The following is a 144,179-nucleotide window of genomic DNA, read 5'->3' as shown; positions in this document are numbered from 1 at the left end:
CAAGAAAAATTTCAGCGGAGCTTACACTCGCGCAAGTCTTGAATAACGAAGCTGTTGTGTGTGAGCATTGCCGGACACATAGTTAAGTTTCAGTATCATTGTTTATTTGCATATTTGCGGTGCTAGTAATCGTCGGCACATGCATCGAAGAGGTCGTCGACAAAGTGGTCGTCGTCGTATATGGAGTATCTCACATTTAGGCGGACCTATCCTTGGTGGAGCCCGCCGGCAAATACTCAATACGGCAAAGATCTTCCTCCAGTATTGGTCTATCTGAACGTGGACAGTGCCGATGTGATGTCTATACTGGCATTGATGAAAAATCATGGGTGGCTAAAACACGTCTCTCCTAGAAATACAATTTTCCTTCCTTAAAAAAAAATGACAAGACGGCTCCTCGGGGAGATGGGAGAACACAAGTATACGAAAACTGGATATCCTTACATAGACCACGTTTATTTTTCAATGCAAAACCAAGAAATCGACGGAAAGAAGCTTTAACAAACTTTGCAGTGTAAAACGCTTTTCCTATGCAAGCAAACAATAAATGGGATGGCCAGTGAAGGCACGATTAAAAGCGACCAAAATTTTTTGATTAGGCGAGTCAGCTTGAGATGGAGGGAAACGGCGACATCCTGGGACTAAGCATAGCCGTCGGGATCAAAAGGCGGTGTCGGAAGGGGCAGCGTTTAGGATGCACTTCAGCGTTGCATGCACTTTTGTCCTGCTCGGGGAACCGGGGGACATGCTAATGAGGTCGTTACAGCGACTAAGCGTTCACGAAGCTGGCTGCCCTCTGGCACGGTTCCTGATGGTGGAAACGACGACATGGCCCGAGGCTGTACGTGCAAGGAGCTTGTACTACAAGGTGTCAAGACAACACCTCTCGGCCAGATGGAGACAACAAGCGCCTCGAAAAGCTTACGGCCTTGCCTGTCGCTTGTACCCGTCGCCTTGGGTTTTCGCATCCACCTTTCATCTTTTATAAGTAGGTGAAGAAGGTAAAACTGCCATAATTACATTACGGCGATGTGAATTTGCGCTGTCGTGGTGTTAGGCGGGAAGCGCGCGCTGTGGGAAGCATGCGGGTCTCCCTATTGCCCGGTGAATAAATGCAGATGCAGAATACATTGGGAGCGGGGTAGCTGCCTTGCGTACATCTTAGAGTTCCCTACTTGGGCAGCTAAATTAGTGCTTATTGCTTTATAGGTTTTAAAATACATTGCCATCAAGCGAAGTGTTCAAGTGTTCGGTCAACTTTTATTTAAGCTACCGATTCCCCGATCCCCGACCTCCCCCCACCCTGAAAAAAATTAAAATGTTACTTAACTATTTGCTCTAAACTTTGTTGGTTCCACAAAGTTGGAACAGACTTTTACCCTGACATAGAAGATATTTCTTGGTGTATTTCTATGCAACCACATTGCATTGACAAAAATAACTGCCGTCTTCATAAGAGAGATAATAAACGGGCATGAACCGATTATGTCGAACACATCCTCTGGCTTGAACTTCACTGTTCTGCCCTTGAAGAGCAGAACAGTCTAGTTCCAATGAACCACTAGGCTATGCGCGCGTCCGTGCGTGCCTCCGTGCGTGCTTCGCAGGTTTAAAAAGCTATTCTGCAGTTCGCTAGGCAAGTGCAGCATAGTTCTTATGGACCATTCGCGTGTCTTCAGAGCATCTCTTGAACTTTTGAACTTCGGCATATGCTTCGTTGTTGGTGCATTCCCCACCGTCTTTGACGATTTGCTTTCGTTTTTCAGGGCTTCGACAGAATGAACCAATAGCATCCACATTCCAAGGGAGCCATTTCGCTTTCGCTCTTCCTTTTTCATGTGGCTCATCAAAAACGAATAATCGTGGTTAGTATGTTTTTCAGCCTACGTTTTTATCCCGAACTTGCATAACTTGCATTGGCAGTTCACGGTGAAAAACAAGCCATGGCTAAGATGAAATTGAATATATGGTGTTCAGGAGAACGCGCTATGGCACTAAAGACCGATTCATGTTCAAAACACTGAAAAAAGGCCAGGCGCTTTAGTGTGACGTAAACACAGCCTTAAATCATCCTAAGTCTGTGGACAAAGGACATTGTGGCTTGGTCGACTAGAGCATCAGCATGTGACTGAACACGTGCAATTAAATTTAACTGTTCTAATGAATTTGGCAGGATGTAAAATGAAAAAGGGAGCTCTCCTATCTTATTTTTTAGCAATCATTTTTTTATGGGCAGGAATTGAATTGGTTCGCATGGCCGCGAACTACAATACCACTTCACTGAAAGATTTTAAACTAACGTAAATCAAAGGACTGTTATTTACCACAAGCTCATTATGGTGAAATGCAATTGTTTCTTACGGATAAAGAAGAAATACTAAAAACAGTCACGTGGTTTTTATTTTTCATGATCTGCACGAAATACCATCATCTTCTCCCCAATTTCCTGCTTATTACGTACCTTCGGGAGTAAACGTTGGCAACTCATACTATTTCACTCTAACAGGCTTGCTAACCTCATCGCAGAAGTTCATTATAAGGCCGCACTTCCAAGACATACGCTGGGACGAAGAAGGGACGAAGCACACCACGGCTATTACTTCCGTATGGTATGTGCCAAAACAAATAAGGAAACACGTATATACATAACATGAAACAAGAAAAAATGAACGAAGAAACAGAACAATATTCCGACACCTTCGCAAATGAGACGCGAAGACCGAGGAAACAGCGGAGCTGGTGGTCTTCACTAGCTTAAGGGTGACTTTTCTTAGGTCTGCCCCTTCCGTTAGGTAAAGATGGTTAAAAAGCGTAGCTTTTAATCACGCAAACTGAGTTAAATCAAAGCCCACAGTACACCGTCCTAAATTCCAAAATCCCAACTTCCAAAGTCCGAAGCCGAAGTCCACTTTACTCAGCTAAATTTAAAAGGCAACGCTCGCGCTAGGAACCCGAACAAAATGCTTTTTGGCCTGATAGCGATGATAGCGCAAACAGGTAGACGGCGGTTTATAAAGCGAGGGACTCGAGTTCGATTCCAACCCCGGGAAGCGTTTTCTTTTCCTTTTTTTTCTTTAGGAGCGCACTCCCAACAACGCGCTGGTGGGCTCCTTGCCTCCTCGCCATTTTCTCTCGCACTTCTTGGCCTAGCATTTTTCTCCTCTCCACTTCGCCGTCAGGAATTTCCTGTTCGAGATCCGCTCGAACAGGACGAAGCTTGAACAGCTCCGCTGCGAAAGCAAAACGCCGCATTCCTCGCGCTTGCTTTTATTCCAATTCCGCAATCCAGTACGCAAGCACAGTGTGGGTCTGTGTCATTAGACGTGTCGTTTGGACATCCTGGCGCCGCACGCTTTCGCACCAGCTTAAGATACACAAGTGTAGATGACCTTCGGGCTTTGTTTATGAACATTTCGGTAGATTGGTGGTGATGTTTATTGACGGGTGAACCTAGCCTTGCGTGGTATGCCGGCGATTGCTCACCCGATCGGCACCTTTTACCGCTATGCGCGGGAATTCACCATGATTCGCTGAGGCTTGTGACCCTTAAAAATTGCAGGATCAAACGAAAGATGTCCCTCCCCGTGATCCAATGGCCTTCCGGGAAAATTAAATCGTTCAAAGAGGCATGGGGAGCGGCTTTCCTTTGCAGTTCTTTAAACAAAGCTAACCGCTCCTCCGCATGCTCTCGACAGTCCATAATAAAATGATCGATGTCGCCTGTAGCACCACACGTTCTACACAAAGGTGAAGCGATAATGTTCAGCTTATGAAGCCACGCCGGTGTCCGCGCTGAGTTGGTCCGGATTCGGAACAGTAAGGTTGCCTCTGTCCTCTTCATTCTTTTGGTAACACAAGAAATGAAGGAAAATAACAAACTAGTGTTCTTCGCCGTCCTGGCAGAGGCCATCTATAAAATTACCCGGATGGTGGAAATTATCAGACCAACATCTATAATGTGATGTAAATGCACCCGTAGTGTCGTATCGTCGTGTCACCAATACAGTTTCGCTGGTCAACCACTTTCACAGAGTAAAATGGACGATGAACTCCATTTTAAGTGGTATTGATAGGCCAACGAAGAAGACGGGGCTGAAACGGCTTGCTTGGTACCGTGAGAACCAAGATGCTTATTCATTACAAATGTGTGCGCTCAGGAAAGAACGAATACGTATAGATGGTATTCACTGAAAGGTTTAGTGGGTGATTTTTTTGCTTGGCAACGCGGAAAACCCCACGCCTGTGTCCGCTGTGCCTACGCATGCGCACTGCGCCTGCATCTCGCAAAAAAAAAAAAATAAAACCATCAGCGTGCGTTGTCTGCCCCGCTTCAACCCTATTCTCGGCCGCGGTCTCAACACATATACCATGAATCGTACTCGTATTATGTGCTGACGCTCTCTTTGCCCTCGAGAGCTTCGCGTAAACGGAGAATGAAACCGCGGCTGCGAACGAAAGCGATCATACGGTTCGCCGACGGTACGCCGATGCTGCAGCCGCCTGAGACCAGGGATGCCCACACAAGTTCCCTCTAATGTGTGGTTGAGTTCAACGACGAGATAATTGTTTTGAACAAATGGTTCGCGCGTACGTCGATTAAGATATGATGGTAACGTAGTAGCATGCGAGGCCGTCCCCCGAGGCGTGGTGCTGTGCTAGTACTCCTCATAAGTCGTCGGCACAAGCGCTGGCGAATCGCAAGCGCCCTGTGAACAATTCACTTCAGTTTGGCTTCCGCACGGCGAAAATGTCGGCAAGTATAATTACATTGTTGTCCTTGAACAGGCGATGTACTTTGAAGGGGCGACAGACTTTCACTAGCATACGCGCGCGACTTGGTCCACCACGACGCACTTACCCGCGTACATAGGCTCCGTAGTTGTTACCGTTCCACCTAGACGTGCGGCGATTTCAGCCGCCTGTGGCGATATATAAATCGTAGGGAACAGTATTTCGCGTCGAGGTATTACTTTGCGTTCGGCGGGGCACAGCTTGAAACATAAAACGGCTCGTGTTGTCACGTGCTGTGCTTAGCCAGCCCGGACAAGTACCGCCCTCTCGTGGAGCCTACGTAACAGCGACGCTTTGGACCGTGGCCTCCGCGATCGGCTGCCGGCGGCGCGCCGTTAGCCGATCGCGGAGCCGATCGGCTAACGGCGCGCGTAGCCGATCGCGGAGGCCACGTTTGGACACATACATGGCGGCCCACACGCACGGTTGCCCGCATGCGTGCCACGCCAGTCAATACAACCTATAGCAAGGTGCTTTTTGGGGTCATGTATATAAAGAACTGCTGCCAACCTGTTATCATATTAGTATACCTGCCTTAATGGCGGACGAAGGCAGCTCGTAAATTTATGCAGAGTGACTGTCTACGTTCATGAAAGACGTGGCAATCAAGCCACAAAATAGCAAGCAAAACCTTCCTGTCAGTTTTGTTTTGTTTTCGGTGAATGACGGCGGGGTGGTGACGCCATTTCGTCGCTCCTTAAACACTCTACCATTCGGTGCGTTATCAAAGTCACGCCGCAAAGGCTTTTGCTACGGTGAGAAGCCGCCGGTGCGCCGCAACCTGCAATGTCAACACGGCCACCAACGTTAGCTCGATTGCGGAGAAAATCCTGTTAGCTATGACGTGCAGGAAGCTACTGGTAAACAGGCACTGCTGCTTTTTCCCGCCGATGTAGGCATGACGGAATGGCGTTGCTGGCAGAGTGAGGCGCACTGTGCCGGGCATTTCAACCACCAAAAACAAGAGTTGATACGCGAGACCGCCACGAAGGATTAATCGCGTTATCCCGGCCTAATTACGCGGTTGCCTCGGGCGCGGTATCACGGCGCCTTTTCAGCGGTGCCTGGGCCATGGGCACAAACGCTTTACGTTGGCGAAAGTGCTCGTTCGCCTTTCGGCATAAAGTGGAAGTAGTACTCAAGTACTTGCGGCTACTGCCGTAAGTCCTAAAGTCCTAAAAAGAAAAGCGTTGCAAACATAAATAAACATTACCTAAGTTATGTTTTGTAATTTAAAAAGCAAGCTTCATTTTATTAGGTTTGGTTATTAAGTAAATGTCAAGCAAAGTTCACTTTTTCTCCCCAAGTGTCGCACATGTGCACTTATCCCTCAGCTTCAACGGAGCAGAGGGGTTAGCGTCGCCCGGATTCTGAACCGTTGTTTCTCAACTGGTATGTATTGAATAACTCTGGCCTTGCTTTCAGCACGGCGTCAAATTATATTCCAAGATAACGTATGCAAAAACCAACAGATTAACAAAAATCTCTCAACCGTGCTGCTTCTCGCGGCGCCAAACAATACAGGCATAACGGCGTTGAAAAGAGGGGATTTTAAAGCTAAACGAAGGGTGGATGACCAGCGTAGCACGTGACATAGAGGTACACAAACTTCGGGTGGAAGATACGAACGAATTCTATTTCTCTTGAGCGTTGATGGCAGTAGTACAGTTACAGCCATTTTGTGCTGATCAATCGCGACATTGGTCGTTTTGCCGCAAGGCCTTTTGTACGCGGAGAACAAAAATGCACAGGACGCCACCCTATGTCCTTCCCCCACTTTGACCGCTTCGTCCTGTATGTTCAGTAGCATCAATGAAAGGAAATGCTTTCCCGGTGGGTTCGGGGACTGTGTTGCGCTCAAACACAAGTCTTGAGCTCTCTTCGTAAGACAAACATTATAGTAGATTTTGTAACTGCGCTTTCACCATAGAAATCATAGACCCTTTGAAACATGAGGAGACACGCCCCGAGACGTTCGTTTGTCAACGCCTCATGCTATAGAACGCCTTGAGCATTAACGGTGCATGCGGACTCACCATATAAGCTTCGCTTAGAAAGTAAATATACAGGGCAAAATACCGTGTCATGCTGTACCAGCGGCGTTAATCGCAACACAAATTAAACGTACAGCTGCGTTGGGCTGGTTTCAAACAACACACATCCGGTCAACTAAACTAGGGCGCCTGAAAACAAAATGCGACTAAGACTATTCAACTATGAATGCTACGTACTTGGCAATCTTGAATGGGGGGTTTCAAGCTTCGTTTTCCTTTTTTTTTTGCAAGAATGAATATTTAATAGGATACCCCAGGTTTAATCTTTTTTTACGGCCGATAAGCGATTATTTCAGAAAAAAAGTGCATTCAAGAAACGTTTAAGGACTTCGAAATTACTATTGAACTGAGAGAAATGAAGGCACGCCGGTTCTCGTCCTTGTTTAGAGAAATTTAGTCTGCAGCTAAATTCCTGGTACTCCCGCCAGTGCCATGTACGTCTAGCGATTGTGACGGTCCGATCGTAAATGCTCTATTTAACCCGGAGCTCTCCACTACAACGCGCCTCATCGCCTGTGCAGTTTCGGTGTGTTAAATGACATAATGGATCAAGCAACCCTTGCAATTTGAAACGGCCGGACGCGAGGGGCCGTAACCGGTTTTTTCTTGGCATCAAAATACTTTCTGAAGAAACTGCACACTTACAGCACCAAAAAGCAGTGTTTTTTTGTTGGTCCTTTCGATTATCGGTATAAGTCATGGAGGGCAAATTTAATACAACGTGGAAAAAGAGGGGCATGGCACTGGCTGCTATTACGTATTACGTTAAAGCGTGTACTCGTGGCAAGCACGTAAACGATTTTGCATTTTAAGGCACTATATTGATATCTCCCAAAACTTCGGCTCAACGCCCAGGCTTTTTAAAGCCTGGGCGTTTAGAAACACCTTAGAAACAAGTGAGGAAGCTACCCTAACACCTATACCTGCGGCTGAAATAAGAAAATGCCGTAATGGAAAAAATATCTAGTTTTATATTTAGATTGTAGAACGCTTTAGGTTGAACGTGCATTTAGGCAATATGACAGTTTGGACGCGCTTTGAAGTAGAACAGTACATTTTGAATGGTCATAATTTTGTGGGCTGGCTTAAATGTTCCTTAGTCTAGGTATATTATCTTCCTACTGTAATGTCCGATAAGCGAACTCTAGGTAGCGGAAACAAAAAGTAAAAAGAATGTTATAAATAAATAAATAAATAAATAAATAAATAAATAAATAAATAAATAAATAAATAAATAAATAAATAAATAAATAAAGTGTTTTTCACTTCTGAACATTCTTTTCTATTTGGTTCGTGCTTCCTTCCTTAATCAGCCACAAGGGATTAGTTTACCTGCAGTAGTTTCAACGCAACATGAAGGTATCAATACGACGAAAAAATTTTGATTTGCTTAACACCTAGGAGAGGCAGCTTAGTTTATATGTAAAAAAATATCATTGGATGCAGCGTAGCTTCACGTGGAACAAACATCGAAAATAAAAAGACAGAACACGAACGAAAATGCTCCTGAATGATAATAAATAAATACCGCAGAAATCCGTGAACAGAAAATACCATATCTTGCTTAGGAAAGAAACAGATAATAAATTATCTATGCGGAATATCTGTTTATTTGTCTCCGTTTATGCTGCAGCCATAACGTTACCGACTCGCAGTTAAATCAATGCCTGATCGGGGAACGAGTCTGAATGAAATCCCGTTTCAGCGTGCACAAAACAATCCGACGCGGCAAAGGAAATCATTTATCTCGAGCTTACGTTGTCTGTCTTTGCGTGAGCCCTCTTCAACACCCCAATTCTGCCAAGTCCTTTGCAGCACCTAACGGAAGGAGAAATGCGGACGTCGCTTGCCGCTTCCAATATATTGAAGCAGCCTTTTTGCGTCTACTCCGGTGCGCCTTGCCGGAAATCCCCAACTTCAGCTCGAAAGCCTCTCATGGCTACCCGCCTTTGAAGCCTTTCGACTTAGACTTAGTTTAGGCTTTTTTGTACCTTCTTTTCTTGTTACAGGGAATGTCACTGAAAGCACGGTTGCAGCACAATTTTCTGCTTTAAATTCCCCGCAACGAAACTTCATCCTTTTCTCTAGACGGCTACTATGAGACCGGCTCCCCTTATCCCACGCCTCCCACTTTTTTTTTTCATTGCACGAGTTTAATTTTAGGCTGCAACCGGCTTTGGCATCTTAAGCCAACCCTTCACACGCGGCCGAGTAGCGTAGACACTATCCGACAAGGCTCGAGCTTGTTTGCGGTACCAAAATACCTTTCCACTGCAAGGTTTTCGTAGTGTTACTTTACATTATTTAAACACTCGTTTTAACTTAAAATGTTTAGTGTATACCTATACTGGTTAACCGTTATTGTTCAGCAACTACCACTTGGGCGTAGTGCTACCCCTGTGCAATAAGTTTTTTTCCGACCCCTCCGCAACCTATTTGCTTTCATCAAGTGGACCTCCTTTAGGCCTGTCTTTCGTCGTTCAGAAACCTGTGTCCCCACAATCGTGTTGGGGGACTTTCCTTTCATCCCTTTTTCTCATCTCTGACTTTTCTAGCTCCATTTTATGCATACCATCCTTATTTCTTCTGCTCTTTGCAATGCAGCGTTCAGTAAGTATACTGTATACCTAGACGCCCGTATAACGTGGGGAACCTTTTTGTGTGTGTCGCAAACCGTTCGGTAAACAGCTAATGAGCGAACAAAGCAAGTAAGCCGACCAGGGCCCAACTTCCGAGATCGAGGTGGTTCCCTCTCTGCGCCGGCCTTTCAGCCGAGCAGTGTCGAGGAGATAAAGAACCATGAAAGACGATGGTTGGCTTTTTTCAGCGTTTTCCGCACCTGTACGTGGCGGTGTGTGTGTGCCTTTGCAAGAGTGCGTGTGCGGGCGTCTGCTGAGTACCACACAGCCTGAACAAAGACAGCGGAGGACAGAGAGAATGCTGCTCGCGAAAAGGAAGCGGTCTCCAAGCGGCCCCACAGTGGAGCATTGCAGAAGAAAGGAAGAAGAAAAAGGACGATACATTCTGCTACGAAGTAGAGTGGGCCGTTTGTTGCAGGTCCTCGGATACGCAATAACACAAGCGAAATTCTCGGGCTAACCTCCTTCTCTTCTGCCACCTGGTGCTCCATAAGCGGGCGCGGGAAAACGATAAAACAAGTGAAGCAGAATGGTACCGCCCCAGCAGGCCGATTGAACAAAGCGATCGGGAAAGTGCAACTTATCACAAAACCCTATGTGTTCTGGTAGGAGTTGGAACAATTATTTTTGCTCTAATGACGGGGAAATTCACTGAATGAACGTAGAAACTCTTATAAAAATTAAACACGAGTAAAATTTGCGATTTGGCGAACATGAGTATATGCTGAGAAAGAATCTGATTTCTAGACGAAATATGTTCAGGCGCCGTCAAAAGTAATTTGACCATGGTTTCGTAAATTTACAAAAATGTCTCCTTTCGGAAATTGCCTGGCTGTATTGTTGCGCGTTTAAGGGAGTCCTCCCTAACAGAAAATTCTTCATGTAAACCGGTAATGGCTGTCAGAAAGCCAGTTAGAGAAGTATTTTGTGATATTCACAAAACGTTGTTCCAGTTACTTATGGTGGCCCCTGCACATAACGCGGTTTCAAACAACGGCGTTCAAGAAACTTTAAACATAGGTCAATTACGAATTTTGATTCATGCCCATCGTTACAATTCAGATATTACCAGGCGCTGAAGCGGGCCTCAGAGTCGCACGTAAAATGATTATTGGGCTGTATTTTTTTTATCCTATTTTCTTGAAAAAGAAAACAAGAGATTATACGTTCCAGCTCATTCTAGTTTCCTCACATCCTCAGTGTGGTACTGAACAACGCTTTATAGGCAGGAGTGAACGCTGATTTGCACGTTATTCAATGGTTCACGCGGTGAAAGTCTATTTATTTGTGTCCGCTTTCTTTTTATATGTATATATCGATATTTATCGTGTTTCGGGCCTTATGAATTACCTAGGACCGTACAGTTTCACTACATAGGGGAATAAAATACCACGCGATGTGAACTTAACAACGAAGCCACAAAGAAGAGTTCGCCAAGTTTGCTTCGTGCCTCTTAATTGGGCGACGCCACTTGCGCAAACTTTGGAAGCTTCTTTCCGCACTTAAAAAAGCTAACTACGTGAAACTGGTAAAATCACCTACTGCCTACCGTATTTGCACGCTTCTAACCCGCAGCTTTTTTAAATGCAGAGCATTGCAGTAACTCACGATGTCACCCGCGTTGACGTCCGCAGTCCGCACCGTCGTTGCCCCTACTATATAAAAAAAAATACTATCCGGCGCCCGGTTTCGATCCCTCGACCCTGTGGGCGGAACGCAATGTAGATGGTCCTCCACCCACTGCGCCACAAAACCGACACAGAATGGGACGCTACCAACGCGCCTTATATCGTTGACTCATTCAAATTACTGCTGACGAGCGCTCTCTCGTCAGCAGTTGCCACAAGTGCAACAACATTAACGTAACGCAAACTACTTAACGTCGTGCGCCCCCGGAAATGCTCTGCATTTGATCGTGCCATAGAGTTTATGGATCGTGCCCCTCGCGAGGGGGATTTTGTTTTTTTGCTGTAAGTAACATTAAAATTTGCGTGCGCGTTACAATCGGGCTTGAAACCGAAATCGGCTTTCAATGTTTTCCGCTTTCGCTCTGATGCCAAAAGGAGCTGCATGAGCAAGTTTATGAAGCACAAGAGTTTTTGATGGCACAGTTTCGTGCGCCAAATAAAATGACTTCTGCCAAGTATGTGGTGTCATGTGTTTTGCATCCGCGTGGTAGAATCAGCTTCAAAATATTTGTTTTTCAAATTTTCATAATTAAACTTATCTTCGCGTTACAATAATGGGCGCGTTAAAATAGGGAAAATACGTTACGTGCAAACGTGAAGTATTATACTTTTAAATATCACCGAAGCATTCACGCCTTTCGCTCTATCCTACCTCTTCACATGTAAACCCATGCCAAGCCGTTTCCCCCTTCTCAACTGTACAACAAAATTTCATCGAATGAACGGTGTAGACAGTCTCATCTCCTCCTCTCTACCCTTTAAATCATCATTGTACTTGAGTACTCGGCGCGTCTTTAGCTGGGTTTACTGGCCATTGTTTCAATAGCGCCTTAATGCAGAAACAAGAAAAAAGAAGAGACCTGTCCAAGGGCTGTCGAGGGGATGCGGATCATATAATTAATAAAGAGCTTAAAGACATCGTTCGTGAGTTATCGCGAGCCCCGTTTGACAAAACAGGTATCTCTGATATGCCAGTATATCGCATTTAAATTTAGCGGCGCTGCCCCGACCGCTCGCGGGGATCACCAAAAAGAGATACGTCGATATCCTGGCAGATTGTTCAACAGCCAACTACCTTGACGTAGACCAGGCCTGTAAACAAGGCCTATAGCTGCGTACGCATTACTTCAGAAGAACAGGCGGTCAAAATACGTGAACATAAATACTACAGCCAGGTCAAGTAGAGGTGTGCCGTCACGTATCCCCAAATAGATCAATGCCACTAATTATGTATGCTTTCAGTTCCGCCAGTCCTTCGCTTACTTTTCCTCTTTTCGTACACCTCTGAGCGACATGCTCAAGAGCGATGCTATCGCTACAACCATGGCATGAAAATATTGAGCGTAGATAATTTTCTCCGAGTGCACCGAAGAGAGAGCGAGAGCCACTTTGTCGCCGTCACGCCTTTCGGCCGCGAGTGCAACGATACGTGCCGGCTCGCGCTCAGCTCGTCGTATCGATCGACCAGAGACGTGCTGCTGCCGACCAAAAACCGCTCTGGCGCCGACGACGTCCTCCACTCACCAGCCCTCCTGTCGACGGTTTCTCCCACCCTTTGTGGTTCTTACCTTCAGATAAAGCAGCCGGGGATGCAAGAGGCGTCGTGCGAGGCGCCATCCCTTGGGAAAATAGCTCAGTGCAGGCACTGCTGTGCTGCGGAGCTCAATAAGCACTCGACCTTTTTGCGGGAAAAATTCCAAGTCAACACGCCCGGCATTTCTTTGCAGTACAAAGCGGCTGCGGCCGGTCGTCCTCCCAGCAAGTTATACATAGCTATACTAATGGACTCACTTGGGTCTTTCGTTTTAATGTCAATTGACCAGCGGCATTTCGCACGTAATTTTTGACGACTTTGAAAGGCACCAAATTAAGACTGACCGACAGTTTGACCCCGCTGTTCGCCGGGGATTTAGTTGAAAGTTTCTGAATTTCAATTTCAAATTGAAGCTGGGCTTAATGTATGACGGGAGCTTTACTGAAACAATGAGAATGAAGTGAAGGTTTACACTTGTAAAGTTGTTGTGATACCAAATACCTTACAAAACACAGAGTTCTACAGCATGGGCCCAGTAACCAATACTCATTGTCACGTTGGGTATATCTTTTCTAGCAACAACTTATGCGGCTTCATGCGTGCAGCACGACGTATTAGCCCTTACGTCGTTTCTTGCGGTATCTAGACTTCTGAACTTGTAAAATGGCTGATAACGTAGGCTACAGACACCCTGCAAATGTACAGATACCCTACAGATGCCCTACAAATGTAAATACGTATGCACGCGGGCTTTTTTATCTGTGGTTTATTTATAGATCACACGCTATAGTGCACGTCGAATCCACTGGGTGAGCTTTTTCTCATAATATTTAATTTTTCTGAAGCACGTGCTATGAAGCGCATCTCATAAAATCGGCGCGCTCCTTTTTATTGCGTTTTATTTACTTGTTTGTTTATTTATTTTATTTATTTATTTCAAAATACAGCAGGCCAGAATGGCCCTAGCAGGAAGGGCAAGTGAAGAATACAAAGGTCACTACTCCGTATCAGCAGCAACAACAACAAAAAACGCTACACTACCTGGAAAACAACATAAAACAAAACAGCACATGGACAATATAAATCATGAAGCCCAACAGAATGCAATATCAATCATACCAACACACTGATATGATACAAGACACCATCACTGTATTGCGTCAATACCATCGGTTCAACAAGACTAGAATTTACTCAGCAAGTAAATTTCAGTCTTCTATGGTACGCCGAAAACAAGCTATTTTTAAATGAACTAATCCTTGCGAAAATAGGCTCTAAAGCATGCTCTCGTGTGTGACGCGTTCTTCTCGTGGTTAATGGCTTAAGGAATGTAGGTATAGGCAACGAAACGTTTTTGGTCAGTATATTGTTAAGAAGCAATGGATGGTTTAGTTTCCTTCTTGTTTCTAGGGTCGGGATATTATTGTTGGTCATGAGCCGTGAGGGGGAGTCTTGCGTCTGTATTTGCCATAAATAAAACGAACGCATTTTCTTTGGAGCATCTCAAGTTGGTTGACATCTTTTTTTAGCTTGCGGGTCCCATACAACAGACGCATATTCAAGTTTTGACCTGATGAAAGTCTGATAGGCTAAGAGCTTACCATTACTCGGAGAATGCTTAAGCTTTCGCCTTAACAAACATAGCTTTCTAAAGGCTGATGCGCATATGTCGGAAATATGTTGGGACCTTGTCAAATGTTTAGTAAACGTGACGCCTAAATACTGATAAGACAAAACTTCTGAAATTGCGAAGCTATGAAGGTGGTACTGGAAAACGCTGGGATACTTTTTACGCGTTATTCTTAAAAGGACTGTTTTTTGTGAGTTAATTTTCATATCCCGATCTTTGCACCATTCTTCAACACTGTCAATAGCTTCCTGTAGTATAGCCTGATCACTGGCAGAAAGAACGTTCATAAACAAAACTTAATCATCAGAGAACAATTTCAATGAAACAGGGCCAGAAACCACTTCAGTCAAATCATTGACGTAAATTAGACAAAGAAGGGGCCCCAGCACACTGCCCTAAGGCACTCCAGATGAGACAGACAGAGCATCAGAAACGCATTCCCCAACATCAACAAATTGCATCTTATTTTTTAAGTATTCACGAACCCAGTTAACCAAATTCGCGGGAAGACAGTTCGCCGTAAGCATAGATAGCAGCCTGCTATAAGACACCTTGTCAAGAGCTTTACAAAGGCCAAGGTACACATTTACTCGCCCAGCGTTGTCAAGCACCTTAGAAAATTCATAAACAACTGTTACCAATTGAGTTACAGTAGAGAGACCTTTCCGAAAGTCATGTTGGGGGGAAAATAAGACGTTATTTTCCATTAAAATGTTTTGAATGTAACTGGCTACTATATGCTCCAATAGCTGGCAACAAGCGCACGTAATGATACCAGTCGATAATTGCAAACTTATAACTTGTCTCCTTTCTAATAAACTGGCTTGATTCGTGCCCATTTCCATACTTCGGAAATTTGTCAAGATAACAAAGAAGCCTGAAAAATCCTAGTTAACAACTCGGCTATCTGTAGCGCAAAGCGTCGTAAAAAGGCATTAGGAATGACGTCTGGCCCATGAATTTTTCTGATGTTAAGCTTACCAAGCAGGGTTAACACTCCAGAGACGGGAATTTCTGGGACTATGGTAATGTCAAAATAGTAAACAAGGTTCGTCGGAGTAGAAGCAAGAGTAAATACACTTTGAAAACACTGATTGAATTCTCGCGCTATTTGTTCACCCTCCGTAATAACAACGTCATTCTTTTTCATTTTTTTTCAACCTTTTTCTTTTTCTCCTTAAGATGTTGCCAAAATCTAGAAGGACCACTCCTTATAAACCCAGGGAGTGCTACAGTAAAATAATGCGTTATTGCAAGGCACGCGCTCAAGAATGCATCGGAGCCAGTGAATGCGCCGGAGCTTGAGAATGATTGGAGCTGTGGAATCCGTTGAAGCTAAGTGCACCGACACAGGCCTTTCCCCGGCTCTGTACGCTATGTACGGCCAGGGCAGACATGGGCCATGTTATTTGAGAATGTCCTCAGAAGAAGAATTCATTACGTGTTATTTTTTATGAATTAAGATCGCGGAGCAGTGGGAGACTGTTCTGCGAGCACCGATCCTGACGTCCAGATCCAGGTTGTCCAAATGCCCGAAGACGCCTCCAGAGCCCAAGCACTTCTGGCCACCGTCGGTGGGGGGAGGGGGAAGACCATCTCCTTTGCTTCAAAACCATGTCAAATAAATGTTGTTTCCAGCTTTCTCTCACTCCACTCAGGCGTCAAATATTTGCTTACGCACTAACACAAAGAAACAAATGAAACCCCATCTTAGGTGGTAAAACCGCAGATAAAAATAAGCAAGTGCCAAATAAGAACGCTACACAAAAAGAGGAGGGAGGGTACGCCCTGATAGAGAAAAGTAAATTTAGTTTGGGACAGGCTGACATCTTATTTGCTAGGTTCGCGCTTCGTGTTTTTACTGGGTGCAACAGATCTTCGAGAGGGGTTGGAAGTGGCGGCAAGGCATAACAAGCGAACGAAAATTCGGGCCATGGCTCTGTTGTCGCTGGCTCACCGCAATGAGAGAGCGTCGAGGCACACAAGGCACCCTTCAAGCAGCTTTCGCCTGGCTGCACAATGGGGTTGGCTGGCAGCCATCTAGGGTGAACCCATTGTCCCAGCTATACCGACCCAGTTTCGGCGCTCGTGTGTTCTCTACCGAAAAATAGCAGACGCGCGTGACGTCTGGAGGTTTTCTGATTTGGGGCTTTTTTTTTCCCGACGTTAGCTGTAATGCTTTAACGACGTGCCTGGCTGATTTACGGGTCGTTATCGATGCCGCGGAGGAAACGTGATCGATGACGACGGGTAATGAGATGACGTTTAAAGATTCCGGCAATCTCAGTACCACTACACCTACCCCCCGGCAAAGCCAGAGCCCGTATTCGCCAGTGAGGTTAGATGATGTAGCAACGAAAATTGTCGAGCACGAGGACGCGGGTTCGATTTCCGGCCGCGGCGGCCGCTTTTCTGATGGAGGCGAAAAGCAAAAACACCCGTGTGTAGATTTCGGTGCACGTTAAAGTTCCCCAAGGGGTCAAAATTAATTCGGAACCCTCCACTACGGAGCACCTCATCGCCTGCGTTGCGTCGGCGCGTGAAACCCTACAATCAATGAATTAACCAAATTGTCCTTCCACGACGTATACATACTCACCAGCTACATCTTCTATCTTGAGAGAGAGCAAGAGACGAGCTTCGGGACCACTGCCATCTGCGTGTTATCTCGACTATCATCGTCAACCCTGATCTGCCAGTAACTCACAGCTTCGACAACGCTGCATGGAGCTTAATGACCTCATGATGACATTAGTACAGGTGATCGGCGATGATGTGTAAGGTTTATCTATATATGAAGAGGGAAGATACTGGAAAAGGGATTGAGTACAAAATAGGTTACAAGTCATAAAATGACGGAATAAGTATTACCAGTGCCTCGGGTCTCATTTGTAGGAGCGGTTATCTCGGTTCCTCAAAGCTGCAAACCCTGCGTTATTCCGCAAGCTTGTGTCCAGAACAGTCGATGCGCATGGGACGTAAGTACAGAAAATTGACACAGCAAGGAATTTAAAGCAAACAAATTGGTTTCTGTTATCTAGAACATCGATCAAGGACTCTCCAAAGGCCGTGCTCCTCATCACCTTGACACTGCTACCGTGGAGATCACGGTGGTCCAAATGTGCGCTGTTATTAGAGTAGATAGCCTTTTTTCGGGATACTTAAACCCAAAAAATTTGGTCTATCTGTATGTCTTTCCATCTGTCTGTCTGTCCCTCGATTGAACCACCCTTCCGAAAGAGTCAAGAATTCTTGAACAAGAAGTATATAGGTGCAAAATTATTCCGGACCACTAAATCCGGAAGCATACCTTATACTACACTCTAAGAAAAAAGGTGTGGTAGTTTCTCCCTTAAGGGAGAAACAGGAATGTATCATATATTGCTCCCTAAAAGGTAGATACATTCTCCCTTTAGCAGGGAGGAGCGCGTTTCTACCCCTAGGAGTGGAGGAAGATTTCCCCCTTTCGTGAGCTAATGGAGGAGCGTTCCTCCCCTGGCAGCGTCACCCAAGCAATGTTTGTCATGCGATAAAGGCCTAGCGAGCTGATCGGTTTGAGGATCGAGGAAGTACAAATAAGTAGGTTACTGCGGTTGTGTGCGCTCAAAATACGCTTAAATAACCAAGAAATTACCTACCGAGCACCAGAACTGCGGTTAGCAAGCGATGTCGCCAATCGTATATGCGCGACTTGCATTGATCTCGCTGCGCGCCCCGCCTACGCGTTCAGAACGAACGCGCCGCCGTAAATACAGTAGAAGTCATACCGATTGCTTTCAAAATGCCGCCTTTATTTCCGAAAGGCTCGTTACCCCGCCGTTCACCTCACACGAGATCACAAGCATCCAATGCGGCTGTTTGAGAACAACCAGTTGTTGTTAGTCGCCTTACCTTGCTACAATCGATGCATCAGAACGCGGACCGTCTGCAATCGTATCATCATCATCACCAGCCTATCTACGCCCACTGCAGGGAAAAGGCCTCTCCCATTATTCTCCAATTACCTCGGTCCTGTGCCAACTGGGACCAATTTATCCCCGCAAACTTCTTGATCTCATCTGCCCATCTAACTTTCGCCTGCCCCTGCAACGCTTGCCTTCTCTAGGGATCCACTCTGTTGCCCTTAATGACCAGCGGTTATCTTGCCTTCGCATTACATGCCCTGCCCACGTCCATTTCTTCTTCTTAATTTCTACTAATATGTATTTAACACCAGTTTGCTCCCTGACCCACTCCGCTCTCTTCTTGTCCCTTAATGTTACACCTATCATTTTCCGCTCCATTGCCCGCTGAGTCGTTCTCAATTTAAGTTGAACCCTCTTAGTGAGCCTCCAAGTTTCTGCCCCGTAGGTGAGTACCGGTAAGATGCCGCTGTCATACACTTTCTTCTTCAGCGACAATGGTAGGCTGCTATTCATTATCTGAGAATGTCTGCCATATGCACCCCACCCCATTCTGATCCTTCTAATTATCTCTGCCTCATGGTTGGGATCTGGGGTCACAACTTGGCCTAAGTAGATATATTCGCTTACCACTTCCACTGCCTCGCCACCTATCTCAAACTGCTGTGCTGTCCCGAGGTTATTGATCATTACTTTAGTTTTCTGCATATTACTTTTCAGGCCCACGGTTCTACTCTGTTCGCCCAGTGCGGAAAGCATGCTTTGCAATTCGTCCCCCGAGTTACTTAGCAAGGCAACGTCATCCGCAAATCTGAGGTTACTGAGGTATTCTCCATTAACCCTTACTCCCACCTGTTCCCAATCCAACGTTCTGAATACTTCTTGTAAGCATGCTGTGAATAACATTGGAGAGATTGTGTCTCCTTGTCTGACACCCTTCCTTATAGGTATTTTACTGCTCTCCCTATGGAGGATGATGGTAGCTGTAGACCCATTGTAGATATCCTCTAGTATTCTTACATAATGCTCATCTACCCCCTGGTTCCGTAATGCCTGAATGACTGCTAGGGTTTCGACCGAGTCAAATGCTTTCTCATAATCTATGAAGGCTGAATATAGGGGTTCAGTATACTCAGCGCACTTCTCTATCACCTGATTGATCGTGTGAATATGGTCCATTGTTGAATAACCTTTACGGAACCCTGCTTGTTCTTTAGGTTGACTGAAATCTAAGGTTGCAGAGATTCGGTTAGCGATTACCTTGGTAAATACCTTGTAGACGACTGACAGTAAGCTGATCGGCCTGTAATTTTTCAAGTCCTTCATGTCGCCTTTCTTATGGATTAGGATGATGTTCGCGTTCTTACAAGATTCCGGCACCATTCTGGTCATTAGGCATTGCGTATACAGGTTTGCCAGTTGTTCAAGTACAATTTCTCCGCCATCCTTCAAGAGGTCTGCTGTTATCTGATCCTCACCAGGTGCTTTGCCCCCTTTCATTTCTTTCAAAGCCTTCCTTACTTCTTCGGTCGTTACTGGTGGGATGTCTATCTCCTCTGAACTACTGTCTCGTTCGTCATTATCCTGTATGTCCCGGCTACTGTACAGATCCCTATTGAACTCCTCAGCCACTGTGACTATTTTATCCCTATTTGTGATGACATTGCCTTGCTTATCCTTAAGTGCATACATCTGATTTTTCCCCACGCCAAGACGTCTCTTCACTGCTTTCAGGCTACCTCCGTTCTTTACAGCGTATTCGATCCTCTCCATATTATACTTCCGTATGTCAGCTGTCTTACGCTTATTGATTACCTTCGAGAGCTCGGCTAGTTCTATTCTGTCAGCTGCGGTAGAGATTCTCATGGTTTGCCGTTTCCTGATTAGATCTTTCGTCTCCTGTGAAAGTTTACCAGTATCCTGTCTAGCCATAGTGCCCCCGACTTCTACTGCACACTCCGTGATAATGCGTGTAAGGTTGTCGCTGGCTTCCTGTGTCGTAGGCTCGGCTTCCTCGTTAAGGGCGGAATATCGGTTCTGCAGCGCGATCCTGAATTCTTCTACTTTACGTCTTACTGTTAGCTCATTTATTGGCTTCTTTCGTACTAGCTTGTTGTGGTCCCTCCTCAAATCTAGCCTAATTCGAGATCTTACCATACGGTGGTCACTACACCTTACCCTTCCGAGCACTTCCACATCCTGCACGACGCCAGGGTTATCGCATAATATGAAGTCTATTTCATTTTTGTGCTCCCCATTCGGGCTCCTCCAGGTCCACTTCCGACTCTCCCGTTTACAGAAGAATGTATTCATTATGCGTAGGTTATTCCGTTCTGCAAACTCAACTAGTAGGTCCCCCCTGCTATTTCTACAGCCCAGACCATAGTTCCCAACTGCCTTGTCTCCAGCCGGATTCTTGCCTACTTTAGCATTGAAGTCCCCCATAACTACGGTATACTGGGTTTTTACTTTAGCCATTGCCGATTCCACATCTTCCACTACTTGGTCGTCGTGGCTGGATGTGGGCGCGTAGCCCTGCACCACCTTGAGCTTGTACACCTCTTATTGAGCCTAATTACAAGACCTGCTGCCCTTTCGTTAATGCTATGGTATTCGTCTATGTTGTCAGCTATGCTTTTATTGACTATAAATTCCACTCCCAGTTCTCTTCTGTCCTCTAGACCCCGGTAACATAGGACGTGTCCATTTTTCAGCACCGTAAAGGCTTCGCCTGCCCTCCTAACCTCGCTAAGCCCTATTACATCCCATTTAATGCTCTCTAATTCCTCGAACAACACCTCAAGACTTGCTTCGCTAGATAAGGTTCGCGCGTTATACGTTGCCAGGTTCAGATTCCATTGGCGGCCTGTCCGGATCCAGGGATTCTTAGCACCCTCTGCTCCGTCACAGGTCTGACCGCCGCCGTGGTCAGTTGCTTCGCAGCCGCTGGGGACTGAGGGTCGAGGGTTAATTGGCGTATTCATGGGAGGTTGTGGCCGTTACTACACCAAGGTGGCCAATCCTGCTCTGGTGAGGGAGTGCATTACCGGCAATGGTCGCCGGGGTCAGGCAGTACCCCAAGCCCCTTCGTGCAATTCCATCAATACGCGGATTTTTTTTTTAATCCGGTGGGAATTGTCCGGCACCGGGATTCGAGCCACGGTCCTTCTGTACGCGAAGGACCTGCAATCGTAAATCTCATCGTAAAGGCAACGCAGACAACACGAAAAACGTGTCCGTCGCTGTCGCATCCTTGACAATCATGGAGGAAAGAATACTCAGGAGAGGCCCCTAGCATCTCAATGCATTGCGAAAAGTGTGAAGGAAGTTACGTCATTTTTCTTGAGCCCATGGACAATGTTGCTTACTTGTTTACGACTGCGGTGGCCAAATTTGGGCAAATAGAACGGACAAATTTTTAAGGCCCTTAGTATGTCGCTGCCTCGCTACGCTTGCAAATCAGCGCAGTCGCTAGGACAAACGTTTTTAGATTAGGCCAGTTTGAAAACTCCGCCGTCGGCCGCAGCAGCGCTTACGTCGCGTCGAGATCGGCGGAGCGAGCCGCTGCCGCCGCCGGTGACCTGCCGGGAAAATCCCCTTCGCTCAGCGTTGGCGAGAGCCACAGTTCGTTCTTTGCTCACTTTGTTTTTCTTCGTTATGAAGTGAACTGAAATTTATCGCTGCTGAGACGTAGCGCGCAAAGACAGCAGTGCTGTACGACCCCAAACAATGCTCCCGTCGTCTGCGTTCGCCATCCCGCGAGCCTGTTGCTATGACGACGAAAACGCTACTTTGCCAGGCTTAAGAGCTGAAAAATCGTCCTTCTATCTCAAAACCGTAGGCTGTTTTTCGATTGAAACTTTAAGTGATGGTTAGAATGGGCAAACTGAAGGCGAAATCAACAGCTTAGAACATGATATCGCACCGAGGAATCGGCGACGAAGCTGTTTTCACTTCGAAGCGGGAAGGCAGGGCGACGCCATGTTAGTCAAATCAAACCGGAGACAGCAAAGGATGATGGGATAGTGTGCTGGGCTCCGTGGGCTCAAGTCATGGCGGGACTCGGCTTCACAAATGTGACGTCACGGCCTCTCCTTACCTTTTCTTTCCTCCATGTTGACAATGCTCGCCCTCTAGCGTGCTCGAAGGAAAGCAATCGTAAACGTTTTAAAATCACCGCTAGATGACGCAAAAAAAAAGTAGGGGTGGGGAGGGGCAGCTACGAAGCATCACCATCAGTGGGCACTTACTTCAAGGCGTTTCCTTGGTTTCCTTTATAGATAACGTATTTATTATAGCCAACATCACGCAGGCCGCATGTGGGCGGGCACATATTGGGAAGGAACATAGCACAACATAGCGGCATACACTTCATTAAAGGCATTGCCAACGTACAATACACGCAACACACAACATCGCAAGCATAATACACGTATACACACCACAACGTATAGTACACTTTTCACATGTCCGCATGATCACAAACCACAACTAAACATTGACACGGCGACAATGTATTTATAACTCTGATCGCCGAGAATGCAGGTATGAACAGTGAGATCGTTGCTTGTTTCGATAACCCACTGCAGTGCGTAAGTCTTACGTGGGTTTTGTTATTTCATCAAATGTAACCCGTGCAATTGCAAACTTTTATTAATTTGAGGTTTTGTAAGAAGCAGTAAAATAGCTCAAAGAAGAAAAAAACGTTTCTCGAAACAGTATGGCAGGTATGTTTGTGTAATGACACTCATTGCCTCGCCTTCGCTATTTTAGCGTAGAGCGCACCACTCGTCTGGCAACCATTCAGCAGAGATGTTACCGAATGGGGGCCTTTTGTTGTTGGTAACTGATGCGTCAATATGCTGCGGTCCGTGCTCGTTGACGAAAAAAGGGGCAGTTTGCTATCATCGCTGACCTCTTTTACTCTTGGGCGTCAGTATAAAACGTCCACAAATGCAATGGTAAGTTGAACAGGGCGCAGGCGAGTCGCCCGCCCACAGCAAGCGTGCAGCGGTGCCCACAGAATGTGCTTCAAACACACGGCTGGCGAGCCGTGGGTTAGCGTGGCGGGCACATGATAATAATAAAAAGAAAGACAGCGAGAAAACAAGCAAGCAGCACACCGCAGGGGAGGTGTTGCTCAAAGTCGTCGTATGCGCCCGATCGGCGAAAGCCACATTGCAACGATGAACGGTTTCGTTTTTGGCGTCGGCACCGACAGCAGATTGCAGACGACAGGAGAGAATATTTCCTTCCCCGTTTCGGTGTTTCGTAGAGGCCGTACAGAGGGCGCTACGTGTAATTAGCTAAAGGGAGAATTTCGCTGGTCCGGGGGAGAAAAGCGTCGATTTCCTCTCTTTTTCTACCCTTTTTTCTTAGAGTGTAATTAGTCAGCACTGTGGCGCAAAAACGAAGTATTAGGCATATTTGAGATACAAAATCTATGATCTATGCACAACTGGTACGGGCAATGTCCTTCTCGTTGAAAATAAATATGTGCAGGACATTCTCGATAGCAAATAAAATATACGCGTTGAAAACACTATTTTGAGCAAAAAATACAAAAAGAGCTCGCGTGTCCCGGATCTCGTGGCCCTGTTCCAAGTGTTCTAAATTCAGCTGTAACGAGAGGTTTGATTGATTGATTGATTGTAAGGTTTAACGCGCCGACGCAACGCAGGCGATGAGGCGCGCCGTAGTGGAGGGCTCCGGATTAATTTTGACCACCTGGGGATCTTTACCGTGCGCCGAAATCTCGTACACACGGGCGTTTTTGCTTTTCGCCTCCATCAGAAAAGCGGCCGCCGCGGCCGAGAATCGAACCCGCGACCTCGTGCTCAGCAGCGCAACGCCTTAGCCACTGAGCCACCGCGGCGGGTAACGAGAGGTTTCAGCAGATGGCGTGGGCAGGGGAAGGCGGGAAAGTTGAATTGACTTGAATAATGCTCATCCATGTTTATCGCGGGAACAGCGTGACCGAACGGTAAGCGTGTGAGACGTGGGCGGTGTAGAGATTAGAGGCATTTACGTTGCAGAGACGGCAGAAGACTATCGTCTTTCAACATTTCCAGCGAAGGGAAGCAATAGGCGATCATTTTTTTTCCATTTCTCTTTACATTCGACGTCTGATTTAAGATGATTTGTGTAAGGCAGCTCAACGTCTGCGGAGCTCGGAAGGACTCGATCGGGCTAATGTTTAGCAAAAAAGAAGTTTCCAGCTGGTACAGTCGTGGCCGTGACGATAGAGCTTTCTTCCCGTGTGGCAAGAAGGCACGGGAACCGTTCTTCCCAGTACGTGAATAGGCCGGTTGTTTCCTCATTCCTCCGCCAATTTCTGTTGTTACTATCAATATGAATTCGTGCTGATGTGTCTAGTGTGGTGGTTTTAATCACTCCATTTCCGTCCATTTTCGTCGTGCTCTTCGTCAATATTTTTTGTAACCACGCACAGTTCTCTTGTTTTCCTTTCTTTTTAACCTTTAATTGATCGTGCTCCGATTCCGGAGGAACAAGAAAAATGCAGAAAAAGAGTTGGATTCTTAACGTATAGATAGCTGCTCCTCCAACTCTGTATGCATAAGTCGGAAGAGGAAAACAGCAAATGTGCTGTCATCAACAAAGCACTTCCCGTCCCTGTATCAATGCCCTTGCCCGCGCTTTCTCCCGTCATACACTGCTGCCTTCTGCTTTCTCTGCGAACAAATAGGTGGTCCCCGGTTCCGGCGTCCCAGGACGATTCTCTCTGTGCAACTCCTTTCCTTTGCAAGTTTGCTACCGCGCTCTCGATCAACACTGGGTCGTTGCTTGAATGCTTTTGTATTCCCCTCTTTCGCCTTACACCCAATTTCCCATAATCGCTCGCCGTCGCCCATGTTTGTATGTTTTTGGCCCTAGCTGATAGACGGCCTACCCCAAGGAAACATCATATTGGTCCTAATCAACCCTACCATTGGGCTTTGCCTTCTGGGTAGCACAAAGCTTGGTCAAGGACACATGCGTACAACCACTGGGGAACACAGCATAGTCGGTAAAAATACTGCTGTTTGTTATTGCGGAAGCGTTGTCACAGGATTACTGCCATTTTGCCGGCCAGTTGTTTCTAGTACAAAAAAGAAATGTCACCCAGAAAACAGCCCTTCTAACTCAGCTGAAAGCGAGAATACGCATAAATACGCCCAAGGAAGAGCTGTTGAGCAAGAGGCACAGGTTCATGAACCTGAACGTTGAAGGTTGCGCGGGTTTCGAAAACGTTAACATACAATCACCAAGCATCATTAAGCGGCGTGAAACTTACACGGCAAGTGAGCAAACATGGCCTCCTTTGTGGACTTGTGTAAACGAGGAAATTTGTTTCAAAGAGAGTGCGCTCATCTTGCTATGCTCGTACGTTAGTGATGATGCGCCTTCACTTTATGTTTTTCTTCTATTCATTATGGCGTGGAATCAACGGCTTAGAATACAATCAAGGTGAATTCCGCATGGTGCAGCGTCTGGGCGCATATAAAACAATTACAGGGCACAACAAGCAGGCAACATGAAGGACCTCATGGGACACAACAAAAATCAAGCCAGCTTTTACAATAATTATTTAACACTGAGGGAAAGCCATATTCATGGCCTATTAAAAAGAGAAAAACGGAGCATATCGCATTCATTCACTCGCCCTGAAAGCTCCATGAAGGCGTAAAAAGGTGGAAAAAGGGGGTGGGGTGACCAAAGACATAAGTGAAACAATTGAAGCGAACGCTTTCCCTCCATCCGCAATCCACAGTGAGGTTTCTTCTACATGAGCGGCTTTGTTCGAATGCAACGTCTTCGTCGATTGTATGGCGTCGTCCTTCTTTTATAATTTTGTTTGCTTCTTCCTCTCTCACGTCCGAGATGGCTGCTTCTCGAGTTTTTATTTTTTTGCGGCATTTTTTTTTCCTTGCCCTATTCCAGCAGGAAGGAACCTGCTCGGGTATAGGGCAAAAACCACATTCGTGCCCGATGCACCAGTCGGTGATGCGTGCATTGGAGGTTACGAGAATGGGCAAACGTGGAAGGCAAAAAAGGACGAATGAAAATAAGAGAGTTTGTGTATTTATCCACTCGTGTCTCGTTAGGGCCTGCCCTATTAGAGCTGGCACCTTTTCATTTCGGCACCTTTTCATTTCGTAATGAACAAGAACAGGACACCCGCAAACGAACTCCTGGCCTTGCTTAGACCGCTAGGTCTAAGCAACTAACGCGACCTGCCACTGCAGTTTGAGTAAGCGCTCGGGTCGGCACTTTATCCGATAGTTATGGATTATCTTTTTCAGATTACGGCGGTCTTCTGTTTCCTCCGACGTGAGTGCAGCTTTATTTCACGACAGAATAAAATCTAGACAGAAATCAAGGCGGAAGACTAGGTTTCTCTTTCGCCCGATCACCATGGTTTCTAACATATGAAAAGCGAAGCTGTAGAGCAAATCGTTTGGGTGTGGTCTCCGCAGTTAAAAATACCAAGAAAATTCCTAGCCCTCGGGAACACGTGCCTCGAGCGCACGTTCGGCAACCTCAGCGTACCCACTTAGCGAGATTGGCCAATATTGGCCAAAAAAGAAAAAAAAAAAAACTCAAGCGTTCGCCAAGTGCCGGACGATCGTCAAGAGTACATGGAGATTGGTCAACCTTCGCCGCAAAAAAACTCCTGAGTTCGCCGTATGGGGCAGCACTTGCTCAGAACGAGAAATACACGTCATAGCGTACTCGTGAGCGCGTGCCTCTAGCCACAAAAAAAAAAAAAAAAAAGAAACGAGCGCACGGTCGTTTAGCCCGGCATACCCACTTTAAGCAATTGGCCAACATTGCCCCCCCCCCCCCCCCCCCGCAGCCCCCCAAAAGAGCTCCAGCGTTCGCCGTATCGTGGCAAAACTTGCTCGGAACGAGAAACACACGTCATAGCGTAATCGTGAACGCATACTTCAAGCCAAAAAAAAAAGGGGGGGGGGGGGGAACGACCGCACATTAGTCAAGCCAATCATACCATCTAAAGGAAGATCCGCCAGCATTGCCCCCAACCTCTCCAAAAAAAAAAAAAAGAAAGCTCCAGAGGTCGCCGTATCGTTGCAGCACTTACTCGGAACGGGAACGACACGTCATAGCGTGTAATCGTCCTCGTGTAATCATGCGAATGCGCTCTGTACAGTAGAACACTTGAATGTCAAAGCTGCTATAGTTCATCATTTACTCCACGTGGCCCGGTCGCAGATAGTTCGCACGGCCGAGGAAGAGGCCGCGCTCGAGGGGCTCACCTCGACGCTCGTCGCGCTAAGGATCGAGAACGTACACGTTGCACCTACGGCGTCTTGTTTAAGTGTGCGCGTTCCGTTTGATCTTTAATGGAAGACGGCCCCCTCCTCACGTCGTCCATGATTGCAGCCGATTTGCTTCTTCTTCGCCGTTTTAGCAAAAAAGATGGAGTAAAGGTCGTTGCGGCAGCAAAGAGGAAGCAAAGGGGCCGCAACCACGCACTTAAACCGTCGTGGTGATCGTGAAGGTCGCGTACTGCATCGCTACTTTGAAGTCTTACGCATTAGTGTGCGCTTCCTGCATTTAAAAAGAAATTGGCACTAGTGTCAGCACGACGCGCTCGAATAAATTTCCTTAATGCATGGTTTTTTCTATATAGAAGCTCATTTTTAACAGCGGAGCTGTTGTACGAGCCGTAAGTTTGGTGTTGCAGGAAAAAAATACCAAAAAATTGCGGAGCGCTCGTTAGCGCGTGCCTCACGGTGACCTCGGAGCGTTCCCGGCACGCGCATGCAGTGGCTATAGCACACACAAAAAATGACCGGTAAAATTTACGAGGAGCGAGAAAATGCCAACGCTCATGCGCACGTGCCTCGCGGGGACGGCCGAGTCCCCGGCTCGCGCAGGGGCTTTAGCCAAAAGAAAAAAAAAAACTGCCGATTACCATCCCCTTTCGTTGCAGATGTCGACGAAAGACGATAGTCGTCTTGCGCCCCTGACAAGTAAATGCCTCCCTTCTCTTTCCCAGTCACCTCTCAAGCTGTTCCTCTCCCGTCTCGCTTCTCCCAAAGATAAACACGCTGCAGGCTTGCTCAAGTCAATTTAAATTTACCGCGTGCCACTGCTTCGGGCCGGGTGCCTCGATGCACACGCTGCCGTGCAGCGGAGACGCGCGTGAATCGATGGACCTTACTCTAACGTTTATAGAACCCCGTTGCCCTACTCCACCTTCATTCTAAGGGGAACATGGAACCTATCTAGTGGAACCTTTGTTACTGTCGCTCCTTGGTTTGTTAAAATGCCGTCAGAAGCTATAGTGCGTGGGTGACAGCAGGCGACGGAGGGATTTTTTTTTCTGCAGTGGATATAGTGTCACGAAGTCGTACACCAGTTTGCTGTTTTGAAAACGGGAGGCCACCTAGAAGCTTGTATGGGCAGTCTTGCAGAACTAAGAAATCTTGTACGATGCATGAGGCGCCGAATTTAAGTGTTATTTCAGCCTGTCCCACTGGAGATATCATATTTCCGCTGATTCCCTTAATCAAAAATTCAGCTGTGCTTCGTTTGAGGGCCAAACAAAGCTCTGCAGCAAATGCAGAGGAAATGATATTTACAGGCGACCCAGTGTCGATGACGATCGTTGTAATTGCGCCATTCGCTCTTACAGGTACTTTTAAAGTTGGTTGTCCAACAGCGTGCACACAGGCCGGCCAGGCTGCTAGCACCCTAAACCCGGCCGTTCCCGTTTCCCGGGTCAGAGTTTTGGGGGTTCACCGTGCATGCCTCGTCGGTCCAGACACTGTTGCTCTTCGTCCCGGTATCGGTCGTGGCACTGGCGAGTGATGTGCCCGACACGCTTGCAGTAGTGACAGCGCGGACGTCCGTCGTCATAGCGGGAATCTCGCGGGGGCCAAGGCGGAGGAGGGCGCCGTACCTGACCTTTGATTGCTTTTAGGCGCTCGGTCAGAGCATCAATAGACTCCGAAATGGCCCTCAGTTCTCGATTGTCCGCATTCCCATCCTGCCGCTGCACATGCTGCTCGGCTGCACAAGTCGTCCTCACATGCGGGTGTTCGTAGGTTTGGGGACTCACCGGAAAAAGGCTGTGTTGTGGTGGCGGCTGCGCTGGGCATCCCAGGGGTGATGGTGGTCCACGGCTGCATTCCCGGCATTGCAAAGCTTGACGGTGCCAAATATGCGCGGGCCATCAGGGCGGCCTGGTTGATTCTCTGCAACGTCTGTAGAAACTCGCCGCAGTTGCTTGGATTCGCTATTATCATCTTCTCCATTGTACTTGCGTATAGCCCACGAAGGAGGTGTCGCAGTCGATCATCTTCCGTCATGACTGGGTCCAGTCGGGCGCAAAGCTGCGTCACATAGTAGAAATACTGCCCCGGGCTCTCTCACGGCGACTGAACCCGGTTTTGCAGATGGAGATGGGCTATTTCGGTCGCGTGCCGACTGGTAAAACAAGCCTTAATCCGCACAGTCCACGCATCCCAGGAATCTGGCGCACCGGTGAGAATTTGGGGTGGTGTACCATTACTTCGCGTCACCTTCCAAGGCCAAGTAGAGAAACTTTACCTTTCATTCGGCATCCCAGTTGTTCCAGGATGCCACATACTCGTAGCAGGTCAGCCACTCAGCAACGGACTCGTCCGGTGTCCCTTTTAAAGTTGGCTGTCCGATGAAGGGTCTGGGTGGGGGAGTCACAGTTGCAGCAACTTGTTCCATAGTTGATGAGGGCACGGCGTTGTCCTGACTTCTGGGGGTGGGGCTCGTAATAGTAGAGCGGGGTCTGCGTTACCCAGCACCTCCACCACTTTGTAGCGACTGCTTTTGGCCTGCCGCTAGATACCCTGTTCGGCACGACGACGAAGTACGCCCTGGCTCCGGAGAGCCTGAGGTTAACTGTTTTTAATTTATAGACGACGACATTCCGTTACAGTTCAGTACATTGCAATCAGCAAATATGTACAATTTACATAAAAACCGAGAAATACAGAGAAAACATGTTTAACTCACGAAGCCTCCTCGTTCGTTCAAACAACCCTCGTCTCTACCTTCCCTATCGCCCCCTAAAACACCAAACACTTGATTTTTATTACACACAAACTAGGCCCCAAAGGGCGTGTCCCGACAGAGAGTGAGGAGGGCCTACTAACTAACACACTCTAGGCTTCTGATTGGTCACATCGATAACACCAAGGACTTGTACACAACAATCACGTGATCCACACTCTCACTCGTCAACAACAAGGTATTCATCAAAATACAAGCCCACCTCTAACAAAACCCACCAAGTAAAAAGGAGCGCTGGCCACTGAACCTCAGGTGACGGGCACTGCCATTACGCAGTTATCCCTGTCTTTTCTACCCAGCGCGCTCCTAACAAAAGGAGCTCTCAGACCCTCGTCACCCGTGTCCACCGTCGTGGCGACACATTTTATCGGAACCTCGCGACGTACATTGGTCTGCACAACCTCTCTAGTCGCGAGGGCGCGCCTTTCTCTATTCCTAGAGGGCGACCCTTCGGATGAACTCGCAGTGAGCGCAACTCCACTGACCAGAACACACCCGGGCTTCACATGCTCTAACGCGGTAATCACCCCTGACAATTAGACGCCGCCGTCACGGGCACCCTTGGCGCCGCTCGGACTAAAGCAACAAAGGTGCGGTCTCCACCGTGTCGCGCACAAAAACAGGACGTATCGGTCTTCCCAGAAAACAATGAAAAGCGGCGTCTTCCCACGGCTGCTCCTAGCGCCCCTCGAACACGTCAGCCCCACCGGTACGAAGAACCCAAGCAGGCTATACAACAAAAATAGCGCAGATCCCCGTGGTAATCATTAGAGGGTTCCTTCATCCCAGGAACATCAACGAGCTTATTATCTCCACTGTGCGCTGGCAAACATGGAGACCTCGTGTCCAGACGATTCAAATTTGGAGAAGCTCGGGTCAAAGACCGTCCCCAAACTTGCGATGTCGCTCATTTTGATCTAAGCAGAAATAGCGTGCCGTTAGCGCTGATGAAATTGCTTCTCATACCCACGGACAAGATTACCAAAACAACGTTGCGAAAATACTGCCGGCTAATAGGAAAGAACGAAAATTAAACAGTAGCGTTTATTTGGTTGCCGTTTCACAGTGTTGACTTATGGTAATTAAATCTACGCCTGTTGGTTATGGGAAGTCGGTGGAAAATCAGCCTTAAGACGGAGGGTGCCGGGATTAAACCATCACGGTTATTTGGTTGTCGTTGTGCACTGTTTAACGTTACAGGAACTGAATTCGCTCTTTCCAGCGACGCTAGTGACGCCGCGCGGAATTTGTCCGAAGCCGGGAGACGGTGACCGGCGGACCGGTCGCTCCGGCGGAGGCGGCCGGCGGCATGCGCGCGGCCTCGCAGATGCAAAAGGAAAATAGTCATCGCAAGTATCGACAATGCCGTGTAAATAATCTGAAAATATGGGCTGAACGAGCTTTCATATTCTCTCAACCTTCTTGAAGCTATAGAAGCTGCGGGTAAATGAAAGAGTGTTGGGCCTTATCAGTGTCTGCAGCAGAGAATGACAATATCATAACTTGTTCAAATGCGAGCTATTGAATGCATGTGGTAACCCCCGTTTTCGTTTCGGTAACAAGCATCCGCACACTTAATAATCTTACCGGCCGTCAAATCAACTTAACGTAATTTCAGCCAAGAGATTTCTCTTAAATTAATTATCAGAAGCCAGAAGCGCACCTGTAAACTATTGCCTGTATTTTCATGTGCGCTTCAATATCACACGCCAGTGTATGCTACATGCACGCGTAAATACGTAGGCTTATAATATTTTATTTCATATAATGCTAACACGTTCATTTGTACAACCCTTGATATGACGTAATGGGAGCCTCGTCTTCGCGGTTTTACTGCCCAAAGTCATAACTAGGTTTTACTACAGCCAAGCAAAACACCGCAATACGCACATATCGCCCTTACATGGTACGGATGGGCTTCTGCTTAGTATGCACACAGAGAAGAAATGAACACGTTTAAAATAAAACGCACACTGCGATGACGCTCACTGCAATAATGTCCCAAAACTTAGCGCTGCACATTGTGTCGCAGGTTGTTTGCCTAATGAGCCGGAATTGTTCTCAAACCACTCCCGTGCGGCCTGAGCCATGCACAGCGGACTGCCTACAGACGGACTGCCTACACCGCTACAGACACCCTGAAATGAATCGAATGTTGCCTTGGCAATCAGCACCGTATACCTGTGTTTATTTTTTTAGAAAGTAGCTGTTTCAAGCAGAACTACGGGCTTTTAGGCCGCTACTGATGTTGGCGCGCATGCTGCCACGGGGCCTGATCACCGTCTCGTCCGCTCTTGCCGTTTTCCGCAGCGCCCCCTGTAGGGGCTGGAAAGAGCGGATAGATGGCCGCTTGGTAAAGTGGTCTATGGGGAAAATGTCGGCTGTTTGTCAAGCCCCATCCAGTGAGTTCAAAATGATGTCAACTTCCATATACATCGTCTCTTACCGCTGTGATTGATTTGTAGCTACACCAGCGGTTTATACTGACACCCCGCCGCAGTGCTTGGTTTGACGTTGCATGATGTTGTTATATAAGCAAGATTTCAGAAGTCAAACGTGTCCGCGCGCGCCGCTGTCGCCATCACCCATGAATCGGTTCCGTGTTCACCTTGAAACAGCTTTCCCACACATCTACGTGTGCTGCGGAGCAGATAGAAAGAAGGGATGCCATCTAGGGAAAATATTGCAGCGTTACCTGCTAATTTAATATTTACACATAATATTTCTGATAATTTCTGATAACCTGTGCTGCATGAATCACTACCGACATGGCATTTCAAAAAAAAGGTAATTATGAGCCATCCTACTGGGCGACCAGCGAAACTCAATAAATTGCACATCACGCACTTAGGGCGTGTACCCGTATTTATAAGGCGAGGACCTTTGATCTCATTGTTTCATGAAACACGTGAGGTACAGAAAACTGTTGTGAAGCAGACAGAATCCTCGAAAACGTAGCAGCGCGTACCAGAAAAAAGAAACAGAAGCGCTAGAGGAGGCTTCTCAGAAAGGGCAGCAGAGCGTGCGTGGAGAAAGAGGCCGCTGTGTTGCGTGAAATTCGAGACGCCTTGAGAAGTAAAAGTACATGACGTTGAGAACAAGAGGCTCCTAGTGATGGTGATCGATTGGAACGACCTCCGGAGGGTGCGGTCTAAGGGGTTGTGCAAATGGTGACGGGCGCGGCCGCACAGTTCAACATAAAATTCATCGCCTTATCAGCAGATGGTCCACATAGACATTCGCTTTCACATTCTTACAAGCAGCTCGCGTAATTTTTTCTCGTCATTTGGTGTTGGTATCAACTATGGCTTCGTGGTTACTTAATCAAACTTGGCACAACTAGAGTCTATTCTAGCAGACAAGCTTGGCGTTATCCGTTTTAGGGGCGAAGCCCCTTGGGGCTGGGGCTGTTGGCGTCTCCTGTTGTCCTTGTCGTCGTAATCGTCGTTGGTCTCATGTAGTCACGGTACTAAAACACCGAGAAACTCGTTTACGCCTCGCGCTAGAACGTTATGAGTACTAAAAACACCGGGACACTCGCTTACGCCTTGCGCTCGAACTCTCCGTGCTTTAAAGACAAGCGACTTTGCCAGTATACCTCTACCCCCCAATGGTTTCATCTCCGTTGGAAAAAACGACAAGGCGCCAAGGATACACTTATACACTGCATGCTTCGCCCCTCCCCAGGTTTCACGTTAGTGGGGATGGCTTGGGTTTTTTTATATATCTAGCTTGCTTGTTTGAAGTTTGCGATAAAATAGGTATCGTCGTTTTGGGACAAGGACGTCATTTTGGTTGACCAAACCTAGGTTTTGTCTTCATGGACAGTTCGAGCATCGGTTCCACAATTTCCGCTTTAGAGTTTCTGCAATTTTTTTGCAATGTGGGAGACCGGAAGCATCTTGCAGTAGGCACCAGAATTAAACGCACCTGCGTTTATAAAACGCGAGTTTTTTTTTTCGGGGTCTATGTGAACGCAAAAAGTTTGTTCTGTCTGTCTGTCTGTCTGTCTGTCTGTCTGTCTGTCTGTCTGTCTGTCTGTCTGTCTGTCTGTGCCTGCGTGAGAGAGAGGGAGATGAAAAAAATTAGAGGCCTCCAAAATAAATCGTCGCCAGAGGTATTTCAATTGGTGGTGTCTGCGCCTACTAGGCTGGTAAATTTAATTGCACAAAAATCTGCGAAATCGGGCCCAGGTCTTGATGGGGATATCCAAGTTATCACTTGTAATCTATTTACAGAGGGTTGGACTCTCATTATGCTAGGGAATCAGGGCGAAAGTCTTAAAGTTTATACGTTTGCGAGAGTCTCAAAGTATATATCTTTAAAATCTGACTCCATCTCTATCGTAAGTCTGCAAACAACATCCCCCGCGTCTTCAATACCCTCGACACCACGTTTCCAGCCACTTCAAAGTGAACGTAAACGGTACAAGCAGCCGCTCTCTTGAGACCATGAAGCAATACGCCGGGTATACGAAAAGGAAAAAGGAGGAAGCGAGCGTCTGCCGCGGGACATAAATTGCAGCGTCGAGGATGGTGTCAAACTGTGACAAATCCGGGTCAGGCACTTCTCCTCTCGAAGTCCCCCGAGGGGAAGAGACCGGACGAGAAAAAGGAGCGGAAGCCAGAGCCACTTCCCTCGCCTTTAGGACTTGAAGGACGAAAGAAGTATCGACACTTGTTGTCCGGGCGTATCACCTGCAATGACTAACGGAAAAGGCCTCGGTAATTACGGTAGGATGTGCCCAACCCGAGAGAGTTTTTTTTTAATTTAGTCATAAGAAGCATGGATTTGTGGCTTTGAAATATCTTATGCCTGTCTATCTGTTCTTTCCTTAATTGAACACGTCCCTTCCACTGCCTATGAAGAGAGAGATTAGAGAAAATCATAAAGGAAGAGGGACGAGATTCAAGATTGTTACGAGTCAACATTTCCGGTTGCGCTAATATATCTATATCTATATATATCGTGTCAGCGATATGTTCCTTGACGTAAACTAGTGTGCTAGTCTCGTATTGTTTAGCAGCAATAGCGAATGTGAAACGAACTACGTGTGTCAGGAGGCATTTCAATGGGGCACGGTACTTGTCTACCTCCTACGCACGAATTATTTGTGGGCGCACATTAACCTTCAAAGCTTCTTTCTAGTACTTAAAAGTTCGCAAATAAGCCGATGCGTGGTTGTTGGTGAAAACTAACAACAATAACTGCTGTAACACTTATATATAGAACGGAGTTCTTCTTATAACCTCCAGGTTATTGTCTGGAGTGAGTGAGTGAGTGAGTGAGTGAGTGAGTGAGTGAGTGAGTGAGTGAGTGAGTGAGTGAGTGAGTGAGTGAGTGAGTGAGTGAGTGAGTGAGTGAGTGAGTGAGTGAGTGAGTGAGTGAGTGAGTGAGTGAGTGAGTGAGTGAGTGAGTGAGTGAGTGAGTGAGTGAGTGAGTGAGTGAGTGAGCGAGTGAGGATCCGCCTTATGGTGTGTAGGTTTAACTTCTCCTTGTATCATGCATTATAGTGGGGCTTAATAAAAGACAGGCATGTAATGTATATGATCCCCTTAGACGAAGAGCTCCTCATATTGTTATACACGATGGTAGGTTTCAACATATGTCATCATGGAGTCCGGCATCACTTTTGAAGCCCAGAAGGAGTCCTCGGCAGTGTCATACGTGAGAACCACTGCTTTAGCTGAATAAAATTCTGTTGTAATGAATATTTCAAAAGTTAAAATGGCTTCAAAATACAAGCCCGTAGATTCGTTTTCAGGCATTTCGGTTTAGTGCTTCGTAAAAACGTGTCAAATCGCACGACAGATTCAACAGCAAGGCGTTAAGGGTATTGTGATTACTCATAAGAGGCTTGTGTTTTTAGCATCATTTGTTATTGCTTTACCTCACGGTGCCTAGACTGTATTAGGCATCAAAATGATAACAATAGCTCTCTCTACTTTTACGACTTAGATAAGTCGCTCAAATTCCATACAGTATGGGCATGCCTACTCACCCATATCAACCCTAGCGAGCAGAGAAAGTCCAGTCGAAGCCAAGGAATCCCGGACTGGAGGCGCTTATTATGGTACGATGCTTATAACATTAGCCTCTGCTCAATAAATAGATATTTCGCTCTCTCTCTCTTCCTCTCTTTCTCGCTCTTTCTCTCGTTCAAATTCAGGTGCGATAAGTTTATTCGTGCGCGAACATTTCAGCGCTGTGCAAGGGGGTTGGGCCATATCTTGGCGCCCTCACGACACTAAGCGGAGTGACATTGTGGCGCGCTGCCAACATTTAGGTGATCTTGACATAATAACCATGCCCTTTTTGTTTTGCTTAGTAGAAATTTTATTTTTAGGTGCAGAAAAAATTATAATACAAGATATTTGCGGAGTTAACAACGCTCACATGTCTATTTTATGACTTAACGCTCCATCAGCGAATGTACAAGCGTAAATGAAGACAGTAACTGCGTCTCTTTACTTATCCACTTCACATTTTCTTTTCCTCGTCCTTTTCTTTGTTATGTATTCATGGATGCCCGAGCTATAAGTTTCTTGTTTTCTTGAGGCTCTGTGAACCAAGATTGGGATCTTACTGATTACAAATTACGTTCCTGGGATACAGAGGACGTTCATCACCTGCTGCGACTAGGTTGCTCTCCGAAATGAAAGACCTGGTTCCTTCAGGCAGCGCGGGATTTGTCGCTACAAGTTCCGAGCGCGGTAATTGAAAAGTAATGAGCAGGTGCTTCACTGCGTTCAAAACTCTTTTGTGATTCGGTTTTTCTTCGTCTTTATGGTATGGCGTAGCATGCTTTCTAGGTTATAAATATTTTTTCGTAATATTCTGTGATTCCTCATGCAATAAATAAAAAAGGATAAGAAATAGAAGCAACAAGTTATATTTCTGAAAGGTCACATCGGGCCAGCAAGAAAAAGCCCAAGACCCATTTTTAAGAAGTGGCTTGATGGAGAGCATTCGGAGCTCTCGTTTCCCGCGCCGATTTCACCGGATTATTTTTTCCCGGAGTACATTGCGGATTGCAATTTGCGAATCGCTGGTGGAAATTTTTGTTGCATCTATTTCTCATGTAAGCGCTGTATCGTGTGGTTTTTTTTTTGGCCAACGTTGCATAACAAAAATTGTGCCCCTTGATATTTTTACACGAATTTCTTGCTTTCACTTATAATTGGTCAGTTGCTTCAGTAAATTCAGACCTACTTAAAAAAAGTTTTTTTATCAAAATCTTTTTAAATATTCAACGTTTGCAGAGTGTAAAAAATTTTGCTTTTGGCGGTGGGTCCCAATGCACCTGGGGGAACAGGGGGGTGAATTATACTAGAGTTTCCATGAGCAATGTATTTGCGTAACGCATTTGCAAACCTGTCCCGAGTGCTGCGAAAATATGACGCTGGGGTGGCGCAGGTACCTGTGTGTGAGCTGAGGCGCCCGCACGTGAGTGGCAGGTACAGACCTCCAAAAGAATCTTTTCCACGCGTAGTCTCCAAGGTACCTTGCGCAGACCGTGACTATGCCTATGTCGGTGAATAGGGTAACTTCGGTCAGAGGCTGAATCAGCGTCGCAACGATGCGAAAAGAAGAAGAACAGCGTCAAATGCTCTTGCACAGCACGCGGTTGCTGCGGGTCGCGGAATTCACTGGGACAGCTAAAAAATTATTGGTCAAGAAAATTGCTGGAAAAAGTGCCTTTATTTGGATTCCATAGAAATACAAGCCACAATTCTGACGCGGAATTGAAATGAAGGAACTCTCGTCCCGTCGTACACGCGGTGCCTACGTCACGTACTGAACAATGATACATAAGCAAGCACGAACCTTCCTTCGCTCCATTACGAACACGGCATCTACGGTGAAACCGAAACGCCTTTTTGTATGTTTTATATTTTGAAGCTTAGAAGTTTATTTAAAGCCTTAATAATGTTTTAAAGGATCACACGTTTTATTTCTACGGCGTCTCTCGTTGTTTACCGCATGTGTTCAGAGCTGCTCAACAGCTTCTTCGATCTTTTATGCCCGCCAGTCACCAATGAGGTACTTGATGCTGTACGTGCCGAAGAAGTTGAAGTGCTGGTATTTTCACTTTAATGTGTGCACTCAGTGCAATACTAGGCGCAATCAAGCTTATGTACTCTTGATCATTCTTTGTTTCTTGGTCAGTGAGTATTGAATGTTTTTGTGCGTTGCTGCGCTGGCATACAGTGCTGAAAATGCAGCATTAACCGTGTCAAAACATGCTGTTGGTAGGACGAAAATCCTTAACGGCTACAACCTTACGTATTTTGTGCTTTACGCATGAAGGATTTGTTTTCATGTGGACACCAGAAGAGAAAAAAAAGATATTCTAATACATTCTTCTGCAATTGAAATATCAAGGGACGCAATTCGTGCCAGCCGATGTTCGTGTTTCATGCGTTGTACCAATTGTCATTTCCTTGAATCCGAATAAATTGTTTCGCATGTAAAATACATTGGGCGACCAATGAATGCCCGAGGAGACGAATTAACATTAATATTTTGTTGTTCACGACGAGTTTCGGGCATTTAATGTGAAAGACAGCGTTTTCACTTCGACCTAGGTTTTGTTGCCGCGTGAGGTTATTACCAGGACACACTTCAAAGCCCCGCATTCGGCAGGGCCCTGAAACTCGTGCGTATAGACTGCTCTGTCTTTGCTGCTTTGTATAAGCTCGCCGTGCCCACTGCTGTGTTCGGCCTCCTGTGGAGCGTAAAGCTCAGCTCTACATCTCCCCTCTTCCCCGCTATCTGAAGACGGCGCAGCGGGAAATAATTTAGCCGCTTGTTTTTTTTTTTTTTATATATAGAATTCTGGATGAAAGCACCACCACAGCGGCATATTATCAGCGAGATTCCCGACGTGGACGCAGCAGGCCGGCTGCGCGAACACGAACAAGGGGAGAGCAAACAAGCAGAAAAGGAACGAGAAAGAGACACTGCAGGAATCATGCTGTGTGAAACAGCAATCGCCTGGGGAGCTAGTAAAAAGCTAAGCATGTTCAATTTACTACCCTGATCTATCTATTCATTTTATTTCACAGCCAACGGCATTTCCTCTCTCTTCGCGTGGACGTCTGGAGAGAGAGAGAGAGAGAGAGAGAGAGAGAGAGAGAGAGAGAGAGAGAGAGAGAGAGAGAGAGAGATGAGCTTGCGCTCTGGGAAACAATCTAAAAGGCGTTCCGAATTTGCGAGCCCGGCTAATGTTCTCTGAGTCTCGGCCTCTCTGCAGCTCAAATGGCGCAGATTGTTCGGCGTTAGCGCAGCTGTGTCAAGTGGTCTCGGGAATAACGGTCTCTATGCCGTGGTAATGATCGGGGAACGATTAAGGAAAGAATATACGCAGTCAACGCGCTTCACGAAACCATTTGCTGCCCACACCGCATGCGATCGGAAAAACGATCAACGGACACTTTTAGCATTTCTCCGTCGTAGTCGCAGTGCTGGAATGGAGGATGGGACAAAATAAGCTACCCCCGGTGCCAGGCTTAGCAAACGATTCCCCTCTCATGGGCAAATTATTTACAGTATCATTGGCCGTCCTGGTTTTGCGGTGTAGTGTGCCGTAATTTGAGGCCTCTTTCTTTCGGTGATTATCTAAAGATTTCTGTTAACCTTAGCTGATTTTATTTCGCGTGCTTCAAATAAACAGATTGTACGTTTGCAAAGGGTTCATTTTGTATTTACCGAAAACCCTTCCGTGCAATATTTGAGGGAACAAAGTGCTAAAATATATCCTGCATCCGCAATTCTTACTCGGGAGGTAGCGAAATTAGCATACAAAAATGCGAGCACAGGATTTAAAAATAAATGCCATGGTCGAACGCGGTTAAACGAATGATCACATGAAAAACATTATTTTGCTTAAGCTATGGTTACGGAAGGTAGGAGGCGGAAGTCCTCTAAGCCTTTCCCCGTCAGACGGCGGCCAGGAGTCTTCGGCCCCCAGGACGGCCCCGGTGGGACCTTACACTTGGGTGGCGGGAGGGAGCAGTCAGACAAAGCTTGTCTTGTTATAGTTCGGTTTTCGCGCCGAAGTGAACGCGCACACAACTGCTTTGCGAGACAAAACGCACATGCTGCTCGACACCATCGCCGGTCTAGGACGAACGCGAAGGAACTAGGATGCTGCGAGCGCCTCCTTGTATCCTTCTATGATGGCACGCGCACTTACTGTTTCCCCCTAACCCCATCTCCGCACACCTCCCCACGGAACAAAAGAGCGATTAGACGCTTCCACTCCGCGAAACCGCACGAGGAGATGGCTTGACCTTGGCTGAGCTTGAAGGTCAGATTGACGCTACGAGGAATTGACAGAACGACGCATTTTCTGCGTTTCCACCTAGAGTAATTGAGCATTCGCTCTCAAACAATTATCAGGTATCTTTAATGACAAATTTAGGGGGCCCTCGATGGTCACACAACCGAGGTGGCAACTTGTATGAAACAAATTAGGCGTTGTGCGAGTCTTCTCACCTCGTTTTCCATTACACATGGCGAGGCTTTCGCAGGTTAAGAGGAATAATGATGCTAAATATTTTACTGTTCAATAAAATAAATCTCGAGTTTTCTATATTTCTTGATTAACACTTTGCGACGATCTGTTCAAGTTTTTCTATGGCTGCGTAAGCGCAGATTCATTTTCGGGGTTTCGTTGAGACGCCAATAGCTGTCACTGTGTTACTTTGCGTCCTGCTCATACGCCTTCTTTTGCTTTTTACGTCCATTCGCTCAACGCGCTGACAAGAGGACTGGAATTTGCCACGATTCGCGCGCCACCCCACGTCATCCTTCTGCATCCGTAGAACTTCCGTTCCCCGGCCCGCACATCGGCACTTCACCACTGACGCCACGCTCTCCTGTTGCGCATGCGCGGCACTTCGCTCCGGAGACTATGACCATCTCGACAAACAGACCTGGCCGATGTGGGCTTACTGTGTTTTAGTGTAAAAATCCACTTCCGTCACCATCACAACTTCTGAAGAAGCACCTGGTATTTCCCCGCTTAATCGAGAGAATGTCAGGTGCATTTTCGCTGATGACCTTAATTATGGACAAAATATAAGAGTGAGGATTTTGTACTGAAGTACAATTGAGAGAGGAGCTAGTTGAGGGGACAGATACGGGGGCGAGGGCCTTTTTCAGGGGCGAAGCTCCTCTTTCTCGGGCCCTGTCCCGTCCCTCGTTGCTGCTGTATACGGCACGGCACATTAATAATGATTGTGGTAGGATCCCTCTAGGTATTGGCCAACGAAAGATTGGCCGAAGAGGACAAAACGTTCAACGCGTTCGTTGCTACCCAACAAGGAGAATCAGGACGAAGAAGAGGTTGTCGTTCGTCGCATGCGAGCTCAAGACACGTACCGGGGGTACACGACACAAGACGCTCTGCAGAAGTCGACGGCCAAGGTGGCTAAAATGTCACACATCGAATTCACCAACTTACCAATGGAGATTCTCATCGTCCCAAACAACCCCTACATAACCACCACAAACATCGACGTCGTCGACGGGCTTGTCAACGGAGCGGTGGAAAGCTTGACGTGTCGAGTCTTTATATGATGTGCGGACGAATGTTTCATGGTTTTACCGATAAGCATTTTAGGGGCGAAACTCCTCTTTCTCGGGCCCTGTACCGTCCCTCGTTGCTGCTGTATCCGGCACATTAATGACGATTGTGGCAGGATCCCCCTAGGGATTGGCCAACCAAACATTGGCCGAAGAGGTCAAAACGTTCAACGCGTTCGTTGCTACCCAACGAGGAGGACAGGAAGAAGAAGAGGTTGTCGTTCGTCGCCTGCGAGCTCAAGACACGTACCGGGGATACGCGACACAATACGCTCTGCAGAAGGCGACGGCCAAGGTGGCTAAAATGTCACACACCGAATTCGCCAACTCACCCATGGAGATTCTCATCGTCCCAAACAAGCCCTACATAATCACCACAAACATCGACGTCGTCGACGGGCTTGTCAACGGAGTGGTGGTAAGCTTGACGTGTCGAGTCTTTATATGATATGCGGGCGAGTGTTCCACGGTTTTACCGATAAGCATTTTTGCTTCGCCCCTCTCATCATCATTCACTTCGTGGAGATGACGGGATTTTTTTTAGTGCAGAGCACTTTGGCGGAAGTTACTGTGGTTTGACATTGCCGTCGGCGTCGTAGCCGAGCGAGCGAGCGAAGACAGACAGAAAACGGCGGAGTAAAGTGTGGCAAAAGTGAGAGGAGGAGGGCAGTATGTTGAGCCCGCCGAAGCGCTCGCCGGCGGCGACGCATGGCGGAAGTGTGAGGGCGAGGCCGTGAGACATGTTGGGTGGCGGCGATGCGTTGTGAGATGATGCGATAGCACCGCGTGGCGTCGGGCGCTCGACGATAATGTGCGTTCACTTCCTGAGACGCAGTTTGCGGTCTCTACCTGAAACGCAGTTCACGACGACGATGCAGAGGCTTACCGTCGCTGCCGCCTAGAAAAACCACAAGTGCTGCCTGAGCCCACTGAAGAATACAAGAATGGTTTCTGAACAACGAGTGAGGCAACCGGTGGATGTGCAACGTGCTCAGCGGTGGCGATGCGCTGCGAGGAGCGCGCGCCAGCGCGCGTTCCCTGAGACGCCTACGCATGGAAGCGTTCCTGAGACGCAGCAACTATGGGCCGTGACCGAGAAGACTGCATTTCGCGCTGCAAACAAATTTTACATTACGGAGTATCGTAATAGCGGTCTTTTTTTTTCTTTTAACATATGTGCATTTGCAGCGACACCCGGGCTTGTTAGTACGGCTCCGAGGAGGAATAAATTTGCTTAGTTTGAAAACAAACTTTTCAGTTAACAGTAAGCGCCGAGGTCGTTCCACTTTCCCGTCCCTGCTTCAGTTCGTGCTTACTTGTCAATGATGAGCGCTTTGTGTTTGTGCCTTGCGTGCGTGCGTGTGTGCGTGCGTGCGCGCTGTGACGTGTTCAAGGTTTACGTAACAAAAATTCGAACATGCGTGGCATTTTTTCTGACCTCTGTAAATGGCAATTCAACCAAAGCGGCAGGCACCAACATCGCGTAAGTGAAACCCACCGCGCGCCGTGCTCATCAGATCATTCCGACTCGCGGGGGCGAAAGCGTGGTCAATTAAAACTGCACCACAGTGGCGCGAAACATTCTGGCCGCTTGCAATTAGAGCATTTTGCGGCTAGCGCGGACAATCGTGTGTGCTTTAGGCTTCGCCGGAATTTCCCTGACAGCGCGGTTAAAAAAATACAGAAGCGGGATGGGACGAATGCATCCGGCCACACTTTCCGCCGCTGGTACTAAACGGAAGGGAAAGTCCGGGAGAGCGGGACATGAGCTATTTGCATACATTTCCCAGTTGCTTTGATGCAGCCAGCCAGAGCCGCAGACTTTGCATAATCTGACTGCAGACAGTTACTTTCGACATTTTCGCAGCCACGAAATTCTGAACCGTATTCGTGGCGTTCCGCCTCCTTCCCTTCCATTTCATTTCTTTCAAGTAGACTCCGATTCTTGGCCTTGCTTGGGAGCTGTGACAAATGATGGCGGCACGAGGGTTTATTAATGAATGCGCTGTGGTTTTATGAGAGCAAGGCCTGGTGCGCTGAAAGAGAAAGGACACGAAAAAATGACATTTTGAAGTGCCTTAGAGTTCTACACAGGAAAGTTTAATTCATGGTCGAGAGGTTGTACGTGTTTTTGGTTTCCTTCGCACCCCGAGACGGGAAAGACAAGATATTAAATTTTGTTACACGTATCACGACTGACAGAAGTGTTTGGTATCACGTTTACGGCAGGAAAAGCGGGTTATATACTCTGTAACAAGCATTGAACTGCGTGAGCTGAAGAAAACATACTCAAAGGACAATAAAATGCACAAAAAGTGTCATCTATTTATTTTATTCTTAGTTATCTTTTGTCTCTTGAAGTTTTTTTTTTTATTTAGAAATTTCCCTGTATGTGTTTATCTTTAAGATTAGTTATCTAAATTGTTGCGGGGGAGGAACGTTCGATGTACGGGCTGTTGATTTTTAAAAAAAGCTGGAAGTTTCAGATTGCGAGTATTAATCTTTTAAATGTTATTTGAAGGGGATAGCTAAACACCCATTGTTTTCCTCGGTGATCCCGTCCCCGACATAGCTTTTCGTTTCGCTCGCCATAGAGCTTCCATATAAATATCTACAGAACAATTTCCGTGTTCCTGTTTTTCTAGACACTATTTCCTTCATGGTGTGATTCTTATTCTCCGTATTCTCCTACTAAGTTTTTGCTAAATGTGTTTAAGAGTGCACCACAAGTTATAAGAAGTAGTAGGACATATTACATGACAGAGCCGTTATTAGAACCTGAATCTGAATCTGAATGCACCTACGAAGGCACAGTTCTCACTGCTCGCGATAAAGCAAATATCTACCACCTGTTATTGTTTCTTTTGTTTAGTACGAGTTCTGTCATCAGTCGACGTGACGTTGTGTGCTGACTTTCGTGTTATTTAATTCCACTAAATCTTTCTTCTTCTTCTTGCAGCCAGCACGTAGAGTTTACTAGCTTTAAACGTTAGAAATAAAATTTTCGCGAGGACGTGAAAGCCCCAGACGTGAAACACGTTGTTTGGGAGATCTCGGGCTCGTTACTTAATAAAAATAAAACCGCAACTGTAACCATTCCGTCCAGTTAGTGTAACAGGCCTTGTTTTTTTATCGAAACAGTTAAAACACTCGTCTGAGCCCGTAGCGAGTTTTTTCGATTAACATAAACAAAGCATTGTGGTGCATTTCTTATATTTTTTCATCACTTCCAGCTAGATGTAAGCGAACAGTAGTTTTTTTTTTATTTCTTCGGGTAAATTGTGTAAAGGTTGCATTGTCTTCCAATATGTACAAAGGCTCCTGGGCCCCTGTCAAGCTGCTTATTGCAGCTTTTAGCACAGGCGACCATCCATAGCTACACTTCTGTGCATCTGGTAAATAAATTTGACTTGACGACTTATTTATTTATTTTATTTATTTAGTACATACTGCAAGCACAGATTGGGCCCAAGCAGGAGAAGTGATACAGCGCATAAAACACACGCAAATAAACAGCACAAAAATGTAGCCGCACATTATGGCAAACGAAATATCAAACATGGAAACAACAATACATAAAAATACATAAAAAACAATTTACTACACAAATCAAGCAACCACTAGTTAAAGAAAAGAACTGTACACGGAAACAAAAATATGTAAAAGTACTTCACTACACAAATCATGCAACCGCTAGTAAAAAACAAAATCACTAAATTATATCTATGCTATTACTAGTCTGTAGTGATGACAAAGGGAAGCTGTTCCAATCCGTTATCGTACGGAGAAAGGAGTTTTTAAAAAAAGATTAGTTCTGGCATTATAAAGTGTTAACGATTCTTCATGTCGATGTCTTGTTAGTCGTGTCACCAAAGGTTGTAGGAATGGCTCAGGATCCAATGAAAGCTGCCTGTTATACAGCTTAAGAAGACACTTAAGTCTGTGAATTTTTCTCCCCTTTTCAAGGATTGAATGCCAAGTGCCGTCATTTAATTTGTGGGTGAGTCGCTGTTACGATATTTAGGAGTGACAAAACGTATTGCTTTCCGCTGGATCCTTTCCAATGCCTGAATATTTAGTTTAGTATGAGGGTCACAAACTGCATGCATATTCAAGTCGGGGTCTGATGATGGAAGTATATGCTAGAAGTTTAGTATCTGAAGGAGCAGCCTTTAACTTGTGCCGGAGAAGGCAAAGCTTACGAAAGGCTGATGCACATATGTTCGACACATGGTTATTCCAAGAGAGAGTATTGCTATCTTGGAGTTGCTCTCACAACAAGAGAGAGTTGCTCTCACAACAAGCGATCAATTCGAGAACCCCGTGCTTTTCTACAAAGATGGCGCGAGGCCGAGCTACAATGATGCAGAGCAACCAAATCCGGGTTCGTCAACACCGCGAACAAACCTGCAAACCAGAGCCGGGGCGTCGTCGCCCCTTGTGTTGTTGAGTGTTCAAACAGAACAGCCGCTCTCATTACCTACCTAACTCTCCCGTTACCATACGCCGTGCGATTTCAGGGTGCAACGGTGATATGTGCGTGCATCAAAGTATAGAAAAAAGGGTTAACAGAAGAGATTTCAGTACATTTCAAAGAAGGTACACGTTGTGAAATTTCTGCCGAAACTAGTTCCTGCCGCTCAGCTTTTCTATCTCGCTCCCGACGTTCGTGCACTCCCCGTTCTATCGATCGGTAAACCCGAACGCCACTGCTGCGCTGTAAAGGGGCTTTGTAATTTCGCACGCCACGTTTTCCCTTTCATATTTTACACTTTTGCCTGCAGCCTTGCTTTTCGCACAAAGCAACGCGGCAAACAGAATGCATGGAAACGGCACTCCGTCAAGCGGGGATCAATCCTTGCGCAGGTGTTTCAACGTTGGTTTGTTTCTCTGTCTGTTATCTTGATCCTAACGACGTTGAAAACAGGCAGAAAACTAACCCCGATGTTCCTCATTTTTGACCGCATTGTTGGTTGTGCTCCTGCCCCCAAGAAACCGGGTTCGATTTCCGACCGCCGCTTTTTTGATGGAGGTGAAACGCCGTGTGTTCGAGATTTCGGTGCACGTACAGATCCCCAGGTGGCCCAAATTAATCAGTAGCCTTGCACTACAGCGCACGTCGTCACCTCTGTAGCGTCGGTGCGTTAAATCCCACAATCAATCGACCGCATTGCTGGATTGATTTCCATACCGTCAGCTCCTTTAAAAACTTTCATTTTTGTATTTTTTTTTGTTTACAAAGACACTTATTCCGGCTCGCATTTTATATCTGTTTTTCATTTTCTTATTACGAAAAAAAAATTGTATAGACTTTTTCACATTTATTGTATGCATTGCTCATTGCTCATTACTTTGCAGGACGTTTTATCTGCGGTTTATCTTACATGCTTCATAATTAGTCATCGCGAAAGCCTTTCTCGGATTGATGTTTTAGCTGTTCTTTCCCGCCGTAACGCCCGCTCCATTAGCTTTGAACTGATTGTTTTATCTTGCTTTTTTTAGATCGCATCACCTCAGAGTGTTCCCCGTGACGCATATTGCTCTTGTAATCATCAGTTCTTGCTGTGTCCTTACCTTAATCCTTCATATATTTGAAGGGCTTGCGGTTTTCTTTGCCTCTCATAATGAGCTCTCAACAACAGCGCTGAGTCGCTAGGGGCCTCTTGTTGGGTAGAACGCGTTCATGCCAAGTGGAGGGAACTTCGTAACACTTTACATCAAGTTTCGACTGCCTTCTCCGCAAGCATGACAGGAAACAGGAAAGCATCGTGACCCGAAGAAAGGCTTCACCGCATCCCCTTCTGCAGCAAAACAGCAAGTAGGTAGAAACCCGGCTGGCAAGACTTCCCACGAAAAATTAATTAAGAAGTGAGAGGAAGGTCTGCTGAGGCCTTTCATAACATACTGAAATCTCCCTCTTTTTTTGACGGTTTTATTACGGGATTCAACAAGATTTCAGTGACGTCATATCCGTCACGGAAATCACGCCAGTACAACGAAGCAATCGTCCTGTAAAGGGTGTACCCCTGCACACAGGGTCTTCTTGCGGGGAAGCAACCTTTAGTACTGAAGAGTACGCTATACTTAGGGTTGTTCGTTTTAAGGTTTTATATTTTAACACGAAAGCGTTTTATGCCGGGATACACCAAGATTTCACTGACGTCATATCCGTCACGGAAATGACACCATTACACCTTTGCCGAAGCTACCCGCCAGCAGGACGTCGCTCGCCAAGCATACCCACAAGACTGTCGCCGACCCGCAAATCATGCTCAGCTGCCGATTTCACTGCACATTTCGATTTCGTATTTTACCGATTCCTGTGACAGAGGAATCAACCACAGTTTTCTTTTTGTACGTACATTAGCATCCCGGCGCGCTGCATCAAGCTTTAATTCGTTGGTTATTCCATATAAAGTTGAAAACACAAGCGAAAAATGTCTTGGGAGCCTATTCTTAAGCATCGAAAGGAGTTATAAAAATGTAACATTGAAAATAGGTACCGCTTTGATAGAGAGTAAGAGATGTAAAAGCGCTGAGGTCCTATTTCAACCGCTTGTTTATTGTAGGCACATTGATTCTAGTGCTCCCCGCTGATAGCATTACGAATGGCCGCGGAAGAAAGACCCGAGCGGGTATTACTGCCCAGATTGGTTGAACGAGAGTGAAACAGAAAGCCAGCAGCGCTGAGACTTTCCATTGAGCCGCGTTAGCTACGCAGGGAGTACCCACGTTGTGTTTTTGTTTCTTTTTTTACTTCAATGGCAGTGAACTTCTTTCCTATAAATGGCAGCGTTGATTTGATGGATGACTGCAACTGCAAAGCCACCGCTCCTCGGATCCTGCTCGTTGTCGAATTCGAAACACCCCCGGCGTCTAGAAATAAATTACGCCCAACTGAGATCAAATTTGCGCGTCGCTTCATAGGAGCTGGGAGGATGACGATGCGGAAGGAAGACAGAAACCGCATAAAAAATGGCTTCGAAGCCCGTCAAAAATAGCCTATCGAGGATATTAAAAAAAACACAGAGCGAAAGAAGAGAGCCAGGGCCAATAATTGAAATACGACGCTTGCTGAGATAATGTTTGCTTTGTCTCTTCGGGGACAGTTCCTTGGCCGGTGCGCGCACGATGGGTGACCGCAATGTACGGCGACCCTCCGCATAACACGCCTGCAAGGGCACGAGCCATTGCATCGTCCTCGTGTGGCGCCGAGGCAAAAAGCAGAGGCGAAAACACAAAGGGGGAGAGGAGGAGGAGAGAGCAGTGAGAAATGACGACGCGCGCGGCGCGCCCTTCATCTAGTTCTCGCTCGGCTTCCCAATGGCCCTGGCTCTGTGCCATCGGGTCGGCCATTCGCCGAGCTGACGTGCCCCGCGTTTCTGCTTGCGCCCCTGAATCTACGACCTTACCCTGAAGGCGCGGGGATGGAGAGTGGTCTCACACTCGGAGCTTTTTTTATGCATTAGGGGACTGTTAGTGCAAGCTTCACGCGTTGGCTGAAATTAGCCGTCGGCTGCATGGTTGCCTATCAATGCACGGCATCCATCCCCCCAATGCCACTTAGTGGCTTTCAGTGAGAAGGTTCAAGTTCATGGTTTGAATTATAGACAATAAACGTTCAAAAATCTAAAGAATAAAGGAAGAGAACTTCACGAGTTGAAAAAGTACCTGACACTCACCGCTGACTCGAGCCGAGTTCCACTTAAGCCAGCGTGAAGAGCAGTATAGACGAAGGTTCGCAGCGCATTTCTATCCTGCAGCGAACGCACTGGTTCAGCGCATTTTGTGCCTTAACAGAAAGTAGAAGATTCGTTTCCTTGCCCGTCATGGAACTGCATTTCTAGGGATGGAACTGTACGGTAGAATAACGGTAGCCGCACGACATTCAGGGCTTATTCGGGAAAAACCATGGTGATTGAATCTGTTCCAGGTAATGGTGGCCTTCATGTCATGGGTTCGCTGGTACTTATCAAGAAGCGGAACTGATTAAGTGGTTCAGCAGAACCGCGCTTTCTTCGTTGCTTACAGAGGTTAAGACCACACGATGCAAACCGGCGCCTGGTACGATTTTCGAAGACCGAGCGCTTCTTGCAGAAAGGCAGTTTGGGACGAGTCATCGGCCGCTGCATGTCAGCAGGTGCGCTTGCGAAAAAGAAAGCCACAGGCAGGCCTGTATGCGTGTTACAAAATTGGCCGCGTATCTGCTCCTTTCGTTGCAAATGCCGTCAAAAGGCTTTTGCGAAGTAAATGCCTCCCTTCGCTTTCCCGCTCCCCTCTCATGTTGTTCCTCTTGCGTCGCGCTCCTCTCAAGGTAAAGACGCCAAAGGTTTGTTTAAATCATTTTAAATTTTCCGTGTTCCACTGCTCCAAACCGGGTGTCTCGATGCGAACGCTGCCGTACGGCGAAGACGGGCGTTAATCGAGGCGCCCTACTTCACCGTTTATAGAACCGCGTTTCCCTACTCCACGTGCGTTGCAAGCAGAACATGGAACCTACCTAGTGGAACCTTGCGTAACTGTTGCCGGTTGATTTCTTAAAATGGCGCCAGAAGCTATAGTGGCGCGGGCGACAGCAGGCGACGGCGGAGTGAATTCTTTTTCTGCAGTTGATGAAGTATTTAATTTCGCAAAAGTCAAGAATGTTTGATTTTTTTATAAAAGAACACGGCAAATATCACTTCTGTATTGATTTGTTGTCTCATATTTGCGTAATGTCTTGTTCTTCTTCAACAATGTTGACAAGTATGAACATTACACCGGACATAGACGGGTATATTTAGCTGTGACTATATAAAACCATTGCGCAGGCATTGTTGTGCTTAGGCCGGGTGGCTGAATCGAGTCACAGACAGGCAGACGGACAGACAGACAGACATACAGACAGACCAAAATTTCTGGGTTTAAGTAGCCCAAGAAAGACTATTGTCTTTAATACTTCAGACACAACCAAGCGGCATGAATACGGCCACACGCGCGTAGGCTTGGGGATGGCGTACAGTCGTGGCTGCTACCAACTTCACGTTTTGTTTTAGGGGCGAAGCTCCTAAAGCCATGTGTCTGTCCATCCCTTGTGTCTCGTGGTACGTGACCGCCGCATGCTTTCGGAGATGTCGCAAAGTGGGCCGCGTTGCACGCGCAAGAACCGGCTGCAACCGGCAGCGCAAACTCGGCACCGGGAGCGCGAGCTTGTCTGTGTTCGCCAACGGAGGCGCGACCGCACGTGCACTGCGAGGGGGAGATCACGCAAGAGATCACGCCACGAACGCAGGCAGTCGTTCTCGGAGATCGAACGAGACGCAAGGACCTTTGCTCGTTTCCTCTCGTCTTGTTCGGGCACAAGTTCGCCCTAAATAAAAGTTCTTTCTTTACCGTTGTCTCCCATCCTACGTGACAAATTGTGGTGGAGGTGCGGGGTAGTCCTCGATGGCGCGGGGTCTTTCACCAGGTCTGGGCCTGGGAGCATTGACTCCGAAAATAAAAGTTGATTTGTACAATGTACGCACACAGTCTTACGTCTTTCTCAATGATGTAATGGACGAACTTTCATGGGAGAGTTACGGTTACCGATGATCTCCCCCTCTCGAGCTTCGCCCCACTTATCATCATATTATTCCGCGGATATGGCGTGATTTTTTTCACTTCAATTTCAGTATTCCATATTTCAGTCAATATCTGCCTCGTACCTCATAAAGCTCAGTCTGATGATGGATTAATTATACTTTTACTACCGACGAATCCCACAAAAAAAAAACTTGCAAAATTACAAGGATTTGCTGCTGGTGGCCCAGAAATCTGAGTTTCGATGTTCAAGTTTCTAGCTTACTGGTTCTCCCTCTCTCTCTCTCTCTCTTCTATTTTTGAACATCGGAAAGTGAATAATGACCGAGAGGCATGCGGCCTTTCTCTCTTAAATGTCTTGAATGTCTTCATAAATGTGGATTAAATTTTGAATCATGGAGGCGATGACGACGACGATAATTATAGAAACTGGTTGATTTGGAATGTTTTATGCGTTGAAGTTTCATCCGGGCTAAGGGATCCGAATTAATTTTGACCACGTGGGGATCTTTAGTGCGCTCGGAAATTGTGTCACACGAGTTTCTTTTTTTTTTTTTGCTTTTTTTATTTTTGTCTCCATCAGGAAAGCAGCCGCCGCAGCCGGAAAACAAACCCGCGTCTTCGTTCTCAGCAGCACAATGCCTTGGCCGCTGAGCTACCGGCGCAGGTCAATTATAGAGAGGGGAGGATGGTGGCGGTTATGTTGATGACAAAAACAGTAACCGCGCCTCAACAAGTACGACATTTCTGATTATGCCCAGTAACGGGAAGACAACAAATTGTCCTTGCACATAAAATATATCGGCATGCCTAAAAAAATTGCAACACGCGCATCTCTTCCCGCATTGGTATAACATTGTAGCCTGGACTGGATGAACGCCAATCTTGTTTAGAACACTTGTTTTAGACGAAGGTTACAGACGAAGGCATCGTTTGTCTTTTGTGATACTTCTAAACGTTTCAGCGTTTTGTTGCAATTAATCAGTTTATATTAACTGTAGCCACAAGGAAACATTCAGCACACCCTCAAGGCGAACTGATCAGAGGCGTTAGGAATCTCAAGAAACATTGTGGGTTTAACGCGTAGAACCTACACCTCGCTTATTAGGAGCACCGTATACGAGGGTTCCGGGTTAATTTTCACCAGTTGGAGATCTTCAACGTGCTTCGTTCCGTCATCTCAGGACAGGGGCGTTTTCTCTTTTGCTTCCATCGGAAAAGCGGGCGCCGTGCCCAGAATCGACCCCAGGTCAGCCTGCATAACGTATACGCGAGGTATATTTCCGCAGCTTTTCAATGCCTGCATGTCAACACTTATTGCGATACAATAGAAAGTAGTTGGTTGTGTTTTCAGTATACAGATACGTTTTTGCTGTAGATAAACTGTGGCAAACGTTTCACAAGCATAGTATAGCCAAGAGAGGTGCCAGAGTAAATATCGCAGCAATAAACTCCGAAACCCAACCCATAGAAACTGAACTTCGCCAGAGATGCGAAGCGAAACCAAAATGTGGTCTAGCGAAGAGCAGGCGATGTTCAACAAATGTGTCGCTAATGAGATCCATACGTATAAATGTACACAGGCTGCGTCTCCACAACCGGCCTTCACATCCTCGTTTGGTATTCTAGGGTGGAGTCAACCGCCGCTTGTGAATGACGTGTCACTACTTTCTGCAAAGCTTCGTCTATGCAACCCTTTTCCCCCTTCCGCTCCACAATAAGTGTAGTATGAAAAGGAAAGAGCGTGGATTCCCGATGCCACCATTCGCAGGAGTGCGAGAAAAATAGACGCGGAGAGGAACGGAGAAGGGAAGATGCGGAAGACATATATATGGCAAGGAACTGCGCAAGAACGAAAAAAAGTGGTCGTCCAGGAGAAATCCCGCCATGGATCACTGCTGGGAAAAAACAGCACTCGCTTTCGTTATTGTATGTTCACATTGATCAGTGACTTTTATTTTTCGCCCTGTTTTTTTTTTTCTAGTTCTAGAGAGCAAGCGCAGGTGGTCTTTCTTATGGCTTTACGCTGTCTTCGCTGAACAGCGCTTTGAAGTTCCCCTCTTTCTTTCGTTAAGCTTGACGACCCTCCCCTAGTTCGTGGTGCCAAATACTCGCCCCAAACTGCACTCAAATATTCACGATCATGGCCCCGTTCTTCGGTCCATGCGAGGATCTCGGATTGGACAGCCAGTATGAAGGGAGTCTTATTTCACGAGACAGCCGGTACGTCCACGTAGACGCCCATGCTCCCCCTCCTCGACTGCGCGTAGGGCATCCACGTGTTCTTTTTCTACCCCTCGCGGTGCTCCTCTTAATCTCGGCGGGCCGTGATGGGGCTTCCGACGCCATTAGCTCTTGTTCGTTTCTTTAAACGTTCGAGGCGGGGAAGAAGAGAAGTAAAAATAAAGACGCGTTGAGAGCGACCGGCCTCGCCGAAGGAATAACGCACTTCATTTCAGCCGACCTTATTGGTTCCAGGAGCGACGAAGATTGGACAAGTCTGTGCACTTAGGGGATAAAAGTTTCATGGCCACGTCAGCCCTAGCGGTCAGCGATAGAGCACTAAACGCTAGTCGGGGGTGCGGCCGCCTACGTACACTGTGTCTTTTTTTAAGGCAACACCCTAATTGTGTGCGATTTACACCCATGATATGGCAGTGCAACTAGTTAATAATTGTAGCTCATTTTTTGTTGCTGTGTACTTTATACCATTGTGTTCTTCGTTATGCTTCAGCTATTGCTTTTGTGTTACAATACGCTTTCGATGGGGAGTGTTAACATAATTTTCGTTTATATATGGCCGTTTTGTCGCTCGACTTGCGACCTCAGAATTCGGAATAAAAATATTTTATAGTATGATGTTATATTTATGGCAATTATAATTTTTAATAATATTATTGGGGTGTAATTGCATAATAGCACCTAAAATTATGAATCAAGACAGGCAAGTAGACAAGTTGGTTCTGCGGGTAACATGCAAGTACACAACGAAAATATGCACATATGAGAAATTATAGGCGAAGTGCTCACCTGTGTCTGATGTGCCTAAAGCATACGGCCAAATGCAAAGGACAAAGGAGGCATAAGACACCCAAGCAACTGCCGTGTGATTGCAGTTCGGTGCAAGAAATGAGTCTTAAGTATAATGTCCGCGGAGTCGTTTTGAACATAAAAGAAAAAGCGCTTCGTAACAAAGGATAAGAGAAGGAGACTGAACCGACGGAGGTACGTCTGTTTATCTCCCTTCATCTGCTTTAAAACACCCTTTGTTGATATAATATACCATTAACGGCTTATTATTTTTTAGAGAGGTTGCTAGCTTCTATCCTACATTAGCCTGCGTGCTTTCAGTTCCCTAGCGCGAGATCTGCTTCTTAATTAATTTTCCTTGAATGATTCTCAATCTTGTCGGTTTTGCATTCACAAACTAAGCCATCAGAAGAAGCAGCTATTGCAAACACTTGTGTCCCACAAAGATATGAGAAGCGGAGTATTTTTAAACAACACTGAGCTTTCGCGCGCTGTTTGAGAGAAATCAAATCGCAAAAGTTGCGCGAGGATATTTGTTATTCACCCCGTGAAAATTACTTCAGGAGCGCGAACAAACTCTAAGCGGTGCCTCTGACTTCAATTCAGCGTACTGAACGCAAAATTCAAAATAGGCCGCAAAAAAGTTTATTGTCTCTCCAACGTCCGGCAAGAATTCGTTCCGTAAGCTCATTACACCCAGGGAACATTATTTCTTCATCACCACTGACCGGTCAAGGCAAATAAACACGACTCGCAACCTATACAAAGAACGACCCAGTGCTTTCGTACTCTAACTGAGAAAACCTTGTTTGCTGGTGTATGCACTTTATTCGTGCGTAAGGCACGGCGCTCCCTGCCAAGTCGAATACCGAAGGGGTGCTAAGCTTCTCCGTATTTTTCTTGCTTTGTGATAATTTTTTTCTTAGTGCATTTATACCAACATGTTCAGCTCCCCACCGTTATTAAACTTGTTGGTGACAGCCATAAAGAAAAACCCAATATATTCCACTCAAAAATAGTGTTACATTTTCCATTTGCCCTAATTAATACTTGAAATATAGTTTAAAAATCATTACTTCTGGAGATTTGACACCACAAGTATGCAGCTAGAACAACGTTTTTTCTCATGAGGTAGGTTTTTTCTTTCTGAAATTATACTGAAGATCTCTTTCAGCGTGTACGTATGCCTTAAAGTCAATGGCCAACTGGTGATGCTACCTAACCATATGTCCTTATTTATGACACGGTAGAACTGAGAAAAAAAAAAAAAGAAAACTGGGTAAGACGTTCTCAAAACTAACTAGCAGCTACACTTTCGACTTTTTATTTTTCTCTGGATGTAGCGACACCAAATTTCTCTATTCCACCTCACAATCTGGAGTTATACCTGTACATCGCCAGCCTCTCCTGCTCGGATCTCCCGACCTCCGTGACCACCCCTACGCGGACTCGATGCCAGGCGGCCACTTCTAAATGGTGCGAGTAGGACGCTACCTACGGTTTCTTCACCGCGAGAGATTAAAAAGCATTACCCTTCAACAATTCTTTAAGAATTTACCCCTCAGCCGATCGCAAGAAATATTTATTAACAAAGTACTTGCCAACACGGCCACTACACCTCATATCATCTATAAATGGCAGACACTTGCTGACTAGAATAAGGGCATTGGCACCGCTGCCCCCTGCACATGTACCTTCTGTCACACTGTATGTGAAGCAAACATGGACCATCTTCTTCTGCACTGCTCCGCTTTTGATCTTCATAGGCTAAACCATAGTGTTTTTCAAAATTCAGATATAGAAGCATTACATAGGGACATTCTCGAACATCCTCAATACCTGGTGACCTAGCCGGGTTTGGCGTTGCCAGTGGCCTGGCGAGCGTGATTTAGTGGGCGTCTACCTTCCTCCCTATTCTCCCTCTTCCCCCTCCAGTGACCTTTGGTCCACCCCTTCCTAATAAAATAATTTATCATCATCATTCCGGTATGTGGCCCTGATGGCTCATAAATCGTAACGAATGATTTAGGATGGGCGAAGATGCTTCTGTAGATAAATTCAGCAATATTTACAACATCAGCTTTTGCTTCAGCTCCTAAGAGCCCAGAAGCCTACGGCCTTTTTGTGCGTCCTTCTTTCACGCACCGGCAAGACAAGGGCGGCGTCGACGGCTTCAAAAACATCGGAATCCGCCCGTCACGACACCCTATGTCCCATTTTCGCCAAGCTAAAATGTTAGTCAAGCCGCATTCAGCAGGTATGAGGTGGCTAAGAGGGTGAGGGAGATGGCAACAGGAAAACCACCAAGCACCATTTGCCAAAAGGTTTATAAATAACCGCAATGCGGGAGTATTATTCATCCCTGAGGTAGTAAAATATGTTTTGCCAGTCCTCTATCATTAAAGGCATCCCTCCTGCTCCTCCTCCTAAATTAAATCACTTAACAACATCGTTAGAGTGAACATACTATATATAAAAAAAACAGTCGTAGTTCAAACTCCAATGGCTTTAACTCTAATCATAACATACTACAACAACAGGAGGAGGAGGAGGAGGAGGAGGAGGAGGAGGAGGAGGAGGAGGAGGAGTAAAGATTTATTGAGCAAAAGGGCGGGAGTGAGGGGTGGTGGTCAGCTTCCTACGTCCAGGAGGCCGCGAGCCTTTGCTGATTCCAGGGCCCGTTGCACAAGCGCTTTTTGGCGCTCCCGTGCCGAGCTGGTCAGCGCAGACTCCCACTGCTCAGGGGAAGGGGAGGGGACGGGGTCAGGGTTGCGTGGGCAGGAGTAGACGAGGTGATAGGTTGTGAGCGGAGTGTCGCAATGCGGGCAGTTGTAGGGGTATGTGGATGGAGATATGTGTGCGAGGATGGTGTGGTTGTAAAAGGTGTCAGTTTGTAGTCGGCGGTAGATATATGCCTCGTAGTTAGATAACGTGTGGTGGGGGGGAGGATATGTTCTTCTCGTGTGGGTGTAATGTGACAAGAGTGAGCTGTAGCTATTGTCGAGGGGTGCCAGGTGGGTAGCTCCACTGTCCGTGCCCCTCAGGGTAGCTTGCATTGAGGATGGGAATGCCCGGGAGTGGAGTTCTCGGGCGGAAGCGTGTGCCGCTTCGTTCCCAGCAAGACCCGAGTGACCAGGAGTCCAGACAATGGATACTTCTATGTCTTCAGGCAATCGCTGTAGGATTGGGATGGCCTGGGGTGGTGCCAGCCCAGCTTGGTACATTCGGCAGGCTTCCTGACAGTCCGAGATACAACACCACACAAAAAATACAAAATCAAATTGCGCGATGTGCTGCTCTGGCATTTTGTAATACACGGCCAACTGACGCCAAACTCTCTTCATCATTATCTACATTATACAGTTGTCTTGTTTTGTTTCTGCTGCAGTAATATTACGAACCAATAATTAACTCATAATGAGTAGCCAAAGTACAAACAGTTGTTTTCCTCTTTCCACTTGCTACCAATCGGCTCGTTTTTTGCTCGTGCAATGCAAAAGCTTCATGTGGGAATGTCTCTTGTGAGAACTTATAGGAGGCCCCCTTTCAGACTGGTTCCACGACTTTTAGATGCGACTGCATCTCATTCACTCACCTTGTGCCTGCATCCGGCGTCGGCGTTCTTGTCGGCGTCCGCCCCTCCCCCCTTTTCTCCTCGCCGCGTGAGCCGCGCTATCCGCCGCCCACCCCCTCTCCTCTCCGATAGCGAACACTCTCTCGCGAGGGCCATTGGATTGGATTCGAATGAATTGGCTTGGCTTCGCTTGGCTTGGCTTGGCTTGGATTGGATTGGACTTGGATTGGATTGGATTAAAGTGGATTGTGTTGGATTGTGTTGCGTCATAGCCGCGGCAGACGCACTGGCGCCGGCGCGTCCCCTCACCGTTATGCGCGCTATTAAACGCGGTGCCTGCGCCGCTCCGCTCCATCGTTCCAGCGCCGTTCCTCCGCTGTCTAACGCTGCAACGTGAACCCCCTATGCGTCGCATCTACACAGGGGTTCCCGCGAGGGAAGGTAGGAGATTTTTTTCTAACTTTTGTGACGTACCTTCGATCAATGCGCAAATAAACCACATTCTGGCATTCTGACTTATCTCCAAACCAAATATCTCGACGGAAGCCACTTGATATAGAAATACGACGGGAAATACTCGATATAGCACGGGGGTGCTACAAATATACGCTACCGGGGCAGATCTCATTTACCATTCCCTCCTGTGTTCGTTACTTTTAGTAAAAATGCAGAAGCTGAATAGCCTTTATGTAGGGAGTGTTTCCTCGATGAACATCGTTTTAGAAATTATGTTAAAAAAAACTGCCATAAAAGTGGTACATTTACATCAACATTATGCGTTTATTCCCAACCAATGCACCCGAAAAATTTGTATCTCACCGCTGACGAGTATCTTCTCCCTTCCTAACGGATCAACCCTATCTTAGGTCAGCTGAGTCACCCAATTAATTCAGCTGCCTTCCCGTGTGATGTTGAATACGCGCTTTAAGTTGCACTTTCTATTACGCCGATGGGCTGTAAATCTGCAACATTAGCGGTTCCCCTTTCCTCCGCGCTTGAGCTCACGCTGCGCCTGTCTTGGAACAGGGCGCCTGGTCCGTTCCCTCCACCCGGAGGAGGGGGGGGGGTGCTGAATTATGCATGCGTCGCCGCATCGATGCGGTTTTCTGTGCGCTTGAATTGAGCTACTCAAAAGTTGCAGAAGCCGGGGCATCCTGAAAAAAAAATAAACTGGCAAAGCAACATCTTTTCTCCCCTTCATTAATTATCGCGTATGCTGGGACAATGCCAAAGTTTTCCCTTAAGCGCTCTGAAGAAGGGGAACAAGAAGAACAAGACTAAGAATAATTTTTAAAAATTGGCTCCAATCCACGCTGTGAAGGTGATTGGAAAGCAAAGCTTTAGACGACACCCACAACAATTGCCCGTGCGACGTCACTTGAATTCACAGACGTGGCTCTACAAAGAGTGAAACCAGACATTTTGCCAGCCGTAGATGTAATTCGCAGGGGCGGTGTCCCGAACGCAGCAGCAGCGTCAGCCACGGCCATGATAGAGCGGCGACGCCGCCGCTGTAGCTCGGCCTTGAGTCGGGAGAGAGAAAACGAAGAGAAAACTGACCCGCCTTCACACAGAGTAGCAGGTGAAGGACTATACCATCAGGCCGACCTCTCTGTGTTTTTCTTCTATTCAATAAATTACTGGCTCTCTCGCTCTCGAACGATGGACTGCAAGGTGTTCTACAGTATGTTCTACAGTATGGCCTTGCGCCAAAAAAAAAAAAATCCGACCATCATGTTCTACAGTATCATTAAGAGAACGACAAGAGCTCCTCTATATGAGCTGAAGCATTATTTCTCAGCTAAGTGATAAGAGGAACGCACCTACAAAAGATCAGCTAAACATGTTATTCTCCAGAAGACGTGGATGAGGGTGCACTAGATAATAAGGGCAAAAATAAAGCACTTCGTTTCCACCAGCTTGGCTGTGATGTGATAAAAGCCCCCTTGTAGTGAGTGTTTCAGGAGGACAAACTTAGTAATTTCCTGTAACGTTGCTGCCAGTTACGTATAACATGCATTTTTATCTGCTAACACTGTACCAAATCCAGGTCCACTTTTTAAACGATGTAAAAGAGTGGAGGGAGGTGCGTGGATATTGTTTTTGGGAATGCGGTTAAATGCGACAAAGTTAATTACAGAAAAAAATGGTGCAGCTAGCACTAGTGGTGCAAGGCTGGAGAAACAGCAGAGCTGACGGCCTCTGTCCCTTCGTTGGAGACCCGGCTGTTGCACCTCTCGTGGATTTCCGAACTTACCGCTGAAAGTTCTCCATGGCTGGCAGGCCCGGATTGTTCTGTTATCAGCCCTTCACATCTCTCCCAAAGCGGACGACGTTAGCACGCACTAGCACCGGCGGCAACCGGCTTCGCCAACTCGGCGTCTCTAGCACGAACTCGTGGTCTCTTCTCCCTAATTCAGGCGCAAACGCACGTGAACTGGCATGTTACACCTCTGCCTGCGCACGTACAAGTGGAGATGCAACCTGCTTTCAGGAATTTTTTTGCGGGGTACTACCAGAGTCCTTCAATGCTTCTCTGGTCATGAAACTCCCGGCCAAGTTTCGTACGGGGACAAAGGCTACCGCGAGGGGCGCCACCGCAGATCGGAGGGCATCGGGCGGCCGCCGCTGCTCTGTAGCCAGACCGCCAGGCAGGAACGCAGTAGCAGCATGCCCGTTCGCACCAAATTTCTTCGCCACTCATAGATTGATAAGTCCATTTGAGCGGCCCATGACACGTAAAGCGAAAGCGCACTGCTGATAATGCGGCGAGCGTCTGTTTTATCTAACTCCGTGGTCCCGTTCCCTGCCAAACGCGCTCTGACCACGCCCCCGGCTGCCCTCCCATCAACACCATCGCCGCGGCGCGGCAGTGTACGAAGCTCTCCCATGGCGTGACGGCGAAGTTTCATGACCAGAAAGGCATTGAAGGACTCTGGTACTACCATCGTGAAAGGCGAGACAAGCGACCGGCCTGGGCGTGTTCGACTGCGACCCTCGCAATTTGGACCTGCGACTCGCATGATGCGGGCTTGACCATATCGTCTGACTGGTCGTACGTTCGCAAATGTCACAGACGGATGCCTTAATACATGGCTCCACATTTTCCGCTGTGGCCTGGCGACTTCATTGGTCAGGCGAAGCTCACTTTCCCAGCCACAGTAAAATACTGACAAGTATCATGACATTCGCGGTCGCTGTCACGGCTGAAGTTCTGTTGGTGGTGGTGGAAGAAGTACCAGGAAGCACCACCGGTGCGCAAAAGATGCCAGGGCAAACCGCTATCCATCCACGAACGCAACCTCCGCTCCCACGATCGCCCCGCCTTGTGACAGATCAAAGAGCGGCGAAGAAAAGGAACAAGGGGGTGGAGGGACAGAGTTCACAGTGAAGAGGAGGACGGCGGGGCCGAACCCGGCGCTGGACTTAGGGCCTGAGGCGCGGAACTCCTCGAGGGTGGCGTCCCTCTCTCCCGTGACGCGATTCTCGTCGCCAGGAAAGAGGGCGCTCGCGGCAGCGCGGCAGCGGCGCTCGGCCCTCCAGCGCAATCCCTCACTCGGCCGCGGACGCGTACACCGCGACGAGCCTACCAGGCCCGCATCACGGATCGAAGCCGGCCCACGGTGCTTTCGGGCTTCTGCCCAGTCTGCCTAGCCCAGCGCGCGAGCCACGGGTCGCCGTTGAAAGTGATTGCGGGCCGGCGCTAGCCGTGTCCATGGAGGCAACGTCCCGGTCATGGAGTTGTGGGAGTTGTGTACCGCGCACCACCGCGAATGTGACTCGGTCAGCCAACTGGGAAGACGCCGCCCGCGGGTCGCCCTGCTCCTACTCCTGGCAGCGGCCGTGTCAGGTGGGAACCGGCGGCTGCGCTGCTGTCGCGGTCACGCGCGACCCTTCGTGGCCCGGGGTCGACACGACACAGGGGCGGGGTAGTGCGTGGGAGCGTATCTGTGTGCACGCTCGCGTCGGAAGCTGCTCCCGCGCACCGTTCAGAGCTAAATTAAGGGCACTGGTATCAGTGTGGAACTGGGAAAACGTGCGCCGTTTATGGTGCTGTCAGTAGAACACTTTACCATAAGGGTGTTTAAATGCGGACTGCGCCGCTTTACAGCACTATCATTTTAAAAGCATCCGTGAGAAATGCTTACAGCTTTCCCGTCAGGGGTAAATTCTGTCATGTTATAGGCAGGTACACACGTAAGCACTCGGTACGTATCCTCCGCCCAAAACACTTCCCTCGAGCAATGCAAGAACTCGCAATATTCAGATATATATATATATATATATATATATATATATATATATATATATATATATATATATATATATATATATATATATATATATATATATATATATATATATATATATATATTCCAAGGTTTTCTCCGAGGTTTTCTCGACTGCCAACCCTTATTTCTGTGTTATTTTCAACGAGCCCCTCATTTCCTATTCTGATTCGCTACATGCATAGCGAGGGCCTCGGTTCTGGCAGTCTTGGTGCCAAAGGGAGCTTAAGAGGGTTCAAAGCTGGTCGACCATTCCGGACATGTCGTAGACACTCGAGTCACGACCCGGGGGTTAAAAAGAAGGTCCCCTTCACCCCGATTAGTCCGAATGGCGCTGGCTACCACCCCCAAGCACAGGAAACAAACATGCGTAACATAAATACCCCAGAAGGTGAATGGGAAAATCGCCCCGCCGGTAGCGTAGTGGTTATCGCACCAGACCGGTATTCTGGAGGTCGTGGGTTCGGATCCCACCTGGCGGGCATTTTTTCTTCACTTTCTTTCTTTCTTTCCAAATTCTTAATCTGTTTCAATGATCCACCCCATCCTCCCCTTTGCTTTCCGAGGTTTTCTCGACTGCCAACCCTTATTTCTGTGTTATTTTCAACGAGCCCCTCATTTCCTATTCTGATTCGCTATATATATATATATATATATATATATATATATATATATATATATATATATATATATATATATATATATATATATATATATATATATATATATATATATATATATATATATAAATAGCCCAGAAAGTGAAGGAGAACACAGTCGCCCGGATAGCCGAATTGGTAAGGCATTCGACATGTAATCGAAAGGCGTGGGTTCAGTCCCCACTCTGGGCGCGTGTTTTTCTTTCTTTCTTCTGTATATTAAAAAAAAGAAAGTTTACCTAATTAACCGTAGTGAAAAAGAAAAGAGCCTCACCACACCCCTATGCCTCCTTTGGCATTGTAGACTGCCGACCTATATTTCTGTATTTCCTCAACGAGCCCCTCATTACCTTACTATATATATATGTATGTATGTATGTATGTATGTATATATATATATATATATATATATATATATATATATATATATATATATATATATATATATATATATATATAGAGAGAGAGAGAGAGAGAGAGAGAGAGAGAGCAGCGCAATAAAACTTGGAAGACGGTAGGGAACACAAGGAAACTTCGAACAGGGTAGCGACCTCGATTGTTGCTAACATTTCAGCAGAGGGCAAGACTCTTCAAACAGACGTATCACTATTTCATCCGTTCTTTCGTTATCCAGCCAGTATCTCTATTTTTCTTGTTTCAGAATGTCGCCACTATATTTGTTCATTTCGTCTTCTTTTGACAGAGTTTCCATTTACCAAATAAAATCGCTGTCCTGCCAGGGACTCCGGCATAGTAATGCGAATTCTTCCTAACATAAAAACACAGAGGATAGGCGTTAGACCATTTTATTGATAACTGGTAGCGTCCGAAAGTATTCAAAGCTAAGCCACCGTTACGAAAGAAGCCCTGAACCCTAACCAACTTCCAGGTTTTTGTGTCCTTTTCTCTCGCTTTGAAAAGGCGTCTAGGAAGCCTGGCGTGCCATCCGCTGAATTGCTCGTGTTTTTTCTTCGCTTCAGCCAAGCCCAATATGTCGGTTTAATATTTTTCTCTTCAAAACACCTAACTGCGAAGGCCTGGTGGGCACTTTGCAGCTTCATTAAAACGCGCACAAAATGTGTGTCGCTATTTTCGTCTGTACCGTGTTAGTAAAGAAACTGAGAATTGGCTCCTTATCGCATAGTTATCTTAAGTTTCTTCGCGAAGCGTTAAAACCCTTGTGGTGGTCAGCGTCGCGTTTTTATTGTTTCGTTAAATTTAGTCCTCATGAGACGCTCGGACAATACTCTTGCCCTGCAAACCACTGGTCCGGGCATCCCCGCTTTATATTTTATTTCGTGGGAAAATTGAGGAAATGAGTGAACTTTCGTATAATTCACTACGAAATGCACTTCCCAAGGCGAACGAGTTTTGTCGCTAACGTTTAGCCGCCACTAGCATACCTGCAAGTTTAGCTTCCGAAAATTCCTCAAGAGCTCGCTACTTATATTTCTGACTAATTTTTCAGGTGTGTTATTTATTTGGCACCCTACTTGCTCGTCAAAATTGTTATATATATTTTTAAATACTCTCTTAGCAATCTTTTTTCAAGATGAGGCATTTTGTTTAAATTCGTACCTGGAGTTCTCGACTTCATCGTCGTACTGGTATTTGCCTTGAAAGCTTGCGTTAAACTAAGCAAGGTATCCTTTTCATTAGCTTCAAATACGTTAGTTTGCATTTGTATGCCGTTATATGCATTAAGAGATTTTAAGGCATGCAGTTTTAAAGAGAAAAACCGCCAGCTCTATATACAGTTTGTCGACTTGGGACGGCCAATTTCAATTCTTACGCACTCAGGTTTGGAAAAATGCGCTCTGGTGTGCGCCCAAATTGGAAATAAACCACAAGAGATGAACATGTCGGGGTCTCGCTGTATTGGCGCGCCCCTGCTGCGAACACTGTTAGTCCAATCACATCATTACCTGTAATCCAATCCACACAGCCCTCTGTCGCTAAACTGAGGCCCGGGCATGGTTATACAAAACTAAAGGCGAGAGAGAAAGAGGGAGTTTACCCTCTAATATGGCCACTTCCCAGGACAAAGACGAAGAAGTACAAGCCAAAGAGACTTCACGCCAGCTGCCCCGGCCATACCTACGCGTAGAAACGGTTCTGTGATGACCGAAGAAAGGGCGGCTGAAACGAAGAGAATACCCTGAAGAACTATTGAGGTGGCGTCCTAATTTCCCGCAGGAAAGCCTTGACGTCATCTATCATTAAATTACCGCCGCTGGAGAAAATTGAATTCCTCCTTGGCAGGAAAAGGCTCCCGGCCGTGTTTCCCTGGTGCAGCGTTGAGCGGCAACAAAGGCGCCTTGGTTTCCTTTTTTTTCTGAAAGGAAAGCGAGGAAAATGTCTCGGCTGTAACTACACGTGGAATAAAATTTTGTAGTTTCTATGGCTCAATTTTATTGCCCAAAGGGTCTGCATTCTAGCATCAGGGTGTGGCTAGTGTGTTTTCGGGCAGTACCTCTTTTGTCAGTAGGACAAGTAGAAAAGTGAAAGAGACGTTATTTTTGGCTAAGTCAAATATCACTAAATTGGCATAGCGTACTTTTTTTAACCCGGCATTGTAGTCCACTTTTATAGTTGAGGATGCATCTCACTTCAAACGATACCCAGAATAGCTTATTTTGTCGCACACTGCGTCGGTGATATATTCTCATCCCAACGAGAAACACGGCACCTCAAATTCCCGGTATTTGTGAGCTCTGAGATTTACGTCAGCAAAGGAGCGGTTCAAAAAACCTTTAAAACAACCTCTTTTCATCGTAAATTTTTAGAGCTATGGGGCTTAGAAACTCTTGGAAGTGTCTTCAGTAAGAATTATCTCCGTGATCTTACTTCTTCTTGCTGTAATTGAAAAGACATATTTACGAGTTCAACAATAAAGCTCGTACGGCGATTAATCGTGACTGCGCATCCACTATATCAGGCGGCGGGGGCATAAAACAATAGCTGCATTTTTAACACCCCCACATTCCGTATTTATATCTAGATATTGCACCTGCTTACGGTGTTATTTATTTCTGCTTGAAAGGTCTAAATTAAGACAGAGAAAACCTCATATCCAACAAATTAGTAATTGGTAAAGCTCAACAGCATTATAATGGGTTCGTGGAGGTAGGCCATTGAATTCTTTATTTGAAGCCCCAGAAAAAGAACATGACGAACCTGCCGGGAACGTAAAAGTGACCGTTCGAAATCGTAACGCAATTCCGCTTCATTTATTTTGGCGGCTTTGCCCTAAAGCGGCGAGAAATTGGGTTCTAAAATTCGTTCCATTGCGCGGTCTCGCCCCATCGCGTTCGCTCCGTCGTTCGGCCAATTTAGGCCGAGAAACGCCGCAGCACCATGGCTGCTCGGTGGCAGGGGCCGTTAACGCTTCCGCCAAATGGATGCTCGTCCTGGAGCTACTGCCAGAGGTTCTACCGGCACGCGCAGAGCGCAACTGTCATTTTAACAGGAAAGTCTTTTTTTCCCGGATAAACGAATATTTCACTCACGTCATATCCGTTACGGAAATGACGTCATTACAACGAAGCAAGCGGCCTCTAAAGGATGCACCCCTGCACACAGGGTCTTCTTGCGGGGAAGCAACCTTTAGTACTAAAGAGTATGTTATACTTTGGGTTGTTCGTTCTCGGGTTTCATATTTTAACACAAAATTATTTTATGACGGGATACACCAAGATTTCCCTGACGTCATATCTGTCACGGAAATGACGCCAGTACACCTTTACCGAAGCTACCCGTCAGCAGGACGTCGCTCACCAAGCACACTCACAAGACAGCCGCTGAGTCGCAAATCATGTTCAGTTGCAGATTTCGCTGAACACTAAAACTTTCGTGTTTTACCGATTCTATGACAGAGCAATGAGCCCCAGTTTTTTCTTTACCGCTCCGCCGATTCAAGGCGTATGTAGCGCCTGTCTATCGTAAGCGGACGCGTTCATTCCCCTGATCGAAACCCGTCCGCTAGCACCCGGTGACCTGCCGCCGACTGCAGCAATGGGTAAGGTGTCGACGCTGATATGCATCCAGCGCCGATACCCTGGCCCTTGAGAGAAGTTGGCCTCGCTAGCGACCCATGCAGGCACCATCATGGCGTTCAGTCCCTGTCAGCTCTCCCTCTCCACACCTTCTCCTACAGCTCTACCTACATCCCCTTTCCTTCACAATTATTCATTATTCCCCGTTTTCTCCACATCCTGCTGTTTCCTTCCCCTAAACCTCTTCTCTATGCACGCATGGTCATGCGTCAGTTTGTTTCTGCTTTTCTGCACACTATACATCCCCGGTCGGCGACAGTCGCCGTACGGCCATGCTTGAGTTCTTATAATGGCACTTGGCAGATGTCGCGAATGATATTTAAAGGACACAGTAAAGTTTATATTCCCTGAGACGTACAGGCAAGCTTCCTAACTGGTTTTGTTTGCACTGTATTGGTAGTTACTTTTCCTTATCCACGTAGTCTCTGTCTGGTATACTGATTCATTGTCCTTGGATCTACGAAATCCTTCACCCCGCTGTCTTCTCTTGTAGCACTCTATTTTGTTCCGTTCTGTGTTGAGGAGTCAGATAGCTTGTTCGACTGTTTACACCTTCATGTTCAAGGGTGAGTGGGGTACCAGTCAACCAACAAATTGTTATACGTTCGTAGGTGAGTGTAAGTGCCCGCTTTAAACAGCGCAGTATCCACACCTTACAAGCTCCGTTTCCCACTGATTTTTTTTTTCTGGTAAAAACGAAATGACGCGAAAATCCACGGCATAATTCAAGCCAAATTCTTTGTGGGTCTTCAAGAACTCAACATGAATAACATTAATCAGACACGCTCCATACTGATATTCATCATGGGCCGGGCATCGTTTCGGTCATTAAACCATGAGCTGAAATAGATATTTAGGCTAAACATCTAATGTGTCGTGCGGGACGTTTCTGCGTTATTATAGTTTAAAATCCACATTCGTACTTTTCTCTTTCTACAAAAAAGGTAAAAAGCAGCACTTATTTTGAAATATTCAGCCCCCATGTTCACCTCAGAAACTCCCGTTTCTACAAAGAGGGTAAAAAGCAGCAACTACTTTGAAATGATGAGCCCCCATGTTCAACTTGAGACTACTTTTGGGCTGTAAGATATGCCTAGTCGAGGACATTTTATTGTATTTTTTTTTACACAGGGTAGCTTAAAATACACTTAACGCCGCGTGCAGGCGCTCCTTGTTGCTTGGAGCGTAATTGTCACTAAAATTTGAAAATACTACACCGCTATTTTCAGCTGCCCTAACGATTTTGCGTTATTAAAGGACGTATGGGTACGAGCTAGTTGGTACTCCATCTAAACACCGTATAGCGCAGTAGGCAAGACACAGGACGAAGGGGACACGGACGAGCGCTAACTTACAACTGAATTTTATTAACAACACGAAAACATATAAATAGGAAAGATTATCACGCTCATGTGATCACGAAAGGTTGCGAAGCCACCTCGTCATGCAGGCATAATCAGCAGCGTCCATCCAAGAAAGCCAGCTCCTTCGAGGTCAAAGATATGGACGTCGTGCTTACGCAGTCACCAATCTTCTGCATTTCCGCTGCTTCGTAAAAGAGCGTACATTGGTCAAACGGGTCGATGCCTCAACACGCGCCTGCGGGAGCACCACAACAAAGTGCAGAAAGGAAAGGAGGGCGATCTGGCAATTCATTGCCACGAATGCGGTGAGTGTGAACCCTTGTTCGATGCATGCACTGTGCTATTTCGAGACTCTGATCAGCGCACGCGGGAGATTATCGAAGCAGCGGAAATGCAGAAGATTGGTGACTGCGTAAGCACGACTATACCGCAGTTATAATTGCCACACCGTATTCACTGCCGTTCTATAAAACCGTCGTGCGACCCTTAGGTAATTAAACTCGCGGTTAGGTCGAAAAACTCCTCCTCGTGAACCCAAGTGTGCTCTTTGGCACCATTTCGTCCCGTACACTATTATTTTTGCTCTAACGTTGAATCGTTGTGCGCAACGGCTTCTGAAATTACGTCTCGTGAATTAAACGCTCCAGTGAAAGAAAATTGCTTCGTAGGTCGTTACCTACACCGTAGAGCTAACCTAACCTTTCAAGCGATCCCTGTTCTGCGAAAGTTTCTTTTCAAGTGTTCCGGCACCGACATAACACCGCATCATGTGGCGCCAGCGTCAGCGGCAGGACAACGCTCATCAAAAGCAGCTGTGATTTTTCTGCACGGCATCTGCCGTGAGTGCCTCAGTCAGCATAGCTACCGCTTCCAGAGCGGGAGGCGGGGGTTGGATTTCAGCGAGTAACTCGGCTGAACTTTTCTTCTGGCTGTTAAATTTGTTTACATGGAGCGGGGCTGTAGGCATGGACAGACATACCGCAAAGTGGGTGAATTTCATCAGAATTGCTAAGGGCATGAAATCACTGTACTACAGGGCGGCTGTACCGTATTCCGTGTAGTTTCTATGCTGAAAGGACTGAAAAATAGGCGTAATTTTGTTCACTTTATGGCAGATTTACCTCTTAACTGTAAACTACTTGTTGAAAAACAATAACAACCGTAGTAATATAAATTATTTGGTTGTTTTGGGCTCCTTTTACATCGTGACTAATTTTGTTGGTTATTCCAGGTTTAAATATACATTTCTTGGTGTATATCATCAAAAGATGTACTAGCACACCTACGAAAATACTGGGTTGATTAACGACTTTCAGTTTATGATTCCACAAATACCACCGACCCAGTAGCAATGCCGGAAAATAAGAAAAAGTGATACACTTGAAATATATGAAAATAAAATCAGTGACCAAATAAAAATCTGCGTTTCTAATGGAAATATCGCAATTTTTTAATTAGGTGTGACATTTCAAGTTTACGAGCAGCGGCTCAAGCCCCGGCACATTTCGATTTAGAAAGCTTCCTACATCAACAAAATAATTAGCTGTAAAGCATCCCAGCCATTTCGTTGCTATGGGCAGTTCCACTAAGCAGAGTAATCACCAAGGAAGAAGCTTATCGGCGAAGCTCGCGAGATTTCTGTTCCCTTTCGCAAACAAGTAATGACGCGCTGACGGCCGTAAAATGGTTTCTCCGGTGGCGCCTATCAAGCAGCCCCTCTTCCCATGTCCCATCACTTCAACACGCCACCGATTACATGCATAGAAGGCCTGGTGGAATTTTGATGTGCGATTTTTTTTGGCGTGCATCCATAATACGATTTTCACCTGCACCCGTTACTTCTCCACACCATCCGCTGATATGGGTAATTTTGGTGATCCTCATCCCGTGCTGTCTTCATATGAAGGCCTCGTCATCAGTGTGTGGTGGCACGTTTACGATGCACGCTTAGGGCAGTGAGTTTCGAGAAAGGGGTGCGGCGCTGCTTAACCCCATAAACTCCCTACCCCCTGTGATGCCGTGCGTTTACGACAGGCGTGCTTACGCTCTACACATCCTGTACGCCATGCGAAGGGTGCGTGTCGCAGGTATACATCCATGGTGCTCCCGCGGTACACGCCTGGAAGGATATCGGGCGCTTAACGCGGAGCGTATGCGACTCATAAAAAGTCGGCGCAGCTAGTTTCCTTAGAGAGCCTTGTTATATTTTAGGTGCGAGTACCTTAGGACCACACAATGTCCGTCCGCGTCCGTGCGCATAGCATTTACAATCCCAAAAAATCACACAGGCATCGGCAGGATTTGAGCCTGTGTCTGGTAGACCAGGCAGAGTTAGGGTCAGTCGTCTTACCCATTGAGCGAGTCAAGCGGCTTACTCCCTCGCCTGTAATGGTGCGGAGTACCTTAGGACTTCCCAATGTCCGTCCGCGTCCACCCATGCGCACACCACCGTCAAGCGAAAATCAAGCGAAATTAGATTTGAGCCGCGAGTTGCAGTTTCATTTACGGGATAATCAAGATGCAACTCACGGCTCAAATCGAATGACGGTCGGGGCGCAAATCGGATGTCGCTCGGGGCGCCGCTTGGATGTCATTCCGAGTCCCCGTACTCCGCACCCTCGCCATCATCCACGGAGTGGAGATACTGCCATTTTTTTTTTTCCTTTCTAGGGGGCGCAGGTGCGCGTCCATCCATCGGCAAAAGAGTTGTAGAGATGGTTCCCAGATGATGCGCTACGAGTGGGGAAGGTTGCCGGTTTACCACAACGAAAGAGGCGCCCCGGGCCAGTCTAGCTTGCTGCTGCATGGGAAGTTAAGAATTGTCGATGAAGTGAGGTTCGGAGAATATTTCTCGGAAGGGTGAAGCCCACTAAATAGCGCGCGAGAAATTAACCTTATTACAACCCCGACAAACACAACCGCAAGCCCTGGGGTTGCGTTTAGTTTTGTTATTGTGTACAGTATCTGCGTGCATATGTACGCCAATAATTACAGCAGCCGAAAAAAAAGCTAGTAGTTTTTGTAGTGCAGGTTGTCGAGCCCGCACCTTGCTGCATTGTTTCAAAACGGGAGACACGCCGCACTGCAAAGTCTCCTCCCCAAACGAAGGTATCTAAAGACATCGGGCTGTTAAGCTTACGACGCAGACGTAACGCACACCGTGCGGAACTACAGCTGTTAACGCGATATGCTCGCTGTTGCTGCTTCCTAATGCGATCATTGGGCTCTCCTTTCTGCCACCTTTGTCGACGAACAGTCAATAGACGCGATTTCTCAATGCTGAGATCGCTACGTATCAACCAACTGAGGATTTGTAATTTATATTTCAGCGTGAATCTGAATTTTCGGCCCGCTGAATATTTTTCCAGTGTTTCCCTCGAAAAACTCCCAGGGGTGCCGAATAAATTTTTCCATAGCATTTACCATATTCTAACAGTTACACATTTTTCTTCAAAATGTTTATTGTTTTTCTGGAAAACCACCCTTAAAGGGGCACTGACACAAAAATTTTGCATCTTGTTTTTTTTTTGTTGCAATAAGTAGCTAGTGACCTACTTATAACCTGTAGAAACCTCATTTGCTCCAGCGTGCGACGGTTGTTTAATTAGAGGCGTTTTCAATGCGGCCAGTCGCAGTTTCGGTTTCAGCGGGTGCTGCGAAACGATGGATTTTGTGTGAACAAAGCTGACCACGTGACCGTCGGAGGGATATCACAGAGCAGAGCTGCCGACGGTAGCACTGTCGAATCCGCATCGCCGGCAGTTTCTGCGAATACCCCCCCGTACTGATCTCGCGATCCGCTTAATTAAAATGCGACCGTGGACGTGACGCAGGCGCTGCGAGTACAAATGCTACCGCCGCTAAAGAACGACGCGCGACGCTCGAGACAGTGGGTGGCAAGACGCGCGCTGGAAGCAGCCGGCCGGTCTGCCTACAGGTCCGCCTACAGATATGTTCGGCTTAGCAGTGCGGCGGATATTCGATTGCCGCTCTCGTAAGTGGTTCAGATGACAATTTTTAGTGCAACCCGCCATCGCATCACTAACTTCTTTCTCATATAAGCCGCCAAGGTTGGGACTTTGCAGCGGTAACAAGCTATCACTCGAGCTACCTGCGCCGGCCTGGGCCACTTCGCGGCCGTGGCCGCCGCCTGCACAGCGACCGTGCGGCTCGCTTAGTGGGCCTTTCGTGTCTCCGGCGCGCTTTCGCATCTAATATAAATAAAAAGTAATAGTAGAAACAGAGTGCCTGGAATCACTGTAGAACTTTGGTCGTGGCCAGCTGCGTGATGAGCCGACGAAATCACGGCGCCTCCGCCGCCAACGATCGGGTCGTTCGTTCTCGAGAGCAGAAGCTCCGCCCTCCGGCCCTCCGGCCCTCCGATTGGAGCGGCGATCCGGCGAAAAACGCCGGCAGTGCGGAAGCGGCAAACTCAAACTCGTGACGTGTTTTGATGTTTATTTCCACAATATCCCCGGGATGTCGATTGCGCGTGGACCTCTGCTGGCTGCTCGTTTGCGTTTCGCACACTTTAAAATTGATTTTAAATATGTTCTAGGCTGTATTCGCCGCTGATATTTTGCAGATGATGTAAATATGTTCACACCAATCTATCTCCGAAGTTATCTCGCCTTCGAAATTTTGTGTCAGTACCCTTTTAATCTTGGTACAATCAATTTATATTATTAGTAAAACGCATCAAGATATCATGCTGATGCTAGGCATGCATATGAACGCTGACAATCTCCAGTTTATCTTTTCTTTTTCTTGATCAAGTACACGTCTTTCTAACTGTCGAAATTTTGCTCTGGTAACAATTTTATAAACACAAAAGCAGAAGATAAAGTGGCTCCAAAAAACTATGACGAGAAAATAAACTGGCCCGTATCCATGCAATTGATTAAAAACAGCTAGATGATAACCTAACACAACATTGCAATATTGAATCGCAACCGGAAAAGATTTATTTAAATCAAATCGAAAATCCGCTCCGAATTCCAGCCTTCTTTTTCAGGAACTGCTACACGTCACCGGTTCCGCTTCACCTTTCACTTTCATATTGCATTTGAAAAGGTTTGTCATTACTTAAAACAGCAGATGTACATGTTACATCATAGCAGACAACTTAGAGAGTTGTCACATTACGTAACAAAAAACAGAGAACAATTTCTTATTGCCTGTAGAGGTTATCTCTCAATAAGGAAACCAGAACTAATAGAAATCGGAAACTAAATAATATCGGAAGAAATGACAATCCTAATTAAATGTAATACATAGCAATATTGACACCCTGAGTTATTTTCGGCAACGTATCCGCACAAACACACATATTTACGAGGGCTTCACATCAACACAGGAGGAGCATTAAACCACGCAAGTAATCTTAGATATTATGTTTTGTTGGGTTTTTTTTTGGGGGGGGGGGGGGGTGCTACTTAAACCCTAAAATTTTGGTCTGTCTGTCTGTCTGTCCGTCTGTCTGTTTGTCCTTCAATTCAGCCATCTGGCCAAAAGACACAGGAATTTTTAAACGTGAAGTTTATGTAGGCAAAACTTTTTGAAACCACTGATCATTGATTGATTGATTGATTGATTGATTGGTTGGTTGGTTGATTGATTGATTGATTGATTGATTGATTGATTGATTGATTATTCATTAGTGATTGATTGATTGATTGATTGATTGATTGATTGATTGATTGATTGATTGATTGATTGATTGATTGATTGATTGCTCACATGCACTGTCACTTTGTCTGTTTGTTTGTTTGTTTGCACGTGTCTTTAACGACTGACCCGAGGTTCAGATTAAATCTAAATGAACCACAGCTTGCTCGACTATATGGTTTTTGCCACGCGAGCACTTTTACTGTTTTTTTTGTAATTAAAAATGTACATAGACCAACCCCAATTGCGTCAAGTTTCCTGCAAACAAGTACAAAATGTCATTCAGCAAAGTCCTGAGTCAATGATTGACGTGAAAGAAAAGTGGGGCTAATATGAACAAGTGTATGTCCATGGACATCAACATTACTAAATGTCAACGCTAGAGCCAGTTCTTGACAAACTTTGCACATTGTATTTCGAGTAGCAACAAGGAAGGGGAGGTAAATGGACATATAAAGGCAGCATCGGAAGATATTGTTTTAGAAATGCTAATCGAGCAAAACAACAAAAATAAGTTGCAGAAGAAAAGAGATGTTTACATTTTCTCCTTTCGGGACACGATAAACGAACGTACAGTGGAATCGGGGAGGCGGAGAGAAACCAAAAGAAGCGCAACCATATCGGGAGATGGATTGAAGCAGGCTGTATCGCCTTATTTATGATGCTATGCTTCAATGAATTCATGCCTTCCCTTCGCGATCATTGATCGTGTCCGTGTGCATCATTCATGCAAAGACGAATAAACGCCATAACTTATACTTTCACGCATGTACCGTGCATCGCGGGCCCAGTGGATCGTTAATAAAAGAATGAGGGAGCTCTTACATGTTCCGATATTTGTGCGATCAACTGTGTACGCCCATAGAAAAGCCGACGTCACTACTCTGCGCAATGAATGAATTTATTGTCAAGAAAAAGGAAAGGAAAGACCACCAGCAGGCGTAAATTGTCACACCTAGGGGTGGACACCGGAACTGATGTACAAGTAAACGAGCAAAGCAGAAATAACCCACAAATCTTTGAATCATTTCTTCAGACGCAGAGGAAACCTACGTGAATTTTTGCACCAAAATGGTGTTGAAACGAAATAAAGTGTAAATTGACGTTTGGATGGAGTGCATCTCTACTAATATCGTAAACACACTCCGCTGTTTGTAACTCTTTATTAATGGTACGTTGACCCCTGGTTAGCGCTTTAGAGTTCTGTTCGGCACTAAACGCCTTCGTGTGCTGTGTGTATTTGGCGTTTTCGTATTAAAGCGAAGCATTAGTATCTTCACTGATGCCATTGCACGCGAATACGCCCTGCAGGAAAGCCAACTTTCTCTGGAGACGATGATGATGAATGGTCGTGGGTGAAGTAAAATGAAAAGCGATTCACGTGGCCGGAATTCAACCTGGGTTCTTCCCGTTATGAAGCCGGCGTCTGTCCGATTGCTCCATTTCGACATTGTCGAAGCGGTCTTGAAAACTCAGACGACAACAAAAGAATCCGCCTCGAGAAGAATGGCCGTGCTGTGCGTGCCGTAAGGCTGTTAGCCAAAAGACGTTGGGCCTACCTTCTCATTGTAAGGTTGAGTACATTAAACTTAACCTCACACCTTGGGGTTTAACAACTCACACCAGCACCCACTCAAAAAAAATAATAAGGAAGCAAGCTCATACTAGCGTGTAAGACTTGAAGGTAGCGAAGCTGTACGCAACCTTCACCATCATCACCATGGTTTAAGTCCACTATTGCAGCCGATTTGCTTCTTCTTCGCAGCTGCAACGACCTTTACTCCATCTTTGTTGCTATACGGCGAAGCTCGTCTACTGACTCATGGTCGCAGCCGAGTGGGTAAAACCGACTGACTTTAACTCCGTTGGTCTACCAGACATAGGTTCAAGTTCTGCCGGTGCCGGTGATTTCTTTTCTTTTATACTGAGTTTCGTGAAATGACGGGATGGAAGAATTCCCAAAGAGCTTCGCTGTTAAAAATTCCTTACTGAACGCCAAGTAGCAGGTACCGATTCACGCCGTACGGGGTGGTGCGGAGATAATTGGAACACTTTAAAAAAATTTTCCTGAATGAACCACCGCGCTGTTCGCTCTCGAACTCGCACGAATGTCGCATTTTGTGGTCTATTTTGTTTGACACCGGGAACAACGACTGTACTGTGCTGTTGATTCTGAAAATAAATAAAAACGATTTTCGCCCATGGGAAAATGGCGTCTGATTTTGACGTGCGAGCCAGCGCAAGTTGATCGTGGAACGACGGCGCCACCTGGGGTATACAGAGCGAAACGCACGTTTGGGATTCACGGTAGGAAGGAGCCAAATGGTATAGCAGACGATGAGAAAATGTGAAAGCAGGTTTTCTGGCCGCCTGACAGCTCATTTGGCTCCTTTCTAGGTGCATTTTCTGATCGTCTGCTGCACCATTAGGCTCCTTCCTACCGCGAATCCCAAACATGAATTTCGCCCTGAATACCCCAGGTGACGCCGTCGTTCCAAGATCTACTTTCGCTGGCTCGCACGTCCAAATCAGCCGCCATTTTCCCATAGGCGAAAATCTTTTTTTATTTATTTTCAGAATAAACCGGGAAGTACCGTCGCTGTTCCCGGTGCCAAACAAAATAGACCACAAAATGCGACCTTTGTATTAAGTTTGAGCGCGAACAGAGTTGCAGTTCACTCAGGAAATTTTTTTGAAGTGTTCCAATTATCGTCGCAACACCCTGTGTCCCCCAAACGTTAGGACTACGGTGTGCATACCCGAGAGTTGCGCGGGTATTCTAGAAAAATTACCCCACCTTCCCGCGAGGGGAACCCTGTGGAGATGCGACGCATCTTGGGGGTTCACTTGGTGTTTCCGTTGGGTTGATTTTCTAATTGCGTGAAACGTGTGAGGAACGCGTATGATGTATTCTTTATTTAACACGCGGCCTTGTCTTCAGTGGGGCTAGCATTCCTGTTATCACAGTGATCGGTGCTTGTTACGGTTGCGCGGGCGATAGCAGAGTTGTTAGGCTCCATTCAACGCATCGATGGAAATCGGAACGCCGGTGCTGGAACGACCGCGGCTATGACGCAACGTGGCGCGGCTATGACGCAACACAATCCAACACAATCCACTTTAATCCAATCCAATCCAATCCAATCCAATCCAATCCAAGCCAAGCCAAGCCAAGCCAAGCCAAGCCAAGCCAAGCCAATTGAATCCAATCCAATGCCCCTCGCGAGAGAGTGTTCGCTATCGGAGAGGAGAGGAGGTGAGCGGCGGAGAGCGCAGCTCGCGCGGCGAGGAGAATGGGGGAGGGGTGTGGACGGACAACAACAACGCCGTATGGAGGGACAAGGCGAGTGAATGAGATGCAGTCACATCTAAAAGTGGTGCGCACCTCCGGAGTAGCACATACCCGCAGTGTGTCATTGGCCAACCAAAGACTCCATCACGAGAAAGCTTCGCTTTTAACCATCGTCGCGGTTAGACGGCGGGGTGCATGATTTTGTATGCATGCGCTTTATAAAAAGGCGCACTGTATAATTAATGTTCTTTTGGAAAACACCCAGCTGTCGTGTTATTTTAGAAGACCTCGCTGCAGCTTATTCGATTGATAATCATGCTGCTTATCATCATGGTGCGCAGACTGATATGAATTGAAAAGTACAACCTGTGGCTAATTAAGGCGCAAGGATGACCTAAGTCACTCAATGATGGAGCATGCAGTCAATAGGCGATATTATAGTTAACGCCTACAGTACAGTAGCTCCCTGCAAATGGCGCCTTGAACTAAAACCTAAATTACTCCGCGTCCTCTTACTATACCTAACTCCCATTTCAAAAAAAGGACAGTACCCGCACTAACCTGTCGCTTCGCATATATCCCGAAGCAAGACCAGAAGTCGATATACGCCGTAGGGCAGAGTTAAGCACCAATAGGGTGTGGTGCAGCATTATTCATGACCGGTTCTTTGCCTGTCGTTACTTGGTCACTCTCGGCCTGAATGAATTCCTGAAATCGGGGCCCAAGCTCCACCTCACGATGCCGCACCATACGCTGGTGACTTTACAAACCCCAACTCCTGATAAAAATTTAGGCGATGAGTCCGATACGTTCAAATGACATATAGGCTACCAGCCACGTCACATTGAATTGCCCCAACGGAATGGAATACATATAGTACCTTGCTATCGTCAGCTTGCAGAAAACGTTGTGTAGAAAAAATGCCTTTTTATGTACTTCGCCTTCATCAGGTAGCCGTATTCCGGAAAGGAACCCGTATTCAAGCTCAGCAAGAAAGCTCATTCCCAAGAAATCCACCGCAGCGGATAACAAATACTTTTAGTGATGATATTGCCACAGCTGGCATTACACTTACTTTACTGTCATCGCACTCTAACTTTTAAAACAATAAGAGCGGGAAATTTCATCCCAACTTTTCCTCATTTTTCTCTTCCGGAGCCTTCCCGATCTTCTTCAACGCAAGTCGCTCCCTCGAAGCAAAAAACTAAATACACATCTCCTTTAAACAATGCATCGAGGTGGGGCCCAAGCCTTGAGTACACGAGAAAGCGTACGATGGAGGTAAAAAACCTGGGGCCAAGGAATGCAACAACGAGGCAGGTTTCTCCCACACTTCTTTGCTTCGACGGCGCACGCCGATAGCGCTGTGGACACAAGGGGACGCCCCGGCAACGCAAGCACTCCTTCGCAAACTGCTCGCCATCAGCTTCTCGTCCCGTCCTCTCCCTCTTGATTTCTGCTGTTGTCTATTTGTGCCTGTTTTCAATAAGATGGCCGTAGAAGCAGGCAACATTGCTCGCACCGGGTCTGCCATCGCCAAATCCGGCAACGACGTGTGCCTTTGCGTGCACGCTTGCAAGGGCGGACAAAATGAAACTCTGGAGGGAAGCAGAAAGAGGCCGAAATTCAAACTCGCCCGCATGGCCGGCAGTAGCAGCAGCAAAGATAGAACAAAGTTTTCTTGGATGGGGTTTGTTCTTCGGTTGTTTACCCTGAAGTTCGCTCCCATCGTTGACGGCCTTCTGTGTTGCATTCGCTCCGACGTGCTGTACCAGCGATCCTGCCGGTTCTACAGCCGAGTTCCTGTCGTTTGCACAGCGAGGCACGGCGGCTACTCCGATATAACAACACATAAGAGGACCCCCTCTTCCATTTTTGTGTACGCGACTCTGATGTCTGGTACTCCTGTATATGCGCCTCGCTAACAACACATACTAGGACTTTTCTTTGTACGGACTCGATGTCTTCCTTTGTTATAATTGGAAACATAGGGGAGCCCTTGTTAGGTTCCCTTCTTGCGTAACTGAGCTTCGCTTCTCGGCTGCAATTATTTTCTTGAAATTTTGTCTTTGCAACGAGTCAAGTGGGCCGATTGGAATGGGTTGCAGTTTTGTTAGCCCAGCGCGGCAAGTCAAATTGAATGAGAAAGTAAGAGGACATACGCACGTCCCTAGAGAAAGACGATAATAGGGGCAAAAGGAGATACCTATATTATGGCGGGTACAAGAACGAGTATTAGCGCAATTCAGATGAGCATGCAAGGCTAGGTTTATGCGACGCATGGTTTTCTTAAAGCTTTGATCATTCCTGCTCAGAACCTCCTACTCCTGTTTTGCACTGATAAAAATTTTAAAGGGGCTCTTACGTTACTTTTAAGGTGATGTGAAAGAAGACGCCTCAGTGGCGATGTATTGAAGACACACTTATGACTCACTTTGAGTCACGTGCTCTTTTTTTCACATTCAAGTCCACTGTGGACTTATATTTCTTCCCTTTCTGGAGTGCCTATTTTGCCGGTATATTTCTTCCCCTTCGGGAGTGCCTATTTTGCCGGCAACCTTTGTGTTGACATTGACATTAATTCGCTTTGCCATTCACATTTTTTCACTTTAATTAGTCAGTCTAATCAGCACCATTATAATTATTTGAATTACTACATCAGTTAGTTGGTTTGGTTATCTTAGTCGTACTCCATATTTCGCTCAGTCGTCTCTTTTAAATCACTCACTCATCCACTTCAATCGCTTAATTAGCTTATTCAATCATTTTATTCGCTTAGTCCACCATCTTATTTTGCTGAGTCATACAGCTTAATCGCTTAGTAATGATTCTCTTGAAACACTTTGATTTTATGACGGAGGTGAAAAGCGACAACGCCCATGAGTCGAGATTTCGGCCCGGGTCAAAGATCCCTGGGTGACATGAATATTTTGTAGCAATCCATCACGGCACGCCTGATTGCCCGAGTGAAGCTTTGGTGCGTAAAACCTCCAAATTTGATTGTTTTAAAATCACTTCGATTCCTTTCGATACACTTTGACTAACCTTGATTCACCTCGAATTACCTAATCAAACCGATGAATATTTACATTGATGCCCCTGAATTGATATACCTCAATTGCCTGAGCCATCCATTTTAACTCGCTTTGATTTCTCCCACTTCATACTGATTTGTCTTAATTTGTTTTCCATTCCTTACTAATCCACTTTGATCTATTTAATTCACTTTGATTGCTGTCAAAAACTTTAATTCCTTGTATTCACTTTGATTACTCTAAATTGCCTCTATCATTCACTCACACCCAGTCATGCATTGGTCCGTTCTAATTCGCTGGTGGTGTCCAGAATTATTTTCGTGCAAATGGTGTTGACGGCCATTTTTGCTCCGTAGCTGATGTGCAGCCAGGTCTAAGCTTGTTCATGAAAAAATTAACCGTATTCATTGATGGCACACAGTCCTGGCGAACTTCACCTACCCTCGCTGTGGTCTTCGCTGCCAGACATGTCTTTGAAAACAAGATTTATGACTGCATGGAATTGGTTTCATTCCATTTCCACGACAGGTGATCGCAAGGTGGTTCCAAAAGCCTGTGGGACGTTAAAGTTGCCACACTTGCCATTATATCTTGCCTGAACCTGCCACTCATGACGTCACCACACGCATTGTGGCGCCATTTCAAAGCAATTTACCAAGCTTATCAAATCACACTCGTATGCACTTATTGGACCTTTACACGCAATTTCCCCGGATTAAAAGCATGTTCCCGTGAAAAATTGCCGAAGTTACCTTACAAGGAGAAAAAAAATTTGTTCCTCGTATTTATGATAATACCGCGTAAAGGCATTATGTTATGAGAAATCGACTGGTAAGCGTCTAATCCAGATTAGGCTCTCAGTACAGCCTGCCAGTATGAAGCTGAAGTGCCAGTTTTGAAAGGCACCGCGGTTGCTTCTAATCCTAAGCATACGTCCTCTTGGGAAAACGCAATCGCCGAGTGGAACGCCAGCTTACAGAAAATCCTCTTCGACCGCAACAATTTTTGCGCTGCCAGTCTCGCTTGGCGTGTCTTTAGCGGGAGGCCATCGTATAGGCTCTCGTTCGTTATTCTTCGATTCAGGTTTTGTTTTTCGTGTGTGTGCTTGCGCCTTCCATGAACTTTTCATTATGCGGGGTGGAGAAAAGGTAGCCGCAGCGTTCCGACTCTTCGGGCCCCTAAATGCGTGTATCCTGTACTGGAGCGGCTGGGTGCGTAATCGCGTAAAATGTCCGTGTTTTTGGAGCCCACGCATTAGAGGATTATCACACGTAGTAACATCCACTCCGCGTAACTAACCAAAATGGTATATTACGCGCCGATCGATAGGTCATCCCAGACATACTTAGATCCCAGGCACCGTAGATACATATTTTTAGAGAAATAGCCTTTCCTGGGTGAGATAAACACTGAAATCTGAGTCTGTCTGTCTGTCTGTCTGTCTGTCTGTCTGTCTGTCTGTCTGTCTGTCTGTCTGTCTGTCTGTCTGTCTGTTTGTCTGTCTGTCTGTCTTAGGAGTGTGATTAAAGGGCTGGAATTTGGGGGAGAGGGTTAGGGAGTGGAACGAGGATACGCGATGCGGAGGAAAATTAGGAAGAGAACGGGAATGCGAGCATAGCAGGGAGGCAAATGGGGCGAGGAGAGTAAGATAAAGAGTGAAGGCAAAGGGGAGAGAGAGAGGGATGGAAAAGGCAGCTGATGTTGTCGCAGAGGAGAAACGTGGGTAAACGTGGTGGTAAAATGAAAGTGTAGGCGCTGGATTGGGCAAGTGGAAAGTAGGAGAGGAGGGGAATGAAGGACGAGCATAAGGGGCAAGTGGAAAAGCAATGGAAAGAAGAAGAGCATAAAGAATGGGGGAGAGATTGGAAGGAAACGGGGAAGTAGGGAGGGGGAAGGACAAGAAGTGGGAGGCGGGTGGGGTGGTAAGGACAAGAAGTGAGATGCTTAATGCAGGGAATAGGAGGGAGAAGAAGGACGAGTTGAGCATTAGTGGGAAGGGAGAGAGAGAGTGGGAAGTTAGAGAGGGAGTACTCTGGAAAAAACAGGTTCCAGTACAACGTAAATGCTTTTACGTTTCCTGCCACGAGTAATAGGAACAAAGCCTATTTTTTTAGTGCCAGGAAAAGCCCCCCAAGGCACATTAAAAATATAGGCAGGCTGTTTTTAGCCGCTGTTCTTATTTCCTTACTATTTTTTTCTTGTTGTTTTACTTCAGATTTCTCTTTCGCCTTCAACGAGCTAATTCATTTTACATGGCCGGCGTATCACCTTGTTGCTTTCCTACTGCCAAACGGCATTAGAGGCATATTCATTTTTCTTCGAAGCATTATCTGAGCGTGAACTTGTCCCGCTCCATAAAACTGGGGAAAAAGTAGTGATCTTTGTGGAGCGGGCCTTTGTTACCCGTGCTCCTACTGGTCGCGAAAGATTATGTGACAATGCCTCATGGCCCATCGCAAAGGGCGATGTTACCAGTCTGTATCCCACAGCCATAAAAGCGTGGGCAATGTTGTCCCTACATTGTTTCCATCACCATTGTTCCTGTGCATTAAAAGGAAATCGATTACTTATAGTAGCGGTCCTTCCTAAGGAATGATTCAGTATTGTAAGCAATCCTCATTCAGAAAATATAGGAGCGGTCTATTGTTGTCCCTTGACATCGTAAACTATTCCGGAATTTTCTTTCGTATCATCAGGGCCAAAAGACAAAGGTGCGGGCTGTTATGAATAGGATTAATGATCCATTTTACAAAAGTGGCTTTTGAATTCATTAAAGTTTCTTCTTGTCAGTAATTTTCTTCTGTGTGAATACCCGCTTGTGGAATTCTTTCTTTCCGGAAAACGGCGAAATAATAATGCAAGAAGCGGCCAAGTTTTAGGGTACTTTGAAGGCTGTTTTTTTTTATTGCGGGACGTTGGGTTTTTTTATCACAGGGATGTGGAGAAAAGGACTAGCCGCCATGACTCGTACTGATGCGCGCTTTAATGGAACATAACACTGATGATGATGATGATGGTTATGCTGATGATGACGACGACGATGATGGTGGTGGTTATGATGATGATGATGATGACGACGATGATGATGACGACGACGATGATGGTGATGATGATGATGATGATGACGACGACGACGACGACGACGGTGGTGTTGGTGGTGGTGGTGGTGGGCACGAGGGAGGCGAGGCGGCATCTTTTTCGACATCCTTTCCCCGCGCGGAAATAGCTAAAAGTTTCACGGTGTGTTTACGGTCCATGGCGGGAAATCAGTCCAGTTGACAAGCATCATGAATACTAGTCCGTTGAAACAAACAGTTTCGGGTGCCTTGCCGCTTCTGCTTCTACCGATGATAAAGATGCTGCTTAGCGTACTGCGGCGCAGCCCTTATGATTTGATGAATCCCCGTTGAACTGGCTGAGTAAAAACAAGTACGCAAACCAATCCGTCCTACTCTGGCTTTGGGTCCACAAATCTTCGTCCGCCAGTCGGAAGTCGCGTTCCTCGCAGAATTGTGCCTTTTCCGTATCCGCTTTAAACACTTGGAGGCCTTCTTTGGTATCAAAAGTGCTATCTCTCTTTGTCTTCTCTTTCGCTTTGAGCTGTTCACGACTCGGTACATCATCTCCATCCTGGCCATCCGCATCCTTCGGTGCCGGTTGCGTCGTGAATCTGTTCCCTTGTATGGCAAAACAGTCTTCGTTTACTTTTCTTCTGTACGGTTCTCTTAAAAGGGCAGGTGGCATTCGTTGCTTTGGATGCCCAATCACCTGCGGTCAACTCGTCACCGTTATTTTCTGGCCCCGCATGCCTCATTTCAGTGACGATCACTTCTGCTTCACCTGAGCAGTCAATGTACATCGGATGGCGCTTGGCGTCATCTCCGCAGAAATCAAGACGGATGTTGTTTAATGGCGGTATGTCTTGCCAATTCATTTCTGATGTACACTCGTCGTCGTGTTGTTGTTTGGCTGCGAGGATATGGTTTGCGTTCACAGTTTTCTTATGTTCTGTAACATTCTATTCTCTGTTTGGGCGCTGTGTGGGATCTGATCTAATTCAATCTCAAGTGGATGTGAGGAGAGCTTGCCGATTAGTTCTGACATCAGTTACCTTAATTTCTAGTTTAACTTTTGCCGATATCACCGTGCCTTCAAAGTCGAGTGCTTAAAACATTGCAGATTCCAGGTTCTGAATGTCCACGGCATTTTCTAATTCTCTGTTAATGTCGGTCATGCAATCGTTTTGTATAGTCAGAGTTTTTAACAGGTGAGTCAACTCACTTATGTGTGGTTTCTCGGCGCCAAGAACGTCGTCAACCTTTTAGATCACATCTGTTAGTTGCTATCGCACGATCCACTGTCTTTCGATGAGGGCCTCCATGGTACAGTGCAGCGTCAGAGACGTCGATATGGCTGGCAATCAGGCACACGGTGCAGAAATCGACGCCATCGTACAGGGAGTTACGAAGCCGCGAAGGCGCATCTCATGTGTCGGCAAAGGTGAATCACGAATAGGTCTGGCTTCTTCTAAAGCCGACCCCCAGCTTTCTCACGGGTTCTTTGAAAGGGCGGCTTCATTTTTGCTCCCCAGAAGTGAGAAGGCGGTCGAAGACAATAAGACAAATCTGCTCGGAGTGGCTCACCTCCGGATGTCCCTTGGTCCCGGGTTTCAGCACTAAAAATGTGGAGAAAGGGACGAGCAGACACGACCCGTTCTGATGTGTGCTTTAATGGAAGATGATAATGATGATGATGATAATGGGCACGACGGATGGGAGGCGTCATCTTTTTCAACAAGAGATACAAGTAGCCATTTGAGCAATTATTTTTCTAATTATTCAGAGCATTGTGGGACGTAATGGGACACTTGGCTTCCCGCAGTCATGCATCTGATTTGTGGTGAGTTCATGCACATTTCCTCGCAACATGCAGTACCAATGGCTTTATTTGATGTTTGATGTCAAAACAACCTTTAAGGCTACACAGCAAACTACCAGAACCAATTCTATAACATCCACTCGGAAAAAAATCTATTCGCTTAGTTTGTATACCCTGTATTTTCCAGATGCATTCCGCTTTTGTGTTGTTTGTCTGCTGTTATTTTTTTGCGAGCACTCCTGGCGCAAAGCGAAAATCTCGGCGGCGCATTCTAGTTTGTTGTAAGAACACTCAAAGTTACCTCTGTGTTCCCAGGGTGATTGCATCCCATGAAGAATTTAATACCAGTGTGTCAGTCAAGAACTAATTATACGGAGTTTCTCAAAGAACAAGTCAAGTCACAAAGTGTGAAATGAAATAATAAAATCTAACACTTAAAAAACAGAGCAGAGGTCAGTTGTGAGTGAGGTTTGACAGAAACATAATAAGAAATAGTATGAATGCTTGCAGAATAACCTAAAAACAATCCCATCATTAGCCCTGCACGTTTCCGCGATAAATTTGTTCTCGCAAGAAAAGAAAATAAACCAAGATCTAAGCTACCTTAAATTACATCATTCCATAGAGCATTTGTGACTTTCGGAAAGTGCCTATTTACCAGAGAATTCTGGAGTAACCATAAGAAAGTCATGCGAGAGCTGTTTCCGTTGGGCATGCCGTCATTTCATCTCTTATTCACATGCTCAACAAAGTGCAGCTGAGTGCTACTTGACACTGGGAATGCCATGGCGGCACCAGTGTAGACCTAGAACGCTGTTTTAATGCGTATCATTCATTGCCGAGTACCCCCAGAGCCAGGACCGTGTAACGCCCCGCATTTCCACAAAAATGCAGATATCGCGGAAGTTCCACCTGTGTAATCGCTATAAAGGCGTAAATAGAGATATCTGGTCGCACAAAATTGTGAAAAACTTAAAAATAACAAAAATACAAAAAATACGGAAAATGGTGAAACGTGTAATGCCCTGCATTTCCACAGTAACGCATATTTCGCGAAAGTACCACCTGTAAGCGTTATAATAGCGTAAATGGGGATAATTGGTCGAACGAAATGTAAACTAAAAAAGATAAGAAAAATATAAAATAATTACTAAAACTGGCGAACCGTGTAACGCCCTGCATTTCCACAATAATGCAGATTCCGGGAAAGTTTCAAATGTAATCGTTATAATAACGTAAATGTAGATATTTGGCCGAACGAAACTTTGTAAAAACTAAAAAGCAAGAAAAATATTAGGCAATTGCGGGAAATGTCAATCTGTATAGCTCCCCCCATTCCCACAATAAGGCAGATTTCGCGAATGTTCCACTTCGAATCGTTATAACACCGCTAATGGAGATAATTGGTCGGGCAGGATTTAGAAAAACCAGAAACTCTGAATATAAAAACTCACACTCAAGACAAGCGGCACAAGAATGCTACGCATAAGTACATAGTTATCTAAATTTCTACAGTTTTTTTTTCTCCGTAATTCCGCAACAACGAGGATTATGGTATGAATGGCACGACTTGGCTCAGCTCTGAAAGGATTTTTGCACCGGTAGATATTAAAATTTTGTTACATTTTGCTAAGCTACCAGCCATCTGCGTTACGTGCATGGTTAAACTGTGCACTCTATCGACACCCCATCCCGCATAAGAAGTGTTCCCTGATGATTTGAATAAATATGGTGCGCTAAATTAAGTTCTGTTTACTAAAGATTGAATCCGCTTCGGTGGTAAGTTATCAGTAGAGCTGCCACAACTCGACATTGCTCAATTGGATGTGCGTCACGGGCACATGTCACACCGTACCGACTTGCAGTATTAAATACATAGACGCTAAATTTCACGCCGGAAATACAAAAACACAACTACACGTCTTAAATATTTACTCGCCTTTCTTAGAATTAAATTAGTAGCTGCAACTTTGGTTCACAGCTGAAAGGGTGTGACTTGATTTCCATCAAACAAGTACAATTGTATGGAGGATATTTAGCGGGAAAAGTTGCGGGCAGGCACCTTGACTAGTCCTAATCTTGGCAGGCAGCAGCGCTGCAAGAGCACTGGTTAATAAAGGAAAAAAATAAAGAAGGAAAAAGACAAGGGAGACAGAGAAAAAAAAAGCAATGTACAACTGACAAAAACCACTACATCTTACAATGCCAAAATTTCACGAATATAAATATATTATGTATGACACGGAAGAATATAAAAAAACACTCTAATTTCTCCCAAGGAAAAAAAGTGGCGATATAATTCTGCTGAAGAACATGAGCTTATATCAATGTATTCAGAAATAAGACTGTTTAGTAGCCGCGGTAAGCTGGACCGTAACATCTGCATGCCATAGTTAGTTCTTGGCTTCAGTACATTCCAGTGCTCAGGTTTACGAGTACAGTAGTGCACAATGTTAGGTTTCAAGTTTGTCAAAAAAGAGAACAATTCCCAGACCTTTGTTCTTTTCGATAACTAGTTGCCAGATGGTAAGGCATTGATTGATTGATTGATTGATTGATTGATTGATTGATTGATTGATTGATTGATTGATTGATTGATTGATTGATTGATTGATTGTGAGGTTTAATGCGCCGACGCTACACAGGTGATGAGGGTGATGAGGCGCGCCGTAGTGGAGGGCTCCGGACTAATTTTGACCGCTTGGGGATTTTTAACGTGTGCCGAAATATCGAACACACGTGCGTTTCCGCTTTTCACCTCCATCAGAAAAGCGTCCCCCGCGGCTGGGTATCGATCCCGCGTCCAAGCGTCTGAAAGCGTCTGTGAAAGCCAATTAGTGTTCCCCGAATGTATTGATTCAACCAGTGTCTAAACAGACGTTAAGATCGCCACAGAAGTTATGCGCACCACTTTACAAGCTCCAGAGATCACTTATTCTCGTAAATTCGGTATAGTGAAATCTTTAAAATTAAGATGTAGCCGGTAGAAAGCGCTTCGGGAGCATGCGTCAGGTAAACATAGGTTTTAAACAAATGTGAGGGAAATTTTGCTTCCTCCGTAACCGAGGCCGCCTCAGTGTAGAAAAGAATAGGACCCTCGCCATGAGGATAATACATACGATAATGAAACTGATCTGGTCAGAACTATGCAAAACCGCACAGATTGAACTGCTTGTAAAAAACTGCTTATTTCAAAGAGGTGCTGCCCTGAAAATGTTTACCCAAAGAAGTTACGCCAAAGGGTTTTTTAGATGCAAAGCATCTCTTGCTCTCGGCTCCGTCGTCCGTCGTCCGTTGTCCGTCCATCCACCAGCCCAGGAAGACACCGCAACAATGCCGCTCCAGGAGCCCTTTAAGGGGAAGCGTGCTCGTCTCGTGCCGGTCCAGGAAGACACCGGCAACACTGTCGCTCCAGCATCTCATGGTCGGGGCCATTGAGGAAAGAAAAGGTTAGGAGAGGCCCTGACGTCACATTTGTGAAGCCGAGTCCCGCCATGACTTGAGCCCACGGAGCCCAGCACTCTATCCCATCATCCTTTGCTGTCTCCGGTTTGATTTGACTAACACGACGTCGCCCTGCCCTCCCGCTTCGAAGCGAAAACAGCTTCGTCGCTAATTCCTCGGTGCGATGTCACCTTCTAAGCTGTTGATTTCGCCTTCAATTTGCCCATTCTAACCCTCACCCAAAGTTTCAATTGAAAAACGGCCTTCGTTTTTAGATAGAAGGACGATTTTTCAGCTCTTAAGCCTGGCAAAGTAGCGTTTGTCGTCGTCATAGCAACAGGCTCGCGGGATAGCGAACGCAGACGCCTCCGACGGCAAAGTTTTCAAACTGGCTTAATCTAAAAACGTTTGTCTTAGCGACTGCGCTGGTTTGCAAGCGTAGCGAAGCAGCCACATACCAAGAGCCTTAAAAATCTGTCCGTTCTATTTGCCCAAATTTGGCCGCCGCAGTTGTAAACAAGTAAGCAACATCGTCCATGGGCTCAAGAAAAATGACGTGACTTCCTCCACATTTTTCGCAATGCATTGGGGTGCTAGGGGCCTCTCCTGAGTATTCTTTCCTCCATGGTCGGGGCTATGTTCCTCCCTTGTGGCGCCGTCCACATCCCCACTGCGCATGCTCGGCTCATCTCAGGCCGGCCCAGGAAGACAACGGTAACACTGTCGCTCCAGGAGTCATTAAAGGGTAAGACACCACCGGGCGTTCAGCAAGCCGAGCATGCGCAGTGGGAGTGTGGATGGCGCAACAACGACAAGTGAGGAACATCTTCCCGTAGGAGAACCCTGAGTAGTATGCGAAACAGCCATGGGCTCAACGCAATTTCCCATTTCGTAGTTTCTGTAAGTGGAAAGTGTGGTAATCACCATGGAAACCAAACTGTAAATATAACGGTAGCTACGTACCTCAACCTAACGGAAACGACGAACTGAAAATAATGGGCACTTGAATCGACCCCATGGCTGCTTTGCATACTACTCAGGGTTCCCCTACGGGAAGATGGTGTAATTTGTGTGTGTGTGTGTGTGCAAGTGTATGTTCTAGATTCAAAATTCATTTTTTTTTCTCTTCTTCTGGTCCTTTTTCAATATATTTTCTCTCGTGTTCACCTCGTCATCATCACTTGGAACCCTTAGGCAAGCCTCTCTGTCCGACGAAACTAAACCCAAAGCTTTCCTCGCCCCTGCATACTTTCCTCACACCTCAACTTCATACTCAGAGCCCATAGCTTAAAATCAATTCAGTGGAATCGCATCTACTGCCAACTGAGGCTCAACACGTCCGACGATGTGCACCGTCTCATTTTTCGCGTGATTTATTCTCACAATCGCGCGCATGGCGGGAGAGGCGTGCTTTAGAAAGTGCTCTGGCTGCGCACCCGAATTCCGGCAGCGATCGAAGTCCATCAGCCAAGCAAATGTGCCACGCGTATTGCGCTCGGTCAGGGCCAAGAGCCCCTCCGTGCAGTCCGCTAAGTGCGTGCGATCCCGGAGAGAGTGACTCGGCGCCGATTTTCCACGCTGCTCCCCTCGACCGATTTACGCAAGGCAGGCGCGAGTTTCTCTGGTACCAGTTTCCACAAATGGGGAGCGCTGCTTCTCTCCGTGGCTTGGCTTGGCTTCAGCACAAGTTTCGCCTTCTTGAAGCAGGAAGGAAAGCCAAAACGAGCTCGCTTCTCCTGCAGCGCTGCCAAGCTTCGTGTTGCGTGCTCTCCTTAATTTAATTCTGACGCTACCGGTTTTGGACCAACGCATGTCATAGCTTCTTGTTGAAAGGTCTTGTAGCCATATTTATTGCTTCCTTTCGGAAAATGGAACGAGAGAAAGCAATTGCTCGTGCTTTGCAATCGATATTGAAATTTTGCACACTTACGTAAAGAGCCCATGAACACAGAATGTAGCTTTGTTTATTTTTAAAGAACTAGCTTCTCGTGACTCACTCAGTTCCAATTCAGCCACGAAATACGTTTATTAACGAAAAAAAAAAGAACACGAGAAACATTACAAAAAAAAAACGTTCAAATTTCGAACTACAGTGATGTAATATAGGCAGCAATGACGTAATATGGGTGAGGACCGAAAACGTAATTACCAGTGTGTCAACTGCACGTCAGTGTTCAGGTGACCCGGTAAAACGGAACTAGAGGAACCACGACAATAGTCCGGTCATGTTTCTTGGCGGCGGTAAAGTGTACACTGCTGCAGCGGCCTAGGTCGGCGGCTGATAATCGCGGGAACAAGATTCTGTGACGTTGCAGAGACGCCACCGAAAAGTGGCTAGGAAGCCGCCAATGCTTCATGTATGTTTTATTTATCAAGCACACGCTGTGGGAGTGCTCGGGGCTCGCGGTGGAGAGAAGAGCCCATCTTCCGCCGTACATCAAGACCCTCCAGGAGTGGGCATCACCTCCTCTGGACCGGGCTCACCCAAGAGAGGCTGTTATGTCCCTGTGGACTTAAGCTTGTACCACGGGGATACACAAGAGAATGTAGACGCTCTCACCTTCTCTACAGCCTTCCCCATCCCTGACTAGACCTTGAGTCTCCCCTTCCGAATAAAGAATTATAATAATAATAATTTATGATCTTAATTATTTCTTCTTCTTTTTTTAAAGTTTGTGATGAAATTGGTGTTACTGTTATCGGGACACAGTAGTCCTTTTAATGAACCGAACTTGTATTTGTCTTCATGGCACCTTTAAAAACGAACGTGTGTGGTGGGACATTGATGCCAAGTGCGCAACGTCTTCGCTTTTTAACAACTCTAACTTCTGTGTTGTTTGTTACGTTTCACAGTATTATTTAGCGACAATGTAATGGCCTTTCCTCCCACTTCGCTGACTATCCGAGCAAATCAGGATAGCTCGCTGCGGAGAAACGAAACCCAGAAGTCTTGGCCTGCAGTTCCGATAAACGGGCAACAATTTTCCGGTGGCTTAAAATGAATCTTACAATTCGCAAAAAGGCGTCAAGTTGCAGTAATTAATATTAATTAATAGTACAAAACTGTTAAAAATGACGCGGAATTCGTATATCGTATGAAAAAGAAACACGTCGCTCGGAGGACTCAAGCGCTGCTTTTCATCTCGTTGTTGTTCATTTTTATTTTTGCCGCTTTAACCTAGCGGCGTGCTTATCTTGGCCGGAAAACGTTGGCGAACAGCAATCTCCATTGTTTACACTTGCTGTATTTTTTCTTTCATTCCTGTTTGCAATGTTTTTAGGAGCAACAGAAGGTGCGGTTCGCGCAACAACCACAAAAATTGAGTGCGAAGTGCAATTTCGTCGTCTCACTTGTTCGCCTACGACGCATGGTGTATCGGCCGCTAGCGAAGGTCTTTATATATTTTTTTTCAGCACTGCGCTCAGCATGGTTTGTTGCAGCCACTCACCTGAACGCGTCGGTGCAACAAGAATATCTTCGTACTTTTGCTGATTTCGCACTGATGGAAATAACATTTTTTTCTCTCCTTCGCTCACACTTGCTTGTTCATTCTGTTTTCTTTTCTTTTCTAAATATTTTCCTTGCAATTTAGCGTTTTCTTCGTGTTATCTCAACCCAGTTTCGCGTGAGAACTGAGACATTTTTTCTCTCTCCTTGCTCTTCCCCATTCCACCTTCCTGACACCATTAGGAAAACGAGCCCGCCATATTCCTGCCAGCGGCAGCTCTCCGAAAAGACGTGGCTAGGAAAACTAAGAGCCAGAGAAAACGTACTCGCAGTCAAGCATACGAAGGCGAAACCACCCTCCCCTTCCCCAAAGAAAGTGAACAAAAACGCCTGCGTGACTGCCTCCCCTCCCCAAACGCGCCACGGCGTAGAGGAATGTGGAATCTGCCAAGCGAGCACTTCGTATTTCTCTCCCAGAAACGCTCGTGCGTTCGCGTTTGCACGCATGCATATGTTTCTGGTATATATTGGTTTCTCCTTTTCCTTACTCTGTCGCCGGTTACTCGGTGCTCGTTTATTTTCGCCTGTCATCTCTGCGTTGAACAACTCTGTCACGGGGGGGGGGGGGGGGGGGGGTCTCTACCCGCCGTGCAGCAGATTTAATCAGCGAAGGGGGAGGGAAAGTGTGCGTGTTCGTCGACGAGAGGAGAACTCCCCGAAACGCGCAAAAAAAAAGAATACAAGAAAAATGGCCGCTCTGTAGTCTAGAAAACGTTTTTTTTTTACTGGTATTGCATTCGAACGCCTCAACATACATTCTAACAAGTTGTCTCGCACGTTATGCTTGCCAGGCAGCCATGTCGACGTTTGATGAGAGGCAGAATGAAGGCAGTCGCAAGGTATCCCTCTGGGGGTGTGTGTGAGACGAGTTCGAAAAGATTTTCCCAAGAAAATTCTGGAAAATTTTCTTTATTTTTATTGATATACGAACGCCGCAGTACGTCATGATTATGTTTTTTAATCAACTAATGAGATTTTATTCAGAGGAGTTTGAATGTGCAGGTGATTTTGCGATTATGTTCTTTAACGTTTTATTTTCTTGTAACTGCGAGCAGAAATTTACCTAATTTTATATCAGAACAAAAGAACACACTTGTGCTATGGTTGGAATAAACACACACAAAAAATCATGAAGTCAAAATACCAAGAACAAAGACTTTTCCATTCCTATCTTATAGCGAATCATTTCATAAATAATTTTAAATGATTTCGATTGGATTCGATTCGATGGTGCTTTACTCATCACAAAGAAACAACATACATCAAGTATGCGAAATGTGAGCTTATAACACATGGCTTGACTGAATGAAGCTCTTCGGACGTGTCCGCCACCACCCTCGTGCTCATCGTTCTTTAAGCGTGACCGTATAACCCTACCCTGACACATTTATGTCACTGTGTGTAAAGCCCATCAATAAAGGACGCGCACTATTCGAAAATGAATGCACCGGTATTTGAAAGCAGGACCGCCATACACACCCATTCAATCGCACATACCCGCGCAGGTTTATTAAACAACACTTTACATGACAGCTAACCAATTAAACTATTTCAGTCAGTGAACAACTTTAATCACTCAAGCAATTATTAACTCAATAAATATCAAGGTTGTGCCGTCTGAAAATCAATATACCCGTTTTACAATCCATCGCAATGCGTGTGCGCCAGCTGTAAAAGGCGGCCAATACAGATAATTGCTAGGAGACGTCCTTCTGTCAGAGTGTGAAGCCTCCCAGTCATGGTGAGAATAAAAGAGTCAGAGGTATAAAAACAAACTGCGCAAGTTTACGAAAGGGAGAAAAAGTCGTCTGGGAGAAGGGTTATTCTCAAAAGTAACAATCTCATTACGCTACCAGTCCTCCAGAAGAGTCACCCTGCGATAATTTTGAGAATGCCTTTCCGGCCGAAAGCCGACCAGCCAAGAATAAGAGAGCGCGGAAAAGGAAGGAATACGGGTAAAAAAGTCTGCAGAAATTCAGAGAATTGCCTAGTAACGCTTAGCATTCTTATGCCGCTTGTCGAGAGTGTGAGCTCTATAGAGCCAAATTTTTTAATTTTCTAAATTCTGTCCGGCCAATTACCTCCATTTACGCTATTATAACAATTTAATGTAGAAGTTCCGCGAAATCTGTATTTTTGCGGCAATACGAGGGGTTTCACGGTTCGCCATTTAAGTATTATTTTTTTTCTTAATTGTCGGTTTTTCAGAATTTCGTTCAACCAATTATCTACATTTGCGATGTAAACGATTGCAGGTAACTTCCGCGAAATCTCCATTTTGTGGAAATGCCAGGCCTTACATGGTCGTGGCTGTGGGAGTACTCGGCAAAGAATGCTCCGCATTAAAAATTATAACGGTATTTGCGAAGAGACCTTCAGCATTTCAATGGTCCTTGGAGCGCTCCTAGTAATTCCTTGTTTAAATTCACGAATCCTGCAAAGAAAATATGCAGACAGAGCGCTGGAAGATCAATAAAAAAGAGAGTTATCTAAAAATAAACAAACATAAAATGACCTCTCGACGAACGCTTGTCGGCCGTTATGCAGTAGAGAGGGGGGAAGATAAAACAAGTAGAAAAAGCCCGCAAATAAACAGGGAGTCATTTCTTCGAACGAAACTGCTCCGGTGCTGCTTATAGCTTGGTTTTCATATTTCCTGGTAAGACCAAGGTGCACACTGGCACTTAGTTTGGTTTCCCGAAACTCCGGTTACTTTGAGATAGAAAAGTGCTCCATCACGACGTTCAAGGGAAGCCAGGAGTAGAGCTGGATGAAATGCGAGAGAGGAAAAACAGAAACATTTTAACAAAAGTCATTTCACAGTACTTGTGTATCTTAGTTGAAAGTAAGCAGGTGAGGTCGAATAAAAGATTAAAGAAGTTTCACTCAACGTGAAAACTGTCGCAAGTGCAGATCAGTGATTCGCCGGAGAGGCTGTGGCGCCGTTATCCGCTCATCGCTGCGACCGCTCGTGCTCTTCCGCTCCCTGTATCACTCATCTGTTGATGAATTGAACAGATGTTTGTCCGACGGAATTCCTGTAACAGCACGAACGGGAGTCTCGTTCTTTTTGCGCTTGCTTTCATCTCACTGGTGCCGGAGACTTACCGCGCAGTTTCGAACGCGTGTCTTCGTGGCCACTTTTAAAGACGATAGTCTTCCTTGGGCTACTTAAACCCAGTAATTTTGGTCTGTCTCCATTTACTCGATGTCTGTCTGTCTGTCTGTCTGTCTGTCTGTCTGTCTGTCTGTCTGTCTGTCTGTCTGTCACTCGATCCAGCCACTCGGCCAAAGTGAAACGAAGTCTGCGCAATACTCTTATACACCCACAGCCAAACCTAAACGTCCAAGTCCAGTGTTAATGTTCATACTTGTCAACATTGCTGAATAAGGACAAGACATTACGCGAATGTAGGACATGAAATTAATACACAATGGATATTTATAGCGTTCCTTTATATAAAAAAATTTGTAGATGCTTGATTTTTGCGAAATGAAATACTGCATCCACTGCAGAAAAAAAATCATACTGGGACCTACTGTCGCCCGCGCGACTATAGCTTCTGGCAGCATTTGAAGAAATCACGCGGCAACAGTTACGAAAGGTTTCATAAGGTAGGTTCTACGTTCTGCTTGGAACGCACGTTGACTGGGGCAACGCGGTTCTATAAACGTTGAAACAGGGCGCCTCGCTTCACATACGTCTCCGCCGTACGGCAGCGCTGGCATCGACGCACCCGGACTGGAGCAGTGGATCGCGGTAAATTTAAATTTACTTGAGCAAACTTTTATCGTGTTTACCTTGGTAGGAGCGCGACGCAAGAGGAACAACATGAGAGGTGAGCGGGAGACGAAGAGAGGCATTTACATAGCAAATGTCGACAAAAACTATCGTCTTTTGTCGACATTTGCAACAAAAGGAGCAGATGCGCGGCCATTTTTTTTTGCTTAAATCGTAAAAACCAACCCAACAATCGTTCTTAACTAAATAAACGGGAGGGCTGCAGGTAGTTACACAGATTTTGCCTCAAATGTACCTACAGTTTTTTTTTTTTTTGCGCAAAATAATGGGGTATGTATGACAAGTGCCAGTGGTTCAGGAGTTCCTAGCGGTTATGACTCTATAAACCACTTATTTTTCGAAGCTTCTGTGTTATGCCGTTACGCCGTGGGGCTGCGTTTGGGTTCGTTATGACGCTTCTTTGCCTGATTGCTGCGGTGGCTCATCGTGATAGCGAACAAGTTACGACGACAAGGTGGAACCCTAACGTGTTCTGCACTTAAAATTAGTTTAGAACATATAATAACGGCAATGGTGATCCCTCTGGCCGCTCACAAAAACAAGACACGTTGCTTCGACATTGGTAGAATTGATTACCCGGTTTACTGTGATCAAACTACGTACTTTTGCAGTTAGGATAACATGTATAAACATTGTGATCTGTACTAGTGACGTTGCGTGTACACATCAGTTTTTTTTAAGTGCAGAACATTTTTGAGGGCACGCCTTGTCGTCGTGGCTCGTTCGCTGCACAATGTCTAGCGACTACCAGAATAGAATCAGGCGGCGCAGCGAGATAACGGACCCAATTAGAGCCACAAGGCATTACGCCGTAACGGACCCAAACAGAGGACCCAAATAAGTCACACCCGTTCGAAACTCCTGAACCGCTGGCGCTTGTCATACATCTCTCCATTGTTTGCGCAAAGAAAACTGCAGGTATATACATTTCAGGCAAAATCTGTGCATATAGCCGGTGCCTCCGCGCCCATTTAGTTAGGAACGCCCGTTGGGTTGGTAGTTACTAATAGTAAGCATAAAAAGTGGCCACCAAAGACAACCTTTCCCAAACTGCGTGTTAAGGCGCTGGAGCATGCGGGATGAAAGCAAGCACAAAAAGAACAAAACACGCTAGCGTTGTTCAGGCAGGGGGCGCACGAGCACTGCAAATGCGGGAAATTTGAATTGCGTTGGAAAAACCTCCGTTTAATTCATCAAGAGAGGAATGAGATAGGGAGGCGCAGAGCGCAATGGGTGGAAGCAGTAAGCGGATGATGGCTTCCCAGCCCACCATGGCGAATCATTTCTCTGCACTTCTGACAGCTATCCCGTTGAGTGGAATGGCTTTAAGTTTTATGAAACAGCTTGTTTTACAAAAAAATTAATTTGTCAACAACCTTGAGGAATCCTTCTATTTTGTTACTGTTTTTTTTTTTACTTTCGCTTGCCATCCTGAATTTCGTCCTCTTGGCAGGCGTTGTTTCCTACGCAACCTTTCCCCAAAGTGACAATAATAGTATAAAAGAATTCTAGGGGCACTAAAGTTTGCTTACGTTATTTGAAGGCGAAAAGACTAAGACTGGCAACACTAATCAAGGACTTCTTTACTCCTACATCTTGTTTATGTCTCATTCTTCACTACTGTTTCCTCTTCGTCTTTTGGCGCGAGTAACTTCGGCAGGCTCCTTTACTGTTCTATTCTGCTTGCTTCTCTTGTTCGCTTTTGTTTGTTTGTCTTTGGCGTGAATTACTCCGAGTGGAAGACTGGTGACGCTTCACGCCACAGCTTTCCCACAATCCCAGTTCTTCGTGGCTGGCGTGTACCTGCTGCACTCACGTGCACCTGTCACGCGGCAGGCATTAAACTAACCTTTTTCCAACCAGTGGCAACGCGTTGCGGTAGCTTGATGTTAAAGCACTGCACTCTTACTGTGGAGACTGAGCTTCAACTCCGAAGCGAACTCAAATGTGTTTCACTTACTTATTACGGCCGGGGCCATTGTCCGTATCCGATAAAACCAACAACCCTGAAAACAACGGCGATTTTTCCCACTCACGCTTCCGCTTTAATATTTCCGCGAGGTCTCTTACCATTGAATTTATCGGCCTCAGCGTGCTCGTAGTGTTCCTTTATACTCCTTTGTACACGCTGCTGGCAGAAGGCCTCACACGATCGTCGAACCTGTCTCCCGCTCTCTTCCTAAGAGGGACACGTTGCATATTTTATCATGAATTCGTAAAGCTAGGATAAACCACTTTGAATTCACAAGCTAGTCCGAAAAAAGCCTCACGTGCTGCCCTTTTTCCTTTAGAACAAAAGCAATGACAATTTTTTTTTTCTTCCTTCTGACTACAGCTGCATCGATCGCTTATCCCCTTGGGCATCCGCTTCGTCCAAATCAGAACGTCCGAATCCTCCTCCCACCATCCACAGCAAAGAAAGCTCAACAGTGGTACTGACTTTATACATTAGGATCGACACTGACTTCCGCTTCCCGATAAAGAAAGCCGGAAGACTGACACTATGTCATCGCAGTACTTTCAACAAAGTCACTGAGGGCCGATTGTGCTTTTGCTTTCTTCGCCTTTATATAGCTGGTTTGTCCGCCTACAGCTTCGTTGCAGTTCCCTTTTATCGGCTTTCTTAGATGCGCACAGCTTGGTCTATTGGGACCTGGAAAGGGAATGAATCAGTCAGCAAGAGAAGAGCACTCTTTTCTACCGGCTCTGCCAAGTACGTCTTTTCGGCTGCGTAGTTCATTTTGTTACAATAGTGAATTGTTGTAACTAATAAGAGCAGTACGAGTTTTATTATGGAGATGTGGACAGTGAGTGTTGCTTGGCAATAAGGTTTTTCTAAAGCATGATTTCATCTTTTACAAAGGCTGTTGTCAAAAAAACGCTTCAAATAAAAAAATAGGAAAAACGAGCGACAATAGGTTTCGCTCATTTTTGCTGACCTGTCCCTGCTTACGCCGCCGCAGGGACGTTTTTAAAACAATAAATATCAATAAATACACTTTCGGTTATTTAAATGTTAGCTGGGGTACAAAAAAAAAAACAAGAAACAAGCTCACATATGCACTAGCGCAGCAGTCCTTTTCGCCCGAACCTGAAAACTTAGGTTTTACATAAAGCGTCCACTTAGCGTGATGGCACTTTGTGGGCTGGACACTATCCTGACAGTCGCATATTGCTGCTGTGCTCCAGTACCAAAATAGCTGGACTCGTCATAGCGCACTCAACACACGTTCCTCCTGTCAATTCTGTAATGATTAAATCATCGCCACTTATCCTGAAACAAAGTTACGGAGAAAAAATAGACGTACGAATACGTAATTAGCTCAGAACCATACTACATGTACTGTTTTTTTTTTTTCACGCTTATTTTAACAAAAAAATACGGAGAAAACTACAGAGTAATCACGCGTGAACTAGTTCTTGCATTCCGCAACATTCCCGAGTAAGAGTGAAGTTCCGCAAAGAGAGATGCAAGCACGGCGATCTTCCGCCAAGACAGCACAGCTAATGACGCCCCAAGTGGGGCAAACTCCACCCCTTTTTCTGAGTGAGCTTGGGGCACTGTAATGGTGTGTGCGTCGTCATTAACCGATCAGCCGCCCAGAAAGCTTGCCGGACGCAAGGCGCGCCCAAGTAGAGGAGGGAGGGAAGGGGGAGGGGGCATAGCTCAACCCCCCTTCCCAGCAAATGCTCTATCATTCCCCCTTCCAACATTCCTCCTTTCCAACATCGCCACGCCACCCAGGACAAAAAAAAAAAACAGGTGCAGTGTGAATGCGCGGTACTATGCGTTTGAGTAACGCTCATGATAGCTTCATTTTACAAACACACTCACACAAACATACACAGACGCACACGCGCACTCATAACTATTTCAGCCGATGCTGCGTGTAGCACTGTTGGCCGCCCGGCGTGAGTGCGAGTGAGTGAGTGAGTGAGTGAGTGAGTGAGTGAGTGAGTGATCCATCCATTGATTGATTGATTGATTGATTGATTGATTGATTGATTGATTGATTGATTGATTGATTGATTGATTGATTGATTGATTGATTGATTGATTTACAAGCCGGCGGACCTATAAGGCGTGCCGCACACGTGTAAGGGGATTCACTGGAAACGAACAATACGGCCGCCTTCCCTGACCTGCTTAACAATACTTGAGTAGGAGAGTTATGTTTTCTTTCAATAACTCCGATCATCAGAAGTTGCAGGGCTACTTTACAGTCCGTCAGGATGACGGCGCGCTGAATTTCAAGCGATCTATTCCTATTTCAGGCGGCCTTTATTGTAACACAATCCGCCGCGGTGGCTGGTGCCATGTGGTCTAGAGGACCAGCCCAGGAAGCGTTCAAGCTAGGGAAGGGCCGCTGCCTTGATTTTCTGTATTCTGTCTTCTGTCTATAGAAGCGGTCCGTATATACTTGAAAAATGTATCGATACGTCCGGTCCAAGTGCTCAGGTACACTCTTCAAAAAAAAAAAAAAGGTTGCGGCATTCACTAAAGGAACACTAAACAACTTACTTCTACCAGTATACACTAGGCACTTAGTAACGGAAGGTATTAAATGTAGCACTGGTCAGGATTATTAACTGAAGCAGGCAGTGAGCACCACTACCATCACTGCTAAAGTCCTAGCGATAGCACCCTTCTGAGCTACATGCGTTTGCTAACTGGCGATGCATAACCTAGTCATAAGCACCACCTTAATTTAGTGTAAACTACTTCCTACACTCAGTTAATTTCCTAACCATGCAGTTGCTAGTGGCAGAGCCTACGTGTTATTCCGGGGGGTAGTAAAGTTCGTAAGGAGTTAGTAACTATGGCTGTTACTACCGTTTTACGCCGTTTTTATTAAGAGTACAATAGCGACATAGTCTCGGCCACTGGGATAGAGCGCTTCGAGAGGATGCCGGAAATTGCTGGCGCGCACACCGAACTCAAAAAGACCAAGAACGTTCTAAGCTTCACTGTTTATTTCTTTGGCCATTGTAGGTAAAGGAATTGTGGCTAAGGGGCGCGCGTATGTCCAAGTCCACGCTTAAGCGTAGACGTCTGAACAATGCCATCCTGGCATAAGACTCTCCACGACGAACCAGTTGCAGCAGCAGTGTACATGTGTCGCCATCAAGCGCAGGGGAAAAATTGCGACTCGTTGTGAACGTAGGTGTTTGACGCCGCATAGACTCGGAGGGGTATCTTAAGCACCTCTCTGTGAAGTGCTTCGAGGCGAGCGTAGAGGTACTCTGAAGGAGAAAGTGAGGGTCGCTAGTGAAATACACGGCTCAAAATTACCACTGATTGGAGCTGAAACATAAATCACGGGTAGCTCCCCCAGTGGCTTTCAGCCATTCTTCGTAGCACGTTGACGCGTGGTAGCATGGACGTGATGAGTGATTCCACGGCCTGCCGCCAGAGCAGCCTATCGTCAATGGTTACTCGGAGAAACTTGACACCAATCGCTTGCCGAATTGGCAAGCGATTGGCAAGCAAGTGTTGACAGCCTATGAGTACGCTGATGTTCGATGTGGGTAATAAGGTCCACGACAATGTCTTGCGCTCTTAAACGTTGCCAAAAACCAGCCGTGCACTACGACAGGCTTGTGTTAGTTTCGAGCCATCATATCAGCATGGCACTCACAAGATTTTTGAATAGCTTTGCCACACGATGTAAGCGAAACGGGCCGTAATGATACTATGTTTGCATAGTACTTCCCAGGCTGCCGTACCGTTACCACCCATCAAAGCTTCCGTAAGAGAGAATGTTCTCTGTGCCCAAAAATAAGTTTGAATACCAGAGCAAGTGTTGTTTGGTCTCCGGCTTCAAGTTGCAAAGCATGTGCTTGCTGTTCTCCTCAGAGTCTGCTGCGCAGCGCTGACATGTACTGCTCAGGGTGAACACGAGATCCTATAAGGTAACGGAACATCCATGAGGGACGCGGACAAGGAAGGTGTAAGACGAGGCTTGTGGGCTTCCTGAATTCCCCGCATAGGCGCTAGCGAAGTCCTCAGGCATTAAGTTTTGCTCTTGTGCAAGGCCGAGACAATCAACGCCCTGACAGGGGGTCCGTTTCCAGAAAGCGGATTGGTAACGTTCCACATCATTTCCTCCTTTTTTGTTCTTGACCCGCAGGCGTGCTGGGCGTGGTGGTGACCGAGGTGCGGCTGCTGTCGGACAGCAACAAGACGCAGTACGTGCTGCAGGGCGAAGGCGCCACGCTGCTCTGCTTCTTCGTGCTGTCGCCGAGCGAGGAGCTCCGGCGCGTGCTCTGGTTCAAGGACGGCGCCGAGGTGTACGTGTGGCGCAGGGGCCGCCGCCCGCTCGCCCGGAACCTGTTCGACAAACGCGTGGACCTCAACAACCGCTCGCCCTCGTTCATCTCCATCCTCAGCGCGCACATGTCCATGCAGGGGAACTACACCTGTAAGGTCGAGACGGACTCGGCCACGTCGCAGAACGACTTCTTTCTCACCGTCATCGTGGGCAAGTTCTCCTCCTTCACGCCTCTTTAGGCCTCGCAGTCTCACACACTTTCGGGGTTTGTGTGTTCGATGTACATATGGGCATACGAGATAAGTCCGGATAAAGAAAACTCCTGCTTTCGACGCGAACCCATCCGCTTTACGTATGCCTACTTGGTAACGCAAATGCATTATGTATGCCTAATTACAGGTGTCAGTGACTGAGTGTGAAAACCTCCACGCAATACTACTATGGTTGAAAAATTGTGGTACAGTTACGGTAACCTCTGGCAGCAATTCAACGCAGCGGCAGCGGTCTGACCACCCCTGACGACTTTCCTTACCTAACTCCGCACCTTGAGAAAATCCACTACGTTTCCCTCTCGATTACTGTTGCGCTTGACAGTAGTAATTTCGTTTCAAGTACAGCACAAGTAGTTTGCGTAGCTTATTGTATTACTGCCTTCCAAGAAACCGATGTGAATCCAGGTTGCAGCCGGTGCTGCTGCCATGTGTAAACCCTTTTGCTATTGCAAAGCTCGTCGCGCTGTGTGTACCGTTCGCGCGTTTATATATTCAGATATCCTGGGTCGAGAGGGGTAGCTATCGTTGTCGTTGATAAATGCAAAGGCATTTCTCGAGGGAATATTTTCGCATGGCTGCGCCAAAAAAACAACACGATTGAAGCGTCCTGTAAAAGCTCTACGTCCGAAAATATAGCGTTTATGCGGAAAAGCATTAGTACAAATTTTAGGGACGATAAGCTACACACCTCCAACGTTAAGTTCGTGCGGGCCTCCGTACGTGCGGTAAATCGGGTGGGGAAAAGTTTTAGTGAAGAGACTTCATAACCTACATAAGCACGTACGAATTTTTCACCGAAGCCAGGCATCCCTAACATTAAGCTGTAAAAAAAGGCTACGTTTGCGCACCTGGGCCGCCCTTCGCAGCAGACTCGTGCAAGGAGGACAGCTGGACGACGTACTCAGACCGCGTGTCGTGCACGGAGACGGTGGAGCTGCAGTGCGGCGGCATGTTCCCCAAGCCGTCGCCCGCTTGCGGAGTGTACAACGACCAGACGGGCGTATACCTGAACACGGTGCCCTTCGACCGCGTCGAGCCGGCGGCCAACGCCACGTACGAGGTGCGGCTGCACCGCGTGTTCCAGGTGCGCGACTGGCTCGCCTTCCGGAACCTCACCTTCCGCTGCCACATCATCGTGCTCGGCACCGACTGGAGGAGCGGGATCTCGCACAAGCTCTTCGGAGGTGGGTCAGGGGCGGCTCCGTCTCTTCGGCACGTCTACACCGTGGTCTACATTCTCTCACAGTTGTAGGACCTGTGATTTCCAGATTTCTCTTTTTTCCAACACTCTTCCAGTGTATTCCCCCACCAGCTCCCCACACTGTGACTGTGTTACATTCAAAGCTACATTACGGCAACGCTCTAGAGCGACGAATCATTTATGAAAGTTACCAAAACATTTTCGTTGATATGACTTCGAGGTGTTGAATATTGAATCAAATCGGCGAGCGATTCACATCTCGCTGGGGTATATTGCAGTTTCTCCCTTTTTCGTTCTAAAAACTCCAATTTTCAATGTTCTGGAAACTTGTAACGCCGGAGGAAAGGATAGGCATGGGGCCGAGCCTTAAGTTTGCGAGCGAAAGGGTTGAGACGCTCTCCCGTTCATAAGCATTCGAGGATGACTTTTATTTTCTTTGGTTTAACTTCGTGCCTGCATTATTCATTTATGCAGGCACAAATGCACAATTGATTGACGCTGTCCCTTAATTACAGTATTTTACTTCCTTCCTAAGACGACACCGAGCCTGAAAACGAAAGTGGGAAGGTGGGAGGTCTGGCTGTGGTAGGCCAAGGGACATTAACAGCGTTCCACAGATTCATTCCATAGCGTCCTTCCTAGAAAATAAAATATGTGTCTATAATTAATTATATAACGAATTATGTGTAACCTATTAAATTCTGTCGTCTGCTCAACCTAAAAATCAGGTTGTCGTTCAACAAAAGTCTATCATTGCGCTCCGTCTTTCGACAATGATCACCCTTTCCTAAAAAAAAAAAAATACGGGGATGCTTTGAGCGTTGTAGGAACGTGAAGGGGAAAGCCTAGTTTGAATTTCTTTTGATTGTCTGTTGTCAAATGATGAAAGCCCTTTGAAATGACAAGAAAAACCTATCGTTCCTTTTCTGCCAGGAAAACATGAAAGAATGCCAATAAATTGTACTCTGTCGTAACTCATGCTGTGCGGAACCAAACTTTAACTTTGGTAAGGATGGTGGGAGGCAACGTAGTGGGGATGAGGTGAGAGTGAGGAGAAAAGGGGATGGTTGGTGATGGATGAGGGGAGAGTGAGGAGAAAAGGCGATGACTGGTGATGGCAACCGAGCTGTGTGAGTGTCAGAAGGCGCAAAGTGTAGCAAAACATAAGACTTAGCACGACGCCAACACGTCGAAGTGAGATGTGATGCTGTCAGAGGGAGGCGGAGAATGGACACTCCTTCCCCTGCCATGACCCACCATGCGACGCCCTCACAAACACCATCATGCCTACAGAGACAGAACGAAAGAGAAAAACATTTCTGAGCCGCTGATGTGGGAGTGGTTCCCTATTCCTGGAATCCATGAGGCGAACACAAAGCCTTCGCTTCGATGCCAGTTGTTGCTGGATGTCCAGGTGGCCACTGGTCACCGGGTACACCCACAGCTCAGCCGTGGGAAGTGGGGACCGGAGAGGAGGAAGTTTGGGATTGCGTTCACACTGTATTTCAATATCACTTACAGTTCCGTCTTGTGAACAGAACTGGCATTCAGCAGTTTTGAATTGGAAACATACTGTGGAGGCGAACAGGGTGAGGAAAGGTATTTGTTTGTAGTCCGCTGAGTAGCAATTCTTCTTGGCAGTGCAGGGTGAGGGGGAGGAAAGTGCAGTCTGTCGGAGCCGTAATGCTGCGTTATTTCTTGATATATTACGAGTGGGATGAACGATGTGGTCTCATTGGAAGCCTGGAGAGAGAGGGCGCAGCTTGCTGACAAGCAAAGTTGTTGCCAGTCATTGAGAAATGGCCAGGAGTCCTATTAGTTGACTTACCGGCGGTTTTGATGTGGCGAGAGTAGCTTTAAAGTAGAAGGGGCCACTCTCCCGGATAAGAAGATTCTGCAGGCAGCTTGAGAATCCGTGATAATGATTGGGTGCTTTGTATATATGAGGGCTAAGGTGATAGCTAACTATTCTGAAACCCAGGCTGACAATGTCTTGATTGATGCACAAGTTATGAGGACGCCCTTTGAGGTGACTGTGGCTACTAAGTGCTGATCATTAGGGTATGTACTCGCATCTGTATCGGTGACATCTGTTTTTGTTTGTAAATATTCTCATGAGCTTGGCTTCGGGCTTGTCGGTTGCCGAGACGGAGGTGATGGTGCATATTTGTGGATAAGGGGAGAACGTGGGTGTGACTTCTTCTCCAATGGTCAGGGAGGGGCTGGGACGCATTAGATTGATGACATGCAATGTGGAGACTGTTTAAGAGGGCTAGTCCCGCAGGTACTTGCATTAAACGGAGTCATTGGCTTGATAGGTGGCGTTTGAAAAGCTCGGATAGTTTATTGTGGAGGCCAAGTTGTCCATTATGCCTACAAGTGTCCATTCAGTATGTTACAACTTGTGCTGAAGAGCCGCAAAAAGCCCGTCAAATTCGTACTTCTCGCGATCTTCGTGATCACGCAGACGCCGGTTGCCCTCCTGAGCCCCCGGAGATCGTGAACGGCTACTACAATGTTAGCGGCGAGGATACCTGCTGGAACACCCCGGCCGAGGGATCGCTCACGCGTTACTACTGCCTTGAGGGCTTCGAACTGCGGGGACCCCGTGAGCTGGTCTGCCGAAATGGGTCCTGGGTGCTACCGAGGCCGCTACTCGTGTCCTCCGCGGGACTGATGCAGAGCTTCGCAGCAGCGAGGCCCTTCAAGAATATCATCTGCGGTGCGGCCTGTTCTTTACTCAGTATGCAGCATTATCGTAGAAATGAGGCTGCAAGCTTTCAAGTGAGATAAAGCTTAGTAAGCAAATTAAATGTTAACAATCATGTTTACAATGCGCTATTGGGTTTGCATCTGCAGTTCAAATGACTAAACCGGATTTGCAATTACCATTACAAAATGAAAGGCTTCCGTAGGTAAAGTCGTTGATCTTATCTGGGCAAAATCTGTCGAGTTGGTTCTGTATACACTACACGGGTGGCGTGGTTCCAATTATTCTGGCCAAGATGTGCGCTAAATATGACCACAATTATATGTTATAGCGCACTCGCGCACTTCGAGATCATGTGCTTGAAGAGGAGGTTCAGTGGTATTGGTAAGAAAACTTGAGCAAGCAGGTTAAAATCCGGCAGCACGCCAGAAAAGCCTTTAGTGGTATTTTACTCAGCTCACGAAAAAGCAAACGGCTGTTCATTTAGATTCTTTCAGTGGCAGAGACTTAAATTTGAAGAAACCCGTACGGCTTTTGCCGAACGGCTTTTGCCGAACGGCTTTTGCCGAACGTTAGGCTTTTGCCGACCACAGAGCCTGCGGATATTCACTCATTGCTAGCTGTTGAGCATGCCAATCGTTAATGCACCTCAGAAAAACAGCCGCGTCAATAGTGGTTGCGTCTGCCCTTGTCTTTGCAGCCATTAACGGCCAAGACCAAGTAAGAGGGAATCGTCTGCTCACTGCCATCACAACACTGCCCGCGTTGCTGTCCCTCTGCTTGACGTCCACAACATAGCAGCCACCACACTTGCTGCCGGTAAAGATGTGGCCTTGTGGACTTCCGCTGGACACTGTGCTCACGAGTAGGAAAGATGGCTTCTTTTTCCGGGCACAGCTTGATGAAAGCCCATCCGCTAAAGGTGCCACTGCTAAAATATTACACATCTCCGCGTGCGTGCGTGCGTGCGTGCGTGCGTGCGTGTGTGTGCGGGGCGTGTACGTGTGCGTGTGTGCGTGTGATTGTGTGTGCGGGTGTGGGTGTTCGTGCGCGTGGGCATTTTAGTTTTCGTTTGCGTATGTTGGTGTGATTGCGTGTGCGCGCATTCGTGTCTGTGTTGAAGAAGCAGAAGTGTTATCTCGGGTGCATATTCCTCGTTTTCCGAAGGAGTTTACCAGCCGGCAGCCTCTTTTCTAGATTCTTTTCAGTCTGCAACTGCTGCTGATACCTTTATTATCATAGCTAGATTTCTGATCAGAAATCCTGCACCATCCTCATGAACGAAGGTAAAGACCACGAATCTGTTATGCAATCCGAGCCCTTGCACCTGGTCGCTTACTGAGTGGACACTTGATATCTTGCATTTTTTTGTACTTCCGCCCTTCTGTGCTCGAATCTAGCTTCTTCTGCACTTGGACATCCTGTGATCGCAACCATCCTGAGTCCCTCAATGTCCTGCACAATTCCTGAGGTAACAGCCCATGCCACCGCAGGGCTCTCGGAGGGCTTAAAATGCACGGCGAAAAGCTAGTAGAATTATCTGGGGTGCAACAAGCGCTACGCTTCAGCCAGATAATAAACCTCTTCAGGAAGTGCACCAGGCGCATCCGTGTTGTAATTCGGAATGGGCAGCGTTGAGTTTTCTTGCGGTTGGAGTAGCTCTCGCAACGTTTTTATGCGAGCCTACGTTGTAGGTGTATCTAGGTTGATTTCATTGCCGGAATAGTGCTCGTGAGGTTATCTTCACGTGACCTTGCAGTATGCAGACAACGCAATGGTTATTTTCATTTCTGTTGCTGTTCAGTTTTCAGGCAAAGAAGAAGAGTCTGGCGGCTAGAAACAACCAGAAGTACTTCAAACCACGGTGGATGTGCTCAGAGTCCAAGAACTGTGAACAGCGTTGTTTGTGCCCACCATGACACCATGCGACGATTATTAGGCCTTCTTGGCTTATGTCAACCCTAGACGGCTACTCTTAATTTGGGGGTTGGGGGGGGGGGGGGGGATAAAAGAGCCCTAGGGTGCGGTGGCCGGCCAAACAAAGAAGGAAGAATAAAAAGTTTATTTTTCCAAACACCCTCAGTCCAGAGTGCCTTGCTTGAAAGCTGTGGCCAAGTGTATACCTCCGTCTTGGACGACAGCAGGAGCTGCGTCATTGCGACGAGGTGAGCCAGCCACGTCCGCCAGGATGATCGTTGGGTGCCAGTCACACGCCTATAATGTGTGGAAGATGTTGGGAAACCTCAGCTGAACGAGCACGCGTGGGTGCCGGGTAGGTTCCGAGGGAGGTGTATGCGGTGTTCAGTAGGTAATATGTTTGTCTGTACTTTTCGGAGGAGGGCGGACTGCTTTCTTGAGACTGTATGATGCGTTGGGGGATGTACAGTCTTTGTCAAAATTTTGTAGGCCATGGCGACCATGGCCGGAGCAGCCACGCGGCTGAGCAGGGGTGCCGCGTTCGCCGCTATTGGCTGGTAGTGCGGCAAAAAACACGAGGGGAACTTTCGGTCTCTTGCCTACGTAGTGTGGCTGGCGCGATAAGAGCAACGCGCGACCGCTTCCTCACAGTGGGCACTTTGATTGAGCGCAAGAACCTCGCTCGCTAGTTCACTGTACCTCGCACTTGTCGCGCCGGACACACTACAAAGGCTAGCCTTCGTAGGTGAACTTTCGTTCTAGTTAGAACGAAAGTCCCCCTCTCTCTCTTTAGCTGTGCTACCAGCCGACGGCGGCAACCACAGCGCCCCTGTTGGGCCGTGCACCTGCTCCGGCCATAGTAGCTGTGGCCTACAAAATTTTGATGACGATTGGTCCTTGCATTGCGCCAAAAAGGCTTGTAGTGTGCGCGCGAGCTGAAAGGTGATTGTGCATCGCTTGACGTCAGGGGATTGGGTGCCCGGTAGATTGCTGCTCGGGTGAGAGTATGTGGCCGCTCACTTCCTGGCAATCCCTCGTGTCGAAGGGTCATCAGCCCGATCGCGATAAGTCGGGGAATAAGTCCTCAACCACGAATTAAGCGCCCCCTAGGAACTTATTCGTTTGCCTGAAACCGAAACAAGAGCGCGGATAAGTTGGCTGACTTATTTTTGCCTGATTCGCGTCGGAAGGTTATTGTTATTTAAAACCCGGCTGCCGTCTGCCGCTCGCCGACATCGGCGAAGAGCCCTGATACTGCGGCAGTCCTTGACAATACAGCGTTTTTTTCGCGACCGCCTGCAACCGTTTGAGGTGTACGACGACGAAGGCTTGCGCGGGCGATTTCGGTTCGGCCGGGGCGGGCTTCAGTTTATCACTTAACAACGTGTGAATTCGAGCTAGTTGGTAATCCATTGTATGAATTTAAAGCGCAAAAATTCAAACAGTGGACGAACGGGACAAGAACAAGCGCTGATACGCTCCGACCAGCTGATACGCTTCGACATCGACCACCGAACCCGGCGCCAGCAAACCCTGCCTGCTCTCCTGCAAGTGATACTAGCGTTACAGTTTTTTTGCCGGGGGAACTTCGTCATCGCTGTTTGCGACATCGTCGACATGCACGACGGGACAGTTTTGAAGGTGGTGCGGTGTGTTGCGTTGCCCTCTGAGAAGAATCTGACGGCTTTTGTTCAGTGAGTACGTTTGCCACCCCCCGTATTGCGTGCACGGCTTACGCCGCGCCCGTAAGGTTACTCATTATACTGGGATAACTGCTATCCATCAAACAGCATGCGCTGCTTAAAGTCGGCACACGCGCTAATGGTATTTTGTAGTCTAACAGTAACTTTCATGCAATCACGTGAAAGGCAATGAACAGTACCCGGTTCGTCAATTGGTGGACCCATTTATCACATCATTAATCTCGGTATCACACGAGCGGCGGCAAGTGTCCGTTTCGGTTATCTTTATTGTGTGAGCGCGGGAGGCTTCCTAGGTGTTTGCTGGCACATGTGACCCAAGCATTAAATATGCACAAGGCACCCAGTGAGTATGCCGGTGGCGATGGTGGAAGGGGGGGTGGAGCGGGCTGCAGCACCAGCCGTGGGTGCGGCAAAGCACCACGCAAAGCGCACAGCATGAATGGAGACTGCTATACCAGTGGCAAGTGCAAACAATGGTACACCTCTCGTCATACTTTTGCACACGGCGCTCCGGTGGAGGCATCACGTTCCCCCACTGCTCAGTTATAAGATGCCTTGCGTCCCAACCCATTTTTAATCCGTGTAAAGATCTGATTACATATTATCAGAAAACTTGGGCGCTGTTTTTGCATTCTCTGCACTTTATTTACGTTTTCAGGAAATAAACAATGCACGAATAAACGCAGTTTCGTGCATTCAAAGGATACTGCCAAATAATCTCTCTTTCATCCTTTTTTATGAGATTCCTTTATAACTACCAAAATTCATTCACAAATAGATAAAGATATCAAGTGACAGTTCCACAGCGCGAATTTTGTTTTCTTACAAGGGTTGCTTACGATAGTCAAACGGTCCCGAACAGCTACCGGACCTAATGCTACTCACATTACTTCATACGTTTGGTAACGGTGGGGCTGAGCGAACAATATAGGTCACGACGTCCACCGTACTTGCGTCGCCGTGGGTTGCCGAGGGCAAGTGCAGCGGGATAACCCAAGCGTTTGGGACAGACCGTGAGCCATTGTTGCATGGTCTTAGTAGATGCACGAGGAACAAGAGGAAGGGCTCCACAGTGACCCTTCCTATTGTTTTTTTTTTTTCGTTCCATTTGCGGGGCGTGTCTTGTGGATGCTTTTAAAATACTGCGAATAGAAGGAATCGGGGTTTTATTGTTAGTCGCATTAAAAAACCCAGAAGGAGGGCGTGAGAAGATTTGGTCTCGCTAAAACAAATCAGCAGGAACAAAATAATACTTAAATTTGTTCGAGTCAAACCCTGCCGTAACCGGAATGTAGTAAGTGAAACGATCCTGGCCAATCCCCCAAGTGGGTATGCGCCACAAACTGCGCAGGAGGCCGCCTGGTTCTTGCTGCGGCAGGAAACTAAACATCCCCCTCGCGAGGGGCACGATCAAATGCAGAGCATTTCCGTGGGCGCACGACGTTAAGTAGTTTGCGTTACGTTAATGTTGTTGCACTTGTTGCTGTTGGTTGTTGTATTGTAATTAAATGAGGAGACGTAATTACGTGGTCACGTGACATCATTTATTAGCAGGTGGGTATGATTATTGTGGCGCAGTGGGAAGAGCACCATGTACCTCGCGTTCCGCCCACAGGTAGTGAATGCGTTGTATCAGCAGCTTCTTGACGTAGTTTGAATGAGTCAAGGATATAAGGCGCGTTCGTAGCCCTCCATTCTGTGTCGGCTTTGTGGCGCAGTGGGTAGAGCACCAAGTACCTTGCGTTCCGCCCGCAGGGTCGTGGGATCGAAACCAGGCGCCGGTAAGTATTATTTTTTTTTTATATAGTGTAGGGGGAGGGGTGCGGACTACAATGGACAACTAGAACGGGTGACATCGTGAGTTAAAGAAATGCTCTGCATTTAAAAAAAGGTAAATCGGGAATTAAAATGACAGGAAAATTGTAAACATCCATATTACTCCGCTAGCACATAACTGTGTTTTGTGCATTATAAAGCTTGCAAGGGTTAAGGCTTGGGCGAGCTGGTGCATGATTACAAAGAGGGGAACAGCGCAGCACAGACGAAACACAACAAGAAGAAAGTGACACCCACGAGCGCTGATTTACAACTGACTTTGCATGTCACATATATATGCTGACAGTCAAAAAATACAAGAAAAGCAGAAAAAAAAACACGAAAGCTCGAGATAACCCAATTGATCGTCACGCTGCGCCCGACGCCATTTGCCACAAACACGTGCTGAACTAACTGTGGGACAGGAAATTAATCTCTTTTTGCGAGTGGGACAACGAGGGTACGCTCACACATTTTTCTTTTCGGCGTTCTATTTCTGCGGCTTTAATAATTTCTCTAGTTATTTTATCTTTCTGTTTGGAAATGACCTCTGAGTTTCAATGACCTCTCAAAAAACTCAGGTCATTGCCAAACACAAAGATAAAATAACTAAAGAAATAATTGAAGCCGCAGAAATAGAGCGCCGAAAAGATAAATTTGTTAGCGTACCCTACCTGTCCCTCTCGCAGAAGGAGATTATTTTCTGTCCCTCAGTAATTCAGCAAGTGTTTGTGGCACATGGCTTCGGGGAAGCGTGACGACAGGTTTGGTTATCTCCAGCTTTCGTGCTATTTCTGCTTTTCTTGTATTTTTGACTGTTACCGTATATATGTGACAAGCCGAAAAATAAAATCAGTTGTAAGTCAGCGCTCGTGGTTGCCACTTTCTTCTTCTTGTGTTTGGTCTGTGTTGCGCTGTTCCCCTATTTGTAATCGTGCACCAACTCGCCCAAGCCTCAATCCTTGCAAGCAGATGAATAGATGAGCAGATGAGATCAATAAGTTTGCGGGGATAAATTGGTCGTAGTTGGTACTGGACCGGGATAATTGGAGACCTATGGGAGAGGCCTCTGACCTGCAGTGGGCGTAGATATGGTGATGATGATGATGACCAGTGAGGCAGTGTGCTACCTAGAGAACATGGGTGGTGCTCCTTGAACTCCCGGGGCAAGAGAAAAAATGAAAATGATGCTTAGTATACGGGCTTCCTCGGTGGGCAGGAGAGAAGGAAAGGTTGCCTGCTTGCGGAAGAGAGGAGTTACAGATGATGATTGGAAACACCCGCCGTTCCACCGAAGCCCGCCGCATCTGGGAGCTACTCTGGAATAACGGCTTCCCATAATACCACTGCCTGCTTCCCGTCACAGAGGCCGAAGAAAAATCAGCTGCTCGTCGACCGAGGCACGGGTCGGCGGGGCCTATGGGATGAGCCTCTTCTCATCGAATGGTGACCAGTCACAGCTCCCTTCCCGCGCTCCTGTACAAATAACTGTTCCATGCGGCTGCGCACGCCTTGTTAGGGCGCGTTTGCTGAGTCCCGGGCTATCGCAAAAGTTTCGCATTATGTGCTCTAATTTGTCTCTATTTTTGTTCCTCCGGAGAAACGTGCTTCATCCGCGTGCTTCATTTGAAGGGAGGGCGTACCTCGTGATATACTGAGAGAACAATCGACGCGGCCGCACGAAGCAATCTGCAGACCATCTAAACCATGTGATATCAGGTGGGTCGAGAGGTCTGGCCTCGCTGACGTGCTTTTAAGACTACTGTGTTGTGCCCAAGCTAGCTTCCCGTTTCTTTATTTGTTATACGTAAAAGCATGCGTCCGTTTTAAAGTTCTTATGTATGTGCCAGATGCTGTCGGTCCTGATTATAATTCGCCCAGTGGTCGCACTGTAACTGCACGATGCGAATAAAGCAAAGTAAGTTAATCAATCTGTTACAACATGTAGTTGGTACTCCTTACTGTGATCTGCTTCTTACTAATTCTCATGTAGGTGCAGGCTCTGGTCTTTAGTTATACGCTGGTCAAGAACACTTATACGTTGATGAAGAATTTCCAGATGGTACATGAAATAAAACATTGATTTGATTGAATGTAGGGTTTATCGCGCCAAGGAAACACGTGCGCTGAAGCGCGCCGTAATGGAGGGCTCCGGAATAATTTTGTCCACCTGGGGATCTTTAACATGCGCTGAAATCTTGTACACGCGGGCGTTTTTGCTTTTCGCCTTCAACAAAAAAGCGGCCGCCATGGCCGGGAACGAAACAAAACATCGGTGTCTGACAACATTTTTCTGTGTTGTACAGAATTGATGCTTTCCACATGTAAAACCCGAAATGAGCGCACCAGGTGAGTTACGAAAGTAAAACTCACAGCCTGGCGAAACGAACTAAAAGCACATTAAACAAAACATACGACGTTCTAGAAATTTTAGAATTGCGTAAATGATAAAGAGAAAGACGAAATGCTGCAATAAATACAGCTTACTCTTACTCGCTTGGTTAAATATTTTTTTCGTTAAGGGAAACGCTTTCGACCAAATATTTTTAAGCATTCATTTTAAAGATGAAAGAAAGTTCTTGCTTTTTGTCATCTTTAAAAAGACTCATTTATCAGTTTACTTCCCAAGAAAATTTTAAGCGATGAAAGAATCCCTTCCCAATAGACACTTATGTCACAAAACGCAAAATTCAAAATTCCCTCGTGCTGTTGAGGTATGCCATGGCAGAGTTAGGCTTAGGTATGTATCCGTTTGCTTTATAATCCTGACCTAGTTTCGTTTTATTTTAAAAAACCTGTTGTTGTTTAGCGGAGTTTTGATTATAATCTAAACCCATCCCAGTGGCTGCTATATTACCTGTCGGGATCCGATCAGATATATTCACACCTGAAGCAACCTTCAAGTGCATGTTTGGATAGGGTGTGACATATTTAAAAAAAAAGCCACAAAATAGGAGTTCTTAGCCACACTTCTGCGTTTAAACAGGTACATACGGCTGCTTTTCGGTTCAGTAACACTTGATGTTGGCTTAGTTAGTATGGAAACATATTATACGCAGAGCACTGAAGTTAACAAGACAAAGACCCATAAAGGGTGTGGGGTTCTACATTTCACACACTAGTGACTTCCCACACCGCAGCCATCCGCGCTCAGCAAACATGCCTTGCGAGCGCCGGCTGCGGACGGGTCCGTTGTTTGCGGAGACAGACAAAGGCAGGAGGCGGCGAGGGCAAAACATCAATGGCAGCATTTATTGCAAAGTGCAAATCAAATACACTGCATACAGACTAATCGTAGGCCATAACGGTAACACTGGGAGCGAGGCATTAAACAACGCTAGAGATCGAGATGGTTCGACTCACCCATGGCATACCGGAGTAGCGGAGCGCTGCGCAGTGCGAGCGCGGTTGCAGTCTCTCAGCTCGCCCGGACGCGTCCTTTGTGGCGCGTTCCCCCAGGTCAGGACCAGCGCGCCGAAACGTCCGCGCGCTACCGCATCCCCAAGACAAGAGACCGTCCCCTCGTCATGCTACGTCCCACCAGACTTCGCCTTACGGTGGCGCTAGTATCGAGGAAGAACTGGTTCTCGGGTAAGGCAGAGGGGAAAAGGGGCAACGCTTCCACCAGGGCGGAAACAAACCGTCCGGTCGCTGGCGCCCTCCCGTATGGTTCCCGTCGCGTGAGCGAGGCGCGTGTGCACGCCGGCCGCAACGGGAAGCTAGCCAGAAAAGGGGTTCGCGTGAAAGTCGCGATCCCCACATCCCTCCCTCCTAAATTCCTTGCGTACGCCGGTGAGAGCTGACTACAGGACTAGAGGCGACGAAAAGTTCGTTCGTCGATTAAATCGTTAGTCACTGCATCGTGTTGCCTACGCCGGCTTCCACTCGTGCAATGCCACCGCTGGTAGTGTACCAGCAGGCCCGGTCGTTGCCCGCTGATGTCTGCAGGCAGGTAGCTCCGGGAATAATCGCACCAGCCAACCCAAGCAAGCGTTGCTCAAGTGGCGGCATATCCGTGATGGCCCGTGGCCGCCGAGCGACCAGACTGCCGACTCTCTCAGCCAGGCTGGTGACGGCATGCCGCACCGCACCCCTTCAGCAGGCTTGGCAGCTCGCCCGGAACAGTAGACAGCAGCATAAACACGCTCCGTCACGTGGTCCAAGCCGGGGTGGCTTAGCTGCACAGAGAAACTCCCCGCACCTTCAGTGTACGGCAGAAAAATAGCTATCCGATCGCACCGCCTTTGTGGCGCGATCCTATCGACAACTGCCGAGTTGTCAGCATTGCCATCGCTCTGTTAATGTCAACAAAGCCCAATAAATAGTCCAAACCCTACAATGTATAGGGCAGAACAAACAGGCTGCAGTAGCCCTTTGATCCCATCGATCATGTGGTTCGATGTCGAATATCACAACTGCCAAGGCTTCGGCATAATTACCAGCTTGTTAGCGTCAACAAAGCACGCCAAATTGTCCTAACCCTGCAGCGTGCAGGGTAGGGAAAATACGAACTCGATTGCATCGATAACGTGACACAATCCGATGGTTCAGCTGCTAAGTTTCTCAGCAATGCAACCGCTCTGGAAATGTCCACAGAGCTAGAACCTGTTCTAACCCTATACGGTACAGGGCACAAAGAACACACACGGTCGCATCGACCGCCCGGCGCGATGCTTAACCACACAAATGCGAAAGCAGTATTTGCTCGCATCAGTAACACTTCATTCATACACATGAACGCGGAAACAGTATTTGCTCCCAACGACAGCCCTATGTTCACACACATGAACGCCGCTTGCGTAAAAATGCTGAAATACGTTTCAACACAGTGGCGCTTAGTTTACGTGAATAGAGCTTGGTCTCTCGAGCCGAACAACAGGGCTCCTGCGACGTTACAATCAGCGGGCGCAAAGTTTGCCTCGCGTAATTCTCCCCGTCAGTGGAAGAGGGATGAGGCCCCCCTTCAGTCCCGTCGCCCGCGTGGCGCGACAACAAAAACAACTACGCTGCGGAAAGCAGTTTTTCAAGCAGCGATGGGTCAAAGCAAGTCTTTCCTGAGGCGGCAGAGATTCCTTTCTCTCGCGCGAGGCGATCAACAAAAGAGGGGGAGCGCTCCATGCGCCCTCGCATTGTTCCCAAGGTCGTGCCTTCTCCGGGAGGACCGGCTGTGAAAGCCTTCGGGTCACTCACTTCGGCAAACGACCCGCATCCAAAAACACAACAAAATAAAACGGACCAAACGAAAGAAACCCTGAACGTGCCCGTACGTGCAGCCGTGAGGAGACATCTGCTTTGTTAGGGTCCTACTCGCTCGCTGCAACACAAGCAGCTTATGAGCGAACGGCGCCTACCACATTCAGCGGTATCGGAGCGCCCGTGCCAGGCTGCAATACCAGCTAGCCTTTTGCGGCACACGTGGCCCGGCCACACGGCTCCCAGAGCCTCGACTCCCGGAGTCGACAAAACTCGGACCCAAATTGCAGCTTCCGTACACACTCACTTCGGGCTGACACAACGGCGCGGGCTCCCGGCCTCGCGTGGATGCAAACTCGGAAACCCCCGTTTCCATAAACAACAACGTCCCGACAAAAATTCAGCGACCACGTGTTAACTGGCAGCGATGTCCTGCCATATACACGATTGCTGCAAACTGGGCGCTTAACAAATTAAAAACGCCGCAGCAATAAATAATTCGCCTCACTCTCAGGAAAGTTCGCCTCTGCTAATAACTCGCTCCAATCAGTTAGGCCTGAAGTCTGTTGTCTGTGCTCGGATCGTCCGACGCCAGAACAAAGAATGCTGCCGTGCCTCCTGCTCGTCTCCGCAAACAAGGCCTCACGTTGGGGCGCCAGATGTGGGGTTCTACATTTCACACACTAGTGACTTCCCACACCGCAGCCATCCGCGCTCAGCAAACATGCCTTGCGAGCGCCGGCTGCGGACGGGTCCGTTGTTTGCGGAGACAGACAAAGGCAGGAGGCGGCGAGGGCAAAACATCAATGGCAGCATTTATTGCAAAGTGCAAATCAAATACACTGCATACAGACTAATCGTAGGCCATAACGGTAACACTGGGAGCGAGGCATTAAACAACGCTAGAGATCGAGATGGTTCGACTCACCCATGGCATACCGGAGTAGCGGAGCGCTGCGCAGTGCGAGCGCGGTTGCAGTCTCTCAGCTCGCCCGGACGCGTCCTTTGTGGCGCGTTCCCCCAGGTCAGGACCAGCGCGCCGAAACGTCCGCGCGCTACCGCATCCCCAAGACAAGAGACCGTCCCCTCGTCATGCTACGTCCCACCAGACTTCGCCTTACGGTGGCGCTAGTATCGAGGAAGAACTGGTTCTCGGGTAAGGCAGAGGGGAAAAGGGGCAACGCTTCCACCAGGGCGGAAACAAACCGTCCGGTCGCTGGCGCCCTCCCGTATGGTTCCCGTCGCGTGAGCGAGGCGCGTGTGCACGCCGGCCGCAACGGGAAGCTAGCCAGAAAAGGGGTTCGCGTGACAGTCGCGATCCCCACAAGGGAAAACAGAGTAGTTGATAGGGGGACCAGCAACTCGGCTGTTAATAACAGACATGAAAGCATATATACAAATGCCACCACTTTTCACAGACCTTCACGCATGCGTCACTCATAAAAGTCAATCTCTCAGAAACTCAGCCTGTTCCGCCAGAAGCGCAGCGCACCAAAGGCTGACGCACTCGCCCCCGATGCCCGACAACTTGCAAAATGCCTCCCAGAATTTTTCGGTCACCTTTTTACGTGACTTTAGAAGAACATCATTCTTACGGAAAGTCGGAGTGAATTTGCAATGCAGTGCTACAGCCGCCTGCTTACACCGCGCAAGATGATCCTCATTAAGCCGATCATTAGGGTTTTCGGTTTCTGTTAACTGAACTACAGGCAGACGTATTCAGCCTTGAAAATTCCCACGCAGAACTTTGTTTGGAACTTTTACCCCGCAAAACAGAATTCCTGAGTATAGATGGACAGCGACTAACAAACCTGGCCGAACAACTGACACTTTAAATGGGCACCGACACCTTAACCTAAAAAAACGGCACTATCCGACTACTCGGCGTCCAGGTTAGCAGCTCCAACAGTCCCAACGCGTGGATTCGTACCCTACGCACAACCTGGCGACAGACAATGCACCTAATTTCCCGCATATCAAGCAAATTCGGGGGATAGAGCCAAAGGGCCTGTCTTAGGCTTGCGCGAGCGGTGGTGGTCGGCAGAATCACTTATGGAATACCAGCATACACTCTGTCACAAAAACATATACGGGACCTGAATGTACTGTACCGTGCAACAATCCGGACAATCACTGGGACAATCACTAGATAACTACATTGATATCCTTGAACAGGCCGCTCAACTGCCGCCACTCACCAGCATAGTGGAGGAAACGCAACTTAGGCACCAGCAACGCCTTGACCTCACACCGCCAGGCTAAGTGTCTCAGACGATGGGATCTGCAAACTAACGAAGTCGACCCTACGCTAATACCCTCTTCAATCCCACCCTGGGATCGTCTTTTGCGGGAAGGCTGCAACGCCTAACCTGTATCATTTAATATGGCACTGTACGACATTCGACAAGAGCAGAGCCGCCCTGCTTAATAAATGGCCACTGCCATCTGACGCTAACACGCACTTACAGCTACTCCGAAGTAACACATCCTTACTCGGAGCAATAGGACGATACGCACTAGAGAGTGGTCTCTACAAAGCAGTATATAGCGAACCTGACCATGTGTCTTTAGGCGGCACAGAAGAATGAAGACGCCCACGAAAGGACCTATGATCACACAATGAACTTTAGTGGTATCCCCCTTCATACCCTCTCTACTTACCTCTTCCCCCCCCTCTTCCCCCCAAAGGGTTTTGTGCCTCCTTTAAATAATTTATATTCATTCATTCATTCATTCGTTTTCTTACCGGAGGGGCGCTTGTTTGCACAAAGACTCTCTTTGCAGTGAAGCACGCTTGCAAGGTGGCAGGGCTGCAAGTTGTAGGATGGCGTGGGAACTTGGCCTGTCGTGAGCATGGCTGTCGTGAGCAGAACCAAACGAGTGCGCAGTAGCTGCCTCTACCCTTTGAGCGGAACAGTTGGGGTGGCGGAGAACAATGGCGCAGCCAGAAACGTTTTAATGCGTAGCACTCTTCGCCGAGTACCCCCATATCCAGGACCGCGGAACACCCTTCATTTCCACAAAAAGGCAGGTATCGCGGAAGTTCCACCTGTAATCGCTATAATGGCGTTGATCATTGATCGAACGAACTTTTGAAAACAAAAAAAAATTGAAAAAATAAAACAATTACGAGAATGGGAACGTTGTAACGCCCTGCATTTCCCCAATAACGCAGATTTCGGGAAATTTTCAAATGTAATCGTTATAATAACGTAAATGAAGATAACTGGTTGGACAGGATGTAGAAAAACCAAGAAAGTTTTGCTGGGAAAAAATCACACTCAAGGCAAGCGACATAAGAATGCTACAGCTTAGTAGATAGTTCTGCGAGTTCCTGCAGAATTTTTTACTGCGAAGCAGTATACCTCTACCCAGCCACGGACGTTTTCGTATCCGCGTCAGCAGAAAACTCCCAGGCTACTAATGGCGACACAAAAATATATCCAAGGCTACTACTGGCTACTGGGTACACCCAGGCTACACAAACAAATTACTGGCACCACCAGGTATCAAACTGGGCGCGAATGGAGAAGCGGAGCGAGAGCTCGTCGTCCTGCCAACTAAGCTACGCCCACACGAGAAGACGGGGAGACAGACGGTGGTTTGGATTCAACGTCTGAGGAGGCGGAGGGTGCTTTTTGGAGGCGACACATGAAACAATTCCAAGGGGGAGGCAATGAGAAAGATGACGCCATAGCCGTGCGTGCCGCCCTCCTCCTCACACTTTGAAAAGCGCTCCCCTGTGTTTTTTTTTTCTGCCGACAATGCTGCGTTCGGGATTCCCGAATCCCAGGTAACGGCTGTCAGAGCGCTTGTGCCGTCGTCCTTCTTTACTGTCATTGTCCAAGTCGCGCTCTTTTTTTCAATCATAATGCACCAATTTGCCCAACAGTTTTGTTTAAACAGTCTCTGGTGTCACTCATTGTAGAGCCACGTGTGTGAATTTCAGTGACATCGCATGTGGAATTGTTGTGGGTGTCGTTCACAGCTTCGCAGTCCAACCACCTCACAGCGTGTATTGGAGCCACTTTTTCGGCTGGTCTTGTACTCCGCCAGAAAAAGCTGAAAAGAAAGACGGCCTGCCGCGAAATAATAGCTTAGTATTTTCGTGCTTTCATCTTGGTCCTATCTATTTTCGTTTTTACAATTTTACAAGCAGTGCGTAAATAGCGTGGGCGAACTAAGGTGGAAAATCGGAATGGGCTGCCTCGCTCATAAAATTTCGGGGGGTGTTCTGAAGCAGAAACAACACCCCTCGCAACGCCCCTGGCGGAGAAAGAACGGAACGAGAGCGTCTTACCTAAGAAATAGCAATACCAGGAAGGCGCGTGCTACTAGTGGTGCATGGATCCAACCGTACAAGAACATATTTTAGAAAAATCCCTGTTAAAAGCAGCAAATGTAGTTGATATCTGAATGACCAAAGTAAGCCAACAAACGTGCAAAAAAAAGCGCAAAAAGTACAAAGCGCAAGGGAAATGGAACCCCTGAGTTAGGTCAGACGTGCACAATGCAAATGTTTTTTTAGCGGAAATGCTAAGGGTGCAAATGTTATCAGCGACATTAAAATAAAAGTTGTATTAAACATTTATATATTGCAAAAAGCGAGTGATACCAACAGCAACAGCGTCCATTTTCGCTGATGTTTTTACTAGTGCTGAAAGGTCACAGCGTTAAAATTGCCTTGAAGCGCGACTTGAAATAGTCTAACGCAATCATGAGGTTGCGCTATCAAGGTTATCTGAGTTGGATATTAATTTCTGCGGACAGCTGCAAGCTCCCTATTACGTGCTGCAGTTTTCAACCTCTTTCCTGCGCTTGTACTGAATAAAACATACTCTGCAACCGTGACGCACAATCGCTGTATTTACATACCCTTAAAGGTTACAAATTCATCCCGTTTCCAATCGGCCTTACTGACTTATTTAGAAGCAGGCAATGATTTGTAGCCACTTCTGACATTTATTCTGTTATATGCGTCGCAATGCTTATTGCAATTTATTTATTATTTATTTCAGGGGTACTGCCAGCCTTTTCTAAAAAAAACTGGGGAAGCTTGCACAGGGTTCGTACGAGCTTCAAAAGCAAAAATTCAAGGGTTTTCAAGGACCAGAAAACACATTTTCAAGGCCGCCGTCTAATGTTTTATCTGCGATTATTTACAACTTTTTCAACACAGTGCGAAATTTCGTTATTGCCCAATACCCAAGCACGTTAGTGCACATTTAGATAGGCGCTAACGGGTTCGTGAATGCTCCCCCAGTTTTATTTTTTATTTGACAGCTGGCATTTAGAGGTCTTTCTTTTTTCTTGGTGTTTTGCTGAGGCTGTTTGATTTCAAAACTTCATAATGTTGCCTGCATCTTCTGCTTTGTCAGCAAGAATATGAGCTGAAATTAAATCAGCAAGTGTTGCTGCAAGGCAGGAATAACTATGTACACGTCCACCATTTGCACGTAAAAGCAAACGCAGATGGAGCGTATGAGGCACAGCAAACATGCAATGAGCGGCCGTCCACAGACTAAATAGAACATGCAAGATAGAGAAGAGAAGCTGGCCTTCACTGGATTGTATCATGACATGGATTCTATTGAGGAATGCTGTTCACAATGTTGACTCGTAATAATGACAATCCACCAAACTCGTAATTTCATGCAATACACTGAAACTTGATTGTTACAATGTTTCTTTACATTTTTAACACCTAAAATCCACGACAAACACTATAAACTCTTGTGAAAAGATAGGGCCATTGGTTCTCTCCAGAAAAATCAAGGGTTTTTAAGGACCCTTTAAAAATTCCAGGACTTTCCAGGCCTTGAAATTGACACTTCTAAATTCAAGGGTTTTCAAGGTTTTCAAGGACCTGTGCGAACCCTGTTGCACTAAGTCGCGCAAGGCTTGGGCCATAGCGAAGCTGCAGGATTTATTTGTACGTGAGCACTGAAGGACAGATCACCACGCATTTGTACAAATTTGAAATTGCTTATTAACATGTTCTGTTCTCACTTTGCATTGTGCTAGTAGCAGCCATCGTCATAAGCATCGATATTGTCGTGTTCCTCATGACAAGCATTACATGCACGGTGGCGCTTGATGACAGCTGGCGCAGCGGCGGCGCGTGCGCGCGCGACGCATCCGCAGCGTTTCTGGACTCGCGTCGAGGCGTCATGGAGCAGGTGTTGCGCCAGCTGTGGCATTGTTGGTTGCTTGAAGCGTGAGGTACTCCTTCGAATTTTCGCCTTCTTTTTTTTTTTTTTTTTTTCTCAAGTCACTTCGCGAGGCGAGGACGCTAGGCGGTCGTCGCGAGGCACGTGCGCACGGGCACGCTGGTCATTTTCTTGTTATCTCAAATTATTTTAACGCGGTATGTGTTATGGGCCACACTTTACGGCCTGCTACAACAGCTCCGCTGTTAAAAATGCCTTAAGTAGGAGCAGACGGAACAAAGAAAAGAATGCGAAAATATACATCATACATGCGCAGATAGGATCAACATCCGCAAAGCAATCAGAACAACGGACGAAAAAAAAGTTGTGGAAGTATGTATACTATTGCCGCTAACTGTTCACTGTGTTATTATTGACTGTGTTATTAGTAGAGACCGGATTTTAGGCAAATGCCTATTCTATTCGTTGCGCCCTTATCGCACCATTTGAATACATGAGCCTGAATTGGAGGTTAAGAAGGACATTTATTGCGTTTTTATAGTGCCTATAAATGTCTATTTAATGTCTATTTTGGCGTTCGCGCCTAAAGACAGAATTAGTCGACGTGGGGGATGCCGCATATCGGTCAGTCATGCGGCACTGCAACAAGCCATAAAAACCCGGCACTACAAAAACGCCATAAGGCACCCGATTAACGTCAAGAAAAGGCAGGACCCGAATGGTGGACGAAATAATTTCAATGTCCTTCTTGTGAGTACCCGCCGCGGTGGCTCAGTGCCTAAGGCGTTACGGTGCTGAGCACGAGGACGCGGGTTCGATTACCGGCCGCGGCGGCCGCTTTTCTGATGGAGGCGAAAGCAAAAACGCCCGTGTGTTCGAGATTTCATCGCACGTTAAAGATCCCCATGTGTTCAAAATCAATCCGGAGCCCTCCATTACGGCGCGCCTCATCGCCTGTGTTGCGTCGGCGTGTTAAACCGTATAATCAATCAATCAATCAATCTTCTTGAGAGTCCGCTGCAAAAGGTCCCATAGCAACACTGCGTCATGGCACAACACAAAACAGTGATCGGTTGCCTCTGCATTGCATAAGCGCATTTTCCGACCAAGAAACGGGCATTCCCCTTTTTCCGCAGCCATGTTTTAACTCAGAGTGTGGAGGAATGAAGCTTGAAGAAACACGTTCTCGCAGTTGGCGGAACACACATACCTGTTACACGTTTTAAAACATTAATTTTATGGTGACCTAAGGAAGGCTGGCGATAAATAGGCACCGGGAATAGACTTTCAATTAGAGGGCTCGCATAGCTTTCATTGACATACCGAACTGATATTCCAAGTAATACCGCATGGTAAGAAAGTAGAAATTTTCGCACCATCCTTGAGAAATCCCGTACATGTAAGCAAAAAAGACAAATGAAAACTTGCGTGCTGCTAAAGTATAGTTAATAATAGTGAGTGGCCACTCAATTTGTAGAAGAAAAATGAGACAAAGTTTGGTGTACAAACGAACTCATGTGCCCCACACCCCCAGCCTTTAAAGGAAGAAAGAAGTCCCTGCGCAAAGGTTCTCATTGAGGACCCCGCACAAAGAGCGCAAAAACGCTATGTAAACCCTTAACTTTTGATCGCGCTGAGTGAAGCACATGAAGGATCTTCGTAGCAAGAAAGACATTGCACACTTACGCACGGGAAAACAGAGAGAGGTCTCGCCCTTTCCATGCCTGCGATGCGCGTTTAATTTAACTTGCGTGAGTGCTGACGACCAGGAAGACCCAGTGTTCCGTAATAAATGCAAATGCACGCTTTGGTATTCAAGTGGGGCTTTATCCCAAGTAATACCAGCGAATCTAGGTGGTTTCGTTCCTTATTGTCCGATCCAAAATTTCTTAGCTTTTTTTCACGTTTACATCCGCTCCACACACGTCACAGAACTGCTTAGTCACTGAAAAGGCTTCCTAGACACTTCTTTTGTCAGAACAAAAATACGCTATATCATCCCCATAAGCAAGCACCTTAACCTGGCATGATTGTAAGCAAAAACCACGGCCAAAGCAGTGGGGATTTTCAAAGGGGTGCATGGACCTGCCAAATTGAGAAACAATGATGCACCCTTCCTTCTATCGCCAACGATGGTTGAACGCGTAGCTTGGTTGTCCAAAATAAATGCCGAAGGGTCAAAGTCAAAGCCGCTGCATCAAAGGTCCAAACTTCCTGCGAGTCAAAGTCCAAATGGTGTGGGAGTAATGTCCAAACTCAGACGACAACCAAGGAATCCCTCACGACAAAGCTTCACGTTCCTCCATCGTCGTCATTAGACGGCGGTTGGCTTCCTAGTTAATGCGGACGACGTGCCACTGAATCGAGCAGGCTTCGAACAGCCTAAATGTCTCCCTCATTTCGCTCTATAAAACTACAAAAAAAAATGAAACAGGGTCCCTTTTCAAAGCGACTATTGGACTAGGAGAGCGAAACGGAAATAAACAGCGCAGAGAGAACCGGACACAACATAAGGTGGGATGCATGGAGCGAGAGAGAGAGAGGAAAAAGTTGTCCTTCAGTAGAAACGTTGTTATCGATTGCGGCCGAAAAGGAAAGTGTTCGCTTTCTTTATCGCATGTACATTCTGATCAACACTACGTTAGTTTTCCGGAACTTTTGTTTTTGTAGAGCGTATTTTTCTGGCGAGCGAGGGAAGGTGGCTGTAAATTATCCTCCCATCGTCCGAAAGAGTTTTCAACTTTTATTATGTTTTATTTTGTTTTCTGCTCGACGACCGTCCTCCAGTTTGCGTCACCCAGAGATATTTGTGAGAACCGCGTTCAAATATTCACGACCCAGGGTTCGGTTCTTGGGCTCATGCAGGGAGCCCGGGTGTCATCCAGAATGAATGGGGGTCTTCGCGAAGCAGCCGGTATGTGTCCACGTATACTGGCCCCGGTACCTCTTCCCCATCTCTCTGCGACGGTATCCGCGTGCTCTTCCTCCCCCCTTCCCGGTGCTTCCCTTAATCGCGATGGGCGGCCGTGGTGCTTCCGGCGCCGTTAACTGTGATTCATTCTTTAAACTGTCCCATGCGAGGAAGAACGAGATGGGGATATAAAACACCAGCGCGGAAATGCGGCTTGAGCGGAAGAATAACGCGCTTCGTTTCGGTCGGCGTTATTGGTGTTATTGGTCTGCACTCGGGGGGTGAAAGTTTCACGGCTTCGTAAGCGATGGGCTCTACAGCCGCATTAGAAAGAGGTAAGGCGGGTGGCATTCAGAACTTGTACTTTTTAGAGCAATATACTTCTTGGAGACAGTTTAAAGGAAATATCAGGTTTTCCTTTTACTAAGCACGGATAAAATCTGTTGTCTCAACTTCGTCCGGTTTGTAATTGTTGTCCGTTTTACATTTTCACCGGGTAACATCATCACGAAAGTGTTTACTCTTGTATGAGCGTCTTGTTGCTCCCTTTGTACGCTCGCATATTTCACTATAATTGTGTTTTGGATGCTGAAAATTGCAGTGCGTCTCTTTTGACCGTTTAACAAAAATAAAGCAGCAGGGAACAACACCCCTCCACATCCTCCCTTTTGTTGTCCAGCGGGGAAAGCGCTTTATTCCTGACTAAGTCTGTATTCAAAATTGCGAAACTGGGTTGTCCTGCCTGCACTGTACTCCGTATGTGTCCCCTGCCGACGCCTCTCTCTCGAATCCCTGCAGGTTGTTTTTTCTTACGCGGGGCAAATAACTTTGTGTGCATATGTTCAATATGGGTAGTCGCTTAGGTGTTTTCCATCATCCGCTTCACGCACTAACTCGCGTGCGTGTTGGCCCCCTCGCTGCAGCTGAGTGTATCCAGGTCTGTTTTTTCTGCCCAGCCTGCCCTTTCGCCTGAAGAAAACGGCTGACAACTGCACAGTGGCCTCGGGATAACGCCCGTGCTTCTAATCAACGCCGCTGCCGTCTCAGCCGTTTGTATCGTGGCTCGGGGCCTTTCCTGAAGTCCTGACATCGGCGCCGCAGTAGCTCGGGCGTACCGAAACTGGGTCAGCCAGATTCGGCCTTGTGCTCGACCGTATATCGGGTTAAGAAGGAGGCAATGAGTGGGTGGCGACGCCGACTCCGGCTGCATTGTCACGAGAGAGCGATGAATCCAGGAAGAAAACCGATAAATTCGAGCTGCAGATGAGCCGTTTTCATTCGAGTCGGGGTGCCAATGTTACAAAGACGCTGCCGAACAATCACCTTGAGATGCAGGGACAGCCCATTTGTTCATAATACTAAAAAAAACAGGTTAGTAAAAAGGCGCTTTGATATTGGGAGAAGATAACAGAGCCAGGGTTTGTTCGAAATATTCTAGATAACAGTTATAAAGCGTGGGAAGGGTCAGAGTCGTTAAACAAAACATTTTTAATGTTTCGTATTTGTACTATTATTCCTTTAATCTTGTTCCTATTTTTCTTTCATTGTTTGCGTTGGATCGGGGTAAGAAAAAGTGGGTTAGGAATTGCTTTTGAAGTGACACCAGCGCCATTTGTTTCTAACCGTTAAAATCCAAAGCGAAATAACTTCCTTTTTATTCTAATAGTAACCAGAAGAGCTTCCAATAAAATTGACGCGGATTCTGCTATACGGCCAGGTTAGCCTGAAACGAGAGAACTATATACGCAATACTGCGCCCGAACAAGCGTTGCTAGTGGCACGGTTAGGGAATAAGGAATTCACGCAGCAACGGTTGTGGTTTGGTCACCGTCGCTCTAGAACAGCTCATTGTGCTGATTTTTTCTACCGGGGCGCGTTGCTGACAGCTCTTGTCGATTTTTGCGCTGACTAATGAATTTAGTTCTCCCTTAGAAAATAATTGAGTGCCCGGTGACGAGAAAATATGGGGGTTTCTGAGAGCTTCCTAAGGTTCCGAAAGTGAAACCCTGTAATAGAAAAAGACCCGTGTGTTCTTATTTCACGGGTCAGTTTTCTTTGCACTAAAGCAGTGCGAGAGAAATGTGGTTGAGCCACACATGCTACCGTAACGATTTCCTTTAGAATGATCATAATATGTGGTGCGGGTAATGGGTGTACGTACATATACTCACCAACTGCTTATCCACCTACGTATGTATAAATACACACACGAACACACGCACAGACACGCTCTCACACACCCATGCACACACGAACACTAAATATGAACACGCGCACATGCACACCGGCAGGACCTTCACACAACGCACGCACGCGCGCCTCATGTAGACTCTCATCTGTGCGGTACTTCACTAGAAACCGGGCCCAGGAAGGAATCTAACAATTCCTACAACCCTGTGATCAGTCGTAGGATCCACATATCTCCGCAGTTGGTGAAGGTGGGTATACACCTCAAGTGTTATGGTCAATTACTCCGCATGTAGGCTCACTCTAAATTAACCTCGAGTTAGCGGTGTTTGCATACCCTTTTCAAATCTACGGAGCTACCTGCTTGTCGTCGATTAGTACGTTTATTGTTTATGATACGGAACTGGTAAGTTCTAATATTTCGAATGAATAGCCGCGGATGTGTTGACGAGAGGGGAATATGTAATTCAGAGCATCCATGGAAATGACGGTTATGTACCACCGATGAGCCAAGCCTAGTAACTTCTGTACAGCTAAAAAGAGACCTTACCGTGAGACCACTCCCATCTAATCTGATACGCTGTCAAAGTAAGGTCGGAGATTCTGTAGTGGAACGGCTTTGACGTATGTCAACTAGGCGAATGGTCGACCCGCTGGCAGGCAGCCGGTGTCGATGCAAAGGTCAGGGGAAAATATAGTTGAAGAACGCCCCTCGCACACTACTCTTCATCGTCGCCGTTTTCTTTTTGTCTGTGTTTTTCTCCGCTAGCCAGTGAGGTCGACGTGATAGCCGGCACCCTTAAGCTCATTTTACTGCAGCGCGCCGTTCCAACCTGATCGCCGGCAGTACACTCCCACGGGATCAAGGAACTTACCTCGACACGAGAAAACGGAACATCGTCTCGGAGTACATTGTATTCACATCCCTTGCCATCTCTCTTCGCGCAGTTCTTGAACCGCCGTCTAAAGCTATTAGAGCGTTTTAGCACTCCGTGTGTTCCGTGTTGTACGTGGTTACCGTGTTGACAGGGACCCGCCTCGGCACTTCCGCATTCGTCGAGGTAGGCGGAATAGTTCCACGGGCCTGCCCTCTCCTTGTCCGTGCATTCGTCATGGTGGGGTGCGCCTCCTCGCCCTTCCGCGAGCGCAGGCGCAGTCGGTCAACACGGTAACCACGTAAACGGCGGAACAGACGGATTCCTAATACCCTATTATCGCGAGAAAAATCCGCCGTGATCCCGCTTCCCGCTTCCTATCACGGCGGATTTTTTCTCCACATTGATTTCTTTATTCCTGTATCATACAAAATTGGCAATGACCTCATTCGACGCTATAAAGCACCTTCAAGTAGCCGAATAGCACTGGCAATAAAGGACTGCATCTTTTAAGTTATATATATATATATATATATATATATATATATATATATATATATATATATATATATATATATATATATATATATATATATATATATATATATATATAAATATATATATATATATATATATATATATATATATATATATATATATATATATATATATATATATATATATATATATATACAGAAAGATAGGTCGGCAGTCTACAATGCCAAAGGAGGCATAGGGGTGTGGTTAGGCTCTTTTCTTTTTCACTACGGTTAATTAAGTAAACATTTTTTTAAAATATACAGAAGAAAGAAAAAAAGAAAAAAGAAAAACACGCGCCCACTCTGGGCGCGTGTTTTTCTTTCTTTCTTTCTTCTGTATATTTAAAAAAAATGTTTAATTAATTAACCGTAGTGAAAAAGAAAAGAGCCTAACCACACCCCTATGCCTCCTTTGGCATTGTAGACTGCCGACCTATCTTTCTGTATTTCCTCAACGAGCCCCTCATTTCCTTACAATATATATATATATATATATATATATATATATATATATATATATATATATATATATATATATATATATATATATATATATATATATATATATATATATATATATATATATATATATATATATATATATATATCAAAGTTGCAGTCCTTATTGCCAGTGCTGTTTGGCGTTTTAACAGTGCTTTATAGTGCCGAATGAGGTATGATTGCATTTTTTTTCAGGAATAAATAATTGAAAATTCAAGTCAAGAAAAAATGCGCCGTTTTTTCCGCTTCCGGAAAAAACGGCGCATTTTTTCTCGACTTGAATTTTCAATTATTTATTCCTGAAAAAAAATGCAATCATACCTCATTCGGCACTATAAAGCACTGTTAAAACGCCAAACAGCACTGGCAATAAGGACTGCAACTTTGATATGTGTCCTTACGGAATCCCTCGTCCCGTACGTCTCTATATATATATATATATAGTTCATAAAAGTGCCTTTTTCATGCTGTCGACGTTGAGCGACATATTTCCACGATCTTTTCTCTGGCGTTTGCACACATGCCAAGATACCAGTGCGAGGGCTTAGAACCAACACTCACATTGTGTGCATAAATGTCTGCTTAGTTCACCACGGGGCGTGGTTGTGCCTGAACCCATGAGGAACGAAAACAAAAGTCCCCGCTATATAGAAATGGGCTCAATTTGAATTAGGCTCTTTTAAGGGTTATACAAAAGAGGGAAGAAGATCCCTGAACACCAATTGGAAAGTTCCCGAGTTCGAAATCAGCAGCCGCTCGGCTCGCAAATTCAGGGTGTGGCCTTTTTCAACGCTGCGTGAATACACAGGACGGCCACGGGCAATGTGGGCTTAGCGGGACCCGCATTAAGGTGCATTAAGAATTCTGTGCCCCTAAGCGGCTTGGGTGGTCGTGTTTGTCTTTGGACCAGTCCTAAGGCTTACTTAATCAGGCAAGCGAAAATACGGGGGAGCGTTTTGTGTGCAGTGCCGGAGAAAGCACGGCAAATGGCTCGAACGTGACCTTTGGTAGTTTGTTTTCCTTCCATTCCATGTTTCCCTGCTGTACTGCTTGCCTTGAAAAGAGGCTTATTCGCTTGTATTTCTATGAATACATTTTTCAGTCGTTCCTTAGCGCCATGCTCTTTTTACATCATGTGATGTTTATGTTATGTGTTTGTGTGAGATAGAGGGGGGGCAGGGGGAGGGAAGTGGGGGAACGGAAGGAAAATAGCTAGGGAGGGAGGGAGGGAGGGAGGGGGGGAAGGAAGGAGTAAACATTTATTAGAGAGGAATTCATTTCGTAAGCTTGCTCTCACTTGAGCAGAAGTTATATTAGGTGAACATTTCGGAGAAACATCACTCGTGGAACAAGTTCCTTTCAAAGCAAAAATAATAAACCACAAAAATTCTCACAAAGCTGCATACGTTTCTGGAAATGGCTGCAAAGTAAAAGCCGCGATAGCTATTTCACAAATCTTAATAGTACTAATCTCTTGATTCTATAATCTGACGCATTATGTCAGGGACTGAAAAGAGGCAGAGCGCTTGGGTCAGGCAATACTCGCTGCTGTTGTAGCACATATAGACGCAAACTGTTCGCTGCTGCACTTTTCACGAGACGTGATCGGGTCCCGTTCTATGACGACAAAAGAGTATCCCCAGGGTTTGCCCTGTCAAAAGCGTAATGGCTCGCGTCGCCTCTCCGGGCAGTGAGACTCGGAAGGAAGAAACAAAGCGGCTGCTCGAGCAGCTGGAGACGCGCATGTAATGCGCGTTTCCCTGGCACCGGAATAGGTAGACCGCAAAGCTGCGGCAGCCCTTCATGTGACGCATCGCAATCTGGGCAAAGTAAGCTTTGTTTTTCGAATGCGTTGTCGGTTTAATGTTCTTACTATTACAGTCTCAGGATATTCTTGACCGTAACGTAAACATCCTGTGCCCCCAAAAATATCCGAACAAGCCTCACTAGTCACTTCTATTCTTCTATAGGAACTTTATGTTTATGGGCATGCTATCATAGGAACTTAAATATACAGAATAAAAACAAAATTAAACAGTTGAACCTCGTTATAAGGATGTGCACTAGCCATGTGTAGGAACAATGAAGTGAGGCGTGTTCAAAAACTGGCGTAAACAACATTTCATGTGCTGACAATATGATAAGACTTGGGTTAGAGCCTGAAAGATTCCTTGAGAAAGGAACTTTACCATGTCTTCCTAAAGAAAGTTGAGAAAAATGTGAAAGATTCGTCCAGTCCGTGGAAAGGGCGTCTAATCGATCGTCAAAGCTTCAAAAAGACAAATCGCAAACGAAAAACAAACCCGAGCGACAATTTTTCGCGCACTAAGTAAACGCATCTACGAACAATCAAAATGTACGCCTGTACGCGGTTTATGAGATGAATTTCACGGGTGGAAAAACTGCGCGTGAGTGACAAGACAACAAGGAAGGCATAGGCAATAAGGAAGGGACAGGACGGGCGCAGTCCTGCGCGCGTCCTGTCCCTTCCTTATTGCCTATGCCTTCCTTGTTGTCTTGTCACTCACGCGCAGTTTTTCCACCCGTGAAATGCAGTACCAATTAGCCCAACAAAAGGCTGTACTATGAGATGAATGCTTTCTATTGCAGTCCTTCTTCATGACGGATGCGTGCATTGTGCTATATAGAACCGTTCCTTTTTAGCGATTTTTGAGTACCTATTTTGACACAATGGACGCCTGGTTTCACGCACGCGCCGTTTGTCCAGAGACCTTATCAGAGCTTTTCAGTCGACCAACCGGTCTATGGGGAAGTGCACTAGTTTTTGACAGGATACCATAGGTCCCACTAAGAAAGATTTCGTTATAACAAACCTTTTGCGGAGAGCAGTAGCAGGGATGTTTCTGATGCGCCGGATCAATCTCAGTTCAAAAGTAAGGAATAATCCGGAGAGTTTATGTTAACCAAATCTCTGGATGTAGGCGCGGGGTTAAACTTGCGGGTAAAGCTACCTAGATGGTTATATCCTTCCAGTTGTGAGCATTAAGAGTGCCGTTTTAACGTTCTTTTAACATTTAACGTTTTAACTTGCGACCTCGAACCTTTCTCATCTAATACGTTTCGCGACGTGTTAGCACAATCTGTTACGGCTTCTGATAAAAATATCTACAAGTGATGCATTACGTTTTATATTTTCTTGTAATGTGAAAAAGCAAAGAAGAAATAAAAGAGGATCGTCCAGTGCGCGGAGGTGCAGGCAGAACGCGACCTCGCAATCTCTTCTCAGCTGCCCCTCATTCATTTTTGGTCGTTCTCTCTCTGTATAGCCTGCCTCATAAATATCCGCCTCTGTTTGCCCACAGTGTTTTATTATGGCTGGCCTAGATACTTCTCGTTGGTCTCCCAAGAACCAGGCACAGTTTGTATTTGCTACCGCATATTAAACCATTCGAAAAGAGAGACAAGCAAGCCACCACAAGAAAATGAAACGGTCTCTACAAGCTGCGAATGCAACATTAGCCCTCATTCACAAAGCCGTCGCCTTCTCCGTCATGGCACCGTCACGTCAAGAAATCGCGACGGAGGCATAAACGGAGTAGCGTTCGTACTGGAGCTCTCCGTCTGAGTACAGGGTCGTCTGCCTAGTGATCAGTTTAGCCTAGAATGGAGTTTGCGTAATCTGAGAAAAAAAGAAAATGGCTTAGATTTTACGTGTGCTTTTTTGGCTAAATGTAGCCGTAAAAATTTGTTTTCTGATTGGCTGGTATACCACGGGGCGTGGTTACGCCACGTTGACGGAACGGAAACGTAGAGCTCAGCCTCCCGTCACCGTCGCAACGGTTTTGGCGAGAAATCGTCCGAGAAACCGTCGCCCATGACGGAAGACGGTGACGTGACGGTGACGTGACGGGGTGAAAAATGGCTGTGTGAACGAAGGCTTACCCGTCTCTCCCGTCGCGGCGGTCTATAGCGGCACAAGATTGTTTTCTAGTTTTTATTGCACGAAATTCAGTGGGTAAATGCACATGGATGATGAATAAGGAGATACTTATCGAGATAAATTAACACAGAGCTGCATCCTGTTACAGGCGTAAGTTGTCGTAAGTGTCACTCTGAATTTTTGTAGAGCAGATTTTAGGAAGCAACACTTTTGTTTAGCCTCAGACTTTCAAATTTGTGGCTATCTTATGGTTGTTAAAGCTCATGTGAGACCTAGTGGCTGTGATGGCTGACTTAGCAACATGTGTGAATTTGGACAAAGACAACCTGCAATTAAAACAAAAACAGAAGACGCCACAAATGGTAAACTTATTAAAAAACAGTCTTGAAGTATTTCCTACACACAATCAAAATAAATGCTGCAATCGGAACTACGAATGAACCTTTTGGGGCGCAGTTCTGACTTCGGTGACATGATTATTTTTTTTCTGCGCACAGAGATCGCACTAGAACAACAATCCTCTCATGACTCATTGAAAACAGCTCCGCGGCGTTCCTCCCTCACGCTTCTCCATCAAACCTAACACTCGGAGCACAGGGGTGGGGTCCCGCAGGGATTCTAGCGGAAATGTGCCTGCGCCCGGAACAGGTCCGGGCTGTGACGGAAGCAATGTCTTAACAGAATTATTACGTCTGTATACACGCGCACACATGGAGGCGCTCGCTTTCATCGATTCATGTTTCGAGACAACTGAGTGACTGCTGTGCCAGGCAGCAGTAACCGACTGCGTAAGAGGCTGACATTGCGTTTGGACGTTTCCCACTTCCCGCGTGGTAGGGGTGGTGATTCGGTTACGAATACAACGTTGATGAAATAAACTGTTCATTGCACGTGGAATGTTTTGTTTTTTCAGTCCTTTCGCATTCGCTATATGAACCGCGAATAAGAAGTGCTTCCGCAAATACTGACGGAAGAATTAGGTTCATATAGATGTCTTATATAAGGGCCTTCATTTGCATCGTGATAAAGACATAAATGATTTCCTACCAAACTATCATGATCGACTTTGTACGCATAAGGATTTCGACGCTTGAGCAGAATGAGGGAAACGAGCCCGAAGAATATAAGCGGAAAATCAGAAACTGGAGCAAGGGAACGAAGAGGAAAAGAAATTATTTAGAAAAACTACCTTAATAATAGTCAATCACACTCACGAAACGATATGTAACACCCTGTGAATTAGTCTTTAAAAAGTTGGGGTCATTCTTGCTAGCAACGTGAGCAGTTCGACTGTTCCTCATTACTAGCTCACACGCGCTGAATGAATAACTAGACAATTATGAACCCAACCCTAAGAGTGGGTTCATGGCATACACAACGCAAAGAAACTGCGGTCCTCAAACTCGCCGTTATGTTGACGACCGTTCAGGGTAAGGGGCGTTGCATTCACGGAAATGAGGACAAAGAAAAATTCTGAATGAATACCGATAAATATATCAGCTGATTTGGGGATGGGTTTATGGCGTACACGATACAGAGGAACTTCGGTCCTCAAAGTCGTCTTTAATTTAACGACCGTTCAGGATAAGGGATGTTGCATTGACGTAAATGATAAATAAAACTTCTGAATGAATAGCGATAACTATATTAGCTCATTGTAAAGGCAGAAAACGAATATTGGGAGGTGCTTAAAGAACTGATATTATAATGAAGTTGTCAAGGGGGAGTCGATCATTTCCGCGTAGTACTCTTCTCCGTCCCGCAGGTTGATTAGTGACCTGTAAAGCGTGCTTCACCTTTTGAGCTCTCTTGATGTGACGAAGCCAAACTATAATTTATACGCTCTGGTAATTTTGAAAGTGAAGGTAATTTGTTCTCGTCGTTTGTGAGCAGAAGATTGCAAGCATATGTGGAAGAAATAAAAACAATGTGAAAGGCAGCAAAAAACAAACAAAGAAAGGATGTAAGAAAAAAGATAGTCGTTCTGCGAAGTGAACGCGTATGTCGTGTGAGTGTACTTCCTCTCATTTCTGCTATCATCGTTCATATAATTTTTTATATTTTACCTCAATGGTTAGCGGCTCGTTTGTGTACCTGTTCTTCTTAGTTAATGCCCACTTTAAGTTAGCATACTTACGTGTATTATTTAACTGTAACTACTGAGAGCTTACTTCGTTTTTGGCGCTATGCCAACTATTATCGTCGAACTCCATACACCCGTCATGCGAATCTCTCATGTTATTGTGTATAAGCTCTCGCATAAAATTGAAAGTCGTTTAACTAGGTCGAATTCGAATGGTTACGATCACGCAGGGGGAGGGCAGATTGTTATACAAGACAGTAGACGATGTGCTTCGAAAGATCTCGCGTGTACCGCCACCCAGCAATTAACCTAAATGTTCGCTATCCACACGTTTCCTTCTTCGAGCGGAATTCTTTCCGTGTATGACCTTGATTGAAAGGGTCCATACTCCGACAGAAGGACGTTGCCTGGCTGATCTCTTACTTGGACGCCACGGAGTGTCTGAAACAGCGGCATGGTAATTTCCCAATCGCGTGGGCTCCTGATTGACAGGGCTCGCACCTACGCGAAACAAGTCTTAAGATTGAGAAACTGCACTCGCGCACGCGCAAAAGACATGGGGAAAGCTTGCAAAACTAAGAAGTTACACGGAGCACCAAGACACTTTTGTTCACGCACCGTTCATTCCCTTTTTGAGTACACAACCGTAGTAGATCACCAATTTTTATACTAAACGCACTGAATTTAGCATTCTATATTACGGGCAGGATGCTGTAAATCACCCGTGTATATGACGTCAGGTGCGTGCTAAGGTATCCCACGTTTTTTTTTGCAATGGTTAAGGCTTCGCCGAGGTGGTGCATAATTACAAAGAGAGGAACAGCGCAACGCAGACGAAACACAACAAGAAAGTGACAAGCACGACCGCTGACTTACAGCTGAATGTTTATTTTTCGTCATGTCATTTATGTGCTGAGAATCAAAATTTTCTGCTTTCTTGTATTTTCGACTGTCAGCGCATATATGTGACATACCAAAAAAATAAAATTCAGTTATAAGTCAGTGCTCGTGATTGACACTTTCTTGTTGTGTTTCACCTGTGTTGCGCTGTTACCCCTCCACGTTTCTCAAAATATTCTGGAGCCCTGGATACCGAAGGGTATGGTTGACAAGCCGCAACTATGGCGCAATAAACCTGATATTCCACTAGCTAGCCCTTCATCGGCTTGAGAATTCGTGCCAGTCAAGGAGACGAGTAACAAAGAAAAAAAAAATACTGACATGCAGAAAACTAGCGTCCCTTTGTCTAACAGAACGAATGGCTAAAACGCTCAGCTTTCTGGTGAAGAATTTCTTCGCTTTCGTTCGGGTTGTACGGGTTCACCGAGTTTCCGTGACTCGGCGGTCACCATCAATGAGACCAAAAAGTTCCGATTTAAATTCAGATTCCTTCGTACGTTTCGACATGGCGTGATCGGGCAGACGTCGGTTTCATAACGCGAAGGACCGAGGTTCGATTCCAACCACGGGAAGCGTTTTTTTTTGGGGGTGGCGCTTGATGTACCTTCGCTTATCATCATCATCGTTTTCCGAAACCGGTGGTGTAAAGTTGGTTTTGCTGCAGTGAGTTTTTGGAACACGACTGTCGCCATCAATGAGGCATAGAAGTCTTCGCTTTAAAAAGACTTCTCAGTCCATCGTTTGCTTTTGTTTGTCTTGACATGCACCCCTGGAGCGGAGCTCACGTCTGGAACGGAGCTCATGGAGCTCACGGAGCTCACTGAGCTCACGGAGCTCACGTTTGGAACGGAGCTCACGGAGCTCACGCCGACTGGAAAGAATAGTGTTCGCAACCAGTGTATGGCACGCGCATTCAAGTAATGATCTGCGGAAGGAGCCAAGCGTGAACTTCGTAGGATTTAACCTCGGATACCTTCTCTATGGTAGATAACTCGCCTTGATTCGTATTTTGCACTATAGTGATCCTTCTTTGTGTCCTCCGCCCATGGCTTCATTTTTTTTTTCATTGTTGGGGTCGGCCATGGTGTTAATGCAAAATAGGTGTATAAAGTGTAGCCCGCTAATTTTCGTAAAGTGGTGCTGTATTGGAGAGCTTTGAGTTAAGTTCGACTGCCTACGACTCTAATCTGCACCGAAAGCGCTCACACGCTGGGCTGGCGTCTGTGTTGATATCCTCAGTAGACCTCCAATCGATACTGCATTATACTTTTCAACTTGGGTTGTGCATAAATAAGACGCGGCAAAAGCACGTAGTCGTAGAAAGAAGCGGCGAAGAAGTAACAGTCAGCTAATCGCTTTGTCTTTGTCTCGCTTTTCGGCTTTCCTTATTAATGCACAGTGCGATTAGTGTGGGAAGCTGAGGACGTGGCAATTATATCTCGACAGGAAGGATCCTCGCTATGTTCTCGTCTCTTTGAAGCCTAACATTGTTATTTGTCCCACTCTCACACTCCCAACTACACACGCCCGTCGGTTTTGCCAATAAAGCATAAGGAAATAAAATGGCGTTGTGGGACCCAAAATATTGACACTTTACTTGGACGAATTCTGTTGTCAGAAGCTTCGTGACCAGTAGGTGTTATTGCGTGCAGCCGCAGTTTCCGGAAAGAAAATTTTAAATACACTGCGCAGTGGCTACTTAATTCAAGTAGGCGAGCTTTATAGAGGTGAAAATTATGAGCTGCCAACGAAAACGCAGAAAATGGCGGGCCTTGTGTTTCTTCGTTAGTGGTTTTAAAACCTGATATCTCCATGTTTTATAAAACCCGCTGTGAGGTACAGAAAACCGTGAGAATATATCGAGCATGCGCGAAATCCTGGATGCAGGCGTACAAACGCTCTCGCAGTAAAGCACGCACAAACGCTGAGCAAAGAATGCAAACACAACACTCTTACAGAATTAAGAGTACGTTCAAAGTTCACGGGAATCATTTCTAACCAAAGTCGGGAATAAGAGACATGAATTCCCTTGCATAGCCCGTGTCGCCGCACCCACTGAGTGCCGTGGTCTGTGAACATCGCTCAGTTTCAGACGTGCGTCAATACGAGACGCAAAATTATATTTATGGAGAGCCATGATGAAGCGAATCGAGTACATACCCAGTGTTACTGTTTGAAGTGGAAAGCGCGACGGAAGTACGTCTGGCCGCGGGGTACCTTTAAAACAAAAAAGGAGTAGCCGTCCAGTAAAAAAAGAACGTCCTTGACATTTTGCACCCCCCCATGAAAGCCTTGTTCACAATGAATACATCACCAGAAGTGGTTTGTTTAAGTTTGCGTGAGTAACCCTCACAATGAGCGCGCGTAGGTCGAGTTTAGATTTCCGTCGAGTACCTGTTTGATGTCCTCGCGGGCACTGCAAGTCTGACAGAGGAGGACACTGGGCGCGTCCTGTAGAAGTAGCAGTCGTTCGGGGTAGTGAAGTTCAGGCGTATGCGTCCTATGATAACATCATCATGCTCGCAATACCATATATCTCCGCATTGATGGAAAGGTGTCTTAAGTGGGATACGTATATTAACTGCAGCCTTTGCAAGAAGAAAGAATATTTAGGCAAGAGCATCTGCATCAAGAGCATGTACATACATGAACAAATGAAAAGCGAACATAAAAATATGAATGAGAAAATGCAAAATTGAAGAATATAATTCCTGGACACCACATAATGGCGTGGTTGTGGTATCGTTGAGATACCACAATTGTAAACTGTCAAGGTTATGAAGACCTGATTCAATTTGACTTGCGTAGAAAGAAATCGCGCTATTTGCGTGCTCCCGCTTATATTTGCGCGTTCGAATTTCATGTGTCTGTGACTGTGCGTTAAACCAATTATGCCGAAATAATCGGCATGGCTGATATAATACGTGAAAAATATAAAAAAGGCCTAATGCTTAGAACAAGGGGAAACGAAGAAACCTGCAACCTGTAAGTGACGCGCGTAAGATAAATGAAGGCTTGTTGTGCCTGTCCCAGACAGAAGAGTTTGTTGCGTCTTGTTGTTGCGGCAAGAAACTCGAGGGGATAGTGCAGGAGTCCAGAGAAAAATGCTTCCTGCGCAAGAATTGGCAGTGATGGAGCGCTCCGCATTAGTCTGTAAGCGACTCTTGTTCCATGTATATAGGGCACGCTTTTCAGAGAAGCATTGCGTAAACAAGGAAGAGTAAAAATTTCTGACGTAGTGGAGAGAAGGAAGGCAGACGCAGAGCTGCGGTAGCGACCACTCAACCCGCCTTTGGGGCTAGTGCGTGTATGCAGTTCTCCATAAAAAAATGAAGACAGACGCCACCTCCGATTACTGCCTTTATATGCAATGCAACCTTTATTTCGGGAGAATGACCCGCTTTCATATGATAATCATCCGAAGAAAAAGCTCCCCGGGTTTCACTGGAAAGATCATGTTCCCCGAGCAGTAAGCAGTTTGAGTGTGCTGGTTGTGGGAGGGAGTGTATTCTTTGTAGTATATTAACGTTTGCTTCAGTGATACGAAAATTCTCTCCATCGGAGTCATTTACAGTCTCTATATATCCAGAGAAAGGGCAAGAAGCAACAACCCCCAAAGGCAAATAGAATTACAAAAAAAAAGTTTCTTTTTCTGCGGCGGAAAGGCGTCCCATGAACACACAAAAACTACAGTGCGAAGTTGGGTTAGCTGCAAATGCATACAGAGAAAAAGAACTCCAAAATTTGGCCACTGCGCTTGTTGCCGCTCCTTTCCTGGTCTCGTATTGGCGCCGTTGTTCCAGCTATGTGTCAACGAGAAGATATCAGCGCTACGAAGTTTTGCTAACGATAGCCGAGATGTGTATTAGGCTATACATCCGTCCGTTTTAACCAAAAGGTTTGCTCATTCACGTCCTCTCCTATCCAGACATCATCGAAAGTGGAGAACAAAGTTGCTGGGCGGGCATGAATACGGTGTCTGATAGGTACATTTTTCCATAGCCCGTTGATCGTCTTTCCTCGACGAATAGAACAAAAAAAAATACATGAAAAGGAACCAACGGAATCAAAATTTGGAGCCCCGGCGCTCCTTCCTTGGCTGTTTGGCGAGGCAGTTTCAAGTGTCGAGAAATCATGGTGATGTCGTGAAGAATGCTGTACGTCAAAGATGATAGCCAAAGTAAACAAAAAAGCACGTTTGAATTCAAGGATGACTGGGACATTCTCATAAGGAGATGACCGGACTGTTTTAATTAAACGTCATGTTTTCCAGATTCCTGAAACTGGAAGTCTGTTTATACCCTGTCGCGGAGGGATAAACGTTGGTGACCTGTAGTCTATTATTATGTTGGAAATAAATGCGAAACTCCCCGCGGCTATGCCTAATCTTCACCTTCGTTTCACATGACTTTTGTTTTTACATATTTAATGCGTATTCGTGCACCGCTCAACATTAAAAGGCTTATTTCCAGGAAAACCTACTTTTCCTCTTTTTTGCCTCCGGTTTTTAGGATGATGCGGCTGGCGAACACGCAGTACCTTCTGCTGGTACTCCCGTTCTTCAATCGACAGTACCGTCTTTTCCGCCTATTGCATGCCATGGTCTGTGTCCAGGAACCTTGCACAGAACCGGCATGCACGGCGCAGTGGCAGGGGTGAGTGGAAATGACATCGATCTGACGTGGCTTTGGCATCGGCCGTCTATCGGCTGAAAGCTAAAACATGAGAATGAGGTGGCCGAAATGGCGGATGAGTAATTCACGGCGAGAGAAGTACGGAAATGTAAAGGAACGGCGAAGTACCTCTTGGGAGAGTTATATCCACCATACAAAGAAGTTGTAAGGAATGAATCATCCCGGCATGCGGTCCTCGGAGTTGACATACTTGTATGCGCAGAGAAAAGAAGGCTGTAGGGCAAAAAGGGAAATTGCGGTAGGCCTGCGGCCTTGAGAGGGGAGCAGGAATGGGTATATGTCGCTGATTGAATTTTTACCGTTTTCTTCTTTTGACTTACTGCTTTCCGCATTTAAGGAGGTGCTTCTTATCTAAAGAACGGAAATTCCTCCCCGTTACTTTATAAAACAAGAAAAAACACAATTCAGAGGGAGAAAGAAAATTGTTACTTGACAAATAATAAGAAAGGTCAACAGGCAGACAGAAAGAAATCTACGGAAATTCAGAGAATGGTCTACTACTTCGAAGCATTCTTGTGCCATTAGAGTGCGAGCCCTTCGCAGCCAAATATGGCTATGAGTAGTGAAAGACGTTGGATTACTTTGTTCTTTTTGAGTTTTTTTTTTTTTTTTTTTTTTTTTGCGAGCTGATATTGGAACGACGGCGCCACCTGGGCAAAACGAAACGATGGCAAAACGAAACGCACGATGGTGATTCGCGGTAGGAAGGAGCAAAATGAAGTAGCAGACGATCAGAAAACCGCTTTTGTCAATAATTTATCATGCCCACAAATGGTTACATAAAAGCTCATGCAAATCATAATGAAGTATTTCCGTTGTTAATCGTTGTCAGTACCAGTCATCTGGTTTCACATCGCCTGTCGTCTGCTGTTTCAGGTTACCCCACTTTCCGAAATAAGGCGCACGATTCTTTGTTCGCGTTTGTTACTTTGTTCTCGCTTTACTTTCCTTATTTTCTGCGTGCGTGTCTGTGCTTGTGACATGGTGTCATGAGATATTCACTGCAGGTTAATAGACTGGGTATTCGTCTGCTCACCTGCAGACTAATTTCCTGCTTAATCAAGTAAACCTAATTGACTTCTTCTGAGTCGGCCTGATGATTTTTACTCCTAAACATGTTCAATCCTCTCCCCCGCTCTCGTATGAGGTTTTCCCTTCACGGAAGTGTCACCGTCAGGTCCTGCTACTCTGTGCAGTGCCGTTAAAGTTAAGAACTCTTTAGAGTTCCAGCGTTGACAATGCATATGGGGAACTTGATAATGAATAACAGATAGTGTTCTTGAAAGCAGTTGTCTGCTCTCTTCCCGTGGCAGAAGAGTACGCAGGAGAGTGTTTATTCGCTGTTGAACGACAAGGCGGCTACACTCAATGGGTGGTACCTTGCTAGCAGTGCAAATTGAGTAGGGCACGGCAATTGAGATGCGGCTCACACTTTTTAAGCGCTGCCTCATTAGCGGAAGTGATTGACCACGCTTCTGCTGTAGCATCCATAACGATGGCGAGCAGCGAAGGTCAGTCCGACTTACCATGAGCGCATACCCATTTAATGGCGGTAAAATGATTATAAGCTGGTGTTAGGAATGCCTTCGTATAGCTCGGACCGTGGGTTCACCCCAGATGGCGGGCAGCCAGTTCCTTTGTGAAGCCACGCGAATGCTTCTGGGAGGGTGCCTTAATTGTGTGCCACTTAACGCCCTTCTCTCTCACTGCGGTGGGCCAACGACGACAGCGCCGGGGCTGTTGTCGCTTTTGTTCGCTTACAATGCCCTGCGTCTCGCTTAGGGGAAAATAAACCAACCGTAACCATAATACATACGGTGCCATTCTATTACCGACCACATTTAATTTGTTCGGCACGGATGCCCCTTTTTGTACGCCCCGTTTAAATCTGTCATTATTTTTTCTCTGATTTTTGAACTTCCCTTGGGAGCTTCAATGTCGTTTAAGTCCAATATCTTGCGTTTGTCGGTTTTTGCCCTCGCCACTGGCTTCTTCCTTCTATTGGGGGTGGTGTTTGCGTTGAGATGCATCATGCTGCTCATCATCCGTCACGACCTTGCAACGGGTGGATCACTTTGTCAATGATGTCGTCCATCAAATCAATGCTGCTGTGTTTTGGAAACAAGATTTCGCTTCAACAAGCACTGAAGCTCGGCTTTCAGCACAATAGACTGAAGACATCCCGTAAACATTCAGTTGATATCAGTTTTTTTTTATAGCAGCATTATCATTGAAAAGAAGGACCCCTATTTTGTTATCAAAGCAACTG

At 46.5% G+C, this 144,179-nt stretch overlaps 1 protein-coding gene across 2 annotated transcripts; it reads left to right on the top strand.

Annotated features, from left to right (window-relative positions):
* Positions 1 to 61,642: 61,642 nt before the first annotated feature.
* On the top strand, positions 61,643 to 108,491 carry LOC144180328 (uncharacterized). 2 transcript variants are annotated; one of them, XR_013324373.1, is made up of 6 exons: positions 61,643 to 61,923; positions 102,198 to 102,548; positions 103,480 to 103,794; positions 106,279 to 106,533; positions 107,222 to 107,443; positions 108,326 to 108,491. XR_013324373.1 is itself a non-coding variant. In XM_077708699.1 (6 exons), exons 1-5 carry the CDS (start codon positions 61,809 to 61,811, stop codon positions 107,317 to 107,319), a joined length of 1,134 nt encoding a protein of 377 aa, XP_077564825.1. In that variant the 5' UTR covers positions 61,643 to 61,808; the 3' UTR covers positions 107,320 to 107,340; positions 108,326 to 108,491. The 2 variants fall into 2 exon arrangements, 1 of the variants encoding a protein (XP_077564825.1); XM_077708699.1 differs by having other exon boundaries at positions 107,222 to 107,340.
* Positions 108,492 to 144,179: the final 35,688 nt, after the last annotated feature.

This window comes from Haemaphysalis longicornis, unplaced genomic scaffold, assembly GCF_048455015.1.
Source record: "Haemaphysalis longicornis isolate Haplotype H1 unplaced genomic scaffold, Haemaphysalis longicornis Haplotype H1 scaffold_4, whole genome shotgun sequence".
Classification (NCBI taxonomy): Eukaryota; Metazoa; Arthropoda; class Arachnida; order Ixodida; family Ixodidae; genus Haemaphysalis; species Haemaphysalis longicornis.
The sequence above is the reverse complement of the archived record's forward strand: the minus strand, read 5'-3'. Positions and strand labels throughout refer to the sequence as shown.

Excerpts from the sequence above, each read along its gene's own strand:
- LOC144180328 (XM_077708699.1), top strand. The coding sequence starts at position 61,809 with ATGGAGTTGTGGGAGTTGTGTACCGCGCACCACCGCGAATGTGACTCG. Across the intron at positions 61,924-102,197 it reads CCTGGCAGCGGCCGTGTCAG|GCGTGCTGGGCGTGGTGGTG; the intron begins GTGGGAACCGGC and ends CTTGACCCGCAG. Across the intron at positions 103,795-106,278 it reads CTCGCACAAGCTCTTCGGAG|ACGCCGGTTGCCCTCCTGAG; the intron begins GTGGGTCAGGGG and ends GTGATCACGCAG.